The following is a 144179-nucleotide window of genomic DNA, read 5'->3' on the forward strand; positions in this document are numbered from 1 at the left end:
TCTCTCTCTCTCTCTCTCTCCATACATGTGGCCAATCAGATCTCAAAACAAGATTGAAACCAACATTGCACACAAGCTCCAAAGGTCCTAAGCTCCCTTAATTGCCAGCTATCACAGAAGGGTTTGGAGCCAACACCCAAGCCAAAATAAAAAAGCAAGAGGTGTGGCAAGGAGCTGCCGTTAGCTTCACCGTGAGGAGGGAAAAAATAAAGTAGTTTGGTGGGAAATCCATAAAATCTGAGAAAAGAATGGTGTTCTGTGTCAAAGGCTGGACCTCCACAGTTCACTTACTGGTCTCTTTCTTCTTCTCTTCCTTCCTTCCTTTCCTTTCCTTTTAAAATAAAATTTCTCTTAAAATGCTGAAGGAGGACATAAATCTATAAATCAAGCGTTCTATTTGACCTAGTAATAAGAATTCAAATGAGCCAGGCGGCAATGCACACGCCTTTAATCCCAGCACTCAGTAGCCAGAGGGGGGGGGGGGGGAATCTGAGTGTGAGGCCAGCTTGGTCTACAGAGCTGGTTTCTGGACAGTCAGGGCTGTAGAAAGAAGCCCTGTATCAAAAAAACAAAGAGAAACACACACACACACACACACACACACACACACACACACACTTTTTCTTTAAGGAACATAGATAAGAGATATGAGTGCCCAGTGTGCTCAGGAGAAGCAGAATCTCTGTGAGTTTGTGGGCCAGCCTTGTCCACCTACAGAAGAGGTCCACAACCTGTGGTTGTGACTCCTTTCTTTAGGGGTTGAATGACCTGTTCACAGGGGTCACATATCAGATATTTACATTATTATTCATAACAGTAGCAAAGTTACAGTTATAAAATAGCAACAAAAATAATTTTATGGGAGCTGGAGAGACAGCGCAGCGGTGAGAGCACTGATTGCTCTTCCAGAGGTCCTGAGTTCAAATCCCAGCAACCACATGGTGGCTCACAACCATCTGTAATGGGATCTGATGCCCTCTTTCCGGCCTGCAGGCATACATGCAGGCGGGATGCTGTATACATAATAAATAAATCTTTTTTTTTTTTTTTTGGTTCTTTTTTTCAGAGCTGGGGACCGAACCCAGGGCCTTGCACTTCCTAGGTAAGCGCTCTACCACTGAGCTAAATCCCCAGCCCCATAATAAATAAATCTTAAAAAAATAATTTTATTATTTTTCACCACAACATGAGGAACTGTATTAAAAAGTAACAGCATCGAGAACCACTGCCTTAGAGAACCCAGGACATCCAGGGCTATGTAGAGAGGAAGGAAGGGATGGAGGGAAGAGGGAGAGAGGGGGCATGGGAGGTGGTTGGTACCAGAAAATTGTCATAGAACGGCAGTAAAGAAGCCACTACACACATATAGGTGTACAAAAATAATCCACTTAAGTTTTAAACATAGTCCACCAAAAAGGTCTTTGTTTAGCTACCTGTGAACTAATGGCCTGAGTGGGGACCTACCTATGGCAGAGTCGCAGGAAGGATGGGAGCCCAGGGTTCTGTCATGGAGCTCAGATGCTAAAAAGCACTATGGACACTTTCATGAACATGTGTAGTCTAGTTTTGGGAAAAGTCCAGGCTGCCCTTGAACATGTGATCTTCCTGCGGGACCCTCGAAAGCACTGAGATTCCATGCGGACACTACCATACTCGGCAGTTGTTTTTATTATTATTTAACTATAACTGTGAGATAGTTTATAAAGATAGAGCGAAGTAGATAAGAACCACAAACGCGGAGCTTCAACTTGAACTTTGCCCAGGATAAGCAATTAGACCTTGAACAAATTATTCAAATGGCAAACGAAAGATTGATTTTTGATTGAGTTGGGAGGAAATGACAATAAACGATTATAAAGAATTTAATTACTAAGTAGCAGCGAGTGTGTGACTGAATGCAAATAAATGTTTAGTTTCTTCAAGATATATTTTTATTATTTTTCAGAAAATAGTGTACATTTTATTACCCAACTTGATGTTGAGAAAATGAACATTCTTCTTTCTTTTTTGATTCTAAGAACTGAGTTCAAAGCCACGTATATGATAAGCACATACTCTGCCACCAGCAAGCTACACTCCCCTGCTCTCACACACTAGAAACATTTAATTTCTTTCTTTTTTGGTCTTGTTTCCTTTTGAAACACAGTCTTTCCTGGAACTCCATATATGTAGCCCAGGCTGGCCTCAGATTCCTGACCCTCCTGTCTCCTGAGTGCTGTTATTATAGGCAAGGGCCACCAAACCTAGTTTAACATTTAGTTTCTCAGTCTTGAAAATATAGCAGTGTTTTCTTAGCAACATGATCTAGCCAGGGCTGCCTACCTACAGGAGGCTGTACAGACAAACCTATTTAAAGAATGAACGCTTCTCAAGACATCAAGGGATAGGTCAAATCAAAAAGACTGTGACATTTATTTCAAGGTTAAAAAAAAATCTAAATATAGGCAGAATGAACAGACTATCCTTCATGTGCCTCAAATCCAACCCAGCCAAACCACTCACCCTACCCCATGAGTCATCAAGGCCGCCATCCGCTCAGTTGCAGAAGCCTTAGCTCCTATAACCCTTCCCCCACCCGCCACATTTTACTCAAGTTTTATTTTAAGTGTTGTTAATTACAGTTAATTACAGCATTTGAAGGGAAGGATCTAACTGCACATGAAATGGAAGGCTCTAAGATATTTCCATTAAACTGCTTCAGAGAAAGAGAGAGAGAGAGAGAGAGAGAGAGGGAGAGAGAGAGAGAGAGAGAGAGAGAGAGAGAGAGAGAGAGAGAGGGAGAGAGGGAGAGGGAGAGAGGGAGAGAGAGGGAGAGAGAGAGAGAGACTGTAACAGAAGTCAGTTTAAATCCCTAGTATTGTCTTGGTGTGATTATGTCACCTGCCACCTTGAAGCTGTAGATTTCAAACACTATTTTAGGCTGTGGTACAATGTATATGGGGGGCGGGGGAGAAACTTTAAGTAAAAACCGACAGGAGGGGTGGTATACACCTTTGTTGTTAGTGCTCTGGAGGTAGACAAAGGAGTATCTCTGAGTTCGAGGCCAGCCTAGCCCACAAAGCAAGTTCCAGGACAGCTAGGGCTATTATACAGAGAAACCCTGTCTATACATACATAAATACATACATACATACATACATACATACATACATACATACATACATAAAAAAATTAAAAATTAAAATAACAAACCACCGGGGCTGGAGAGATGGCTCAGGGGTTAAGAGCACTGACTGCTCTTCCAGAGGTCCTGAGTTCAATTCCCAGCAACCACATGGTGGCTCACAACCATCTGTAATGGGATCTGATGCCCTCTTCTGGTGTGTCTGAAGACAGCGACAGTGTACTTACATAAATAAACAAACAAACAGATAAATAAAATAATAAACCACCACAACACAAAAGTATTAAGTCCCGAATGCCATCACGCCCACCCCTAGCCACAGTCTCAGACTATTTTTGGCAAGAAAACAGGGACTGATAGGCTTCAGAGAGCGAGAGAGACATGAAGGTTCAAGAGGACATGAAGATTTGCCTTAAAAGATCCATTCCAGATGGTGTGTACACTCTTTTTAGCGATTACAGTAGAACACAAAGGTTGGATGTCCAGGAAATTACAATTTCATCTGTGGACTCACAGATTTACAAAGAGCCTACACGTTGTGAGCTCCCGCGAGTTTCTAGATGAAAAAAGGTCCTCCCTGAACCCATATCAACTGCTGAAAGCCCCTTCCTGAAAAAGGATTTTTTCCATCCTCTGAAATGCTAACATCTTAAAGTTGAATCATCCCTAACCTAGATCTAACATGGCATTTAGCTATACTTGCGTACAACATTAACAGGTACACAAAATCCTGAAGGCGAAACTATTTGACAAAATAATTTAAAATTAACGATTGTACAGTATTCATTTAACTTGAAGCTCCAGTCCTGGGTCAAGCTTGTTGATCCCACCATTAATGTTGCGGCCAAGGAGATTGATAGCATCACTTTGGTACCTGGCTGGCTTTAGGGTCTGAGTGTACCCTAAGTAGGTCAGGCTGGCGTTGTTCACTTTGGTGGTAAATCGGGCCTTGAAGTTCACCCCGATACCAGCTATCCCTAAGTAAGTGGTACTGTTGTTTGCTGTCCCGGCGACATGGACAGCACTTTTCAACTTCTTGTCCAGCTTCTGGAAGCAGCCACCAAATTGCCCCTGTGTTCACTTTAGTATGAAACTGGATTTTGCCCATCTTGTAGCCAACTGCGAAGTTGCTGTGGGTCGCTCCGAGTTTCATTCACCTAAAGGCCAGCCAGTCAGAGCTCAAAGCCCAGACGGAACGGAACGGAACGCGCCGCGCCGACGGCTCCATCTTGTGCAATGTCTTGATTTTAGCATTTCCCCCGTGTTAGGCGAGATTAAATCAAAGGTCCTGCACGAGCAGGTCTTCTTCGATGATCTGGTCGCCCAGGTGCCATCTGTTCGACTTCTCCTTACTTTGCCCTGCATTCGATCAACCTGTACCTGGGCTCCGGGCTGCCATTCACTTTGATGGGCCCTGTGGGCAATGAGCCTGAGCGGGGAAATTCCAATCTAGTCTCAAACCAAGTCGTATAAAGTCAAATCCACATTCCTCGGTGAAGATGTTCCTGGCAGATTTGCAGGAGGGGGATTCAGCTCAGGTGAGAGGTCCTGTTTGTGAAGAAACCCTGATACATGTCGAAGTCTACCATGACAGGATAGCTTCTCTGAGCTCAGCACAAAATGGAGGACTCCCTTCACCAGCAGGGTCTGCCTTCCTCTGATCTTGTCTAGGGAACTGGAATCCCCACACCCTCTACCTGGGAAAGGTCAGCAGTCCTTGGCCGACCTACAACTTCAATTTCCTCTTTTCCTGATAAGAACCTGCCTAGCAGGTACCGGGAATTCCTTGAATGCCTCTCCATGCAAATGAGGTATTCTCAGAACTTTAAACTCTAACCAATGATTTTCATTTACCCTGAAAACTCCTTCCCACTCTCTAAGGTCCATATATACCCCTGGTTCACCTCCCAAAAGTGTATGGGTACAAGCCTACCCCGAATAAAGGTATCTGCACAGCTGAGAGAGCAGTTTAGCTGAAGACTGTTGGAGAAGGCCTTCATCTAAAAGAGCTGCTAACACTTAAGATTCTTGGAGAAGGCCTTCTCCCCCTCCCCACCTCCAGCACTCACTCCCAGCCGGGCTGGGATCCTACAAAACCCCACCGGTTCCAGACTCCACCTCATTCAGCCCAGTGTGCAGCAGCATCTGGACACCCTTAGAGGAAGCAGAGGATGTAGAGCTGCAGCTGGACCCCAACATGCACACCACAGCTGGTGCTCAACATGAGGCACAACCAGGGGACGCATACCACAGCTGGTGCCCATGTGAACCCAACAGGACCTCTGGTTTGAGCGAAAAAAGGGTGAGTGAACCCAGCCTCAAGCATTCCCCGTCCCCCCAACCTTTGATATTAGCCCAAATGCCTAAGCCTCTACACCCCACTTTGTTTTCCATAGGAGTCATCTCGCAGATTCAGATAAATTGACAGGGCATCTAACCTGATATCTGCAGTCCAGAGACACTCTGCTATTGTCAGAATGTCTCTAAACCTTTGTCTGAAACCTGACCACCCACAAGGGCAAGTTCTCCTTGAAACAAACTCCGCTATCTAAGTTCTCCTTGAAACAGTGTCTTACTCAGTGTCTTAGTGTTTTATTGCTGTGAACAGACACCATGATCAATGCAAGTTTTATAAAGGACAACATTTAATTGGGCCTGGCTTACAGGTTCAGAGGTTTAGTCCATTATCATTAAGGCAGGAACATGGCAGCATCCAGGAAGGCATAGTGCTGAAGAATTAAAATTTCAAAAAGTTAGGACGTGCCTGAGAGGGTGTTAGAGATAGGACTTGCCAAACCAGCTATCAGCCCCAAGGACATTGACCATCTGTAGCCACCCCCTCCCCTTCCTTCACCCCCCTGAGTGAGATGAGCCACCCTACCTGCCTGCCGAGCTGCTAGAGAGCACGTACACCTTGCTGATGTAATTTCGCGCCGAAAGTAACTGTGCACCATTTGAATTGACCAATCATGTGTAACCGCTCGAATGCCCCTATATAAACCCCCGAGTTTGGAAGCTCGGGGTCGATTCCTCTGTCTCCTGTGTGGGATACGTGTCGACCCGGGATCCCGCTAAGACCCGGGATCTCGTTAATAAAAGCTACCTCCTTCTGTTACATCAAGATGGCTACTCGTGATTCCTGGGGGCACCCCATCCCACGATTGGAGTGAGAGACGCGGCTCCCCGTTTACGCTCTTTCAGTGCAGGAGGAGCTGAGTTCTACATCTTCATCTTCCGAAGGAAGCCAGGAACAGACTGTATCCTCAGGTAGCTAGGAAGAGGGTCTCCAAGACCACCCCTACAGTGACACTTCCTCCAACAAGGCCACACCTTCTAATAGTGCCACTCCCTGGGCCAATCATATGCAAACCATCACACTCAGTGACCTTTTAAATACCGTCTAGGGTGGTAGTCAATCAGAACTCTTAAAATCTGTGAGAAGGCTCAACGTTTTGGACCTCTGTGGAATCCTCTGAAGCCAAAAGGCTGAGGGAACATTCCAGTTGGATAAGGCCTTTCTTTCCTTTCTATGATGGGGAACACCTCATCACACAAAAAACACATTTTTAAAATGTGTTTTAAAAAAAAGACAGGCCCTATTAAAGTCCCCTATAAAATAAACTCACTGAGCTGGAGAGATGGCTCAGCGGTGAGGAACACCAACTGCTCTTCCAGAGGTCCTGAGTTCAATTCCCAGTCAACCACATGGTGGCTCACAACCATCTGTAATGGGATCCGATACCCTCTTCTGGTGTGTCTGAAGACAGTGACTGTACTCATATGTCATATACATAAAATAAATAAATCTTAAAATAAAACAAAACAAAAAACCAAAAAAGTCATGCTCTCAACTTCCCCTCCCCCACCCCCTATCCTGCACTCCACAGGACTTCACTACAATAGTGGCCTCCTCTAGCCTTGCCCATGTGCCACAGGGCACCTTTACAAACACAGGAGAATCTCCATGCCAACTCTTCTCAATCTCCCTCCCTCTGCCAAAGGAGAGGGAGGGAGGGAGGGAAGAAGGGAAGAAGGGAGGGAGAGAGAGAGAGCGCTCTGATTCTTTCCTCTGACCCACACTGCTACACTGTCCAAGAACCCGCCACCCCCCTAAGGAAATGGAAGAAGAGCCCCACAACCACATAGACACTGATCCCAGTCAGACAGGAAGAGTTTATTGAGCACTGGCCCCAGGGACTCAGACCAAACTCGGAACCAACTGCAACCAGGAGCCAGAATTCACAGTTTTTAAGCCTGAAATCCACAAACATCTGTGCCAAGTTATTCCACCAATCAGGATTTAGGGATAGGACTTCCTTAGGAACATGTCTTTGTGGTATACTTATACTAATGGTTCCCATTGGTTGGAGTATTCAACTGTGGCAGGGGACTTGCCTTGTCTAACATTCATGTCTTAATTTGACAACCAGGATGTCAGTTACCCAGGTACAAGTGGGATGTCAACTTCCGGGGAGGTTTTGGGAACCTAAACTTTACTTGTCCCCTACTCAAAATGGAAGTTTTTTTTTTTTTAAAAGCTTTTATTTATTTTATGTATGTGAGTAAACCATCACTGTCCAGAAGGGACATCAGAACCCATTGCAGATGGTTGTGAGCCACCATGTGGTTGCTGGGAATTGAACTCAGGACCTCTGGAAGAGCAGTCAGTGCTCTTAACCACTGAGCCACGTCTCCAGCCCCAAAATGGAAGTCTTATTTAAAATGGCTTCTTATATGGTGCAGGTGTCTCTCTTATGTGGTTCATCCCAGGGGCAGCTTATAAAGGCAAAACCATAAAAGCTTATACCTAGGTAGAGGAAGTGTTGCCAGGTGGTTGGTTTGGATCCAAGCTTACTGTGGCTAACTATTCAAAGCAGTTCTAACTGACTTCAATTGTGATTGGTTTCCAAGAACACCAAAGCACAGAACATAACAGAATTCACAGTCAACTTGGGCATGAGAAAGTTTCCTTAAAACATTTTTAACAGCACAAAATGGCTGGCTAGACAAGCAGCAGTTACCCAGTAACCCCCTGGCCTCCTCCACCCAGGCGAGAGTGAACAGGGTATGTCAGTCCCTCAACTGGCTCTGCCTCCCACTTTGCTTGTGGCCCCACATGGATGGACATTCTCAGTTGATAACCACCCCCCACCCACCCTCAAACCACCACTCACCCTCATCCACTCCACCCCACCCCCCATCCCGGGTGATGGATCCTCTGGAAGTCAGATCACAAAAAGGTTTTTTGTTTTTTTGATTTTTTTGGTTTTTTTTGTTTTTTTTTTTTTCCCAGAGCCCAGCCTGCAAGATGCCGTAGAGAGCACTCCTCTGGCTTCAGACTTGAGATATAATCGCCTGCCTTCTGGCTCACAAGTTCAACACCTACTCTCGCCTCCTCAACCCGTGCCACCAGGGTGCCACCAGGCGCCTGCGCCTGTCTCCCTTTCCCTTTCCGCTTTTCAGGGGTTAAAGAAACAAAAAGCCGCACCCCTCCTGCTGCCATCTGCTGGGCTGTGGTGGCACATGGCCAGGGGCAACACACAACTGGGACTCACGTGGGGAAGAGGGACCTGCCCGGCAGTGGGCATGGATTCAAGGGCGGGCTGGTGGAGCAGGCAGCGGGCCGTGGACAGGCCCCTCCCTCAGGCCCGGCGTGAATGGCATCTGGACAGAAAGGATCCTCTAGGCAAAGTTAAATCCCCCAGCAGACTAACTGTGTGTAACTGTTGCCTGTCAACTCAGTTAAAACACAAGGCTGCAGAACCCAAAACTACAAGGAGTCTTGCCGCCGACAGAGCCTGGGACAATACAGTTCACCCAAAACTTAGACTTTTTGTGCTTTTTCTGTCTGGATTTTGTTTAAATGCTTGTCTTTCCATAATAACGAGAATACCTAAAAATAATGTTCTTGCTTTTAACCCCAAATCATTTACAGATTGCAAATGATGTTAATACTGACATATCTAAAAACTTCTCTCTTTTTGTAAACTTAATACTTCTTTTAATCTTCAGAGAATCATTGGGGTTCTACCACACACACACACACACACACACACACACACACACACACACACACACACACGTCAAATGGACTACATTAACAACTGTTATTTTATCTTCAATGAATAAAAATAAGACCATCTACTTAAGCCAGCTTTTTTTCACAGACAAGCTGTTACTGCCTATTCCAGATACATAATTAACATGGCGTCCTTTCTCAGCTACTTTAAGCAGATGACATACATGATCTCCAGCTCTTCCCTCTATTTTCCTTACTGCAACACAAGTAACTTCCTCCTTAAAGGATGCCAGACCGGAAGATTCCTCTAACACCTCCCCCATTGCCTTTTTCCTTGGCCTATACCACCCAACATGGGAGACAAGTGTATGAGTGAAGCTGGAGGAAAGGGGAGACCTTGTCTCAAAATAGCACTGGGCCGAAGAGATGGCTCAGTGGTTAAGATCAAAGTATCGTTCTTTCAGAGAGCCCCGGTTCTTCAAATCCCAGAACCCATGGCAGACAGCTCACAGCTGCCTGTAACTCCAGCTCCAGGGGATCCTACACTTCTGACTTCCACAGGACCTCTACACACATAGCATATACTCACACAGACATACAAATGTCATATATATATTTAAGAAAGGAGAGAGGAACACCACCGGGCAGTGAGCTAATGAGGTAGGAAAAGCAGTGAATAAGTGCCACATTCCCTTGAAACTTATTTCTGTTGGTCAGAGCTCATTCTGGATATAGCTAAGACCCAAGTCCTTTGCATTGCATCATCCGAAGACCTGGGCAATCATCTGTGAAACTGGATAACTTGGTCTTTGATGTAATGTTTCATCAAAAGCCAGGCATTCCAAACGCATGACTCTTACCACAGCTGCCAAGAAAAGTCAACATCCTGGACATGAAACAGCAGAACCATGGCTCCCAAGCAGACAGTCAACTGCGGTGATGTCCAAGTCAGAGCTGGCGGGCCTTGGAAGTCTGAAGGAGTGCCCATGGTGAAATGTCATGTCTCTCGTGGATATATATGCCTATCAAGGTGCAGAGGACAAGATGTTCTGCTTTCTCAGAATTCCTTCCTGGTCCTCTCAGAGGTAGTATGACATGCTGGTTAAACACATGTCTCTGTGGATCTAACAAAATCACCAAACAGAAATGATATTATCTAATATCTGAGATAGCAACTGATCTCTTCTGACCACCCACGTCACCCAGGGCTGAGCAGTGCAAACTAGGCTCTCTACATTCCCAGGAAAATACCAGTTGTAAACAATCTATGGCTTAAGTGATCTCCTTTATGGCCATGGTACACACTCACCAGAGGATTCAAGCATGCGGCTTTCACACACAAGTAGGCAATTGGCCAATTACTCTCTAGAAAAGCAAAGCTGATTGCTCTGCCATATAAATTCTAAAGTAAAGCTGGGATTATCGCCTCATCTCTCACGAGGCAGCAGTGATGGGTGTGGTGGCCCATGCCTATAATCTCAGCGTTTAGGAGGCTTAGGCAGAAGGATCAAGACTCCAAGGTCATCCCTCTGCTACAAGTTCGAAACCAGGCCGCTCTATGAGGCCCCGTCAAAATCAAAGAAAGGACCAGTGAAGGAAAGTAACTCACTGACAACTACCCACTGTAGGCTCCTTCGTCCCTTTGGGGACTGGGTGAAGACATAGGTGACATTTGTGGGACATGAGGGCTTTTCTTACCCCTATTCCCTCCTGCTCAGGTTCTCACCAGGAGGGTCCCTTTCGATCATTTAAGGGGTCATGTACACAGGAGTGGCACAATTCAGGAAAGACAACACAGATAGGAGCATGGCAGGCTTTATGGGGTGTTCCAGGCTATTTTGTTGAATTTCGGAGTACCAGAAATTCATTTTAGAAGAAAAATGGAAAATGTGTGCATCTTGCTGTGGATAGTTGCGAGCAATGGGTTTGACTCTGTTGTTCTGTCCCTTTCCATGAGGTTCTAGGGGTGGTGTGAGGACTGCTTGTTGCCTCCAGGTGACACACTGACATTCGGGGGAGTGATGGACTGTACTTATTATTTCTGAAAAAAATTCAAAGGTTTTATGTTTACTTTTGGTTCATCGTCTTATGAAATCTAGCCAAGAAATTGGTATTCAACAGCTGACACTATGAAACAATAAAAAGCCACAGAAAAATGGGAACTGTATGGGATTTAAAAAAAAAAAAAAAACAAACTTAAACTGAGTAGTGGTGGTGCACACATTTAATCCCAGCACTTGGGAGGCAGAGGCAGGTGGATCTCTGAGTTTGAGGCCAGCCTGGTCTACAGAGAGAGTTCCAAGACAGCTAGGACTACACAGAGAATCCCTGACTTGAAAAACAAAAATACAAAAACAAAACAAAACAAAAAAAAAGCTGAGCTTTTAATCCCACAGTGGTGGCAGATGTCTCTGAGTTTGAGGCCAGTATAGGTTTAGATTTTTCAAGGCCTACATTAATAAGGAATAATAATAATATAATAATAATACTTAAACATTTCAACCTGCATTCTAGTCCACCTACCTGAGGGAAGGAAAAGAATGGTTAATAGGAAATGGGGGATGTGGACCTGTTTAGCAGTAGTTCTTTGGGGCAACTCCAGTCTTTGTTGTCAGGATATCAGCAGTCCAGTTTAATGGTGTCACCAAACAGGAAGCAGCAGCAGTATCACAATCCAGCAGAAACAACCAAGCCCCAACGAATCAGCTAGAGGCTGTGGAATACCAGGAGGCCAGTTTCTTTGAAGTTATGACAAGCAAAAATGAGTGAAACCAGCGAAGTGTTGCAAGGTGAACCCGTGGAAGCAGTGCTCTGTATGTGGGGTTATATTTATATTCTTTCGAAACATGTGTCCTCTCAAACATCTGCTCAGGCAAAGCATTTCATGCCTTTTCACATGACAACTTCCAGAAAAACGCCACACATGTTCCAGCTAAACATACTCTCACATGTCTGCTTCAGCAAAACATCTTCTCATAAGACAGCTTCCAGAAAAACATCACAGGACACATTTGAGTCTCCAAAGAAATCAAAAATTCCCACTTCAGGTCAACATGATCTGCAAAGTGAGTTCCAAGCCAGGCAGGGCTATATTGTGATGCTCTTTAAAAGAAATGTTTTCGGGTTGGCGATTTAGCTCAGTGGTAGAGCGCTTGCCTAGAAAGCGCAAGGCCCTGGGTTCAGTCCCCAGCTCCGGGGGAAAAAAAAAAAAGAAAAAAAGAAATGTTTTCTTCTCAACAGAACTCTATAGAGATGATTGGGAGATAATCTCACCTTCATTTTAAATTGTACAATACCTGCTTTATTTACATGGAGACTTGGGTAGAGAAGCTGGGAAGATTTAAACCACTTTCAATCTCATTTCTTAGGGAGAGGCCTCAGAAAGAATTCAATCCTCCAGCACAAACGATATCGTATATTGCTTTCATTACAAAAGTATGCTATTCCCTGGGAGATGGTCTCTAGTGAGGAAGTAGCTAGTGGCTTATTTTATACTCAACTCACACATCTAATTAGATGAGTAAAACACAATTAACATCTAAATTTCACACAATTTGGGAGAAAAAATGTCTTTGGTGAAATCTAGTTTGGGGTCTAAGGTAGGAAGAAATAGTGCCTACTGTCTGGCTTACAGCCTGCTATTTCCAGCTCTCTTCCATCAGTACGGATTGTAGGTGCTTGAGGGACCCGCTTTCCTAATATGTGGGAGAATCCAATTAGTTCTTTTGCTCTTAGGATATTTGCTGTTAATTTCTCCCAAATAGTTGCTACAAGCTCTTTGCCAATCCTCACTGATGAATCGTAATGACATAATCTCTTATTAGTATAGTATTAATACAATTTCTGCCAGGTCTGTTCCTGACAATTGATGTAGTCTTATTCTACCTTTTATGACTAAACCAGAAACTTTTTCTATGTAAGTCTTTAATTTTTTTACTTCGTGTGCTAAAAAAATCCATTCCATAAAACTATCTTCCTTTTGCATAACGAACCTAGTAGGAGAATGAGTCAAAGGCAAAATAACCAAAATATAATCAAGTTTTGAGATCTATGCACTGTGCATACGTGTCTTGCAGTCTCTGTTCTGCCAGAGTTAACTCTCTGCTTCTGCTGTTGACCATCTTGGACTGTTTAAGTCTGAATCTCCTTGTAATGTTTGAAACAAATTATTTAACTCTTGAGAGGTTAATGCAGTGGTAGGACATAGCCAATTAATGCCTCCCATTAATCTCTGAAAATCCTTAAGAGTTTGCAACCGATCTCTTCTGATCTGTACCTTTTGTAGTTGAATTTTTGTAATAGTGACATGTCTTATTCAAGAGAGCACTTCAATATTTGATGACTATATTATAGAAATAAATCATTTGTTATCAAAGAACGTGAAGAATGGAACATAAAAAGTAAAGCTTTTCCACAATAAAAATGTCAGTCCAGCAGTGATGATGAATACCATTAATCCAAGCACTCAGGAGGGAAACAGAGGCACATTACAGCATCAATATGACATAATTGGCAGGTACCCTTAATCCCAGCATTTGGGAGGCATAGACAGAAGGGTCCCTGTGAGATCAAAACCAGCCTTGTCTACATAGTGACATAGAGACATAGTGACATAGAGAGACCATGTCCCAAAACAAAAACCAACTGAACAAGCAAGCAAAACCACAAAACAAAAACAACCAACTAAAACCATACGGAACTCCCACGCCTTCTTCTCAACTGGCTGTAAAGTGTGTCCCTGCATTCTCAGTTGTTAACTGCTCTGCCAGCAGGATACAGAGATGTTTGTCACTTCCTCACCAGTCTAAAAAAGAAGACTCTCTGAGATTACCGTGTTAAAAAGCAAGCTGCCATGGGGAGGGGGTCAATCTGGCCAAAAGGCAACACTAAAATATGGACTGAGCATTGTCCTGCTGCTAATTGGCTCAGAATGGGTAAATTGTGGAACCTCTCTCATTATGTTAATAGCTCTTTTTTGTATAAGAAACTAATGTGGTTTTGATAAATTAAAAAAAAATGTAGCAACAGAAAGACTGGGCAGAAGGACAGAGGCAGGAGACAGAACCATGGACAGGAACAGAGCCAGGAGGTAAGGAGAGAGAGCCACATGGCGGGGGGGGGGGGGGGGGGGGGGGCACATTGGCAGGGAAGTTGGGTTAAGTTTATCGGGCTAGCTGAAGGAGTGTTAGAGCAAAAAGGCTAACAGCCTTACACTCTTCAGATTTCTCCATGTCTTTATTAGTAAGCCTCAGGTGGGTCCCCCTAACCCCTCAGATACAAAACAATCAAAAACAGACAGCCCCCCCATGTGTCTTGAAATCCTTGAGCTAAATTGTATGACAAGCTCGTCAGTCTTGTACATATCTGTATGACCACATACCTTTCACAAGAGAAAGGAGCTGCTTAGTACATTGGTGGAAAGGACAGCACCAGGCTATTTCTAGGTGCCAAGAGTATCACATTCTTTCCGAGACTTTTTTCCCATGTGATAGTAGAAGCAAGGAGAATGATATTAAACTACTCCTAACTGTGTGGAGCAAAGACTGTTTCTAAAAACTTTTAAAAGGTCAGATTGCTATACAGTGAAATATATTTTGAAAGCATAACTAAAACTAAATACTTTTCTTGTCCCTTCGAGAGCTTGTTCTGTCTGTAGTTGAGTGATTCTCAGAGCAGCTTAAGGGACCATCTTCACTTCCTGGTTTTCAATCAATTCCAACATTAGATTCTGTACTGTTTCCTGTGTTGTGAGTTTGAATTATCTAAGCAACAAAGAGAACAACGTAGGAACCATGTAGTTCCCTACTTCCAATTCTATTTAAAAGATAGAGGGGGGTGGAAACTTAGAGAGCCCACCCCTAGTTAAAAGTGTTCATGCACATTGTCTAAATTAATTATTTTGTTGGCCATTGGTAGGTTTATTATTTCCTTGGAAGACATAAAGTTACTGTGAGTAAGAAAAGCTAAATAACTGTTTATAATCATAAAAAGTGAATTCAAGGTCAAGTTAGAAACTGAAAGAGCATGAGGTGAACTGGTTCACTCTGTAAGCCACTCCTGAGGGCTTGACTCTGCCACACTGAAAAGCCCTAGTGGCATCCCTGGGCCTTGTACAGGAAGGACAGCAATGATGGCTACCAAGCAGAAGCTTCCCTTTTCCTAAATGACAGCCATAACTGACTCAATAGACTTGCAGAAAATACCATTAAAAAAAATGTAAGTTTCTAGATATGGTGACATACATCTGTAATTTTAGTGGTCTGAAGGGAATACCAAGAGTCTAAGGCCAGTCTGGAATACAGGGTGAGATCTTAGATCCAGAAAAAAAGGTAAGGCATAATACTGAATTCCTCTTTTACTTTTTTTTTCTTTCTTTTTTTCGGAGCTGGGGACTGAACCCAGGGCCTTGCGCTTGCTAGGCAAGCACTCTACCACTGAGCTAAATCCCCAACCCTCCTCTTTTACTGTTTAAAAAAATTTTTTATTTATTTAGTGTATATGAGTACACTGTAGCTGTCTTCAGATACACCAGAGTCTGTTACAGATGGTTGTGAGCCACCATGTGGCTGCTGGGAATTGAACTCAGGACCTCTGAAAGAGCAGTCAGTGCTCTTAACCGCTGAGCCATCTCTCCAGCCCCCTCTTTTACTTTTTGTTCATTTTAAGTTTTTGAAAATATTTTTTAAATTTTAATTTATTTTTATTTTATTGCATGTGTTTGGGTGTTTTACTCACATTGCATGTACCATGTCAATGCCTGGTACCTACAGAGGCCAGAAGAGGGCACTGGATCTCCTGGAGCTGGAGTTACAGTTGTGAGCCATCACGTGTGTGCTGGGAATCAAGCCTGGGTTCCCTGGAAGAGCAGCCAGTGCTCTTAGCTGTTGAACCATCTCTCCAAGCCCTTTTTATCTTTTAGCTTGTGTGTGTGTGTGTGTGTGTGTGTGTGTGTGTGTGTGTGTGTGTGTGTGTGATGTGCATGTAGGAGTGTCTGCATGCATGCCACAGCTTGGTAGAGTCAGTTATCTCCTCTCACCACGACTTCCAGAGGCATCTATCATCTATACTCTCTCTGTCTGAGATGTAGTCCTACTTTGTAGCCTAGGTAAGCCTTGAACTTACTGTGCCATCTGTTTGGCCTCCTGACCATACACTTAGTCTTAGATTCCTGAAGTCTTAGAGTACAAACATGAGCCACCATGCTTATCAGGTGTGTCTCTAGCTGACCTAACCCTAGAATGAGAAATTCAGTATCTATGTTTGATTAGGAACAAAACATAAAGGGACCAGGTAGGGTGGCAGAAGCCTATGATCCCAGCACTTAGGTGGAGACAAGAGTCTCAGAAAAATCAAAATCATACTCAGCTACAGAGTGAGTCTGAGGCCCCCTGGTGAATCCAGTCAACTTCCCTTGGGTTACTTACCCAAAAGGAATGAGAATAATGATAGGATTTACCTCCTAAAGTGGTTTACAGGAATTAGGACTGGGATGTAGCTCAATGGATATAATAGGATGCTAGTTCAGTATGCACAAGCTGGGAGTTGGCTATGACTGAAGCATCCTAGTGACTGTTGTAGACTAGACGCTAGAGCCAATGCATGTGTCTGTTAACCAGGTGCCCAGGGTTTATATACACGGGGCTGAGGCTGTCTATAAGGGAGAGCAGGGCTAAATGGATAAAGTTTCTGATGGATTCAACTCCATGAACTGCTCTTAGCGTCTGTCCGACTATGTAATGACAGACAGTGTCTGTATCTTCGTAGTCGTCCGTGCCTTTAATAGTTTATTTTCTTTGGTGCTTGCAGATAGGTCCTGAGTTCAATTCCCAGGAACCACATGGTGGCTCTCAACCATCTGTAATGCAATCTAGTGCCCTCTTCGGGTATCTGAAGACAGCTACAGTGTGCTCACATACATTAAACAAATAAATAAATGTCTTAAAACAAAAACACAAGTTCTAATTTCTCTATACAGAAAGTGGCACTCATACAAAAAATCACCTCATCCCTTAACACAAAAAAAAAAACACAAATCTGACCTTTCCTCTCTACAATTACACACAAGAAAAGAAACTTATCCCCTCCTCCTTGTCAGGAACAGATGAAAGTAATCAGATTGGTGAGGCGCCCTTGGCTCTCCAAGTCCATGCCCACTTCAGAGTGGGTCTCAGGACGTCTCCTCATCCCTTGTGGCCATGGCCCCCTGATACATCTATCTTAACTGCATCTCGGCCATACATATAAAGTCAAGGTCTTTTTCCAGAACAGATTTACAGATGTGGCACCACTCAGAGTTTACGACTGCATGTGGAACCGAACTGCTTCACAGCAAGACTACATGCACACATTTAGTGTACAGACAGGAAGCAGAAAGCTTACCATGGGCTACAAACACATACAGATATTCCTATATAGACCTGGATTTGCCAGCATCTAGATGAGGTAGTCCTGAAAGCCCTGGAGAACCAGGCCTATGCGCTAAAATGTAGTACCAAGGATATTCAGGAACCCCAAAAGACCAATCAGGAGCCTATCCAATGCGATCACACCAGGGTCTTTATTAACAAGGTCAAGCTTGGGGCTTAACACACTGCAGACCCACAGGACAGTTCTGGTGAGGAAAGGCCCATCAATGGAACAAGGTTTCATAGAAAATGGCAATCAAGCAGTGAGTGTTTCTGGCCTTGCAAGCATCTAATTGGGGTGTTACTATGGCCTTTAGTGTAATTGGCTGGTGCTAGGAGCCAAACCATAAACTTCTGGTATTTTTTTTTTTTTAATTGGTGGCTATTAGGCAGGTTATCAAACCCAGGTGTAGATTCGTTGAGGAATAACCTGGAAACCAGTGCTAGATTCGGGATTTGTTGGGGAACATACCTGGAGAAGCAGGCCTTGTTTGAGGTAGCCTGGAAACTGGAGCTAGGCTCAGGTTTTATTGGAGGTAAACTGGAGACTGGAGCTAGATACTGAACTGTTAGCTTACTTGAGTGTAAACTTCGGTCAGGCTTTCTAAGATGGAGTCTAAAGCCAAAAACTCGGTCTCTCAAAACCATCTCGAAAAACCAAGGATCAAAAAAAGAGAGGTAGGGTTGGGGATTTAGCTCAGTGGTAGAGCGCTTGCCTAGGAAGCGCAAGGCCCTGGGTTCGGTCCCCAGCTCCGGAAAAAAAAAAAAAAAAAAAAAAAAAGAGAGAGAGAGGTAGCTGAGCATGCCCCAGGGAGCAAGCCAGCCAAAGATCGGCTGTAGTTTCTGCCTCAATTCCTGCCTTGATTTCCTTCAGTGGTGACCACGACCTGGAATTACACCAGGTTTTCCTCTTCTAAGTTGGTTTTGGTCATGGCGTTTATTACAGCAACAGAAAGCAAACTAGAACCAGGGTATCCTGTAGCCCAGGGTGGCCTCACACCCACTTTGTAAATGTCCTTGAACTGTTTTGAGACAGGGTGTCTATGTCCAAGAGCTAGCTGGCCTGGTACTCTCAGAGATCCTTCTGCATCTGCTTCCTGATTGCTGTGACTAAAGTCCTGAGGCACCACATGTGGCTGCCCTGGTTCTTTTGAAATTCCCAACCTCCATTCCCCAAGCACTGTGAGTTTGAGGGATTAGAAGGTGTGTCACCCGTCCAGTGTGCAGAGATGAGGATCCAGGCTAAGGCCTCACGATTGAGTGTTGGAATTAAAGGTGTGTGCCACCATCTGAATCCATTTCTAATCTTTCACAGGAAGGAACAGTTAAACTACAAAGGAATTTGTTACACAGAATGTTAAAATATGCAATTTGTTTCAGGAAAAGACTTTGTCAATTGTGCCTCCCCCCCCCCCCGCCCCAATACTTTTAAATAGAGATCTGCAAATTTTTTTCTTTCCTTTTGAGACAGGGTCTCACTATATATACACTGGCTCCCTGAAACTCCACGTAGGGCCAGAGACACATCAGCCTCTTTCTTCAGAGTAGGCTAGAGGTGTCCCATACTATGCCTGGCAAATCTGTAAATTGTTAATCTACAGTTGTGGTGAGAAGGCTAGGCTGATTCCACGACAGGCTTCAAATTAGCAGTTAAGGAACTAGGCCTAAAATCCCAGGCTTCAGCTAGTCAGAAACTGCCCCACCACCTGGCCTGAAACAAGGACAATGGGTCAATAGTTTCCAGCCAGCCCCCACGCCCCAGTAATGGAATGTTCTTAGAGATAGCAGTAGAACACAGCCCACCTACCCCCGGATTCCTCAGCAACAGTTTCCAGCCACCACACCCCGGCAACGGTTCTGGAATACCTAGAGAAAGACAACCACCAACCCCGGGATTCCACTAAGGTGCTTTAAACTGAGCCTGCGAACTTATTTCCGGCTCTATCTTGGTAATGGGAAACTCCAGCATGCTAGACGTCTACAGAATAAAACATTTTGCGTTTACATGAGTCCGGGGGGTGTCATTCTTCAGCGAACCATGGCCCCTTACAGTGGGTGTTTCGAGATCACCTAATCCTATGTTCACTTTTACTTGAGCAACTAAAGTCCAAATGATTCCGAATCCCTTTGCCAGGCAGAAAAAGGATTCGACTTATTTCATTCACATGCTGCACAGTAAAACTTGAAACAGATGACCACATTAAATAAGGAACAAATATCTAGTCAACAGGTAGGTAGCCTATATGGCCAGAAGCCTTTTAGAAACTTTGGAAATGGTCCCATTCTCTAGATTCTGTACCCAAAACAAGTGGTTCTGCTTCTTCCTCGCAGACTATCTTAATCTTTTAAATAAGCAAGTTGCCTAAGGTGAAATCTTATTAACTCAGCCGCATTTTGCGGTCTGTGAGAAGTGCAAGACTGAAACTTGCAGTGTGGGTCTCCCAAGCTGGCGGAGCCATATTTTCCACACCTCGGCTTCCGATATTTGGGCACCCGCGAGGAAGGCGAAGGGGTCAATCGACTTTCTTACAACCTTAAGTCTCAAGTAAGAAAAGCGTGACTTTAAATCTGGCACTGGAGTGGGGCGAACTCGGAAATAGAGACCCAGAAGAGCGCGGGGGAGGGGCGAGAGGCGCTGGAAGAAAGGGAAAGGCCTTTCTCTAAGCTGACGCGCGGTCACGCGGCTTTCTCCCGACGTGGGCACTCGCTATTGGTCAAGCTGCAGCTGACGTAAGCGTAGCTGCCGGGCGCGAACCGCGGCGAGGGCGGCGCTGCGTTGGAAGTTGGCGAGGCGCGCGCGCTCCCGTTGGCGGCCCAATCCCTGCTCTCCACTCTCGGCCCGCCAACCCACTGGTCCAGTCGCGCTCCGCTTTGGCGTGACCCCGCCCCCGATGGGCGGGCGGCGCGCGGATAGAACATCACGTGGTTACTAGCCCCGCCTCTTCCTCTCGGTCCCATATTGAACTCGAGTTGGAAGAGGCGAGTCCGGTCTCAAAATGGAGGTAAAACCGCCGCCCGGTCGCCCCCAGCCTGACTCCGGCCGTCGCCGCCGCCGCCGGGGGGAGGAGGTATTAGGGGGAGAGCGGGGGGTTGCTGGGTAGTTGCCGGCTTGGGGGGGCTTTGGCTCGATGGGAGCGGGGAGGCCGGGGGAAACCGGGACGATCGTCCCGCGCTTTGCTCTGAGGGCGGTGGGAGGGGGAGGGGAGCGGGCCGAGTGGCCTCATCCAGGCCCTCCTTCGCCCTGGTCCTCTCGGCCGGCCGCACCAGCAGCCCTCGAAGACGCGGCGCGGCCGGGGAGTAGGTCTGCGGCCCGGCGAGGAGCCCTCGGGCTGTGGGGCCTGACTGGCGAGGCCGCGGGCGGCATGGCGGGCCTCCGCGGGAGCGGTTGGGAGGAGGAGGTGGGGGAGGGGAGGAGCACATCCGGGCGAGCGAGCAGGCGGGCGGCGGCCACATTGACATTGATCTGCCGCCGCGTTACGAAATGGCGCATTGGCCCGCAATGGCCGCCGCCTGGCTACGCCGCCAAGAAGGAGTGCGCGGGATTGGAGGGAACGGCGGGAGGCGGCCGGGCAGAAAATGCCGCAGATGGCCTCCAGGCTCCGGGCGCGGTGCTTTCCGCTGGGGTGCTGCCGGCGCGGATCTATCTAGGCCTTGGCGGGCCTTCTGGGTGATGACAATCCGCGCAATATTCTGGCCGGATTTTCTCAGCGCTCATTTGGGGATACATTACTGAAAAGCTTGCTGCTTTAAGGTGCTTCCTAACCCGCTGCTTGTGCTCAAGGATTTGGAATGGAGTATTTACAGCGTCCTACGGTTGAAGTCTTAACCATTTCGGGGTTTTGAGTGTAGTTGTTTATTTGGAACTTATTTATCTAATTTCTCATATTTCGGATTGGCCCGGGTTATGGTTTACTGGATTTTGGTTTTAGAGAACTGCGATCACACTCGAACATAACCACGATTACGTGAATTTTGTGTGTATAGAGATGTTGTTTTTTGTGTATTGTCAAATTCATTTATCCGAGGCTTGAATAAATGGGACTAAGTGAATTATTTGGGTAGTTGATCATTTAACGGGTTTCTGGTATGTGGCTGTTTTTATTATATTGAATGTCCTAACATTTCTGTTTCTAGAGAATGGAAGATGTTTTAAATGTGTAAATGTGAGCCCCCGTAAGGACTTGTGTTGAATTGTCTTAATGCGTTCATTAAAAGCGTTCACGCGAAAGTAAAACCTTCAAAAGAAAGTCACAGTGTAGATTATTTCCTAAGTCAGTTACGGTTTTGTTCCTAATTCCTCTGGTCAGGCAGCATGTACTATGCCTTGTAAATCCAAGTTTACGTAGTTGTGAATATAGGAATCGCATTCGAAGTCACTTAAAACCATTCGACGGAAATGGGTATAACCAAGGTAAATTGATTACAGATAGCTAAGTAGTGGAACTACGTGTGAATGTTGCGTGCCCACCTGTTATCCTAGTATTTGAAAGGCTAAGTAAGGTAGGACTGCCTCAAGTTCCAGGCTAGCTTAGCCTGCCCTTATCTTGAGCCTGCCTCAAAACTCACCCACCCACACCCTTAGTCCCTACAAGGTATTATTATGGGATTGTTTTTACGTCTTGGCTGTGTTCTGTTTTGTTCTTTGTGGGATATGCCTATTTTGCGTAGGAATGTCTTAATAACTGACTGGCTGGAAATGTGAATTTCTTTTAATTTGCCATTGTAAGCTTAAGTTGCATTTTATGGATCATGTTTTAAAATTATGGGTTTGTTGGTGTTGCAGACTGAGGACAGTGGAAATGGCATGGGTTGAATGAATAATGCTGAGTCTTTGGGGTTAATTTTTCTAGTGAATGACTTGTTACAAACATCTGAACTATTCTAGACTTTTAGTTGTAGCTTTAAAAAATTAGTTTTGAAGAAGTCTGGGACCGTTTGGGGTTCAGTTTAGTTATACTTTAAAGTGACCCCGATACCATTTTTAGAGGGTTTTGTTTGTTTTTAAGACAACCTACTCACCTCATACTAGACAACCTCATACTGGCCTTAAAAAATTGGATATGTAGTCCAGGCCAGTCTCTGTCTCCCAAACGCTGAAGTTAACTGGTGTGTATTATCATGCCCAGCGTGGAGCAGATTTTTTTTAATTGGATGGAATGTTGTTACGGGTTTTGAGACACCTATAACTTAAAGTTCATTTTCTCCAAGAAAAAAAATAACTATCAATCTTTTTCCTCAGGGCCACGATCCAAAGGAACCAGAGCAGCTGAGGAAGCTGTTTATTGGTGGTCTGAGCTTTGAAACCACAGATGATAGCTTAAGAGAACATTTTGAGAAATGGGGCACACTTACAGATTGTGTGGTGAGTTCTTGGGGTAAAAATGATCTTAGAAAGGGATGGAGACCTATAGGATTATTTAATACTTTGAACTATTTTATAGGTAATGAGAGATCCTCAAACAAAACGTTCCAGAGGCTTTGGTTTTGTGACCTACTCTTGTGTCGAAGAGGTGGATGCTGCAATGTGTGCTCGGCCACACAAGGTTGATGGACGTGTGGTGGAACCAAAGAGAGCTGTTTCTAGAGAGGTATTTTAATAACATGTTGTATAATACTTGGAACTGTTTCAGTTTGGTTTTTTTGACTTAAATTTATTTTATTTGTAGGATTCTGTAAAGCCTGGTGCCCATTTAACAGTGAAGAAGATTTTTGTTGGTGGTATTAAAGAGGATACAGAAGAATATAATCTGAGAGACTACTTTGAAAAGTATGGCAAGATTGAAACCATAGAAGTTATGGAAGATAGGCAGAGTGGGAAAAAGAGAGGATTTGCTTTTGTAACTTTTGATGATCATGACACAGTTGATAAAATTGTTGGTAAGTAACAATTTATTAACTTGTTAGTAATTTTTGAAAGGAAATAAATTTAGTTTTCATAAAACATTGAGGTCAGTAGCTCTCAATCTTCCTAGTGATGTGACTCCTAATATATATCTTTCCTCATGTTGTGACTCCTGACCATAAAATTATTTTCATTGCTACTTCATAACTAATTTTGCTACTGTTATAAATCCATGTATATTTGATATGTAGGGTATCTGATGTGACTCAATCTATAGGTTGAGGACTGCTCATCTATCTAGATCAGGATACATTTACTTCTAGAATATCCCTTCATTGTCTTCTCAGTCTACATCTTAACAGTATTTAATTGCATGGTGATAAAGGGTTCAATTTTACATGGTTTTCCAAACAAAAAATTTTTGTGTTTTACCTCAACTTTAGTTCAGAAATACCACACTATTAATGGGCATAATTGTGAAGTGAAAAAGGCCCTTTCTAAACAAGAGATGCAGTCTGCTGGATCACAGAGAGGTGAGTTGGATCAGATACACATAAATAATAGACATGAACAGTTAAGGAAAGATTTTGGAGTTTTCACTGTAACCCATGTTACAGGTCGTGGAGGTGGATCTGGCAACTTTATGGGACGTGGAGGAAACTTTGGTGGCGGCGGAGGAAACTTTGGGCGTGGAGGAAACTTTGGTGGAAGAGGTAAGATGTGCTCATTATATGTACTACTGTATGATAAGTTTACTAATAAGTTAGTTGAAAGTATAATTTTTGACTCGAACCTTGCTTTTCCTCAGGAGGCTATGGTGGTGGAGGTGGTGGCAGCAGAGGCAGTTATGGAGGTGGTGATGGTGGATATAATGGATTTGGAGGTGATGGTAAGTCTTAAATGGTGGTTTTTGATCTTTAATTTCTGCATTGCTGGAAATCAGACACGTGACCTCAAATGCTAGGTGGTAGGACTTAGAAGTGTGGTAGGTGACAAGTTTTAAACAACCACATTAAAAATGTTACAGCTTGGGGTTGGGGATTTAGCTCAGTGGTAGAGCGCAAGGCCCTGGGTTCAGTCCCCAGCTCCAAAAAAAAAAGAAAAAAATATTACAGCTTCCAATCCTAAAACTTTGAATAGACCCATGAAATAGTTTCTTCCAATTAGTGCCACAGAGTAGGAACCTCTTCCCAAGGATGGAAGTAAAGCACCAATTAGTTGTCTTTGCTTAGTAAGATTTATCACCAGCAGTAGAGTTAACATTGGCTTTGTGTGAGGCTATATATTTTTTTCTTTTTTTCTTGACCGAACCCAGGGCCTTGCGCTTGCTAGGCAAGCGCTCTATCACTGAGCTAAATCCCCAACCCCCCGAGGCTATATTTTCTGAAGCAAAATTGAAAACAGACTTTTTTAAAAAGAAACAATGCCAATCATAAGATGTTATCAGTCAAGATTGCTTGTGCCGAGATTCTAGAGTGTTAGCTTTGTTGTCATTTACAGTATAAAGCCAGAATTATTTGGTCCCTCTGAACAACTTTCTCTGTTTGTTTTGCAGGTGGCAACTATGGTGGTGGTCCTGGTTACAGTAGTAGAGGAGGTTATGGAGGTGGTGGACCAGGATATGGAAACCAAGGTGGTGGATATGGTGGTGGAGGAGGAGGATATGATGGTTACAATGAAGGAGGAAATTTTGGTGGAGGTAAGTTATAGATACCTGGATTAAATGCAAACCAGCATTTAAATTAAAACTCTATGGTACTTGGAACTGCTTAAAGGATAAACGGGGGAGGGGGGAGTTGTAGTTGTTAATAGCTATATTGTAACCCTGACAGACCATAGCCATTATTTTTAAGTTGTGTGACTATAACCACTGCGTGCACACACTTCACATTTAGAAAACCATTTTGAGGGGGAGTGTGTGAGGGAGGGTTGAATTCTAGGTTAGTCTGGATATTAGGAAAGCAAAGGTTTTTAATGTACAATTTAATGTTTTATAAAGGCTATTTTTGAGTACACAGTAACTTGTCTTCAGACACACCAGAAGAAGGGCATTAGTCCCATTATAAATGATTGTGAGCTTACCATTCGGTTGCTGGGAATTGATCCTTATTGCCATTCCCAGAATATTTTCATCATTCCAACTGGGACCTTTTATTTAATAAGACCCTATCTCACAGGTCAGCAAGCCTCAGACTGTATTGGCTGGCCTCAGGCTTTGATCTTTCCTGTATCCACCTCCCAAGTGCTGGGACTATACATAGATGCACCACATACTAGGCATTTAATTTTTAACAATTATTCAGCGTCTGTAGATACTGAAAATTGGGAAGGTTTGCTATTTGGTATAGTGAAATGTACACTTACTAGTTTAGTAAATTACGAGGGAAGTTTTTAATTTGGCTTATTGCTGAGTTTTTTCTTGGGATGTGTAAATTGTTTGAATAATTAGACTTAACTAAATGAATAGGATTCCAAATTAGCTCTCAGAATACTTAGGGTGTTTCTTTATTATGTATTAATAAATATTGGCTATGTACTAACTATACATAAACCATGGACCACACACAATTACATGTAATGTTACATGAGAAACTTCTTAGAAGTGTGCTCTTCTAGACAGCTTCCACTTATTGGTCCCTCTTTTCAGTTAGGCTTCTGATTATTGGAGTTTAATACCTGAAATTGCAGTTAATACTTGCTTGAAAATGATTATACTTGTTGCCAATGATAGACCAGATAGTTACAGGGCTATTATCTTGTTTGATAACTACAAATAAAATCTTTGTCATTTCAGGTAACTATGGTGGTGGTGGGAACTATAATGACTTTGGAAATTATAGTGGACAGCAACAATCTAATTATGGACCCATGAAGGGGGGCAGTTTTGGTGGAAGAAGCTCAGGCAGTCCCTATGGTGGTGAGTTTTTTTTTTTTTTTTAATCAAAATTCTTGAGCCATCTTGGTTAACATTACATATATTAAGAACTGTGTGTGTTATTTTCAGGTGGCTATGGATCTGGAGGTGGAAGTGGTGGATATGGTAGCAGAAGGTTTTAAAATAAAACAAACGGTAGGTATCTTTACATTTTTAAAAATCATGATAAAAAATATATGGAATTGTTCACTGAGTGTAATAATTTTTTTATCCTGTATTATTCAACAGGCTACAGTTCTTAGCAGGAGAGAGAGCGAGGAGTTGTCAGGAAAGCTGCAGGTTACTTTGAGACAGTCGTCCTAAATGCATTAGAGGAACTGTAAAAATCTGCCACAGAAGGAACGATGATCCATAGTCAGAAAAGTTACTGCAGCTTAAACAGGAAGCCCTTCTTGTTCAGGACTGTCATAGCCACAGTTTGCAAAAGTGCAGCTATCGATTAATGCAATGTAGTGTCAATTAGATGTACATTCCTGAGGTCTTTTATCTGTTGTAGCTTTGTCTTTTTCTTTTTCTTTTCATTACATCAGGTATATTGCCCTGTAAATTGTGGTAGTGGTACCAGGAATAAAAAATTAAGGAATTTTTAACTTTTCAATATTTGTGTAGTTCAGTTTTTCTACATTTTAGTACAGAAACTTTAACAAAATGCAGTTTTGAAGGTGTTTCCTTGTGAGTTAACAAGTAAAGAAGATCATTGTTAATCACTATTTTGTATGAATTTTGCTAAAGTTAACTGTAAAGAAACACCTACTGACTTGCAGTTTAAGGGGAATCTATTCTCCCATTTCCAAAACCATGATGACTGGGCGCTGACATGTGGAGAGAATAGATACTTGTATGTTTGCAAATGTGTGTTTTAGATAATTAGGATTGGGTAATAAAAAATAGCATATTTGTGAATTTAATAGCATTAAGATTACATTCAAATGAAAAAGATCTCAAAATTTGCTGTTTGGTTTTGTGCATTTTCTTTCAAAATGTAATCATGATTTTAGTGTGGTAGACTTAAGTCCTAACCATGTTTAAGAACATCTCCATTCCACATTTACCTTGATAACATTGAAACTGCTGCCAATAGTTTGGGGTATGAAGTGTTTATACTGCCCTCTACTTCCCAAGGGCGGTAGATGAATGCCATCTCCCTATTTAACAGCCTTTTAATATAGAACCACCAAGTCTGCTGTGTCTGAGCAGACTGTGGTGGGTACCTGGTTTGTTTCTGCTTTTAAGATTTAAGGTCTCAAAGCCCCATTGGTCTAGTCAACTTTCCTTGGTTACGTTCCCCACACACAGCTTTTCAGAGCAAAGGAATAAAAATCACTGGTTTGAACCCCTGACTGGCTGGCATGCTTTCCTGTTCATATTCTAGCCATTTTGCTGGATGGTGAAGCAAAGTATAGTAAGGTGTCGTCTAAACCAAGCAGCAGAAGATGTAGCACACACAGTTGCTCAGTGCAAGCACCTCACTTCCCAAATATCTCAATTCAAATTCAGAACGTCTTGAGTCCTTAAATCCCCAAAGAACACATGGTTATTCTTGTATATATATCATTCTAAAACATGTTGGGTGTGACAATTTGGAGAACCTGTTTGAGGAGCTTTAGATACTAAGGTGGTCATATACATGAAAAAAAAATGTCTGCTGTTGCGCCAGCTAGTGCTTAACAATTTCATTCAAGTCCTAAGTATGTGCCCTGCTGTTACTTTCTTTGGCAGTTGACCGTTGAATTCAGATTTTTACTTGGTTTTTAAAGTATAAGCTAAACAAGCAATAAAAAGGGGAATGGGGTGTGCTAGTATTTCAATATGCTCTCTTGTTGCTCTACTGTGCCTCTGTGCATTAATATTTGGATGCATGCAATGCTAGCATGGAACTTTGGTCTTCACAAATACTGCAGTTTTTCCAGAAAACACTCACAAACCAATAAATGTAACAGACAACATTCCATTTGTTAATGGGCATATGTGCATAAGCAGTGTAGAAAATAGGCTCATGTTAGAAACTGGTTACATCCTTCATAACTAAAAGTGTGGTTATTTGAATGGACACTGTCAATGTTCATAGCTTAAACCTGGGTACCTGGTCAAAATGCTTAGGAAACATTAAAATTGAGCTAAATTGTCTCAAGTCCTTTTATTCATATAATAAAGATGGAAGAAATGGGATGGGGGAGGCTGGCAGTTCCTGCTTTGTTTGTGAAATTGTTGGGCACAACCTTGACAGTATCCTTAAATGTAATGAGGTCAATTGTATTAACCAACTTTTTATGTTCTGGAACTAGTATCATAGTGAAACCTTTTTCAGTAAGTTGATGTTTACAACCTATAATCAGGTGAAACCTGTATGTGGCCTGTTTATAAGTTGTACTAAGTTAGTTTTTGTGAACAGTGTGGAAGAGTAAGCCATGAGAGCGATTTAACCAGCTTTAAAGGACCTAAGTTGTGCTTTTTAAGCACTGGATCAAAGGAAAACCCACTAAGACAGGACTTCAGCAGCCAATTGAGTATGGACAAGTCAGCATAAATAAAGAATGAGAAGGCAGCAGCAAGAGCTTCAACAACAGAGAAGTGGAGGCATAAGATACTATGGTGATAGTGAGCAACTTCCCAAAAGCTAGTTAAAGCTGCTTATTACAACTGAATGTCGAAGAAAGTAGCAGGAAGGAGCTCCGCCATTTGGAACATCAATGAGCTAGTTGCCACAGGCACTAGGTCTAGCGTTTAGACCTGCAAGGAAGGGCAATAAGCATTAGGTAAGGCTTGAATTTGATTTTTTTTTCACTAATTAAAGAATACTTTTTGTAAAGCAAGGTAAGAGTAATCTTTTTGATTTGCAGGTGAATGAGAACCCTACCTGCCTAACTGAGGAATGTCTTTCCCACCACCTTAAATACGAAGGTTTCTGGCTGGGTAAGGTTTGTAGCTCACAGTAAAAACCGATGACCGTTGGTTTCCCTACAAATTAATGGGACAGTTTGAGACATTACCCCTCAAGCTCAGTTTTATTTGGTACCCCATAGAACAAGTTCTAAGCCTTAGGCAGTTATACCATGCCAAGGGTATTTGTCATGAGCCAGATGTGTTCTCTTCATATGTACAACTTGCTGTTCCAAGGGAAAGGCAGCTTTCCATAACGGAAAGTCATGTTGGCTTTTCAGAAAGTAATTTTTGGTGTATGACTTTATAATGAGCTGCTAGTTTCCCTAGTTCCACCCTAGGAAAGCAAGGAACTTTCACAATTGTCAAAATGTCTTCCTCAAAGTTCTCTAGCTTAAAAGTTTACTATTGCATGGACCAGCAGGGACAGTCAGTTTAGTTATGTGTTTTTAGTCTTCCCCAAAACCCATCACACCAACAGTCTGGTCTCACTGTTGTCCTAGCTTGGAACTCAGTCCACCAGCCTTCTGTCACCCAAGTGCTGGGATTAAAGGGTGGTGCCTATATGACAACTCATTCCTTTAAAAAAAAAAATCCAAAGAACGGCTGGGTTACTATTAAAATGTGTTGCTGATTGTCCAAAAGGGCTATTTCTGCTGCCCTGAAAGGGCTTCTTTGAAAATTGCTTAATTCAGGTTACTTTTTAATAGAATATTTTCAGGGGACAAATCTGCAAAATGTTTCCTTCACAGGGATACCCTGCATTGCATCAACAAGTTTGTGTGGCATTTAAGTCAGGATGAATTCACAGAAATAGGTAGCAATCTTTCAGTGGTGGTTACTTAATAGATTTAGAAAAATAAATACGTTATCTTAAAAGGCATTTACAGTTCATTTCCTTTCTGAAATAAAATTATTTTACTTAATATGGTTCCACTGTCATTTCTGCAAAAATCGTTGGTAGCAACGGTGAACAAGAAAACAAACGAAGGCTGACTTTGGTTTTGTTGGACTTGTGGGATACTGCTTCCAGTTTATGTCTGAAAGCTGTGTTCACATTCATGTTGAAATTAGGGAACACATGGAGAAAAAGTTCTGGTAGGGGACTACAGCGAGTTCAACTTGGTTTTTATGAGTTCTGTCACGATTTAAAACGCCTGACAACGGTACGGTGATTGGCATGGTAGCAAGCATGCAGATATGCAAGGTGCTGTGAGGATCGGTAGCCTGTCCAAGTATTCAGTTTTGAAGCTAACATGTTTTCAGATCTTTATGACAGCAGAGGTGGTCTGTAATTCAATTGTTTCATTTGTAGCATAATGAAATGTTACAGAAAGATGACCTTTTCATTAAAATATTTTTAGAAATGTGTGTGTGGTCTTATTTTTCAGTATTCCTTTGACTTAAGTGGATATAGACATTTTAATGTGAGGTATCATAGGAAGTGGAAGCAGGTACTGTCACTCAATACAAAGACAACATGGGCAATTGGTTTCTGGTCAGATTTTCTGGGTGGTAGAGGATTAGGAATTGGAAAGGCTAGGACTATAAGGTGAGTGCCACATGTGACATCGATTCAATTTTGGAAGGCAATTCCTTGGCTGAACATGAAGGTAAAAGGAAGTGTCTTTCAAGTTTTCTTAGTTTCCACTGCACTTAACCTTAAGTAGGATAGTAGTTACCTAGTGACAAGAGTTAACAACAGCCTTTACCTTTTGAAATTGAGGCTGCTTTCTCATACCTGAGATTTCATTACCTTGGGTTCTTAAGTACTGAGTTTGAAGGTGCCTAGCCACATGAATCCAGGTGAGGATTCTTGGTAAGATTTTAAAATTTGCTTTGAATAATTTTGTGTGTGTGTGTTACGAAATTAGCCACAAATTGCCTTATTTTAAGGAGACCTGTCCTGAAGTAAGCTAGCTCAAGTCCCAAAGTGCTGAGGATATGTCCCCATGACATTTGCCTAGCATGCAAGATTCTAGGATTGGTCCCTCCCCTGTACACAAACCGAAAGCTGCCTAACATTAAAGGAAGATTAAGGCCCTTTAGTTTTCTTTAGCAAAATCAGGGTATTAAGCAGTGAGTGGGTATACGTTTAGGTTTACTAGAGTGGCAGTTGGCTATTAGCGATGAAAACCATGGTAGGCATGTTCACAAAGCTGCAGTGGACAGTTCTGGGAACTAGAAGGTAAGTGTTTTACATACAAACAGGTACCGAATTATATATAGGGCAGTTTTGATCTGTAACATAGTAAATAGGTACATGAATACATTTTATAGTATGTCCATATGGCATAACCCTATTTTTAGGGGTGGTTTTGCCTAGATGCACATGTGTATGCCTGGCGTCCTTAGAACCTAGAAAAGGACTTCATTCCCTGGAGCTAGAGATTTTGAGTTACTGGATGCTGAGAACCATACCTTTGTCCTTTTAAAGTAGCAGGTGCTACTCCCCTGACCCTTCCATTGTAACTTTTAATGGCTTCAAATAGTACATTGGATCCATCTGGAGTTGGAATAGGTGATTTTCTTTTCAAATACACATTGTTTCACTGTGTAGTCATGGAAACATCCTTTAAGCTGAAGATAGTTGCCTGCTGTGAATTTCAGTTGTCTTAATGTCCTCATTTAATAAGTTAGGATACAGCTAGGTTCTGTTTCATATTTAAGCTTTGCCCATCAAGTTTAGATAATGAATTTAACCATGTGGGCTTGGACAATTTGAGGATTTTATGTTTCCTTAACTGATAATGCCAAGCTTAAAATACTAGGTTTTGGGCTTAGTGACTAAGGATAAGTTACTTTTCCAGAGCACTGGGTTTGATTCCAGCACCCACATAAAGCAGCTCAACTACTACTAGTGCCAAGGGATCCTGTGCCCTCTTCTGGCCTTTGAGAACACAAGTGCAGACAGTCATGATTATAAAACACCCCCAGACATAATTTTTTAAAAATTTCTTTGGCTGGGAATTGTACATGCCCTTTATCCCAATAGGGGGCAGGTAAGGCCTTTGTCAGTTCAGGGACATCCAGGATTATATGGTGATACCCTGTCTTTTTTTAAAATTTGGTTTGTTCAGAAACCACCCAATCTGGCATAAATAAATACAATCTCGCTTTGAATGTCTTAAATCAGAGGCTGGAGAGATGGTTCAGTGGTTAAGAACACTGGCCGTTCCTCCAGAGGTTCTGAGTACTGGCTCAGCAGTAGGTGTTTTATACATTAAATTCTCATTTCATTCAATGGGTCTTAGGTCTTTGAAGTTACTGCCCAAGGATCATTTGAGTCTTCACTATTATTACTATTGTCCAGGATATGAAAGGAAACGTTAATTTTTGTTATCAGAATTAAGTAACTTTCTCATTAAAATCTTGGTACCAGTTGAGAAGATGGCCCAATCAAAGCTCTTGCTGTGGAAGCAGTTTGAATCTTTAGTACCAATGTAAAAAGCCAGGGTGATCATATGCCCACTGGGGCTTGCTGGCTGCTAGCCTGGCTCCAGGTTCAGCAGAGAGAGACCCATGTTTCAAGGGTAAGGTGGAGTGAAGGCAGTACACTCAATGTCTTCTGGCTACCTGTGCATATAAGATTCCAAGACCTAAATTGGTCCCTTAAGAACTATGCAAATATAGAGAGTATTGCCTGATGTTAAGTGTGGAGATTGGATAAAAAGGTTGCCTATCTAAAGAGTGCTTTAAAATTATGCTTGAAAGCATACTTAAAATCTAATGAGTGGGGCTGGAGAGATGGCTCAGCGGTTAAGAGCACTGACTGCTCTTCCAGAGATCCTGAGTTCAATTCCCAGCAACCACATGGTGGCTCACAACCATCTGTAAAGAGATCCGATGCCCTCTTCTGCTGTGTTTGAGCAGCTACAGTGTATTTATATATAATAAATGAATAAATCTTTAAAAAAAATAACTTGTTGCTAAAAAAAAATCTAATGAGTGATTAGTTAAGTCAGAATCTTGAATTTTTTTCTCTTTCCCTCCCAAGTAGAGATTTATCAATCAATCTATCTGCAGTCTATTAGATGGTAAGAGTGATACCGCCCCCTCTTCCTTTCCCCACCAAATTGAGACAGGGTATCACAGTGTAGTCCTGGCTGGCCTGGAACTCTGAAATCTGCCGGGCTGCTGAGTGCTAAGATTGAGGTATGCACTGTCACACAGCTTCATAATCATATAAATTAAGGGTGTGGCAGTTCATTTGAATAGTATCTTCCTATTCACTCGAAAACAGAAAAATCTTAGATATGTCTTAAGATTTTTTAATATTAGGGGCTGGGGAGATGGCACCATGATTAAGAGGAGATTCGTTGCTTTTGCAGATTCCTGCTCCCACAGGGTAGAAGTTTCAAAGGACATCTATGCTGGCGAACCCTCAGACACAGAAAGTCACGACTCGGTTAAGAGCGGGTGTTTTTGCAGAACACTAGAGCTTGGCTCCCACTAGTCACGTTAGACACCCTCTTCTGGTCTCCACAGACAACCGGACTTACATACGCGCACACACACACACACAATCCAGATACGCAAGTTTAAAAAAATTAGAATATGTTTGACATAACAACAAAGGTGTGCATTTTAGCCTACAGAATTGAATTAAAACAGTCCAAGTAAGGATTAAACAGACTAGTACTTCAAATGCAGAACAAAGGAAATTTTGTTCTTAATGGTTAGGTAAGCTACAATTTGTTAAGTTTTACATTTCTTGTTTTCTTAAAACCGTGCATGGATGTTTTGGTTTCATGTCTTTCTGTGTAACTGGTGCCCACAGAGGCCAGAGGAGGGGGTTGGGTCCCCTGAAACAGTAGTTAGAGATGGATTTGAGCTACTATGTAGGTGCTGGGATCTCTCTGAAGAGCTCTTAACCAGTGAACCATTATCACTCAACATAAGCTCATGTCTGTAAGGTCCTATGGTGAGTTCCTTTTTAGGAATGGCAGCATCTTGTCAAGTTGGACTGTGATAATGAAGACGGATGCAGTCTACTGTGTGGCTGCACCCAAGGTTCCTCTGTTCCATTTTCATTTGGAATAGTGTCTCTTGGGATCATCCATCACTGCTACACCTCCACAGGAGATTGACAGTGGAAGAGACTTGGACCAAGTATCTTACGAGCCCTAGGTCCACTTTTGATTCGACCCTTCAGTCAGGGCATACTCTTTTACTAGTTTTTCATGCTACCAAAAATGTCTTAAAGTAGATGAACAAAGTGTCCACTTCTGAGCGTTTCCGTCTTACAGATGAGACAAGGCTGAGGGCTCCAGGGAGTGGCTGGAGGCCATTCTCTAGGAAATACTGACAACAGGCTCAGTCTAGTGCTGGGCCTGCTAATTACATGATTGGTTCTAGTGTAGTGATAGGACTCTTGGAGGATAATATACAAGCCCATGCTTATCAACATGCACAACTCAAGTGCATCTCTAGACCCCCTTCCTCAAATACCATTATGTAGCCCTGGGACTGCTGAGGCTGGGTTTGACTGTGTACTTCCTCCCGAGTGCACCAAAACCCCCAGCACCCAACTTCTACAACAGCAAAAAGCCGTACAGTGATGAGATGAAGCTGGTGTGCTGACAGGTTTCTTGTTTTAAAGGACTGCTCATTGTCCAGTTTAGGGCCTTTGTTTTCATACCCCCTACATTTCTAATCAGTCTCAACCTATCCACATATGTGAGCCAGTTTTTCCACTTTAGAAATGGTGGGGCACACCTTTAATCCCAGCTTTAGGAGGTGGAGGCAGGCAGATCTTACGCCAGTCTTCTGGGTGATTTCTAGGACAGCCAGGGCTAGAGAGAAAACCTGCCTTGAAACCAAGAGAGTGGGTTGGGAAGAGAATATATATACGTACACCACATAACTGGCCTCTCTCGTCCCACCCCTCACCACCTACACTGCTCAGCTTCAGAACCAGAGGGTAAGTCTCATATCCCACCTCAGCCTTAGCTCCTCCTCTCTAGAACTGCCCACTCCTTCTATGCTGCTTACAGCTCTTCTTCCCACCACTTCCAGCCACTGTGCCTTCTGCTCAGCCGTGGTCTGTGGAGTTGCTGTTAGCATGCGATGCTCTGAGAGCGGTCTGACCTCTGCCTTCAGATGTTGCAAGCTCCTGGAAGTTGTGATGCTTTTTACATTTGTTTGGATTTTTGACACAGGGTCTCTTTCTACATAGCTTTGGCTGTCCTGGAACTCTTTGTAGACCAGGCTGGGCACAAACTCACAGATTTGCCAGTCTCTGCGGCAGAGTTCAAAGCCAGCCTTGTCTAGAGTTCAGCTATTGAAGGTGGAAGCATTATGCCCAGCTTTCTTTTTCCTTCCTAGCCCTCTTAGAGAATGCCGCTTCAGAGAGCACAGGGAGATTATTGGTTTTGTTCTTTGTGCCACAGTACTGCACAGCAGGCATAACATTGTGAATAAACATTTTCGTTGTGACATGTACCATTTCCTTGGTACGACAATCCTAGGAACATTTAGTATGAAAAGGGTTTTGGTCTTTTTTGAGACAGGCTCTCATTATGTAGCCTTGGCTGTCTTGGAGCACAGAGATCTGCCTGCTTCTGCCTCCTGAATGTTGAGAATAAAAAGCATCTACTGCCATACATGGGTATAAAGTGCTTGTGTATTTTCCTTTTTCTTTTTTCTTTCTTTTTTTTTGGGGGGGGGGAGGGGAGCTGGGGACTGAACCCAGGGCCTTGTGTTTGCTAGGCAAGCGCTCTACCACTGAGTTAAATCCCCAACCCGCTTGTGTATTTTCAAAACCATTCTGAAAATGTAAAATAAGCAAATGTGGTAGGTGGATAACTGTCCTATGGAAAACACTACTGGGAATTAACTCAAACAATCCAGAGTAATTTAAGTCATGATATTCCTTTATTAGTGCTAGCTCCTTTTAATTTTTATCAGAGCTAAACAATTTAATATAAAAATGTCATTTCTTGTTCATACAGTATATAAAAAAGTATAGTGGTTTGGTTAGTTTTCAATAGTTTGCTTTTAGCCAGATGTCATATAAGTCTATGACTGTAACAAATGAGAACAGTATAAATAAGTTCTGTAGTATTTACACTTACACAGAAACTAGCCCAAATGGTGCCCAAGAAATTAACTTGAGAGTTAAAATGAAACTGATTCAACATTGAGACTTTAATGCTTTGTAAAGTTTCATATTATTTCTACACTAGCTTTGGCTATAATTCTGCATAGTTACTTATAAAGTGTTTCTGCATTTCACATCACAGTAGGAAGTTTTAGCCGTACAAAACAAACACTAGCTCAGAAAAGGCTCCATCCTCCCGAACCTAGTTTTTCTTTGTATCTGGCTTCTTGCTCTTGGGAACAAGGAACACGTTGCCATCTCTGGTCTGCTGCAGAGAGTACTCACTGGGAGAGTAAGGTTTCCCATCCTCATCACGTAACATGCTGAAGACTTCCAGATACAAAGTGCTGAGTTTTCTTTTCAGAAGATGGAGGTTTCTGTCGTTTTCTCCCTTTTCTCTGAGTAGTTTTTCTCTCTCGTCTTTTAAGTGGCCCAAGTCTTGCTCCAGCTCTACAATGTTTTCCAGCTTCCTTTTCCTACAGTTCTGAGCGGCAACTTTATTCTTCCCTCTCCTGCGTATATCTCGAATTAATGCAAGCTGAGCTTCGTTGAATTGCTCCTTGGACATCATTTCATTGAAGTCATCAACAGGGAGATTAATGATTTTTTCAACAGGGAATGGAATATGGAGAGCTTTTGCCCTAAGCTCATCTCTTGTGAGATGAGCCTCTAATCGGCTTGAATGTTTGTCTTTTGTGAATGGGACTTTTTGATGACCAGGACTCACAGGTACTTCTTTTTTTGTTGTATTTTCACACTGGGATTCGTGCACAGCAGCACTGTGCCCTTGAGCTGGCGACAGAGGCTGTACTGTATCCCCAGAAGAATGTGTTGGCTGTGCTTTAGGTCCATTCTGTTTGACACTTCCAGGGGCACTGTCTAGCTCTTCCATTTCCGAGTCACTGAACCCAGGCGGTGGGTCTCCGTAAATGGAAGACTCCACAGAGTGCTCTGGGGATGCTCGGCTGGGACTTGTGTTCAGCGAAATGCCGGAGTCAGAGTCATTGAACTCCACCGTGCCTTCAGTGTGCTTCTGGTTGAAAGCTTTACACAGGGACAGATCACAGCCCTCAATGGGCCCGCCCAGAAGTTCAGAGAGCGACTGACTAATGGCAGCAGAGGAAGGCATGCTGCCACCGCCACTGGGCTCTGCTAGGAAAGCAGAGTAAAATTCATCACCGAAATCTGTGTTCAAGGTGGGATTTGAGTCTAAGGAGTTCAGCTGGCTGGCATCATCCGTGGAGAGGATGCTACTAAAAGAATCCTCAAAACCATGAAGGAAATGTGGACTACAGCTGTCCACTTCTTTTTCCAGTGAGGGGATCGATGAGTAAAAATGGTAATTGCTGTCCATCTCTGTCAGTGTGGCCTCTGGGCTGGGGACAGTGGTAGTCTCAGCCTGCTGCTTGTTTTCCGTATTAAGACACTAGAAAAGAAGGTCACATTGAATGCTTTAGATCAGTTCCCCACTCCCAAATCCAAGGTCTTCTTTTCAATAATCCCGATAACTCCCATTTTCAACAGATAAGTATTTTATGGTTGTCAGAACTCTAAATTAGCTTTCAGTCTTAGAGTGAATTTGTCCTGAAATATTCAGTCTGATTAATTAAAAACTCTGTGTGTTAAGTGAGTTTGGGAAGCTCTCCTAAGTAATATAAATGCACCATCAGTTTCTTCCTTTGAGTAGGTAGCATGTCAATAATAAATAACCAGGATGACTAATTTAAAAGGCCCATAGAGGACAGCACACTCATCGAGCTCTCTCACCTGTAACTCGGGAATGGAAAATAGCTCCTGCCAAACTTGCTCCATGTCCTGCTGTATGCTGCTTAAATCAGTCATGGCCGTCTCCAGAGAGCTATCGAGTGACTGAGCCTGATCAGGGGTGGTGAAGACTGAGCTCTCAACGTGGCTGGGAATATCCAGGGCAAGCGACTGAAATGTAGGTGAAGAAACCTAAGATTGACAAGGTATTTACATGAGTGAGAGCAAAGACCTGTAGAACAGACAGCGGCAGGGGCTGCAGCTCTCAGGTTACTAATGGTTGCTTTTATAAAATGAAACATTTCTTCCCCCCCAATGTCTCCACATTTATCCACTATTATATCACTCCATGTGCTTAAAGGTAGACTTCAAAATGGATAAAAACATTCCTTACGACTTAATTTGTACCCATAATATTTAGCAAAGTGCTTCAAACAACAGATTAAGATTTTTAATCCAAGTACGGATTAATAGTTGCTCTTTACTAGACAAAATATTTTATATACCTATATCCATTTTTCCAGTTAAATTATTCTGATTCATGTTTCTAGCTATCCAGTAAAATGGACTTGTCGTTTAGTATTTAGCAGGTCTTATTTTTAAATGTTTTATAGATATCTGATACAGTTTATTTGATAATTTCTTTGATCAACTTTTTCCTTCTAAAATTTTCTTTTATTCTCTCAATTGGATACACATGAAAGGGACTAATTCCAGAAAAGACAGTTTTGCTATTAAGCAAACATTTTTATACCTCATGGTCATCTACAAATGGGAATGTCTCTGCCAAAAGCTGCATACAGTCTTCAAAGTACAAGGCATCTTGTTTGGGAATGTGGGCAACCTGGAGTAAGGGAAAGGCACAAAGGAACATCATTTGTTAAATGTTCTAAACCCAGGGGTCATGACTAGCATTAAGAGCTGTTCATAAAATAACCTATGAACTCATTTCAGAAATCAATTTGTTTTACAGATTCAAACCAGATCACTTGTGTTCAAATCATTAGTCCCTTTAATAAACTGTGCTAGGGGACCGAACCCAGGGCTCTGTGCTAGGCAATAAACTCCCTTCATTTTTGAGTGATCTAGGCAAATGATTTAACCCTTGTGAGCTTTAGTTGTTTATCAACATATAGCATGGGAATTGTACTTGACACAGCTACATCAGTTACTCATACAATTCAGGTCACGCCTGCCACAGCAGTGAACAATGCCCACTCCTCCTACCAACAGAACGTCTGCCATGGTCTCCTCCCTCCCAAGAGGATGATTCTGTAACTCACAAAGTATGCCCCATGATCTGTATTGTATCCTGATCATCGAAAGAATTCTCAAAGGAGCTCAGGTACTCAATTCATCGGGAAGCTAAGCTTGGGAACTTAATATCCTCACAAATGGCAGACCAAGAGCTCAAATCCGATGGTCTGCTTTCTCAGTCGAGTTTTCCTCAGACCCCACCAGAACCAAGTGTACCTGGGAGTAGCTGACAGATCCACTGGTGTCTGTCTGGATGTGCTGGGCTGGCTGAATTGGGAGGAATTCTCCGGTCTCTTCATCCAGTTGTAACTGAGCGAAAAAGGCCTTCTCCTGTTCCTTCTGGAGTTGCTCTTGTCTCTCCTTTTCGAGTTTTTTCTGTTTTTCCAGCTCATAATCCTTCTGTCGCTGACTAAAGTCAAACACTTCTCGACTTACCCCAAGATCTATGTCTTGCCTCCAAAGGATGTCAATCAAATCCATGTCCTATGTTTAAAACAGAAAAGGAAGGAGAAACTACGGTTAAGGTGGTCCACATGGGTTCATTCACTACATGCCATCACGGATGGGGGAGATACAAACTAACTGAACGAGTACAGATGGAGGAAGCTAGAAGACTGTTAGTCCATTCACTCAACACATACTTGCTAAAGCAACAGCATATATATAGCTACCCATTCCAATCAGTTTGGATCACTAATGACTGCAAAACAATAGAAATAGCCAAACTTATGCTTTTAAGAATTCCACGTCTCTCTCCTTTTAAAAGATTTATTATATATCCAACGTTCTGCCTGCATGTATGCCTGTAGGCAAGAAGAGGGCATCAGATCCCATTACAGATGGTTGTAAGCCACCATGTGGTTGCTGGGAATTGAACTCAGGACCTCTGGAAGAGAAGCTAGTGCTCTTAACCGCTGAGCCATCTCTCCAGCACATGCATGCACACACACCTACAGACACACCCTACCTCTTTAGAATAGAGATTACAGCAGATGCATGAGCCACTCATGGCTGCCACGAACGCTGTCTCAACAAACAAACACCCCAGAATAAAACCAATATCCAGGGTTTTTGCTTTGTTTTAGTTGAGACAGGGTTTCTCTGTGTAGTCCTGGCTGTCTTAGAACCTGATCCGCAGACCAGGCTGCCCTCAAACTCAAGAGATTCCCCTGCCTCCGCCTATGCCAGGATTAAAGGCATGTGCCACCATGGCCCAGGCAGGTTTTTGTTTTCTGAAACAGAATCATGTAGCCCAAGCCGGCCTTGAACGACTAACCCTCTGCTCTGTTGACCAAGTGCTGGGCTATACTACCACCACCACCTGCTTCCACTCCTAATTATGCACAAACGAGGACTGAAACGGTTTCTGTTGAACCACCTGTTCACATGTCTGACCCGAGCCCTGAAGGACTTGATGACAATTTCTAGGGACTTACCCTAAAATCATCAGTGCCAATCATGCCCAGAGTTGACTTCAACAACTGTTTTTTTCCTGTTTCCACCATATGATAATGCTTCAAAACTTCAGAAGGTGTTAACTATTCTTTCCAACCCCAGCACACAGACAGAGGGTTACCAAAGGAGACAAATTTCTTCACAAATATAAAATAAGCTAGTGTTAACAAATGTTCACTGATGGGAGATCTGCTATAAGCAAGACCAAACTTCAGGCCAATGTGTAACAATGAAATTGTGGACTCTGAATTAACACTAGACTAACTGAACATTATCCCAAAATCAATCATGAATGGGTCCTAATGAAGCTCCTAGGTCTTGCTTTGAGGCATGTTAACATGCACTTTTGTTGTCTTTGGATTTTAAGGGGGTCGAGACATACTCATAAACATGGAGTTTGGTGGTAGTTGGAATCTTGAGAGCAGTGAGTACCTCCATGTACTTTATATTAGCCACAGACCCATTCAGTCACCACTAAGTTTATTTTCCTATGATGACTTTCCCTCAACGTACATCCTAAGCCAGTCCAGTAGATCTTTGTTTTTTCATTTTCCATAATGTGGTCAGAAGAGACACCTTGGAGGATCCTTCTCAAGAACCAGGAAGGCTCAGCTCACCTGGAGTGGTTCTGAGCTGAAACAGTGGCTCCCCCAGCCTAGCATGCATTTCCAGCAGGAAGGCCACCAAGAGGTGTTTTCACCTGTTCTTTTTTTGTTCTTTAGGGCATATAGTCCAGGCTGATCACAAACCAAAAAAAATCTAGCCTTGACTCCATCTTCTCAGCTGCATCTCCCAGAGCTGGGATCACAGGTATATGCCACCCATACCTGGCTGACATCTAATTAATTGTTTCCAGTGGCTCAGGGGATATTCAGTATGATCACTGTGGCAAGCACACAGGCTTCAAAGGGTCCCAGAAGTTCTTCTTTGTACTTTCAGGTTTGTGCTACCAAGTGTGCAAAAGAAAACTGCTTTTTAAAACCTAGCAGTGCAGACCACACACTGCCCAAAGGACCCAGCACCTGTGTGAGGTTGTTCACAACTGCCTGTAACTCCAGCTCAAAGAAATCTGACACCTCTAGCTTCTACACGCCACACACACACACACACACACACACACACACACACACACACACACACGCCCTTAAAGTAAGTTTTAGAAAGTAAAGCAAAGTTGATTTTAAGCATCTTTTATACTTTGGATTCCTAAACAGCACACATTTCCCATCAAGCTCGGGCTGACCCTGCTTGGCATCAAAACTGATAGCCCATGTTCACAGTGATGCTCATAGGCCTGAATGCAGACATTCTGATCTGAACGTAGGGAGTTTCTTCTTGTGCCTAACACATTTTGTTATTTTAGATTTCCACACAAGTTTCAGAAGGAAAATGTCTGAAATTTGATTTTTCCCCCTTTTATGACAGACAGGTTTCATACTGCTCACTGCAATCCTCCTGCCCCAGATTTTCAAAACTAGGATTACAAGTGTGTGACACGATGACCTAGCTTCAGATACTGTATGAAAGAGTCAAAGCATTACACTGGAAAGAAATATACAGAAGTCTGTTAACCCAAAGCACTGCCTGGGAGGCCCATATCACAAGTGCTATTTTCTGTAATGAACAAAGCACTCAGCATTTCCTGTGAGGAACCTTGTGACTGGCGCATGACTTATACCACAAAGTCCTATCCCTGACCCACTGCTCTGTGAGACCGGAAGGAACATCATCTAAGAGGAAATACTAGGGTGGAGCCTTAACAAGCGAGAACACGACAGCAGACAGAGGGAAGAGAAGTGTCTGAGGAGACCTTCCACTATTCACAGCCAAAGCTTTGAAGAGCAGCTAGCTGTCTGACCCCCACCTTGTGGGTCCCCCAGAAGGGAAGGCCACACAATCAGTCTGGGAAGGAAACTGAAAGCAGGGAACCGCTAGCGCAGCATTCCAACAGGTATCTTCTTAGACTGGAAAAAGCTGCCCAAGGGTAATCTAAGTGCCAGGGTAAGCCTTGTGACGTATGGGGCAAACACTGCCTGCCACTTATGGATTCCTGGGTGTGTTCCAAATTCTGCTGCAAACTTAGCTTATGCAAGAGACAGTAAGAAGCAAAATGTTGGACAAGTCACATCCAATTGCCATCTACTCTAACAAAAAGTTATATTCAAAATGTGGAGTACTTATTTGCTGTCTGGGTAATCCATTACAGGCCTCATAAAATGGTACAGTTTGACAACAAATTCATGCCATTTTGAAATAAACATCTCTGCACAAGGATAAACAGTGACCTTGAACAATGAAGTCACATGTGTTTTAAGCCAATCTTAGTCCTTTGAACAAACATTTAGCAGAAGATTTTAAAACAATCCCACCCAACACTAAAGCTATTTAATAAACTGAGAACTTGGCATATTATTGAAATTAAAATTGTATCTTAAAATAAGATTTTTATTACTTTGTATTGGGGTGGCAGCAGGATGCAGGGGGAACCAGACACAACATGTGCCACAGAGAATGAATAGCAGTCAGAGGACAGCTTGCAGAGCCTTTTCTCTCTCTCTACCATGGGGTCCTAGGTAGGCACTAAGGCTACCAGGTTGGGAGCAGGTACCTTTACCCACAATGCCCTCTTTCCATCACCACAAAAACAGTAGCTCAACAAGCTGTTAAAAATAATAAACTGTACTTGTCATTTAGCACAGAATAAAATACTGGTCTTTGTTTCTAACTTTAAAGTAAAGATTGTTCTCCTCCACCCCCACCCCTTTATTGAGACAGGATCTCACTATGGAGGCCAGGCTGACCTCATCACCCTCCTCACTCACCCTCCTAAATGCTGGGGTTACACACAGGCATAAACATACTCCGAAATACCGACCTTAGTTTAGCCTCTGTTTCTCTGCACCCTCTTCTTCATGCACACATTAGTTACTAGAACGTCTAGAGTGAGAGAAACACTTGGCTACACTGTCCTAACATATATCTCATTATGATATCCTGTGAACATATATATTATTCACCTAGAAGGTAAATCTGGTTTAGCTTCCCCCTTAATAGACAATGCCCAAATTTTTTTAAATAAAACTGGATATGTTCTACAGTCTGAAAGTCATCCAGGAGAGAGCTGTCAGATTCTGTAAGGGCAATGAGGGAACGCACAAATCTTTTTTTTTTTCTCTTTTTTTCGGAGCTGGGGACCGAACCCAGGGCCTTGCAAGCGCAAGCGCTCTACCACTGAGCCAAATCCCCAACCCTGGGAACGCACAAATCTTAACAGAGTAACAGCTGCACAATCATTTACAAGGTCCTACTCTGTGGTCAAACTGCCTAATAAAGTCTTTATTTATTAATACTTGTAGTATTACTTGTAGTAATAAATAACTCCAGACAGATTTTTTTAAATCTATCTTATGATTGTTACATTTCTAAATAGTTACCCATTTACTTCTCTAAGTTTCCTGTCCCATACTACATTACACGGTGGACAATGTAATGTCATCTGCTTTTCTACACAGACCACAGAGGCAGAAGACACCCACAGTTCACTGCAGTCAGCCCCACACCGAGCTCTTTTGGGTCTCAGGTTAATTTTCTAATTCTTTCTGTTATTACTGTGGAATAGGTTAGAATAATTAACTACAGAATAGTGTGGGTTCAAAGAGGGCCTACAGCCATCTAAATCAGGTACAAATACTGCTGTTTGTGTCTGTTACCTCAGCAACAGTGGAAAGAACTGGTTAAACAACTCAGAGATATACTTGGCAGACTTTTACACTCAACACCAACCCAAGTTTTCCTCCTACAGAAATCCTCATAGTCAAAAACTAGAGATTTTCACCACATAAAAATTCCCAAATTCATACCAAATACAAACCACCCAGCAAAGTTAAAGCGTTTGATCACAAATGTACCGTTCACTCCCTAGGCTGTGGAGACTCCTCCACTTTGTTTAGGCTAGAAAGTGGTCTGCTTCCTCAGCCTGGCAGGTTACCAGGCACCATGCACACACACTTTCATGGGCTGCTTCCTGTTCTCAAGCAAGCTTCTTAGCAATGACTCACTCAGTCTAAGAACTGTGATCCGGCCAGCTTACTGGAACTCTCATCCACTACGCAGTCCATAACCTGCAATGCATGATGCAAGACAGCGCAAGGCTGGGAAGTGAAGGCAGTCAGAACCCCGACTTTCTCCAGAGGCATTATCTGTAATGTGGTCAAAATGAAATCACAAAGGACATTCACTTTCCAAACACTGGGTAACCCCCTACCTGTTGGAGAAACCACCGAGCTCTGTCTGACTTCTCCACAAGAAGTTTCACGGTTGGCTTTCAAGAGTTACAATCTGGCTGTGCTGGTGCAGGGCAGGGCTAGGGTTGATAAGAGGTTACAAAGGGTGGCCCCAACACTGCCAGGAGAACAGCAATCTTTAGGATATAGTTGTCTAAATCTCCCCATTCTGAGTGAGCAAGCCCCCCAGATAAAGTACTTGGTGAACATTCTTCAGTTACTGTTAGAACGCCATGCACTCATCATTACCAAAAGAACCTTTGGGAACACTGTCTCCATCCTCCTAATCTACTTCACCGAGTGGAAACAAACCAGGAGACTCCAGGCAGCTCAGTGCCTTGCTGTCTCCACCCTTGACCTCTCTGACCTGGTCAGCTCAAGGAGGAGGGCCTCAAATCAAGAGGTTCTTCACAGAAACTGCTGGTGCTTCTCAATGCTTCAAGCTTCTTTATCCTCTTTTAGGGTCCCCAAACTAAAGTATTTAGTTCAGTATTCAAGGTCATTTTTAGATCTAAGCAACTAACAATTAGCTAAAAATAGCCAACAATCACAGACAGCCAACCTAGGCTGAAGGATAGGTAAAAACTGTTGCAGTCTGACAAAGACCCTGGATCTTGAGACATGGCTATGTTGGTATCAGTGGTGCCGAGGGATTTTCTATATGAATATAATGTAATGAATTATATTTAGATCATAGAGAACACTTAAAAAGTTTTTTTTTTTTAATGAACCACAAGCACTTTTAGGGTACTTCCCAAAGGCTCTGCTAACTTTTTTAAACTGTGAACTTTTTTAAAGTATGATTCCCCCCCTACCCCCAGACAAGGTTGTTTGGTGTTACCCTGGCTGTCCTTGAACTTGGGAGATCTACCTGCCTGTGCCTCCTGATTGCTGAAGCCAGCAAGAGCAAGCAATATTACAGTAATATGCACTGTTGGCTAAAACTCTGGTCAAAAAGTGGTAGTTAGAAAAGTGGCAGTCAAGAACAAGGTTAGAGTGTAGTCTAAGTAGATCGCTGGTCTATCTACCATCTACATCCACACAGGTCACATCCATGGTGTCAGAAACAGTGCAAGGTGCCAGGGATGCAAGGATAAATAAGCAGTCCCTGTTAGGAGACATCACGAGCAGCATTAAGGACCTCTGGCAGCACAGAGAAGAGCCACTAAATCTGCAGAGACACAACAGAAGCAGTAACTGCCGCCACGTACAACTCTCATGAACACCATGACAAGGGTAAGTCTGGACTCCCGAAGTCCGACTCAGTGAGTGAAAGCAACAGGTGTCAGGCATGGCCGAGCACACCTGTAATCAGTGCTCAGGCGGCTGCAGCAGGGACGCTGAGTTCACGAACCAGGGCTCAAAACAAAACAAGCAATAAGGCATACAGTCAACCCAGCCCCAACCATGTGTTCTTGGTCTTCCTGCTTGACAGTGGCAGTGTTTTCCCTTGTTCTCAACTGTGCGCACCCCCACCCCCAAGCTTCAATTCCCTAGCTCAGGGAAAACTATCATCCCTGGAGCCTTCCTCCTTACATCTGGACTTTTTGGTACATGGGACTCAGATCACATGGGAACCAGTGTTTATGCCACACAGTCATGGAATGCCTACTACTGAAAGGGCTGCTGGAATCACTTAGATAGTTCTCTCGTCCTGCAAAGGAGAGGTAACTTGCCCCCCAAGGGCAGAGGGCAAGGAATTTTAAAACTACCTCTAGACTACTTCTCTATCATTTTCTACCATGCTAACAGAGGAAAAAGGATGTACCTCTATTTCACTCTCCCTTTTCAATGAGCTCTGGCCCTGAGCCCCCAGACAAGGCTTCTCTAACTGCCCTGGAACTCAGTCAGTAGACTAGGTTGGCCTCAAGTACTGGGAACCACCACACCTGACTGCTTTTAAAAACCTTTCCATGTTTTTGTGTGTGGGTGCATATGCCAAACACATGGGAGTAGAGGCCAGAGGAAGGTGTCCTCATCATCTGGTCTTACCACTTTGAGGCAGGGTCCCTCCTTGAATCTGGGGTTCATGTTTTTTTTGAAAGTCAGGCTAGCAGCCAGCAAGCTCTAATAATCCTGCCCCCAAGACCCTTGGGTTACAGGCATGCACGAGACCTTGCCTGTTTGTTATGTGAGTGCTGGATTCCCAACTCAGTCCTCATAACTGTGCAGCAATCACTCAATCACTGAGCTAGCTCTCCTGTCGCTAGGTTCAGTTTACAGAATGGTGAGATGGCTCAGCCGTTAAGAGTACTCAGTTTTGTTTTAAATTTAATTTATTTATGATGAGTGTTCTGTGTGCACATATGGTGCATGCCAGGAGAGGGCATCAGATCCCATTATAGATGGTTGTGAGCCACCATGTGGTGGCTGGGAACTGAGCTCAGGACCTCTGGAAGCACTCTTAACTGCTGAACCATCTCTCCAGCCCCAATAATCTCACCTGAGTCTATGCTCAGCCACACTCTAGTCAAGCTCCTGTTCAGCTGCCTGCCATCCACAGGGATAAAATCCAGAGGATGAAGTAAGTGTACAAAGGTAAGAGTAGGTGGGGGAAGTCTTATCGGCAGCAACACTCCAGCACAGCAAGCACAACCAAGCCTCAGACTGCTGAGGACAAGACACAGAAGAAAGGAGACAAGTCCAGCCAGGCTGGCCCATCACTGGCTCTTTAAAGTCTAGGAAAAGATTCCTTCTAAGACTGTGTCTGTCTGTTGGCCATTGACTGACACTTAGAACATGATGCAACTGACTGTAAAGAAAGCTAACAGTGATTTAGGAGCTCACAGCCAACTCCAGGGCTATAAATTAGTAATCTGAGGCTCAAGATGCTAAGTGGACAACTGATGACAGGCTTTTTGTGACTGAGCAGAACACAAGAGAGTACATCTATCTGGTCCACTAAACACACATTTCATATAGACTTTCTCATTACAATTCCTTAAAATCCTTTTAAATTTACTTTATATGTGTTTTGTTTACATGATTTCATCATGTACATGCCTGATATGCCTGCTGCGGTCAGAAGAGGGTGTCATATCCCATATCCTCTGGAACTGGAGTTATGGATGGTCATGAGCCACTGTGTGGATATTATGACTCAAACACAGGTCCTCTCCAAGAGCAGCCTGTGCTCTTAATTGTTTAGTCATTTCTCCAGCCCCTGGATTACAGTTTCTTCTACTAAGAAAAATCACAAACTTCTATGCACCTCTCTGAACACCGACACTGATAATACTGTTGCCAGGTGCACTAACACATACCCCATCATCCTGCACGCAGAATGCAGGGGCAGAAAGAAGTACTGCTGTTAAACTGGAAGCCAGGGCTGGAGAGATGGCTCAGCGGTTAAGAGCACTGACTGCTCTTCCAGAGGTCCTGAGTTCAATTCCCAGCAACCACATGGTGGCTCACAACCATCTGTAACGGGATCTGATGCCCTCTTCTGGTGTGTCTGAAGACAGCAACAGTGTACTCACATATATAAAATAAATAAAACAAATCTTTAAACTGGAAGCCAGCCTGAGCTACAAGGCAAAACCCAGTCCAAGCAAAGTAGGACAAAAGCAAAAGCCAAAAACAAAACAAAAACAAACAAAAACCCCAAATAACAAAAACCTGCTGTGTGGAACTTGGCTGTGAGGCTAAATTAACATCCTATAAAACCCTGTTAACAGAAACCCAGCTGACATCTGACGAGATAAGGCCTCCAGGGACCCTGAACCCTTCCATAGAGACATGCCTTCCTCACCAGCAGTTCTGAATAGCATGCTTTAATACAGAAGAGCTTCCAGCCCTCAGCCCCTGCCACAGCCTACCTAGAGCTGACCTCTAGGGTAACCTGACCACAAACAAACAGCCTGAAACAAATGTGGATCAAAAAGGACATCGTAGGCCACATACCCACTAAAGCAACACAAAGCTGACTGTTCGTCCTCTAACCTCCCAAGACTGGGCAATTGGGCAATAGTCCTTGTCCACCCCTTGAGAAAGACAATTCTTGGGCACTGGCTCTGACATTCAAGTAACTGAAGGTCACAAAACATTCACTTGTATCTGTATGTCATGTGATTCCTATCCCTCTGTGTAAAGGTCATGTGAGAGAAAGAAGACACGAGGACGGGGAACAGTCACAGACGGAAGATACATGGACTGTGTCTGCAGCTCAAGCTGCCGGCCACCTCCATACCTGAGGGTTCTGGTCACAGATATCAAGTCAGGCCTGAGAAATCAGAACGACACAAAAAGGCCTAAACTTTTAAGTGATCTCAGAACTCTATCTAAACACTCAGTCAAATTCTTTGTCTTTTCTCTTAACAAAAAACTATGGGTTTGGTTTAAAAGTTTTTTTGTTTTAAATTCATGTCTTTGAGTTGGGCATAGTGGCATCCCCTGCTCAAAACCTTTAATTCTAGCACTCAGTAGGCAAAAACAGGTTGATCTCTGAGTTTGAAGCCAGCATGGTCTACAGAGTTTGTTTCAGGACAGCCAAGTCTACTCAGGGAAACCCTGTCTCAAAAAGCCAAAATAAAGCATCTCTGGCTTTGGGAGGAAAAGACTTAAGTTCGAAGGGGAAAATCAGTATGGAGTTCCAACATGAATGATCACACAAAGTACGGGAATATGAACATTAGTGTTCGTGGGAGTGTTACTACATTGCTCAGGAATAACATACAGCAAACACCCACTGAACACACTCTTTCCACTGGTGGGCAGACAGCAGCCACATTCCTTTCTACCCGCAATACTGTCTTCTCTGTGTCGGATTTTCTGTTTGTAACAGGAAGAAGATGAAGCTCTAGTCTACTGTGTAGCCAAGTCCACTGTAACAATGACCAGGGCACAATCAATTTATAAACACGTTCAGATGCTTTCTGCACCTGTAAGAGGGTGGGGTTGAATTAGAAGATTTCTAAAACCTTTAAGTGTTTCTGATTTTATAATGTCTGAATTACAACTGAAAATACATTTTAATGTAAAAATGCACACTAATTTTAGATTACAGTATGCTCTAAAGGAACTCTATGAGAAATATAATGTAGTGATATTGTTTGCAGCTCAGACGCAATAACAAAACACAGAGAATTCAATTTGAACAATGTATTGAACCCAATTTGGTCCAACGGTATTTTAACATGCTAACAGGAATGGCTGTGATGTTAAAGGTGACAAGTGTACTGAAGCACACAATAATCTTACCTAACAAGACAGCATGCAGCGTTGTCCTACAACAGCATGACCAGGAGCTCCAAGCCCCAATTCCTGAACTACGGAGGGCTGCTTACGGCATACTAAACAGAGTTAGCTTCCGCTCTTCGTAAATGTCAAGTTCATTAAAACTAAAGTTCCAGCCTCTTGGTTTCACTCATCACATTTGACGACTGCAAGGTGGCTCCGGGCTGAGGCAGCGCAGCCCTGGAGTGGCTCCACTGTAAGCCCATGCACTCCTCAGGAGTCCTCTAAGCAGATGCTTCTGTGCGGCTAACAACATCCTGAGGCTACAACTGTGGACATTAGCCCTTCCGAACTGCCCTAGGTGTTAGCAATTATCTCACAGAGCTGGTGGGACTCTGAATCACAAGGAGGGCTCTCAATGACCTACTCAATCGCTTTTTATGTTATTCCGTAATAGCGTAATTTACAAATGAGATGATTACCATGGTTACTAAACACATCGTGTAAAGAACAGACAGAAATTAAGGGACTCTGTGCTTCCAATAAACATAAATTAACCCTGAGCTTGGAAATTATACTTCAACTACTTTCATATGTATATATCTGAAAATGCATCATGGTACTCACCATTGTTGCTGACTGCTACAAAGCCATTTGGGTCTATTAAGAAGTATTATTAGGGGGCTGGGGATTTAGCTCAGTGGTAGAGCGCTTATCTAGGAAGCGCAAGGCCCTGGGTTCGGTCCCCAGCTCCGAAAAAAAGAACCCAAAAAAAAAAAAAGTATTATTAGGGACGTAACCAGTGGGGAAGAGCACTCACTGCTCTTACAGATAAGCTGGGTTCTGTTCACAGAACCTATATGGCAACTCACAACTGTCTGTGCCTCCACTCCCCAGGAATCTGATACTTTCTTCTGGACTCTGAAGGCATCAGGCACACGTGTGGTACTCAGAAACACATACAGCCAAACACTCGTGATATATAGTATATCACTATATAGTTGGGCAAGACGTTGGTCACACTGGGTTTTGAGGATGGAAGGTTATAATGTGGACAGTCTAAGTCCAGAAAGAGTAGACATTATACTGCAACAGTCAAGTCTACTCAGGGAAACCCTGTCTCAAAAAGCCAAAACAAAGCATCTCTGGTTTTGGGAGGAAAAGATTTAAGTTCGAAGGGGAAAACCAATATGGAAGTTCCAACATGAATGATCACACAAAGTACGGGAATATGAACATTAGTGTCCATGGGAGTGTTACTACATTGCTCAGGAACTGATCACATACTTTCTACGTGCTCAAAAAACTTGTTCCAAAACTTGTACCGCCTCGTCTGGATGCACAGCAATCCACCAAGCGGGCAGTAAGTCACCGTCATTCTGGAGTAAGGAAATGGAAGCACAACCAGCTTTAGTACTTTTGCCAGCAAACACCCAACACTTTGTGACAGTGAGAGCCACAGCAGGCACAGTGACCTTGCAGAGCTCGAGTTCTCACCCACTCTAGAACAAGGCTTCTACTCCTCAGCCCCGCTTTGGGGAGGCTGCTTGAAAAATGGACAGCACACTACAGCTCGGAAAGACCTGAGCAACCTTGCTGTTCACCGTGTAGGTGATGTCATTCCTCTACCCTCACAGTGGGTTTGAATTCAGCAGAAAGGCAAGGCCACGCCAGTCCTCAGAATGATCTTTCATATTAAAAAGGCGTGGAAGTGCATCTTTAAAGTATAAAGGACAAGCTGGGGTGTGGCAGCAACACTATTAATAAAGCTATCTCCTGAAGCAAATGCCAGTGACTGTGAAAGCAGCTACTCTTTCTGGGTTTAGCCACTGCAGGAAAAATAGAAGGTGAGGCCATAACTTGTTTATGTACCCAGCACCTGCATGGCAACAAATGCCTTTCAGCTGTGCCATCGCTCTTCCGGTCCCAGGAGGTTTTTCTTTTCTTCACTGCTCAGCTAACTTTAAAAGTCAAAGTTATTTTGGAAGAGATATTATAAAACAATACTTTAAAACCTTGAAAGAAGGGGTGGGGGTGAGGAGAGGACAAGGTTGGCTCGGTTTGCGTTTGGATTTAGCCTTCCTCCAAACTCATTATCCAGCTGTAATGACAGGACCCTAGGTTCCTAGGCCTGAATCCCTGAGTAAAAAACTTTTGTGCAAGTGAAGAGACAGATCTGAAAGTCATTCTATTCCATGGCTTATCGACCCGCTTAATGACAAGGGATTCAGCAACAGGTTGGAGGGTCCCCAGGGGAACTTGGGCAGTGTATGTGGCCTTTGTGGGCTGAGATTCACAAAAGGCCTGGGCCAGGAGGCTCCAGTTTCCAAGCAGGTGGCATATAATAAGGTTGGGGAATGCGTAAGAAAGGCCACACAAAAATAGGATGTTTATGGCAAAGAAAACCACGGAGCAGAAGTCTAAGCTCTGGTGAGGCTACAAATGGAGGAGGACTTTTGTTTACAACTGGCCAATGGAAACCTCCCATTGCTACCCATCCAAATTCTCCCCAGCATGACAACTGCAAGTACCACTTGTTGAATATCTGTGTGCTTGTTTTACTGATATACATCACAGACCAAATCTACAATAAAAAAATAATAAAACCCACTGCAACAATCTATCTCTAAGGCCTCCCACGAGGCCTCAGTTCTTTGCTGAAAGAGAGCTCCTTCCATCGCAAGTGCGATAGGATTGTGCCCAACAACAGTATTTTGTCATAGCACACAGTGCCATGCCTGATGGCGAAAGACACTGCAGCTCAGGTCAGAATTCTGTCTGTTTCATTCTTCCTTTGGTGAATAGTAATAGTCAGTATGACTGGAAGCCAAGGAAGGATTGCTACAGACAACACACTGACCTCAGAAGGGCCAAAAGAGGTACTCCCCCTTCATGCCATTTCAGAAAAGAAAAGAACATATTCTGAAAGCAAAGGACCAAGTCTCACTGGGGTCCCCTGACCCTCATCAATGGCACTGAGCATACTGGCAGGGGAGTTCCTACCAGAGCACTCCAACATAGGCCCTGTGTGGCCAAGCACAGCTGATTTTGTGCTGTAACCTATGCAGAAAATCTACTCTCTTTTAAAAGTTTTATTTTTGGGGGGTGAGGAGGAGGAATTGAGACAGGGTCTCATATAGCTCAAGCTAGAGTCAAACATGCTCTGTAGCTCTGGCTAGCCTTGACCTCCTGTGTGCTGAGAAGGTACAACCCAGCTGCAATCAGAGATCCTCAATACATGGGCTGGTGGCAAACAAGCCCAGTCATGAGAAGAACATTCACGTGTACTGTACAGCAGGGGCCTCTCACTATCCCCTGCAGCCTCTAACCTGCCCATCTTCTGACTCACCACAGGGCCTGCTTGTCCACAGCCAATCCAGGTACGCTACCCTTTCTAAAACCTTCCAAAACTTCCAGGCGCTCTGTGATCCAGATACAGTGTAATTAACAACACAGGTGAACTGGAGCCCTCCCCCAAGTTAACCTTCCCTGCACCTTCGATGCTGAAGTCTTGCTCACACTTGCTCTCTTCCCCGGTTTTCCTAAAGGGCTTCTAAGCTAAAAACAAATGAAATCTATAGGCTAGAAAGTCAAAAGCCCAGTGAAAATGCTACCTTCTTCTAGATATCCTAAGAACACAAGCTACAAAGGGTAGGTAAGAGACTCCCTTTCAACCGCAACTATTCAACCACAAAGCATCATAAGAATCTGTACCCACAAAGGACAGACTGCATTAATGGAATTACACTAATTACCATATAATTACCATAACCTGCAATTCAGGAGTACCAAGAGCCAAAGGGTTAGAGTAATTAGAAAGGGCAATTTCAGAAACTCACATCCTTGAAGAACAACTGCTGTACTATCTCCAAGATTAGAACAGATCTTCATGCCATGCAAGTCTGGATGTAGACCTCATAAATATTTGTGAAATGAGTAAGAACACATTATTTAGTTTCAGAATCCAGTATTTTTACTGTAAACCATAGGTATCTGAAGTTATAGCTCAAAGTAACAAAGCAACAAAGGCACATTTTTCATATGATTTATGACCAAATACCAGTTGCAAAAAATTATTTAGCTCCATTCCTCTATCAATACTTGGACATCACTGAATACAAGAATAAGTATTGTGGGGTTGGGGATTTAGCTCAGTGGTAGAGCGCTTGCCTAGGAAGCGCAAGGCCCTGGGTTCGGTCCCCAGCTCCAAAAAAAAGAACAAAAAAAAAAAAAAAAAAAAAAAGAAAAAAGAATAAGTATTGTATCTCAAGGATATTGGCACACTCAAGATAAAAACCTCTTATAGGAAGAGTGGGGGAAGTTGCTAGACATCAAGCCTTGGGCCTGGTGCATAGTAGGCAAGTGCTCTACTATTCCCAAGCTAGACTTCCAGCCTTAATTCTGGTTTTTAAGAGAACAAATACGACTATATCTTGAAATGTTCACAAAAAGAATTCTGTGATCTGGATGCTGGGTGCAGACCTGGAAGCTCAGCATTCAGGAGGAGGCCAAGTGACTCTGTGCGCCTTAGGCTGGCCTGGACTTCACAGTGTTCAAGGCTAACTCTGCCACATAGCGTCTGTTTAAAAAGCAAGAGTCAGATGTTTGCAATGCAGGAGGCAGTAAAAAACTAATTAATCCATCAATCTAACTGCTGACTAGGTGTATTTTCTTCATGACATAAGCTGTTCCCCTCATGATGGTCAGAAAAGATGAATTTGCACCCAGACGCTAGCTTCTTTTAAAGCACTAGGCTATTCCCTAGGCATCACAACTTAGCCAGCCACTCACCACTTTCCGCACTCTCACCTCATTGTTCAGACTTCTTCAGGTGAAGAGAACACGAGGAGAAACAAACATGGAGTGGTTTTTAAGTCTGCCCTCAAATACACTAGACAAGAATTATATTGAATCATCTTTTTAGGGCCAACTCCTGGCAGCTATAGGCTCCTGTGTCAGTGTTCCAACACACCAGGCAACACTGCCCTTGGTGGGAAAGGGGGTCTGGGCAAGTTACTCTAAAGTCAAGCAAATATCGGCCTCTAGGGCTGTCGCCTGTCCGTGAGCTCCTCTCCGTGAGCTCCTCTCCCTTTGCCTCCATTACACACAGTTCACCAAGGAGATGGGGGGGGTCCCCTACAAACAAGACAGTAATTATCCTTCAGTGTTCTGCAGCCAGGAGTCTTGTATGGGAAGCAAGGGGTGGGGCCTTCTGGTACCACAGGCCTGCTCTCCATGGAGAAGCTGGGCACAGGAGCACACAGTGCCCCTTTGGCAGGAACTCTCTAGCACTCTGCACAGAGTCCTTCATTCTCCAGCAGCTAACAAAAGAAGACCCTTTCACTTTCAGAGAAAGACTGAAGAAAGGGTGAGGTGGTAACCCAGAAGCCAGAGCAGGGATCACGGAAATCTGTGTTCCCTGTACTGTCACATGCAAACTGTGATCCTGAAAAGTAGTTTAACCACTCCCAGTAGCTTTTGTCAACTATAACAGGATATCCACACAGACTTAGTACTGTTGTGTGATGTGTGCATGTGGAGGTTAAGGATAGCTTTGTGGAGTTAGTTCTCTCCCTCCACCTTTACATGGGTTTGAGAAGTTGAACTCAAGATGTCAGGTTTAACAAGTGCTGTACAAACTAAGCCATCTTCCCAGTTCCTTTTGTTAATAGTAAATAGCAGAACGTGTCTTGGGCCTGCTACTAGCAGAACTTCAGCAACTTGTCCTACAAACTGCCAGTGCTATAGTCTAGTTGGCCCTCCAAATCCAAGTGTCACAATGTTGGTTCAAGCACCCCTCTACTGAAAGAATTCTTTAAATTATCTGTTACTATGTATGCTTTATTACCCCTAGCAATGTAACTCTGTATGAAGCATTTACATTGCATGAGTTATGTGTATTTTACAAGGAAGAGTGGAGCACCTGAGGGGTTTAGTACCATAGGTTCTAAAGCTACAGTCCCTGAGACACTGAGGCACACCGGAGATTTGGCTACCATAACAGGTAGAGGGTGAGTTGGCAACAGAAAGCCAAGATTGTCTCTTCTCTCAGTTACTGTCTTTTGCAGCTCGTACCCAACACTTTATTGCCACACAGCCTTATCAAGTGAACTGAACAACTGAAATACACAAGACACAGACGCCTTGAACTTTGGACTTTCTGCAGTTCCAGGACAGGAGAAGAACAGGTTTGTTCCTAGAGGAGCCATTTTGACTCACATCTCTGGAGACAGACAGAGGACTGTACTTGTCAAGGTCAATGAGACAGAGTTAAAAGTGACTAGACACGCCTGCCCCACAACATAGCAGAGACTGGGCCCTGGATTAGTCAGAACTAACTGCTTCAGGCCAGGTAAACATTTTCAAGGGACTGTCCCTAGAGCAGGGCCACTCTCAGCTAGGAACCAGTAGGAACGACATGAGTTCCCTCCCAAGCTGCAACATGAAGCAAAACACTTTTGAGAGTGGCTTTCAATGTGTATTTCACTGTTTCATTGAGAACTGCCACCAGCAACAATAAAACATTCAAAACATGGCAGTGTTTCCTACTGCAGATAAAAATGGTGAATGTCCTGATTTTCATCACCAACATTTGAATGGCTTAATAAAAAAAGTTCATGATTCTTCAGCACTCTCTATTCACAGAAGCGAGATCTTCTGCCTTGCCAGGCCTGGTGTGCTCACACCTGTAAGACCAATAATAGGGAAGCAGAAGGGAGCAGGAACCGGATTTTAGTGAGTTTAAAGTCAAACCTGGGCTACTGTAAGAGATCCTGTCTCAAGAAAACAAAAAACAAAACCAAACAACAAAAAACTGAATCCCTGGGTCCAGTTCTGCAAAACGAACCTGGTCACTCCTAAGAGATGTGATGATTCCATCAGAGTCGGCTCTGCAAGACTCTGCTCATGGCAGGCACCAACCACAACCTCTTCCCCTCTAACCTAATGCCGTGGGCTGGACAGAGGTTAGTTTCTGCTCCATGTGCAAAGCTACAAATTCCTGCTACAGCTGAGCAGAAAGACTGTCAGATCTGACACACAGGCAAGTTCCAACTCCCCCATTCAGTGTGCCAGTCGCTTAATCACACAATCACACAGCCCTAACATTCACGGCCTTCCTCTCAACACATATGGCAGGTACTGACACACTCCAAAATCTCAAGTCTTTTAAGAACAAAAATAATATTCTATTCTTCAAAATCTTAAAAGCAACAGGAGTCAAACTTTTACCAACTTCCTGACAGGTAAATTATACCCCACTAAGCAACTAAAATCGCTAGGGTAGTGCCAACCAGCTCTGCCTGGGAGCCCTGAGTGGGGGAGGCAGAAGTGTGCTGCAGAGGTCAGCTGCAGAGGTCACTCAGCTGTCCACTCTCACTACACCCATCAGCACAGTCAGCCTCTAGTACCAAATGTGCAAATCAGAAAATCACTCTGGGCAATAAGTACTGATTATTGTGGTCGGGACTATAAAGTTTCCTCAGTCAGGCACAACCAAACAGTGGAGCTGGCTTGGAGGTGCCAGGGTTTTCTCTGGAGAAGGGAGAGAAGCACAGGAATGAGGAGAGTGCAGGAACCCATACTCAGGCCCACCCAGCAGGAGCGGTCCATTCTCCTCCCGTTTGCTTGAAGACAGGGTTCTACATACCCTGCAGGCCAGGCTGTCCTCCAGCTGCCTGCACTCCTACCTGGGTAGGAGCTGCAATCACAGGAGTGATCACCACACTCCTGACTCGCTGCCTTTTAAACTTCTTACCTGTGGCTGTGTAACTAGTGCACGCAGGCGCCAGGGGAGGTCAGAGACCTCGGTCGCTCTAGAGCTGGGGTTACGGGCAGTTGTAAGCCACCTGACATGGGTGCTAGGACCTGAACTCGGATCTTCAAGAGCAGCAAGCACTCTTAAATTTCTAAGCCATCTTTCTAACCTCCACCTTACAGCCTTTTAGCATGCCGTTTCTAAGTAATCTTATTGCAAGTTATCCACACTCCTGAAAAAGTCATGGAAAAGTCCTACTGGTCCCTAGGGTACTAGTTCTCAGTCCTCTTTGGAATCCAGTGGGATGCCGTAACACATAGCACTAATGCCTAAAGCCATCCCTCGAGATTTTGACCGAATATAGAATACAGCGTGGGCAACGATATTTGACATACTGGAGGTGAATCTAATAAACAACAAAATTTGGAAGTATAAAAAGTTGAAATGACTCAAATGTTCCTCAATTTGAAATGTGATATGCCTATATAATGTAGTATTCAGCAATCCAAAGGAATAATGATACAGGATACCTGTTATAACAAGGAAGTCTCAAAGTATCATGCCAAGCCAGTCATAGAATGGCTCCATTAGTTCCAATAGCTCCATTGTTCATTAGCCTGGACAAATCCAGAAGAAAAAACAGGTAACTCCGTGCTTATTAGGAGTTTGGGGAACTTGGAGAAATAAGTGGTGGCTACTAGTGGGCCCAGGGTTTCCTTAGAGAGTGATCAAAATTGACTATAGGGTTGATTACATAAGTATAAACACACCAGATTCTGAATGGGTTTAACTGGATGAACCGTGTGGCAAGCGGTTAGACTTCACTTCATCAGACTCTTCAGAAGGCAGCTGCTGCTGGACTATAATGATCTGAGCCTGAGTCAGTCATCAAAGGGGCCTGGATAAGATAGGCTGGGTGCTCAGAATCTAGCCTAGGCCCTGGATTTGTCTTCACAGGACAACGGTATGGACTAAGTTTGCTTACATTCTAGAACGGAGAGCCTTTTACAGCTGGGAGGTAAGCTCAGTGGCAGAGGTGTTTCATGTAAGGGCCTGGTCTTTCCCTAGCACCCCAACAATGTACCCCAGAAAAGAAGAATCTAACACAGGGCTTTGTGAAATCGTATTATTGTTCAGATGTTTTGTTTTTTTTTTTTTTTTTTGGTTCTTTTTTTTTTCGGAGCTGGGGACCGAACCCAGGGCCTTGCGCTTCCTAGGCAAGCACTCTACCACTGAGCTAAATCCCCAACCCCCAGATGTTTTTTTTAAAAAAAGATAAATTAACATTATGCTGCTTCCTGCTGATAGAATTATTCAAATTCTTAACATCATTATAGCGAAGCATATATAGAGAAGCCCAATATAGGAGTCTGTTTTGTTTTTTCTGAGGGACAAACTCTCATAAGAATACACTTGTATTTTCCATAAACTTAAACCCATTTTTGCTTTCCCATCTATAAAACATATCATTATCAACTGTCCAAGTCTTGGTTTCTTACCTTAAAGCCCTCCTTCCTAAATGCTGTTGGCACTTGTGGCAATGAAATTTCAATGCCTTCTAGATATCACATCATCAAAATAAACTCTTCTACATATCACAGTAATGTGATTCCTTTTACAGCCATGGACGGAACAAAACAGGGTAATCATTACCAAACTCTTATCAAATTCACCAAGTGTTCAGCATACGCTGAAGTGGGTGACCCAGGCAAGAATCTGGACATACATACAGGAAATTCAGGTAAATAATCCGACAAACCCAAAAGGTCCTTTGAAGTATATTTAACTATTGTCAGTAAAATCAGACAATAATTCCTAACAAAATTTAACAGTAAGACCAGGAAATAAAGTAGTTAATCTTCAAATGTACTAGTCTCAAAGCTCCAGGTAAACCAGAGAGTCTTGAGGCCTGAACGCTGTTTTCAACCAAGGCAGGAGCTTAGTGTTTAGTTTGAGCCAGCAGGTTTCTGCTAGGTATGTTCAACCCACTGGCCCCCAACCCCAAATCTACCTTCCTTCAAACTAGTCTTCCCCTGTTGTTCACACTGTACAACATATCCTTACTAAACATAATTTTGATCATCACCTCAGAATAAACACAGGAGACTGTGAATAATGAGGCAAAGACAAAGATGCCCACAGCTAAGATTTAACTTAGGAGAGGGTAAATGGTCACTGGAAAATGTGAAGCAGACTCTCAGACACTGCTTTAAAAACGATTATTACAGGAAAAAAACATCCTGCTTCTCCAAACGAAAGCAGCCTGGACCTGCCTCTGTCTTCCTGGACTGGACCACAGGCACCAGCCCACTGCCGGCTTACTCATCCTTGCTGTAATTGAAAGGATCCGCTCCTTCTCACATGGTTATTAAGAACCTAGGTAAGTGTGAAGGGTGTAGAGCCTTTATCATCCTGGCCTCGCCTCCTGCGTCCCCCACCCCCTCCAATCTACCGAGTTTCAAAGGGAAGCTTTGTGCTTCTGCTTTAAATTCCCTTTGGTCCAGTTTGGAAGTAAAGACTCAGCCCTTGGAGTTAGGCTACATTTGAATTCTAGCTTTAATACAAAACAGTTGGGTCACCCTAGAGGAGTAATGGCCTCTTTGCCTGCCTCTCTCCTAACCTGGACAGGGAAGATAAAAAGTCTTTGATGGTGGTTTGGAGGGGTTACTGAGAAATTATACATCTGAGGCAGTTACCGTATTGTTTGACTTGAAAGGGAGTGTCCACTAACCTTAACTCTCTAACATGTAAGCGCTTAGTTTTTCCTACATCCTCAAGCTAATCCTAGTTCAAGACAAAGTTAAGAAGGATATAGTTATGAAGATCTTTTAAATATGCTGGATTGTGGCAGAGGAAATATCTAGAAATAAGGGTAACTACCAAAGTGCTCCCCTTTCCTGAGGCTTTGCTGAGCATGACACATCCTAAATAAAAATAAATATATTAAGAAAAACCATATATCTGGCTCTGGACTCTTCCTGCTAATCCTAAAAGGGGGCTGTTTCTCAGCACTGCTTTCAAGGGCCACTGTTAATACAAATGGAATTTCAAAATGGTCCTGGCTATTTTTAAGGCAGAGAGACTGATGTAGCTGTGTTTAACCACCTGCATGTGGCTTCTGTAATGTCTCCGAGACTCAGAGATGTTCCACATATCTAGAAGTCAAGTTTTTCTTAGGTTGTTCTCCCTTCATTCACTGGAGAGGCCAATCCTATGTGTCTGTAATAATAATCTCACATGTCTCATTTAAGAGCAACTTCATCTTTTGTCTTCAAGAAAAGTATTTTAAGGGGTTGGGGATTTAGCTCAGTGGTAGAGCGCTTGCCTAGGAAGCGCAAGGCCCTGGGTTCGGTCCCCAGCTCCGAAAAAAAAGAACCAAAAAAAAAAAAGTATTTTATCTCCCCAAGACACCAGTGGAAATGTAATGGATGGTTTCCCCCTGAGATGAAGAAGCACTGAGTCTACTCACTGTTATGAGCATAGTTAAAAAAATCTATCAAGCCACAACTATACAACTGGCTAATGTCTCTAACCATTTGTTCAAATATATAACTCAATTCGAATTCTTCTGGACTATCAAACAACTCTTTAAGATTAATTATGATCTTAAATTATTTTTTCAAAGTCTTCAAATAATTAAATCAATATCTGGAGAGAACTAGAATTATCTTTAGCAAACAAAGCTTCCACGTGGAAGAGAAAGCAGCACATCTGCCATTTCTGTAAATGAAATGTTATTCTACACAGAAGAGAGAAAAAAGCTTTACAGTCAAAGTTCATTTGTATCCTGTAGCCAGAAAGCATTCCTTTTGATTACTAATGAAGGGCAGAAATCAGAAAGTACAGTTTACTTATCCATCCTAATGAAAACCAGGCTACAAACCCAATCATTTCTAGGGCCAAGTTCAAGGGACGAGTAGAATTAATGTACTGTCAGTAGCTTAAAATCTTACACCAGTACCTTCCAAAGTCGGCTGAAAACTTTACATTTAAACTGTTTACCGAGTTATACATTTCCTTGAGCTAAATGGTTTCTTTTTCTAAAACTCCAATTCAGACTTTTTTTTGGCAGCGTAAGCATTTACTTCTTTAAAAGTGCCTGAAGTATAACCAGAAACTGGTTTTCACTTACATAACAGTGTCGAAAACTTAGCAAGAAAGTGTTATGAAACGCAAGCGTCCCATTCTGTCTTCATAAAAGTGCGCAACATGCTAAGAAAATTGAGGCAGAATCTCAAACAGCAAGGAAAAAATGTATGAAGGACACAAGGGAAGGATAATAAATAAATGTCTAAAAGCAAAACTTCTGCAACTGTAGAAAAAGCAACAAATTCTAATCTATTACTCTTACCCTTGACGGCAAGGAACTGAATATTCTGCCTTATACATTTTGGCATTGCAACTCTGTAATGCTAAATCCAAAGACAAAGCCGCCCAGGGGAAAATAACAATTGCGCAACTGATCAACAGCTCCAACTTGTCCCTTGGCCCCAGAGCAGCGAGGTTTGCACGCTATAGAGCAGGAAAGGGCCAACCGAGGGCCTCTGTGACTGCCAACTGACCGTTGTAAGCCACCCGGAGGCCACAGCCACGCACACAACGTGGGGCCCCGCGAGTCACGATACTCAGAACACACAGCCCCGCATGGGGCCGACTCGAACCTCGAAGCCCACCGCCCAGGTCCGCACGTCCTTGCGCCGGGCGCGAGGCCATCCCCGGATTCCCAGGTTGAGGGGGCGCGCGGAGCCCTGCGGGCAGGCCGCCCGTCGGGGCGCCTGAGCACGAGGGCCACCCGGTGACTTTCTCCTCCGCCCCCGGAGGGCTGGGCTTTTCTAGATCAAGACGGACAAGCGTGATCCTACAGACGATCAGCTCTCCGGCTGAGGCTACAGACGGCCGAGCGCACCGCGTCGTAGGATGAGAGTTAGGGAGAGCTTCCGGGCCGACGCCGAGGAGAAACCTCAGCTCCCCCGAGCGCGGCCCCGTGACTAGGCACATTTTTACCGGCACCGAATCTGGGAAACTACGCTGCCCCGGAAAAGGCCGGGCGGCGCCGGTTTAGACCGCCAGCATCCACCCCCTCCCGCCTCGCCGCCGCTGTGCCTCCCCCCCCAAGGGGGCGGTGGTGTCGCTGCCTGGCCCCGCGAAGCCGGAGCTTCCTTCATACCCCAACCCCGCCGCCCCTGGGGACCTTAGGCTAGGACCCCACAATCGTTGCGGCCCCAACATCCTCCGTCGCTCTCCTAGCCCGGCGGAGCAGTTCCCAGGCCTTGCCGTCGTAGTCCTGGCTCATACAGTCCCTCCCTCCCGGGGCCACTGTCCCCTCGAGCCCTTGCCCCATTCTTGGCATAGCTGAGGGGCCCGAAGGCCAGGGCAGCACCTGCTGGGACTGTAGTCCTGGCGGTGGCAATTCCAAGTCCATCATGCTGAGGGCGGACGCTGCGCTAGGGCTCCCCGACGGCGAGGCTACTGGCAGCAGAGGTGAGGCGGCGTCAATGGCTAGTCGGAGCAGTGGGGAACCAGCAGATAGCCTGCTCGCTGGAGTGGCAGGCCAGTCTTAGTCCGCCCCGCCCCCGCCCCCTGAGGGCGGAACAAGGACCTAGGGACGGGACAAGAACTTAAAGGCGGAGAAAGGGCTAGGGCAAGAGGCAAGGGCCAGAGGCGGGACAAGGGCATGGGGGCGGGGCAAGGGGAGGGGCAAGGGCTTGGAGCCTCGCACAAGGGCCAGGGGGCAGGGCAAGAACCCGAGGGGCCCGGCAAAGGCCTAGGGCGGGGCAAGGGTAGGGGGACAAGACGGGGGTCAGGGGGAGGAGCAAGAGGCTAGGGGCGGGGCAGGAACCTGAGGGCTTCCGGCCGGAGTTCCCGCGTTCTCCTGGACCGCACTGTTGGCCCTCCTCTCGTGGTTCGGGGCATGGTGGAGTCAGGTGGGCTGAAGTCCCGCGGGGGCGGGGCGCGAGCAGGAGGCCTTGGCTCCCTAGTCCTCTCGGGAACAGCACCCCCTTGCTAGAGATTAGCAGCTGTTTGCCGAAGGTCGCTCTGGCCCTGGCTCTTTGAAGCAGTTTAAACAGTTGGAGCAAACACACCGGGAGCCCGGGCCCCTGCGCTGCTATCGGAGCTGCGCCTTCCTGATTTGGACCCGCAGAATCTTGCCCGCTTTATCTCGCCCCACCGGCTGACTGTGGCGCCAGTCCGGGGTTGGGGCTCTGAGCTGGGATCCGGACTGTACAAGAGGCCAACTGCTCTCTGGCCCAGGTCATGCTCAGTGGCTGGTGCCTGACACCTCTGCCCCAGGGAGATGGATGAGTCCACGCTGCAAGCTCGTGCTCGCTTACTCGAAGGCCCTCCATTTCTCCCACGTGCCCTGGGCTCCTGGTCCAAGCGGCCACTCAGTATCACTTCACCCACCCAGAGTCCAGCAAGCAGGCACAGTTCAAATAGAATCACGGAGGTGGATTCTAAGACCACAGGGTTCCTTTCCATGTACTTATTTGGAAATTTTGAGATAGGGTCTCATGAAACCCAGGTGGCGTTAACTACAATCCTCCTGCCTCCACTTCTCAAGAGCTGGTATTTAGAGCAGTGGTTCTCAACCTTCCTAATGCTGTGACCCTTTAATGTAGTTCATGTTGTGATGGCCTCCAACTATAAAATTATTTTTGCTTCTACTTCATAACTAATTTTGTTGCTATAAATTGTAACGTAAATATCTGATACGCAAAATATCTGAGATGTGTGGGGTAGTTATCCACAGGCTAAGAACAACTGTACTGTAGAATCTGCCACTAGGTTTTGTTGGTGGTGGCGGTAGTGACTTTTTTTTACAACATTCATTCCCAAATACACTTCCCTAACTGCCACCCCACAAAAAATCAATTTCTAAAATAGTTCATATGGGCTTAGAATGTGTTAATAGTTGGAAATTCTGAGTATTTTTATCTTTCTCTTTGTTGTTTTAAGTATGTTTGAAATCTACAAGTATCTTCTTTTGAAATGTATTTTAAAAACCATTACCCTACGATGGGCCTGGGGTCCATTAGAGATTCACCAATCTGACCATTAATACGTTTTAACCATTTTAACAAAGAAGAGGCTTTTACTCAGATACTAGCACTAGATCTATAGCTGGGACTCACTCAGGATTCCTGAATGCAGTGCCCTGCCAGCCATTTTGATAAGTTCTCAAGCAAGCAGAAGCTCCTCTCCAGCAAAACAAGCTTGTTTACAGAAGCAGAAACAGGAGTAAAAAAATTTTAACCCTAACGGCCCTTAACATTTGAAGGTCTAATTTTGCTTTATAGTTCTCTTAAGCAGAGAAAATTTAAACTTTTAAACATAAAGTTAGCCATCAACATAATATTACTGTCACATTCCCTGCCCCCTTGACCCTGAGCCAAATCCTTCACTCCGTGGTGGGTACCTGTTCATACTGAGACTTAATTATCATCATGGTTCCTAAGTGGCAATTTATACACCTGGTTACAGAGTATTGATGATGCAGGGCCAACCTCAATCAGCAGAAGCAGGAGAGCTAAGGGCCTTATGACAATAGACAGTAGAGTTACTAGTCAGGGAGAACTTGAGAAAGATAATGGGAGTTTTTTACTTCTTCCTTGTAGGGCCTTTTCCCTCTCTGTGAGACTTTTTTTCAAAGCCAAACTATACTGAATAGTTTGCTTAGTAGTTTGCATAGAAACAGCAAGTTTCCCCAAGGTCATACAGTAACCTCTTTGTCTGCATAAAGCAGATCAAGTGCCCTAACATGATGTTAGACTACCTCAGCTAATGAATCAACCGCTTCTTCTAATTTTACAGTAGACTTTTTAAAAAAGATTTATTTATTTTATGTATGAGTACACTGTCATTCTCTTCAGACACACCAGAAGAAGGGCATCGGATCCCATTACAGATGGTTGTAAGCCACCATGTGGCTGCTGGGATTTGAACTCAGGACCTCTGAAAGAGCAGTCAGTGCTCTTAACCACTGAGCCATCTCTCCAGCCCCCAGTAGACTTTTCTTTTTCTTTCTTTTTTTTTTTCTTCAGATTTGATGTGAGATTTATTGAACGTGATTTGATAGGGTATAGGAGAGCACTGTGGAAGCCTTAAGGAATGCAGGGCTCTCCACTTGTTCAGAGGACCATGATTGGGGATATATTTGACACCACAGCCATCAGGAATGAGCCACTTATCAGCAACCATGTATTCAAATTCATCTGCATTGAACTTGGTGAAGCCCCATTTCTTTGAGATGTGGATCTTCTGGCAGCCAGGGAACTTGAACTTGGCTCTGCGCAGAGCCTCAATCACACATTCCTTATTCTACAGCTTGGTTCGGATAGACATGATGACTTGGCCAATGTGAACCCTGGCTACTGTGCCCTGGGGCTTCCCAAAGGCACCGCGCATACCTGTCTGGAGCCTGTCAGCCCCAGCACAGGACAACATCTTGTTGATATTGATGACATGGAAAGGGTGGAGCCTCACCCGGATATGAAAGCCATCCTTACAACAACTCTTACCATGTATTTGTTGGCACAAATACGGGCAGCCTCCAGCGCTTCAGAAGAGAGTTGCACATATTCATCTGACATCATGTGGCCACAAAGTGGGAATTCATCCACTTTTGCTTTCTTCCATCCCAAGTCAAGGATGCGGATCTTAGCATCAGGGACACCACTACAGAAATGAGACTTTGGGTATGGCTTGTTCTTACAATAGTGATAACACCGGGCGTGGCGGTGGCCCATGATGACAACTAGGATCATCGATGGCCCGCCAGAGGAAAAGAGCCCAGTAGACTTTTCTAATGCAAATAAATACTGGGTTGTCTAACATCCTAAATTTTTGTAATGACATCAAGCCATTGTTGTACCTGTTGCCAGCAGAATGACTTCAGCTGTTAGAACAGCAGTTGTCAATCCTAAGTTTACTATGAGGGGTAGAAGGAGAGGAACTGCATGTTTCTCTGTCCCAGGAGGCTGGAAAGATTTGCAAAGACAAGTGCTCTCTCCGTGCTACACCATCATATACAAACATAGGAATACTAAGAGACAAAGTTCGAGGCCTTGATACACATGCCAAAGAGCTAAGTAGGGATGTAATCCATCATCACATGCAAACCAAATAGTTTCAACCCAGAGGTGACAGCCCAGGAGCTATGAGACATTTATGGCAAGTTTATATTTGTTCCTAAAAGGGGGGTCTAGACATATACTCCATAAAGAGGGAGGGAACATAGACAAAACATTAGTCTACAATTAATACATGATGTGACAGCTACATGGCAGTCTTATCTTTAGTGGATCTTCTCAGGCCTTGGTGACTGTCCATTTTTTTGCATCAGGGTCATCATCCCCTGATGATGTATCCCGGTGTGGCTATGGTCTTCCTTGATAGCAGCAAGGTGGTAAGCATGATGGAGTATGGGCTTTCCAGTGAGGTCCCAGCTTCCTTTAGACCTAACATTTCAGCCTTTTGTTGAGGATAAGGGAAGATGTATGTTCCTCTGTAACTGCTTCTTAGCTGAAATTAGTGTGTTGTCAGGGCCCCGGACGGCTGTAATGCCAGTTAAAGGCCAAGGGGTGGAGCTTTAGACAGGAGCTGAAAAGCAGGGAGCAATCACACAGCTGTATTGGTTTATATCAGCTTTCAGCAAGCTCACAGCCGTTTGGAGCAGTTCGTAGTCTGCAGCTGATCCTGGGTAGGGTGCGTCAGCCAAGGGAACAGAAGTTAAACTTTAGGAACTTAAAGGAAAATCTTACATTTAGAACGTCCCCCGTCAGGAGTAAGTAGTAGGTGAGGAAGGGTAGGCTGTTAATTGACAGGAAATCTTATCTGGAGTCCATTTGACCTGTGACAGGTGAATCCAAGTCTCAACTCCCTGAAATGTAAACATGAATTTAAAGTTTACAAAAAGAGATAAAAGTTTTTAGATATGTTAGCATTACCACGGTTTGTAACCTGTACAGAAATCTACATGTAGACACAGCAGCAGACCCATACCTTTGACTAAAAGCTTTGGGACCACCAAAATTAATTATTTTGAGTTAAAAGCACTAATACATTTTCCTTTGTTCAGAAGACTGAATTACACACACACCCCACACAAGTATGACAAAGATGATTTAAGCACAACAAAGTACCTTTTAGTCTACATTTAAAAACAACCAAAGGAAATTTTAAATTTTGGGCTTGTGACTATGAGATCAGTCAGTGATTTACAAGAGTCACTCAGAACTCCACTGATTAATATGTTAAAACTCTAAACCTGGGGCTGGGGATTTAGCTCAGGGGTAGAGCGCTTGCCTAGCCCTGGGTTCGGTCCCCAGCTCCGAAAAAGAAAAAACAAAAAACCAAAACTCTAAACCTTTATAGTCTTAAGATCACATATCAGCCCTAAGTTTTATTATTATTTTCTCAGACTCTTACACTTACATAAACCTGGAACCTTGTCCATTTAATCATTTACCATAAGACACAGCGGCTGATTACCGAGAGCAGTCATTGTAACGCAAGCTCTTCAAATAGAGCAATTGTAAAGGCTACATGGAAACCTGTTTTGCGAGCTTGCCTTTTTCAAACCAGGAGACCTAACAACTCTAGAAAAATCAAGGCCTGCTTTTTATATATGGAATTCATTGACCAGGCCGCTGCTGTCAAACTGTTAAAGCTCCGTCAACCCCACCAGAGACTGGAGACGGATACATCTGAGCAGGCAGTATAAACCAAATGGCCTCAGTATTAACAAAATGACAGGTACTTACCCACCACCCAGACGATTACTATAGGCTCCTCCTCGGCAATCTCCGCAATCTCCATGGATGAGGAATGGTTTTAGCTCCCAGGTGTCACACAAGAAACCATTAACTCTGACTGCCACAAAGGGCAGCCTCAGCCTTCAGCTGCCAGGCACAAAAGGGACTTTCCAGTTAGTGCATTAGAAAGTTGAGAGGCTGGCCTACCTTGATGAGGCAATGAGGGACAGTCAATTCTCCAGTGTCTAGGCAGTCCGTAGTCTAAGCAGGGTCCTGGAGATGAAGTGGATGAAGTGTGGGGCAGTTTCAACCATTGGTTAGCATTACCACAATCCAGGTGGAGCCATCTTTGGAGGAGATCTTAGGGTTGCCTCTAGAAACTAGATTTTAAATGCCATATTCACCATATCTGTGAAGACTTTTCGAAGACTATCTATTAAATACATATGACTTTAAACAAACTTTACTTTTTAAAAAAAGACTTATTTATTTTATATATGTGAGTACACCGTAGCTGTCTCCAGACGCCAGCAGAGGGCACTGGATTGCATTACAGATGGTTGTGAGCCACCATGTGGTTGCTGGGAATTGAACTCAGGACCTTGGAAGACCAGTCAGTGCTCTTAACCCCTGAGCCATCTCTCCAGCCTCTTTACTTGTTTTTATAGTTATTTGTTTTAGGCTTATTCTTGAAAGCACATAAAAAGAAGTTTAAACGCAGCTTCTCCCTGTTGATGAGTTAGATTTACTCAGAACTATACATGAGCATGTTGAAGAATTTGATCATGTATAGTGATTGACTAATAACCTGCATGTCCTATGTCAGCTTCCATTTTTCAAAACCTACTTTAATAAATGTACTTAAATGCTTTACTCACCACACACTAGAGGTAGTGGGGGAAAAAAGGTTAATAGGGCAAAGGAGGATGTGGACCTGTCTACAAATAATTCTTTGAAGCAAATTCATTCTCTGTTGTGAGGATATCAGCAGTGAAGTTCACACAAATCAGCAGCAGTAACTCGATCCACTGGCAATCACCATTCACAGAACCAGCGATGGCATTTTGATCCAGAAGGAACTTTGATGCTCTGCCAATCAACTTGAGTCAGAGAAAGCATCAAGAAGCCTCCGGAACACCACCAGAAGTTTGTTGGTGTGTTTCTTTCTATGAAGTCACAACAAACAATAAGCAGCAAAGAGTGGCAAGGTGAACCAATACCACACAGTGTCAGGGTCTTTGGTGTCCACCGTCTGTTGGGTTCTATTTATACCCTTTCTAAACATCACGTTTTCTCTAGGAAAATATCACATGCCCTTTTTTCCGGCACCTTCCAGAAAAATACCACATATCTGTTCCCAACAAAATATCGTCCCATGTGTCTTCAGCAAAAACATCCTCTTACAAGACAGTTTCCAGAAAAACATCACATGATATAATTGAGTTTTCAAATAAACCAGAAATTTCCACTTCAGCCCTACTTATAACCTTAAAAATTTACAATTTTTGAGTTGAAGCTCCTTTAGTAACAAAAAATAAAACTTCAAATCATAAATCTATCCAATAGAGAGACTGTGAATCTTAATTTTTGATCTTTTTTTTTTTTTTTTTTTGGTTCTTTTTTTCGGAGCTGGGGACCGAACCCAGGGCCTTGTGCTTCCTAGGTAAGCGCTCTACCACTGAGCTAAATCCCCAACCCCAATTTTTGATCCTTTTACAGTGCATCATTACAGACTATCACAGTGTCTTGTGTCAATCGGTTTATCCAAATAGCTAAAGCTTAACAAAGTCAGCAGAGACAAGGAGGTCAGACATACATTTTCAAGCCAGCTTGTTAGCCTGACTAGATTTAGGTGAGGAGAGATATTCCATAGACCCTTCCAAACTGCTTAGGGCAACCTCTTGCTGTATCGTAAAATAGGAACACCTCAGTTCCTTGTGCTTAGAAGCTGTGGCTCTAACTCCTTAGCTTTACCTCTCCTTCCCCATGCTTTACCTCTCCTTCCCCATGCTTTACCTCTCCTTCCCCATGCTTTACCTCTCCTTCCCCATGCTTTACCTCAATTTTCCTCATATCTCTTTTCATCCCAGGCCACCTTGTTTCCTGAGCCTCTGTTATTCTTCATCTAGACTAATACAGATCAGTACATCTTGGCTTGTCCAAAACCCTGGCCAGATCCTATGTCATGTCTTCAAACCTCTGCTGGTCTTTTTAAGTCATATTTTTAAACCAGAAGACCCAACTAGAAGCCCTAAGCCGGGAGGCCTGGGATGATTTACTTTTAAGATAGCTTCCTTTCTGGAGCTTTCCATCTTCTTTCTGTTTCTGGAAACAATTTCTGTCTTGGCCCTTTTAAACGGATTTCTCAGGCCTAGTCCTCTGGGTCCTGAGCTGGTGTATCCTGTTAGCTCAGGTATGTAGCTGGCTATAGCCCTCCATTTAAAATAAAAATTAGAACTGGCAAAATGGGTAGAATAATCTTTGCATATATCAAACAATGCTTGCAGACTCAAAGGATTTTGAGAACATTCACTGAGGACAAACATTTTGGTTTAACCCATGACATTATTCTGAGATAAAGCTGACCTGTTATTTAGCCACATTTTTCAAAAAACCAAAAAGTTACTGAACACAGAAAATGAAACCTCACTTATGTTGCTTTGATTGAGGAATAAAAATCATTATATCTTTTTCAGTGTTGTTTCCCAATCTTTAAAAAATAAACCTTGTTTTCCTGATTTTCTTCCTTATCTGTTGTTTTTATTCTCAGGACAAGAATCACCACACAAAAATCTACCCCAATCTAAAATATCTTAGAGACCTACTGTTACCTAAACCAGCCATTTCTTTAAAACAAGAGATGAATCCAGGTTACACATGTAGTAGGCAGCAGGAAATTAAGTTTACTTATGTATAGATTTCAACCTTCAGCCCTGATGCTGTAAGGTTTTTTTTTTTTTTTTCCTTTTTCTTTTTTTTTCGGAGCTGGGGACCGAACCCAGGGCCTTGCGCTTCCTAGGCAAGCGCTCTACCACTGAGCTAAATCCCCAACCCCGATGCTGTAAGTTTTAACCTTTCGTTAAATATTTTACAGATCTTTAACCATACTGAATAAATTCGCAAATTTTGAGTTATAGAAAGTTTACATAATAGTCATAAGTCTTGAGGTAAGATTCATATGTTAGTAAACATTTGGTTAAACTCAAACCAGAGAGCATGAGATGAGGAACAATAATGCCCACTGGAAATAGTCTGTCCTTTCGTCCTGTTTTGCTGTCCTTTCTCTGTCACATAGTCACATGGCTTGCCTGACATGGGACAGAGACTTTGGAGGAAACCTTTAAACAAATGTGTTTGAGTTTAGAGCTGCAGAGCCAGTTTTTCACTGAAGTAGAAAAGCATAAAACTACAATTTAACATCACCCATACCTGAAAGACACCCGAATCTCAAGAAATTTGAATCCAGGAACCATGTGGAAGAAACAGAGAAAGCTGAGAGCAAAGCAGGCTCAGAGACAAGAATTTGTTTCAGAAAGAAGATGCGACACCACAAATGCAATCTAAGCAACACAGAACAGACTGACAAAACTCTACAGTCTGGCGGTCATCCAGACAAACCATAGTCAAACAGGCCTCTGACTTGGGAATCGGCACCGTCCCAGCTCTTCTGTAAGTCTCACAACTGCACACTGCAAACAGGATCCTTACCTATACCACTGGAAGTTTTCTGGTGCCTCTTTTCTCACAATCTAAGTGTTGAGAACCTGCTGGTGGTTCCCTCCAAATGCTAGGCATATCTGATTTCTTGGCTCCCAGAAGAGCCTCCTCCAGGTTCCCAAGGCCAGCCAAAAAGGAAGGTAGATCCAGGTGAATGCCTAAATCTCAGACAAGCCCCCAGATGTTACAGGTCTGGGGTTTCTCAGAGATTCACCAGTCCGACCATTATTACGTTTTAACAAAGAAGAGGCTTTATTCAGACACTGGCACTAAGTCCATACCCAGACTAGGAATTCCCAAATGCAATACCCAGCCAGCTCAGTCAACGGTTTATAAAAGCAAAGACTACAAAGTAACAATTTGTTTTCTTGCAAGCAGAAGATCCTCTCATGTAAAACAAAATTGTTTATGAAGCAGAAATAGCAGTAAAAATTTTAACCCCTAATAGCCCTTAACATTAACATTAATAAGATTTAATTTTGCTTTATAGTTCTCTTAAGCATGAAGATTTTAAACTTTTAAACATAAAGTTAGTCATTTATATGTTAGCCATCACAACCCTAAGTCAGGTGTGGTGGCACATGTCCTTTTAAGTCCAGCATTTGAGAGGCAAAAGCAGATAGATCTCTGAGTTCAAGACCAGCCTGGTCTAGAGAGGGAATTTGAGGACAGCCAGGGCTATACAGAGAAGCCCTGTCTTAGAAAAATAAAACAAATATCACCAACAACAAAAAATAAAATCATCACCCATACTGCATAGGCACGATGGTGTCAGACTTTAGTCCCAATGTTGTATGACATGGGTAACCTCAGATAGGGAGCCAATTTGGTGAACCAGTAAGTTTTATTGGGATAAATCTCTGGAATATGGCTAAGAGGTTACTTACTGTTAAGCTGGCATTTGTGTTCCTGCTACAGCTCCACTGTATTATAAAACAGCCCCTTACCCAGACAGCACCAAAGCCAAGTTCTGGATAGCACCAGCCCCCTTCCTGAATGACCACCAGGCACTGGAAACAGGATCTTATATGGAGAAAGATCCAGCTCTTGCCTGACATTTCACCCTTCCCCTTGCCTGGGACTGTAAGAATTGTCTATATGGGCCCTGGGTGTGATTTCTCTGGCCTTTTCCCTGGGACTGGTGAACCTTGCCAGAGAGCTGCACCAATAAACTTGAGCTTGTATGCTGCCAATTTGTTCTGATCTGGTCATTTCACGTTGCTCCAGAGCCTCTGTCTTACAGAGGCAGAAATGACTCAAAAGCAGTTCCGTCACCAAAGCCCACTCCAGCATTGGAGACAGGTTACAACACTGGGATCCTGGATCACACAGTACAGCCTGCAGACAACGCAAAGTTCCAGGTGCCTTATTTGGTCTAAAGCTCTTGAAGCTTCAGTGATATCTGAGGCTTCCAGGCAGCTAGTCTAGTCTCAGAGTCTTCTTTGTAGCTTGGCTTTTCCTGAGGGGGACTCTTGCTTTTACTCTTTACTCTGGCAGGAAGGGGCCTAGTAAATCTGGTCAGTTTCAGGGACTTCCGGAAACTATTGTAAGTTGTTTACCTTCCTGCCTAAGGAGTTTTCCTGTAGGATGGAATGTTTCAGTCTAAAGGAAACTTGTACAACACCTAGCACTTGTAGGTGGCTCTGTGAGTTGCAAGAAGCCTGATCTATACAAAATGAGTTCCTTCTTAGCCAGGGATACGTTTGTCTCAAAGAAGGGAAAAACCATTGCCTATAGAAAACACCAAGAATTTCAAAACATAATTTGAGCTCACAAATTATTTTTAAAGAATGGATTTTGTATTTTCTTCTATGCTTTAATAATCTAAGTCTTTAATGTGAATTACAGTTTTTTAACTCCTTGGAATTATTATTTTTTTTTGGAATTATTTTTTAAAAAAATCGAAGCTGGTAATTTTACTGTTTCATTCAAAAATCTGACAGAGTATGCACACTGACTACAGCAGATCGACTCTCAAAAAAAAAAAAAAAATGCAGACTAACTTTCTCTTGGTTGCATAATTTGACACTCCCAGGATTTCTGTGTAAACTTTATGTTCAAATACTCCTTGAGATAAATGGAGCCTAAATTCACTCCTTGTAATTGAAGCAAGATTCTCCAACTTGAATTAAACCTTTCATCTCTTAGATGAAAATCCTGCAAAATGGTCTGCACAGTGCAAACAAGCGTAGGAGAAATTATTTACAAAGACCTTAACACAAAAGAGGCAGTGATGTAATAACAGTGAGATGACATTTCGGCATCAACGGGAGGGAAGTGTATAATGCTAACAATTCAGGTTACTTATTAAAACTATGGCATCTGAAGAGGTAAACAAAGAGCCCAGGAGGTAGATCATACCAAAGTCCTGTGTGACACAGCTACTGCCCTGAGGGAGCTTGTAAAGTATTTTCATTTCCTTGTTAAGCAGTATTACCGGGGAATTTACACTGAATGAAATAGCCATTACCTTCACAAAATAAATGTACTGGGTAGATATTGTTTTAGGCAGCTGCAAAGTACATTCTTTCAAAGGGAAGAGAGCTGTATGATAAGAACCCAACACATTAAAGAAAGAAAGCTAACGACAGGAAAAACTCGTCGGTGGTTCAGCTTAAGAAAATGGAACCTCAGCTTCAGACCACCCAGGTCAAGGAGGTTTCTCAGTCGTCACTGTGGGGATGTAGGGCTAGGATCCAGCCCAGGGTCTTGGGCATGCCCGGCAAGTGCTTTATCACTGAACTATAGCCCAGACCTACCGTTTATCCTCATCCAGGTTGGCCCCAGTTAGTTCGAAGTTCTGCTGATCCTTGTACATTTCCACAGACGTCTGAATTTCTTGTTTCTGAAATGCCTAAAATCCACTCCTGCTCCGGATGTGTCTGCACTACTGCACCCAAATCCAGAGTTTTCTAGGAGGTGTCATCAAAGGAGGCTTCTGAGGGCAACAGGATTGGATACTGGTGATGCTCCAACCCCATGTTCTACCTTCCCCCGGGCTAATCTACCAAGTTTCAAGGCCTCTTCCTCTTACTGTCTCTCCCCATTCTGTCTCATTGGAGTTGGAAGAATCCTCAGACCCATTTGGAATTACAATCGAAATGTTCTTTGGCCCAGTAGGCTGAGTATTAAATCTGCAAATGACAGCCAGGTTTATGCAAAGTTCCTGGCCTGCCAGGCCTTCACCGAGAGACCTTGCTTGCCTCAAAAAGAGAGTAACAAAGGAAAAACAAACAAACAACAACAACAACAACAACAACAAAAATGAAGAGGAAAAGAAGGAAAAAAATAAGGCAGACAAGATGGCTCAGAGGGGTCCTGCAAATTGTCTTCTGACCTATGACCTCTACATTTGTTCTGTAGGACATGTGCTGCACAAGCACACACCCCCCCAACACACACACACACACACACACACACACACACATACACACACACACACACACACAGAGAGAGAGAGATTAAAAAAAAAGCAAAGAACAAGTTGCCCTGGCCCTTGGCTGTCCTCGGCTGCCGTCTCTAGCCCTAGGCACAGTGAGACTGCTGCCAGGTAACAGAGACTGCCTGTTTGCACCTGGTCAACCCCGCAGACCTGTGACAGATGACATAAATCACTTCCAACTACTAAGTATTAGGTAGTTTGTTTCATAACAGTAGGTGATCTGATGAGCATATGTTGAGCCTCGGAGGCAGTGTGCCTCCTGGGTGCCTTGTTTATTAACTGCCGCTGAGTGTGCGCACAGGGACCGCTCTTAGTGATTGCTTTAAATAGAGCTTCAGACCCTCAGAAAAGAATTTACTTCTCTAGCTGAAGGAGTTTGTAACCCCATAAGAACAACAACAATATCAACCAACCAGATCCCCCCCAGAGCTCCCAGGGACTAAACCACCATCCCAAGAGTACACAGGGATGGACCTATGGCTCCATCCACATATGTAGCAGAAGATGGTATTATCTGGCATCAATGGGAGGCAAGGCGTTTGGTCCTGTCGAGGCTGATGCTCCAGTGTAGGGAAATGTGGGGGGAGGGGGGAGTAGGGAGTAGATGGGGGGGATGGGATAGCGGGCTTCTGTAGGGGAAACCGGGAAAGGGGATAACATTTAAAATGTTAAAAAACAAATCCAATAAAAGGAAAAAAATAATTTATTTCTCTGAGAAGAGGAAAGTATTTTTCCCATAATATATACCTTTTTCTATCAACAGAGTAAATGACCTCATCACATCAGGCATTCCTTTCTGTCCAATAGAAGGTGGACAGGTGAGATACTCTCATTAAACACCCAGAGCACAGACACCGTCAGCTTAGTTCTAGACAGTGATGCATACCGGATACTTGCCCTGCCCGACTTCATTTACACCAGTTATGTAAGATGCTTGTGAATAGCTACTAAAGAAATTTGAACTTGAGGAGTCGCCTGCCCAGTAGTAGATAAGCTGAACTCCAGCACATCAAGGTTCGGAATAATTGGTGTGTTAACTCCCAAACACGCCCATAACCTTGAGTCTTGGACTTAGACACCTCACTGTGCAAACTGTAGCTACAAAGAGTTGGAAGTCTACAAAGCCAGTTCCAACCAGTGAAGTTTCCTGTTCCCCTCGGAAACAGAGCCCAGCAGGGGGAGCGGTGCTGGGAGGAAACAAAAGAGGGCAGATGTTTGAAAGGGTTCTTAGAACTGCACCTGCTGACCTCCACAAAAGTCTACACCGAGGGAAGGCAGACAGAATGAATATCTTCCAAAATGGCCACCTAATCGGTTAATTAGGCCTGTCTGCTGGAGACGGATGATTTTATTCTTCTTGGTTTTGCCAGCCTATAGTTTCCTGAGTAAATTGATTTCATAAGAAAAAAAAAGTACGTGTGTGTGTGTGTGTGTGTGTGTGTGTGTGTGTGTGTGTGTGTGTAGGGTGCAGAGGTGAGAAGGTAATGCTTCCTTTTGTCCTAAGCCACTGGGCTTATTTTCTTTTCTTTTTTTTTTTTTCTTCTTTTTTGTTTTTTGTTTTTTGTTTTTTTTTTTCGGAGGTGGGGACCGAACCCAGGGCCTTGTGCTTGCTAGGCAAGCGCTCTACCACTGAGCTAAATCCCCAACCCCCGCTTATTTTATTTTCAAGCTGGACTTTACTTATGTATTTTCTTTTAAATTTTATTTTGTTTTTACTATAAGTCAGGGTTTCTCAGTGTAGCTCTGGCTATCCTGGAACTCACTCTTTAGACTAGGCTCTTCCCGGAACGCAGAGATCTGCCTGCCTCTGCGTCCAAGCGCTGGGATTCAAGGTGTGCACCACCACTACCTGGCTTCTTTTCTTTTCCTTTCTTTTCAAGCTGGATTTTAATCACAGACTTTGCAAGTATATTCAGTCTGTATTTACTCACGCAGAGCCCACGGACTGGATTATCCTGAATTGTGGTTATTATGAGACCCTTAAAGAGCCTTCTTTCAATAGACTCTGTATTTGCAAAGTTTTGTGCAGCAGAGTAGGAATTCCCAAACATGAAGGTTTATGAGCAGAGATGAAGAATTGAATCTTCAGAGTGTATAACACTGTTGTATGAGGAAATGAGCAAAATATATAGGCCCAAATTTATGTCCACCTTGCTGCTCCGCGGAAACTAATAACGGAGGAGAAAACCAAATACTCTTCATTTTCATAGTTTTCTTTTTACATTGTAAAATTAATTAATTAACTAATTAATTAATGTTTGCCTGTGTGCATGTGTGTGCGTGCCATGGAGCATATGTGGAGATCAGAGGACAACTTGTGAGAACTGGTTCTTTCTTCCTACCACACAAGTTTTCACGTCACCAGGCATTGACAACGGCACCTTTATTGGATGAGCTTTCTTGCTGACCTTCAATTTTGTCTTCTTCTATGTCCAGAGTTTTACAGAAAACAATTTTAGAACAAAGGGGAAAGTAATTAAACAACTTTCATTTTGGACAAGCAGACGTTGGAATTCAGTGAGTGGGAGAGCAGTGTGCCCCTGTGAACTGGCTGTGCAGAGAGGACACAAAGTGGAGAGGGAATGTACGTATGTTTCTGAGAGAGCTGTCTTCTGTGGTCATCGCCACCATCCCCCCATGGACCTTGACTTTTGCCCTTTGAATAATGTTAAAATTAAAACAAATCTTAGACATCTTGTGGTTTAGTAACTGTCAGTTTCTTTCTTTTTTGTTTTTATTCCTTTTTTTTTTTTTTTTTTTTTGTCTCCCTTCCTTCTGGAAGGCTCTCCTTCCTTCCTTCCTTTATATTTTTTTGTAACAGGATCTTGCTTTGTAGCCCAAGCTGGCCCTGAACTCAAAAGAATCTTCCTGCATCAACTCCACCATTACAGGGATTATAATGTGCTCTAGTGTTCCAAAGGAAGTGGATTTCATTTAGATTGTCAATTCAAATCTGTTACACAGTGGCTCCTCGACACGCTTTATTGAGTGTTCAGAAGCAGTTATCCAATGTTCCTTTCGTGAAGCTCCCTTAACCCCACTACCTCTGTGTTCAAGATCAATCCAGAATGTCACACAAACCAGGCAATCATTGTACCACACAGCACTCAACTTCCTAGCTTCTCAATTTGGTATAAAAGATCAGTGGTTGATTATTAATGTTTGAAATGGCACAAAAATTACAGGATATATTCTAGGTTATTTTTTCTGGTCAACCTTTGACTTTTATCTTTGAGGAGACTGAGGGTTCAGCTGGTTACTAGTGATCACCCACCTGCTATGGACAGAATCAGAAAAAGGATGACATTTCTCAACCCTTGGTCTTCTGTTTATCCCACACAAACAAATTGAGTTCCCCTTTGAAGGCCATACTTCATTGAGCCATACTGAACCATACTCAGTTCAGTATGTAAATATTAGTTACATATTAAATTTTGGATTTTGAAAGGGATTGATCTAACCTAGTTTATTGAGGATACGTTATTGTATTTATTTTTTTATAAATATTCCTTACAAATCGGGGAGATGTAATTGGGTCTAATATAAATCCGACCATGGCAGTCTTTTTTTAAGTAACTGTCTGAAAGTTCAGGAACAATTGATCCTGAAATGGTTGGTTTCAAAGCCTAGGCTTAGTCCACGGGAGGTCAGGGCTCTGGAGTCTCTTGGCGCACAGTGTATTTGTATTTACTGAGCTCACGCCTAGCAGAGTTCCCTGAAGATTCCACTTTTCCACATTCTGTTTAATTGGTTCCCCAAGGACGGAATGACAATGTGTTTTTCACCAGAGAAAGCACGCAAACAAATACAAGAAGAGGGTTTCCACATGGAAGACCTCTGAAGCGGAGGGCAGAGAGAAAGTCAACGTCAGGTCTTCATTTTTCTCCTCACGAAGCAGTCTAAGGACAAAGTATAACATATGCTGACAAGACCATAAGCTGCCGCTGCCCTTGCAATTGTTCCAATAATTAAATTCCTCTAGTTGCACGCTTCTCGAGGCCGTCAGGTGACCTTTAATAGCGGCCTGGAATGGTTCCTTCCTCCGGGGAGGTTCAGGTCACACTGTCCTAATGAAAGATGGGAAATGCCTGTCTGTGGAGTTCATAAACTAAAAAGTTTGTGTTCGAGATGTAATAATTCACTTGCAACTGGATATGAGGACAGGAGGTTTTCTCTTCTAGCCTACATTGTATGTTTGCGATGTATGCTGACAGTTTCTTAGAATATTTTAAAAAACTTTAAGGATTCTTTTCCTTTAATAACATACTGGACCTGCCAGACAGTAGTGGCACATGACTTTAGTCCCAGCACTTGGGAGGCAGAGGCAGGAGGATCTCTGAGTTTGAGGCCAGCCTGGTCTACAGAGTGAGTTCCAGGACAGTCAGGGCTATGCAGACAAACCCTGTTTTGCAAAAACTAAGAAAACAAAACAAAACAAAAACCAAAAACATATTGGACCTGTAGACTTATGAATAGTAGTAACAACGTAAAAACTAAAGCCAATATTTAGTGGTTACCGTGGGTCATGTGCTTTATACAAATTAGTTCATTTTGAGCCTCTGAGAAAAAAAGCAAAAAGACATAGGTAGGTTATTATCCCTTTAACAACCTAGGAAGGGTAGGTGAGATGGCTCAGTGGGGAAAAGTGCTTGCTGCTAACCGTGGCAACCTGAGTTCAATCCCCAGGACCCATGCCTGGGAAGGAAAAAATTGACTCCTGGAAGTTGTCCTTTTTTTTTAAATCTCCAGCACACAAGCAGACACACAGACACACACAGACACACAGACACACACAGACACACAGACACACACAGACACACAGACACACATAGACACACTCAGACAGGTAGGCACACACACCACAAAAAGACTTTTTTTCTTAAACTGAGAAAATAAAGTCAATAGAAAATACCTTTTCTCTGTGCTCAAGCAGCATGTAGCTGAACACTGTCTTGCACTTTTGTTCATTTTTTTTGTCTCTGAGACAGAGTCTGACTTCAGAGCCCTGGCCAGAATCTTATTACAAAGGCCTTCCTGTCTCTGCCTCCCAGGGGCTGTGATTACAGGAACAGAAAATGCCCAACTAATGTTCTTAAGTGTGATGACAAACTGTGAACCATGGGGCATTCCAAAATTGCAAAGTTATTTTGGAAAGTTATCTAGAACCATTTTGATGTTTTAAAAACACTTAAAATATGGGTAAAAAGTGTCCAGATAATTTATTATCCATTAAAAAAAAAAACAACAGCCATTCACTGGTGGGGCAGGGTGGAGGTCGAGGGACATGAGTTAAGAATAGGTTTTACCAGGGGCTGGGGATTTAGCTCAGTGGTAGAGCGCTTACCTAGGAAGCGCAAGGCCCTGGGTTCGGTCCCCAGCTCCAAAAAAAAAAAAAAAAAAGAATAGGTTTTACCCTTAAAGCCCATCAGCCCAGAAATAAAATATCACAATTGCCCATTGTCAAGAAGTAATGAAGATCCACTCTCAGGACAGAGGGCTGGAGTTTCCTCTTTATTTTATGCAAAATTGACATAATTTCTTTCCTTCATTCCTTTCTTTTTAGGTTCTAGGAATTGAACTCGGGGCCCTACCTACGCAAGGCACTTTTTTTTTTTGAGATTTATCTGACGTACAATAAATGGCACACATTTAAAGTACCTAATCTGGTAGATGCATGTCCATCCCTACACACTCGAATGAAGCTGTTACCACAATCAGGATAATAAACTATTCCTCATCCAGAGATGTGCTCTTCCTGGGCTACTGGGGACCGAACTCAGGGCCTTCCAGCTGTCTCACAAGCACTGTACCACTGAACTACATCCAGGGTTAAACTCAATTTCAACCCTGCTTCTTCCTGCCTGCCTGCCTTGCCAGGTGTCTACAGGTCTACGTTAGGTAGCTATGGTCTAATTTGATATTCTAGAATACCATAAACAGAATCTTATAATATGGTCTCTCTTTAATCTGAGTCCTTTAATTTAGCACCATTGGGATTCTACTACACTGCTAAGTATATCAATAGCTGTCAATGGTGTATGTCAGTGGAGTACTGAATGGTGTATGTCAGTAGAGTACTGAATGGTGTTTGTCAGCAGGACGTATATCAGGCCATGTTGATCATTGCACCTGTTGACAGACTATTATTGTAATAAACAACTTTCATCGGATTGGCTCCAATTATCTTCTCACTACCCTACAATATCATTCACTTTCGTATTATCTTATTTTACATTTTATTTATTGTGTATGTGTGTGTCCATGTACACACATTCACATTCATGCCACAGCATCACATGAGACTAGATGACAGCTTTCAGAAGTGAGTCCTCTCCATCTAAAGATCAAGCTCAAATTGTCAAGCTTGGTGCCAAACACATGCTGAGCCTTCTAGAAGGCCCAGATTTATCTTTTTAAAAGGTCTATAATATTGCTAGGTAGATGTTTTCCCAGCTGGATTTGCCGATGGACGTCTGTGATTCCAGGACTTGAGAGGCTAAGCCAGGAGGATGGCACGTCGTAAGCTAGCCTTGTAAGACACTGTCCCAGTCGCAACAACAGGGATGTGAGCTTTGGGACAATACTGATTGACAAGGTAGATGCTTTCTGCCTGTCTTGTCAGTCACCCCCCAACCCCCCGCCCATTTTTGATTCTTCTGAAACGGAACATTATGGAGGCATTTCTTACTGAAATTTAACCAATCTAGGCTATTGAAGAGTTTGAGTTATATGAGCAGCAGTAAATATGTTTTTACAGCTGCCCACTCCAGTGGGAAGGTCAGATAACACACAGCTGATCATCTCATACTCAATTTGACTTAGCAAAGTTGTGTTTGCCTTGGGAAGGGTTCTGGAGAGACTTGCTTTCTTGAGCAGTGTGACTAAAGTTCTGTATCCTGATGCCTTGATTCGCCACTAGTAATCTTCACAATGACCGTTTCCAGGTGATAAAGTCTAGTTTGGTTTGATTAGGGGAACTTGGCCAAGGTCACATAGTTCTATGATTCAGTCACTCAGCCGAAGGTCCAAGGCAGACCTCCTGTGTGTTAACTCGTTCCAAAAACCTTTGCTCTTTTCACTGCATCAGCCTAGGCCGCGAAATACATCCCAATGCTTTGTGAATAATTAAACACCACAGGGCTTATGATCTATAATTTTGCCCCTGACCCTTTACTATATGACATAATTTGAAGGGTGAAGCATAATTCTGTGCTATTGGATGTAATAAAGCTATAATAGCTGTGTTTTTCATGTTGAAATTCAAATTAAGATGCTCATAAATTTACTTTTATTTCCTTTCCTTTTTTTTCTTCATGGCATTTGTTTAGTTTTTATTTATTTATTTATTCATTTATTTAATTACTATTATTTTATTTTATTTTTTTTTTGGTGGTAAGCACAGAAAGGGGAACTCTACTAGGGAAATAAAAGAAACCATATTGGTGGAGCTTCAAGATCTTACTTCTCTTACTCCTGCCTTGATTGCTGCTTATCAACCTCTGTCATTGACTCAAATCTGTAAATGGGAATTACAGAGGCCTCTGAATCTCTGTATTTGATTGTCAGTGGTTCGTAGGTTAATCTGAGGAATATCGCTCCAAGGAACTTGGTTCTTTACAGTCTGGTTCCACAGTCCAACATCTTCAAAGGCAACGTCGAGTCAATACCGGATTTGATGACCGCACTTTGCTCCGACTATCTCTTTTGCTAAGGATCAATTTCATATCTGAAATGTCATATTTACATCCACTCTGAGTGCACTATGAATTGATAAGTCACAAAAGAGCTAATGCCTCGGCTGGCTGTGGTGCTGCACTCCTGAAATCCCAGCTCTTAGTAAGCTGAGGCAAGGGTGGATGGCGCATCATAAGTGCTTGGCCCAGATCATAATAAGAGCTTACCTCAAAATAAATAGGTAAACAAACATAGAGGAAAAAAGAGGAAAGAATTGTCTCTCAGAAGGTTCAAGGAGAGGAGATAAAACAGAGTGCACTGTTAGGGAGACACATCAGTGTGGTTAAAAGAACAACCAGGGACCGGGGATATGGCTCAGCAGGGGAAGTGAGAACCTGAATTTAATCCTCAGTTTGGTGTGCATAAAAGCTGGGGGTGGTGAATACTGGGGAGGCAGAGACAGGAGGACTGCTGGGCTTGCTGGCTAGCTAGCTTGGCTGAATCAATGAGTTTCAAGTCCAATGAGAGAGACAAAGACATCTGTCATCCACCTCTGACTTCCACACACACACCATATTGATTGTGCATATGCAAACACACACACACACACACACACACACACGCACACACTCAAAGAGGGGGACACACACACACAAAAGAACAATCAGGTACTTAAAAACCTATAATATAACCCTATAGAGACATAAGAGACTCGGAATGGGCACGTAAAAGGGACGGCGCCGAGGAGTTCACAGAAAAGATGAGGTTATAGGAAGGGTTGAGAATAAAAGGCAAGTAGATATAATGAGGAAAATTAGGACTCCATTTAATGTACGGTATGGTAGTGGCTGATGCTAATGGGACCTATGGTCATCTGATAGGCAATGCGGTCTTCAGAGAAACATGGCACTTACACCTATGGTGTGGTTATCTCTAAGACATTCTCTGCGAAGCAACTGAAGCTTTAACATTCAAATGAAGACCATGCCAAGCAGTTCTTTACAAACTGCATTATATATAGGTCTGTGTGCCATGCCTGGTGCCTGAGGAGGCCAGGGGAAAGCTTCAGACTCTCCTGAGACTGGAGAGTTATAGAGGGTTGGTGGGTGGGTGCGTGGGAATCCAATCCAGGTCTCCTGGAAGAGCTGCCTTAACAGCCGAGCCATCTCTCTGTCCCTCTACTTATATTTTGAAAAGTCCTGCTGGGTGCTACGAAGTAAGTGTAGATCTGGGTTGAGTTCCTTGGCTGTGTGATCCTGGGAAAGTTGCCCAGTCTCACTGACAGGCTTCCTGAACCGTAAAATGGAAGCTGTCAGGAGGCTAAGAATGCCTCAGAGGTTACTTATGAAGGGGAAGAGCGGTTGCAAGTCCTGCCACGACCATTTGGAAACCGAATTTGGGCCAATGAGATGGCTCAACAGGTAAAGGTGACAAACCTGACCATGCAAGTTTCATCTCTGGGGCCTACTTAGTGGAAGGAGAGAACTGATTGCCAGAAGTTGTCCTCTGACCTCCGTTTGCATGCCATGACACACAAATGCCCACACGTGTGCGCATGTACACATACACACAGAAACGCAAAATAAACACAATGGAAAGGAAGGGGGGGGGGAGTAAAATCTTACTCTGGAAAAAGTACTGATGCAATGCTCAACTCCAGCCAAACTCTAAGTGCAAACTAGTTAGTGATTGTTCTAAATAAATGCATGTTATTTGACATAATAGAAAGAAATGCCCTTTGGGACTGGAGAGATCTCTCAGCACCAGAGTATTTGCTCTTGTTACAGAGGACCCGGGTTTAGCTCCCGGCACCGACATGGATCGAAAGCACTTGTAAGCTCACTATCCATGAGGATCTGTTCCTCTCTTGTGGCCTCTGCAGGTACCCACAGGCGTGTATGCAGACACGTACAAACAAACGTACATACACATACGTTGAAAACATTTCCTAATCAAATACTCATCTGAGCTTGAGATGCGGAGTGACTCCTAAGATCAGAATCAGGGAGTTGGCTAAGACTTCGACTCCTCAAGAGTTTGAAGCTGTCCATCGTCTCCCTAGGTTTACTTTTCTTCGTTTTACAGGGCACACTGGATGCCAGTTAACTGAGATAGAGGATGGCATGAGTAAAGTGCCAACCTCTAAGGTTTCTCCTAACAGCACGCCGATGTGGGGGAGCCTGCTGTGCAAACACAGTTTTGCTGCATCTGATTAGAGCAAATGTAAAATATCAGCTGCTGGTTGGCAAGGGCCCTTGGTACTTAGTTGAAGGGAAGAGTCAGTATATCTAATCTTGTGTGTCCTCTTGTTGATAAATATTTACAAGACTTCAGTTTCCTATCTGCTAAGACGTTTTCTGATACAAAGAAGCTAAGTCTTGAGCTGGAAATGGTCTCTGGGATTGTTTGTTTTTGTTTGTTTTAGCCAGAGTTTCTCTACGTCATCCTGGCTGTCCTGGAACTCACTAGTCCAGGTTAGCCTTGAACTCACAAAGATGCAATTGCCTCTTCCTCCCAGGAGCTGAGATTAAAGGTATACCACTCAAAAGGATTCCAAACTCTGTTTTTCATTTTCTAGATTTCCTCCCTTCTCCTTGCCTTCATCATGACTGTTCTTGGAAATGTTTATAAAAACACTAATAATATGGCTAATGTGTTTTTTTTAAATAGTTGAGTACACACTGCTGTACAATTTGTGTTTTTTCTAAAATGTATTGTAAGTTTCTGTAATTGTACTCATTTATTATGTAGTATGCATGTGTGCATGTGGGCCAGCATGGATATGAAGGTCAGAGGATGCTCTGGGGCTTGGAGGAATCATTTCTCTCCTTCTACCATATGACCCCAAGGATTGAATTGGGCTGTTGTGCTTAGCAGCAAGTGCGTTTTGCTGGTCCAAAGAAAGGTTTTTGTTTTCAGTGCTGGTGACTAAACCCAGGACCTCATGCATGCTTGGCAAACGTCCCACCTCTGAGCCTCATCCCCAGCCCTATGTCACCAGATTTTGAACCATATTTATGAGGATCTAAACGTAGACTGTTGTATGGCACACCTTCATTCTCTTCCTGTATACTTCGTTTGTACTGCTGGATAATATTTCATTCCTCTGATGAGTTATGGTTCACTGGACTGGTGAACGCAGCATCAACACATGTTGTGTTACTCAATGCTGCTATTGTATGTCTGTTTTTCGGAGCTGGGGACCGAACCCAGGGCCTTGTGCTTGCTAGGCAAGCGCTCTACCACTGAGCCAAATCCCCAACCCTCTGCTATTGTAAATAATGATTTCATGAATGACTTTTATCTTGGTCATTTTTAAGGTAAAGATTTACTTTTAATTGATGAATAATAAAGTGTATATTTATGGTTATAATGTGATATTTTATGGATAAAATATATATACATATATTTCATGTATATACATGTGTGTTTGTATATGCACACATACATATGTATATGTTTGTGTACATATATGTATATGTGCATATATGTGTATGTGTGCATATATGTACATATATGTATTATATACATATGTATGTGTGTATATATACATATATAATATATGTGCATGTATAATATAGATGCATATGTACATATGTATGTGATATTGACATATATATATGTATATACACACACACACACTATACAATGGTTAAATCAAGCAATTCATTGTTTCAAACACATTCCTATATATATTAGTTATAAGGGTTTGAGTCAAGGATATATGTGCCTTTTAGTTTAATGCCATAGAATAGTATTAATCTGTAGTTCCATAAGACAGATTTTAGAACATATCAATAGATATGTAAATATTTATTGCCTATATTTCTATTGGAGGGTCAAATTTTAATCTCATATTTCTAGTACTGTTTTGTGTATAAAGGGTATTTAATCTTTGATATTTCTAGCATGTTTTTATTGAGTCTTTTTTTTTAAAGTTTTATTTATTTTATGTGTATGAGTACTCTGTTTTCATGCACACCAGATGAGGATGTCAGACCCCATTAGAGATGGTTGTGAGCCACCATGTGGTTGCTGGGAATTGAACTCAGGACCTCTGGAAGAGCAGTCAGTGCTCTTAACCACTGAGCAATCTCTCCAGCCCTTCTAGCAGCTTTTACTCTGAAGGATATCAATGCTTTGTCTATGATATGAGCCGAGGGCACTTTTCCTAGTGTGCCTTTTAACTCTATGACTTTACATTTCACATAGTTGAATTTATTTATCTTGTAAAGCACAGAGGATGGAACCTGGGGCCTGGGGCCTCCTGTAGGCTGGACAAACTCTCTAATGCTAAATTGCATCTCCATTCCAAATTTATCAACTTTTAAAACAGCTTTTAGATTTTGAGCCACATGGATCTTTCAGAACACAAATAAGTTTTCTCACAATATAGAAATATAGGAGGTAGAAAATTAGGTTCCCATAACCCTAAGCAGACAAGAAAACTAGCGACCGTAGTCTGTAGCATACTTACAGGCTATGATCCTTGAGGACAGGCAAGAAACTTTTAACGCTTGAAATACTTTTGGCAGCCAGACACAGTTGCACAGGCCTTTAGTCCCAGCACTCAGGAGACAGAGGCAGGCAGATCTTTGAGCTGGAGGCCAGCCTGGTCTATAGAGCAAGTTCCAGGACAGCCAGAGTTAAACATAGAAACTGTCTCAAAGAACAAAAACGAAAATATATTCCTGGATCTTTCCCCTCTCATTCTAAAAACATATTTAATAACTATCTTGTCAAGTATAAAAAGAAAATAAATTGGTATTTTAATTGGAATCATGCTAAAATATTAATTTAAAGGGGTGACATTTTAAGCATTAAAATATCTTATTCAATGTCTGTCTGTCTGTCTGTCTGCTCATTTGAGACTTTTTCAGGTTCTTTGGTTTTTCTTTTAGTTTTCTTCAGCTAGAACTGTCTGTGTCCTGTCGATCCATTTCTAGGCACTCACTGCTTTTATTGTTCTTGCTACTTAAGTAAGGCCTTCCTTATGTTGCCAGACAAGCAATACCATTGCTTGTAAGTGTGAGGCCAATTGGGTCTAATTACTAATTCTGCATGCTTTATCAAATTGTCTTATGTATGTGAACTTTTCAGCTGAATCTTCAGTTTGAAAGCATAATAGTCATACCCCATGCAGAGAATAAAATACATTTTCCTTCTTTCTTTTCTTTTCTTTTTTTTTTTCTGGAGCTGAGGACCGAACCCAGGGCCTTGCACTTGCACTCTATCACTGAGCTAAATCCCTAACACATTTTCCTTCTTTTTCCATTTTTATATTTGTATTCTTTGGGGGATGTTGTTATGAACTGAACCAAGGGCCTTCTGCATATTAAATCCCAGCAAGCTACAGCCTAAACTCTGTGACATCCTCAGGGTCTAATCACAATCGCTAGTGCCCTTAGTAAAGGTTGACAAATAATGGCAGACAACATTCCTGTTGTTTTGGCCCTTAGTGGTTCTGTCTGTAGGATTTCCCCGTCAGTCGTAAGGCACGTAAGATTATACCAACATGTTGAAAATTCATCTGCTTCTATCTTGTTGGTTGTTGAACTAAGAGCAATTTTTTTTCTGGTTTTGTTGTTGTTTGTTTGTTTGTTTGTTTGTTTGTTTGTTTTTTTATTTTGAGACATGGTCTTACTACATAGTCCAGGAACTCACAATATAGAGCAGGCTGGCTTCAATTTTACATAAACTCATCTGCCTCTGCTTCCCAATTACAGGCATTAAAGGCATGTATCACCACTACCCCTGGCTCAACCGTGAGCATTTTAATGGATACACACAATGGTATTCTAGACTTCTGATTTTCTGCCCTCCAAAGGCTTGTACAGGTCCACCATTGACTGGACCTGAGAACTAAAGATGCAGAGATGCCTATGCCGGGGGTGGGGGTTGTGGGGTGGGGGCGGCAAAGAGACGGATCTGGAAGTGACATGCTGGGTGGGCCAGTGTGCCCAGCACAGACATAACAGGTAACAGAATAGTCTCTTCGGTTGTTGAAAAACAGAAAGATACGGGTAACAAAAGCAATTTTCTTGGAGCTAGTACAATTACCTTCACTGAGACAACTTGAAAGGAAAGTGTGGAGTCACGTACATTTTTTAACAGAAAACTGTCAGTACGAGCCATTTCCAGATTTGACTGGACTGACTGTGGTTTCTTTGCCTTGCAGTGGATTTCATGAGTAAGCTCCTTGGATGCACCCCACCCTCCTTTATCTGTTACCTTATTTTTAAAACCTCACTACTCCTTCCTCGGGCCTAAAAATACTATTCTAGGCTGGCGGCTATCGGACAGCCCAGTTGTTGGAACCACTCCCCATTCTGGGAAGGACCCAGCAGAGCATGCCTGTCTTCTCGCATCTTGGCCGGACTGCAGGAGTATTCTGTTCAGGACAGCCTCGGATGCCCCCTTGCATCAGCTCGCCCAGCTCCATCGCAGCGACTTCACCGAAATGTACTGTGTGATCCTCTCCCTGACTCTTGGCTGCCGTCCCAAACTCCACAGTGATCCTGGCTCTCTACAGCCCAGGCGATAGGGTTGCAGATAAAGGACTGGATGGGATGGTGGACAGTTAAATTTGACTTTGAGTACAAGAGTCACTCGTGGATGAACCTGTACCAAAATGGTATTTGTTGTTTAGATGAAAGCCAAATTCAACTGGCTGGTCTGTATTTTTCTTTGCTAAATTTGGCAGCCCCTGTCATTGACCTCTTCCCAAAATAGCCAACTATGCTTTCTTCCACCACCTCCCTTTCTTCCAACTCCAAAATATCTCCCCTAGGGCTAGGTTCATTAAAATGTTAAGATAGCCTAGTAGGGGTGTTAAATCTGTGGATCACCGTTGGGGTTCATTTTTGAAGTCATTGATTCTGGTTTTAGCTCCATTATCCAAGGTTAGTTTGCCAGGCTAGTAAATCTGTCACATGGGCACTAGGGACATGGTGGTGGTTGGTGACACGGACAAATTACCAAATACCTAGATTTTAGGGGCGGGGGATATGGCTCAGGTGGTAGTCTGCTAGCAAGATTGAAGCCTAGGGTTTGGTTCCCCAGCACGGCATAAACTAGCATCATGGCAGACATTTATAATCCCAGAAGTCAGATGGCGGAGGTAGGAGGATGGAATGTCCCAACTCATTCCTGCTACATAAGATTTAGGTCAGCCTGTCTCAAAAGAAAAAAAAACAAATAGACAAGCATGGGTTTGTTTTTTTGTTTTTTTGGTTTTTTTTTTGGTTCTTTTTTTTCCAGAGCTGGGGACCGAACCCAGGGCCTTGCACTTCCTAGGCAAGCGCTCTACCACTGAGCTAAATCCCCAACCCCAACAAGCATGTTTATAAGGATGGGGTTTAGGCTGTTCTGATCTTCTTAAAGGATGCTTCTAAGGAAGAGAATAGACACACATACGCACAACTCAAGCAGTCTCAACACTGCCTAAAGCCTTGGCGTTATTTTGTCTTCTGTTTCCCTCTCCTTCCCTTTGTTCAGTCCATAGGAAGGAGGGAGAGGATTAGATCTAGAGAGTCTGGGTCTTGAAGCATAAAAAGCAGAAGAGGTCATGGAGACAGAAAACAGCAGCCAAACAACCAAAGGCTGGGAGGGAAATAGCCTAGAAAGAGAAGTAAAACCAGGAAAAATGTTAAAACGAGGGGTTTGACATTTAAGGAAAAAGTCCAAAGTTGGCCAAGGACGACTGACTATTGCAGAACTCAAAACCTCTGAATGATGAAACTTTTGAAAAAGGAAGTCAGGGGAGCATGGGTGTCCTGCTGATCTGTCTCCCCACTCCACACTTCTCCATTCCCAGATTATAGGAAGCCACTTAGAGCAGAAGCCACCCTGCCCCATTGTAGACTATGAATACGTAAGACCACGGCCTCATTTTGAGAGACGGACTCCTTGTAAGCAGCTTTTTCACATCTTGCAGTCCAAGAGGCTAAGAGTTTGGTCAGTCATGAGTCACACACACACTGCAGCTGCTCCCCTGTGACATCCACACCCATGCCTGGAGAACCGGCTGCTGTGCAGAGCCATCCTGATAAAACTGTGTTTGAGCTACGCTGTGCAGCCTGTAATCCTAACAGGCCTGTTCACATCTGACCAGGCCACAGAGGCTGCCGGCTTGAGGCTTCACATCCTTGATGGTGGGCAACTTGTCAGGGCTTGTCCAGGACTTTACCTGATTTGAATACTCCAAATCCTACAACCCTGTGCCCATGCTGACAGGAAGGCTCACCCTAAAGTCAAAGTTCTTAGGCAGTAGTACCTTAATATCAGTTTCCTAATCTGTAAAATGTTGGGACTGGCTGGTGCAGTTTGTAATGTTACAGTCAGATCTGAGAGACTCTGGTTTACCTCCGGGCTTCCTGCTCTTACCCCTCTGTAGCTCAATTACCAAGAGACAATCACTTGATCCAAGTCCTGAGTTCACAAAATCAGTCAGCAGTGTGTTAGTGGGAAAGGTCTGTCAATTTTACAGCTGACTGTCGACAGTGACTCTGGAAGACAGCACATGTGGCTCACACAGTGGCAAGCTCCATTGGGAATAAGGCAGTGGGTCTGTGCCATTGTAATTACACATTACCGTGTGCAATTTTGGGTGGGCAGTTTGTGGGGGAACTAGATTAACGATCAGGTGGTAGTCTGGTGGGCTAGTTTAGGGCAAGACAAGGCCCTGTGGTGATCTGAATAAAAATGGCCCCTATAGGCTTCCATATTTGAGTGCTTGGTTCTTAGTTGCTGGACTGTATAGGAAGGATTAAGAGGTATGGCCTTTGTTGGAAGAGTATTATGTTTCTCTCTCTCTCTCTCTCTCTCTCTCTCTCTCTCTCTCTCTCTCTCTGTGTGTGTGTGTGTGTCTCTCTGCAACTTTAAATCAGATTAGAAGTCTCAGCTACTTCTCCAATGCCATGGCTGCAAGCCTGCTGCCCTTCTTCCCTCCATGATGATAATGGACTAACCTTCTGAAACTGAACACAAGCCCCCAATTTAATGCTCTCTTTTATAAGTTGCATTGATCATGGTGACTTTTCATAGCAATGAAATGTAACTAAGACAGCCATTGACAGGGCAATCCTGTCTGACTCTAGTCAACTTTTACCCAAGGACCCTGAATCCTGAATATATACATTGTGTGTGTGTGTGTGTGTGTGTGTCTTTAACCTATCAGTGGAGATATAAATATGGAACTCTCTTTTGGGGAAAGTTGAGAGTTTAAACTCTGGAGTTGGAGGCTGGGTGTGAGAGCCTGAGTTCTACTCCAGCAGCTATCTGTAATGCCATCACGGGAAGGCAGATGGGAGGATCTCTGGGGCATGGTGAACTGTCAGTCTAGCTGAAGCGGGACGTTTCTAGGTCAGTAAGAGTCTATCTCAAAGAATAAGGTAGATGGAGACAGAGGAAGTGAGTCTGTCATGAACCTCTAACCTCCACAGCCACAAAGAGTTCGTCTGGAATCAGTGCCCACTCATTTCGATACTGGGGAAGTAGATGGTTGACACACATAAATTTGCTGATATTTTGATTTACAAAAACAAGGAAGGCCACATGATCCTGTTTAATAACCTGATCTCTTTCCCTTGGCTTTCTCATATAAGGAATGCCGAGGCACCAACCTGGAAAGGACATAATGAGGGCTCAGAAAGAACACATACAATCAGTTCCTGATTCACCATTCATAATTGGGCAGTACAGCTAGGTGGCTGTCACTAATGTTACTTGTTTCTTATAAGGACACAGGAAACGTTGAGTCCACCTGATCGAAGGAGACCTAAGCCCTTCATAGGACAAGTGTTAAGGACAAACCAAGCCTCTTGCTTCCTCACCTTAGCCAAACTCCAGAGCTTGATTCTAATCTCAGGAAGAGTCCGCAGTGTGCACTTTGCAGATGGCTTGGAGAACCAAAGGTGTCTTTTGATATGAACCGTCAGCTGCTGAGCATGGCGGTGGGCTTTGAGAAGGGGTCTGCTCATCGTCTGCCTTAAATCTGCTTGTAAAAACCACATGACATGCCTTCTTATCCAATTCGATTATGCACACATTCTGAGAAGCACACGGAAAGCAAACATGGAAGCCTCAGCATTACCAAAGTACAAAGGAGACACAGTGGCGTCCTCTCCACTAACAAGAGAGAATAAAAGCCTACTCTAGTATCATCATCGTAATTAAGTAAAATTTATGAAGGTAAATAATACCTTTATTTGGGCTTTTTAGTGCCCCAATGTTAGGAAACAGCTTCCTTACATAGGCTAAAGAAATGCATTTTGGGTCTTGTTATATTTTTCTGCCCTAGGACACTCTCAAGGTCATTGCTTTGAAGCTAAGGAGCTCAAGTTTCCAGAAGAACAGGGAACGGGCCTGTGTTTTCGAATGATGGTTAGGGGAACCATGAGACTCCAAGGCCAGGACTTTCCCACTGTGCAACTTCCACAGAGCTGATGTCAGACATCTGAAAAAAGAAAAAAGAAAACAAAAGAAAACAAACAAAAAAAAAACCCTTAGACCTAGCTTGGTTTGAAGTTTCTCTTAAGCAGGCTTCTATCAAACGTGAGAAAGTTCAGGTCTAACGTGCGTTAACAAAAGGTGTTTACCACAGGGTGCCTGGCTAGCCCTAATAATGGCTTTGCTTTTAAAATAGATTCCTCCCTGATGACAAAGACTGAGCTTTTGAACTTCTGAGTTTGGCTAGGCAGGGCCTTTTTGACTTGGCTTGAGTCTGTTACACTGGTGAAAGAGGCTGAGCTAGGCACCTGGTCGTTTGTACTCCGTAATTACTGTACAATTGTCAGTGTGCATTACTGAAAATTTAGTTTTTGACTAAAAGCCAACTGTACTCTTTAAGACAAACAGCTTTTGAAAGCCCGGCATGTATTGGAATGACCCCCAAATCCATTTTATAAATAGATTATTGCACACTGGTGTATTTTAGGGTGGTTTTGTTGTCGTTTTGTTTTGTTGGTTGGTTAGTGAAAAGGTTTTGCTTCTGTGGGGCATCGTACTGCCAGCTCCTGGGCTCGAGCTTCTTCAGCTCTCATAAGCAGTATGCCTCTGCTGAAGCTGCTTGAACGTTCTGGTGGGCCCACGCCACCGCCACCTCCACCAGGCTTACTCTAAGGTATGCCTCACAACGGAGGCTGAGGCAATGTCAAACAACTAAAAAGCCCAAGAAACAAAATGTTTTCTTATATTTAGAAGACAAAATTGAGGTGGGGATGGGGGGGGGGCACGGTAAGCAGAGAGAGATGGCTTAGCAGTAAAGGCCAAGGAGTTCTCAGATGGTGGAAGGGAAAAAAAAAACCAGTTCTTGCAAGCTGTCTCCCGACCCACACATGCCCACACCCTACCACACACAACATAAATACATGTAGCAAAAGAGGTTTTGATCTAAACACATCACCTGTAGATAGACTTTCACAGATGCAGGTCTCCTTCTGAGAAGACCAGGCCCCTGGTTCACTGAAAATTTAGTCAGCATGATTGTGGGGAAATGATCCGGCGGTTGTTGCTTGTTTCAAGTCTGAGGACCAGAATTTGGATGCTCAGCATCCCATGCAAATGCCGGGTGGGCATGCTGGTCTCCCAGGTAAGACCAATTGAATTGGTGAGTTCTGGGTTCAAATGGTAGACTCTGCCTCAATATCCAAGGCGAAGAGTAATTGAGGAAAGCACTGGCCTCCATACCGCGTGCACCCAGTCAGCTTCATGCGTGTGAAACCACATACATACAGGAACATGCATACACACGTATGCACTCCATATATGCAAATGCACATACATATGTGTGTGTGTGTGTGTGTGTGTGTGTGTGTGTGTGTGTGTGAGAGAGAGAGAGAGAGAGAGAGAGAGAGAGAGAGAGAGAGAGAGAGAGAGAGGGCGGAGCCTTGGGGGTTCAGGTAGGTGAGTCGGGACAGTACATTAAAAAACCCTTCAGGAAGGAGGAGGCTAATCTGCCGGCTTCCAAACGGAAAAACTCCCACCAATGCCTCCTCCCCTCCCAGTTAACATGGCAAGGACACTCACCTTACATGGACATCACGTGTGTCTGCTCGCCTTACATGGACATCACGTGTGTTCACATGTGATGGGGAATTTATTTTCATGGCATTTTCCTACTCTCTTCTTCTTCATGGTACACACATAAAAGTGTACACTTCACAGTGTACCTTTCAGTTGAGATGGAACCATGCAATTGGATTTTGACTAAGGAGATCTGGAACAAGTAGTATACGGTAGTTACGGAGCTAGCCACAAATCCTGCTGTGGGGTCTTATGCATCTCTCTCTGTGGCATTGGTCAGGGCTCAGTGATGGAGACAAAGACATCTTAGGGTGAAAGGGTCCTGAGTCCCCATGCCAGCTAGAATTTAGAGAATCAGCCAGAACTGTGATCCATGAGACAAGTCTATGCTGTTCAATCAATAATATTTTAAGATATGTGTGTTGATGCTACCTAACTAGGCTATCATAACTAAAACCATAACTAAACTATGTAACTAGTGATAATAGACAATAAGTAGTATCATGTATGCAAACACACATATATGAGATGCCTTGGGGGTTAGGGATTTAGCTCAGTGGTAGAGCGCTTGCCTAGCAAGCGTAAGACCCTGGGTTCGGTCCCCAGCTCCGAAAAAAAGAAAAGAAAAGAAAAAAAGAGATGCCTTGAAGTATGAAAAGAGTGACTAGGCCAATTATCTCCCCTCATGGTGTAAAGAACAGGAAGTTCACCAGGTGCTGCTTTGGGGCAAAGAAGCCACAAACTTGATGACTCTGGAGAATGTGTCTGGTTTATGTAGTGTTATACATTCACCTAGAAACCTGGGGAGACCCCTTGCCTCGAGTAGGACATGCCAACCCTGTGCACTACACCATCTCAGCTACTGGGGTCCTTCCTAGCACAGTCCCTCCTCATCTCTCCATGGACACTCAAACCAGTAAGACTCAGGGGATGCATCAGAGCTACAGAACATTCCAAAGCCAGTTTTGCCTGTTTGCTTGCTGTTTCATGCATTACCGGAATAATTCTAACATGAATGATTGCACCTGTGTCCTCAGGCCAGCGAGCAGAACCTCACGGTATTCTGGAGGCTGCCCAACTAGTGCTTACCCCATAAACCACACTCTTTGTCCCTACCTGCCAAGAGAGCCCAGTTATCTTTGAGGACTAGGCTTCAAATTACCTCTACTACAAGCTGGTCACTACCTCTCACAAGATAAAGCTTTATGCTAATGCCTGTAGGTGGGTGTGAAGGATTCATAGAGAGGGTCAAGTAACCATTAGTGACAGATACTATCCTTGTTTGGATCACTTAGCTGGCTTTGACCCCTGGCGGAGATGCTTGCCCAGTGGGAATGCAGATTTGGGCCATACAGGGTAAAGGAGGAACCAGGACACAGTGGCAATCTGAGCTCCCTTCAGAACAAAGGCTGAGAAGTACTTTCTCTTCCCCCTCCTTCCTCCCTCTCCTCTGCTTCCCCCTTGCCCTTCCCCCTTCTCCCTTCTTCTTCCCCCTCTCCTCCCCCCTCCTCCTCCCTCTCCTCCCTCTCTTCTTCCCTTCCTCCTTTTCTTTCCCCTCCCCTCCCTTTAGGATCTCACTATGTGGCTCTGGCTGTTTTGGATCTTATTCTGTAGACCAGACTGCCTTGAACCCACAGAAGTCCACTCTTCTATCTTCCAAGTGCCAGGCAGACATGGTACCCAGATATTCATGCACGCAAAACATCCACACATTTAAAGTTTTTTTAATACAAAAACCCAAAACAGAGGTTTTGGGTATCTTATACCCCAATAATCAAACAAAACCCTGTAATAGAAAGCACCAGAACTTAGGGGCAATAACACATAAAAACCTGGTCTCTGAAGTGGGGTAGATGGAATCTAGAATCCACCTTTGGTTTTCTGCAGCGATTGCCCACAGGAAAGATGCTTAAACCCTTTCAGACTCCAATTCAATAACAGCTTGGCTCTGGTCGCCTTTTCACCCTGACCCACGCTTATGGGGTAATGGAAAGCTACAGCAGATAATCGCCCTGGTGGGTCACTAACTCTGGGCTAACTCAGCTTTAGTGCTGAAAATGTCATACCATGATCTTTAGTAAAACTGGATAATGGGCCTATGGAAAACTTCATCTCACCATATCTGGTTTTTTATTTTCTTTTTATTTCAGTGTTGGGATCAAACCCAGAGTCTTTTACATATTGGGTAAGAATGCTGCTGCAGCAGTTCATTCCCCAGCCCCTAGTCGGTTCTTAAAGCTTATCAATGGAGGTAAGACAACACTCGGTTTATTCCTGTGTCCTTGACAAGTCACATGGCTATGAGACATCCAAGGGAAGAGGAAGGAGGCTATCCTCTTAATTCTGCAGCAGAGACCTGGAATTCATTGGTCAATGGTTCTAATGACTACTACACTCGTTTTGCCTTCTTGCCCAATTTGGGATTAGAGTACCTCCAAGTGACATTCAGGTCTAGCACTTGCTCCCAACACAATCATTGCCATGAGACTGCCATTCCCTGGGTTTTACTCCAAGAGTGGCGACATGCTGGACTTTGGATGCCAGAGACAAATACAAATTCAGCTTCTCCCTCACTGATGCCATTTATGGATTGATTGATTGATGATTGATTGATTAGTGAATCCATTCATTACACGAGTGATGATTGAACCCTCCGAATGCCGGAGATGTGCTAAGTGAGATGACAAGACCTTCAGCACAAAACACATAAATCTAAGAAAGAATGGGATGGTAATAGCTGGTCATATTAACCTTTTACTATGCCACGTACAAATCTCATTTCCTCCATTCAATTATTTTGAGGACGGTTGGAATTTTCTCCCCTACATCTTCTCAACATTCACTGAAGACTAAATTTATGAGTTTAAAGTAAGGAAGGCTTTAGAAAGTGCTCAAACTAATAAGTTTTTGCTTACTTAGCCAGAGAGCATTTCCCAGCTGTAGTGGAGGAAGAGATAGAACTTAAATTTGGGAAACTGGGCTGCTTCCACATTCGCTAGTCCCTGCAGCTTTACTAGACTACAAATGTGCCTTTGGTGGCTCCTGAGGAAAGTAACTGCTCCAGAAAGTACAGCGGTCTCCATTACCTGTGGAACTTTAAAAAGACCATTGTGGGGACCTCATCCTAAACCAAGTAAATCTGACTCTCTAGGGTAGTGTGAAACACAGGCATGTGAATTTTGAAATGTGTGCTGAGTGATGTCATTGGCCTAGGAGCATGGTTCTCAAGTTGTTGTTTTTAAGATTTATTTATTTATTTTATGTATATGAGTACACTGTCGCTGTCTTCAGACACACCAGAAGAGGACATAGGATCTCATTACAGATGGTTGTGAGCCACCATGTGATTTTTGGGAATTGAACTCAAGACCTCTGGAAGGGTAGTCAGTACTCTAAACCACTGAGCCATCTCCCCAGCCCTAGTTCTCAAGTTTTAACACATGCCAAAGTCACATGGACGGTGGTTTAAACCCAGATCTCTGGGCCTCTTCCCCAGAGTTTAAGAGTCAGTAAGTCTGGAGTAGTCTGGTGGTTTCTTTTTATAGCTTCCCAGATGGTGACAATGGCACTGGCCTGGAGACCACACTGTGAGGACACCTGGTCTAGGACACCTTTACTGTCATTAATAACTCAGTGGAATGGGGCTGAGAAGAAGAGGGAAGCAGGATAGGCTGATTGGGTCTCATTTTTCTTTTTCTTTTTTTCTTTTTTTGCTTTTGTTTTTGTTTTTGTTTTTGGCCAGCCAAACTAGATCACTTCAGAATTGGAAAACCCAAGCCTATGGGGGAGATTTCTTTTCTTTTTTTTTTTTCTTTCCGGAGCTGGGGACCGAACCCAGGGCCTTGCGCTTCCTAGGCAAGCGCTCTACCGCTGAGCTAAATCCCCAACATGGGGGAATTTTCTAATTAACAATTGATGTGGGAGGGCCTCGCCATTGGAGGCAGTGCTACCCCTGGACAGGTGGTCCTAGGTAGTATAAGAAAGCAAGCTGAGCAAGCTATGAGGAGAAAGCCAGTAAGCTTGGGCAATGCTTCAGTTCCAGCCTCCAGATTCCAGCTTGAGTTCCTGTTCTGACTTCTCTTCACAATCTTGTGTAAGCTGTAGGATGAGATAAATCTTTTGCTCCCTGGGTTGCGTTTCTTCACTGTGTTTATTTAGCACAGCACTGAAAAGCAAACTAGGACAGGCTGTGTTAGGTTTGATTCTCTTTGCAGAACCTAACTGCCACGGACTCAGATCCACTTGAGAGATCTGTAACCCAGAGAGTTAGTGTTTCAAAGCCAGGTAGGTGGCTGTGACATTTCAGTGAGGTATGGCTCTTAAAGCCCTTAGTTCCATAGACGGCCACACGAGAAGCACTCGGTCTCACCCACCTAAGTTTGGCAGGAGTTGACCTCTTCAGGAGTTAAGGTTTAGCCAGGTCCCTTTGGAAACCCAGAAACCAGACTGGAATCTTTGAGGAGGGGGTCTGACATCTCGCTACTTCACATGTCCTCCTGCTTTTACCTCTCTCTCTCTCTCTCTCTCTCTCTCTCTCTCTCTCTCTCTCTCTCTCTCTCTCTCTCTCTCCTGTATGGTGAGGTGGTTCAGAGGTTTAAAGTACTGGTTGTTCTTCCCCAGGATCCACGTTGGATTCTCAGCCCTCACATGATGGCACACAGCCCTCTGTAACTCCAGTCCCAGGAAATCTGACCCTCTTTAGGCATGAACATGCTGTAGAGACATATGTGCAGGCAAAACACCCATACATATAATAAAATAATTATAAAAAGAAAAGTTTTTATTTACTTTTATATGGATGGGATCTCCCACTGAGCTATCCCCCGACTTGTTTTTTAACTTCAAGTGCATCAAAGTGGATTAATGGTATTCATTTGACTATAGAATACTCTCTCACTAGTCTCTTTAATTTCTCATTAGTCTCTCTCATTAATTTCTTCATGATACTTGTCTATCATTTATCATCTGTCTATTTGTCTTTCCACTTACATTCATCTCGACCTAGAAGCGACTGTTCTCCTATATGGGAGAACATTTTTTTGTGTGTGTGTAGGTTATACAGCCATGTTAACCCATGCTTGTGCTGTGTGGAGTTTCATATTCCCTCTTCCAGGAACAGTAAAAGTCTGTGCTTTTCATCATTATACAAGACTGCTGCTATTAGTTGTCTTACAATGCTCCAACAATTATCCCACTCTCTCTCCCTGCTAACTAGCATGGGATGAGCTTTTAAAGGCACAGCAAGATGACAGGATAACCTAGAGATAAATCTTAATCAGCTACCCAAATCTCTGGTCACTCCAAAGAGAAACAAAGTATGAAACATACAAATTACTTAACCTCTCATTTCCAAGCAGATTGATATCTGTGATGGTTGGTTTAAGTCACTAGAAGAGTTCCTTGGTTTAGCAGCACAAGAAGCCGAGGCAAGGATGGCCAGCATGTTGTGGTCAGGGCCCTAGTAGAAAGATTGTATTAACTCATTTTCTGATAGTACCAAGAAATAACTAGCACTGGGTACTTGTAAAAGAAGACTAGAGTCAGGTATGGTAGCACATTCATTTAGTCTGAGGATTCAGGAGGCAGAGACAGACAGACCTCTGAATTTGAGGACAGTCTTGTCTACAGAGCAAGTTCCAGGACAGCCAGGGCTACAGAGAAACTCTGTCACAGAGAGGGGAGTGGGGAGTTGTACTTTTTTAGCTCTTAATTTTAGAAGTTGAAAGTCCAAATAGTCTAGTGTGGGTTCTGAAAAGGACAGAGGTTTGTGTTACATCATAAGACATGGCACCTCAAAGGCAGAAGTATGAGTGAAGAGGATGGAAATCATATAACCAGAAAAGCAGCCACTAAGCAGGAAGGGGCCAGGAATAACATTCCACTAGGCTCTGCCTCTTAAGGGCCCAAGCTCTTCCCTTAAAAGTCCACCATGTAATCATCCTGAGGGCCACACTTCCTGTCCAGGGAGGGAAGAAGTACCACACCTGATTACAGCAAAGACACTGACCAAGACTGTGATCCTCGTCCCTGGTTCCATTGCTCCTGACCTACCTCTGGATAGAATACAGTATGTCTACCAACTATCCCCAAGACAGCAATATCATGGTCTACAACTACGGTTGCCCCTTTCTAAGACTGAGCAATCTTTCATTGCTTAATCATCTGGCAGAAGAAGGGCTCATGGTTTGAAACCAACATTTGGCCTCAGCTGGGTGAGGTGCCACATGTTTTCAATCCTAGATACTTGAGAACATGAGGCAGGAAGATTGTAAGTTCATGGTCAGCCTGAACAACTTAGTAAGATCCTGTCTCAAGAGGCAGTGGTAAAAGGGTTCACAAGAATAATAAAATGTTTGCCTATTGTTCACGAGGTCCTGGATAAAATGGCTTTGAGTGATCAAAAATGGCTATTTAGCTGTCAGCCTCTAATGATTTCCTCTTCTTCTTCTTCTTCTTCTTCTTCTTCTTCTTCTTCTTCTTCTTCTTCTTCTTCTTCTTCTTCTTCTTCTTCTTCTTCTCCTCCTCCTCTTCTTCCTCCTCCTCCTCCTCTTCCTCCTCCTCCTCCCCAGCTCCTCCCCCTCCTCCCCCTCCTCCTCCTCACCTCCTCCCCCTCCTCCCCCCCTCCTCCTCCTTCTTCTCCTCCTTTCTCCCCTCCCCTTCCCCTCCCCCTCCTCCCTCCCCCTCCTCCTCCTTCCTCCCATCCCCTCTGCAGCACTTGAACCAATCACTCTCTTTCTTCCCTACAGTTATCGCTCCAGTGTCTTTTGCTCTTTTGAGTCTTCCCACTGACAATCTCCTCTGTGCTCCTCAAGCTCCTTTCTCTTGCCTGAAGCATAAGTTTAGACTCTATTACCTGGTCTATCTATGCCTTACAGATAACCCTAACTTCTCTTTGCTTTATTTTTAGAGTTTTAAGAGATTTTTATTATTGTCTTTTTGTATCCGTGTAAGTGTATGTCAACATAAGTGTGTGTGGCCAAGAGGGCCAGAAGAGGGCAGGAGATCCAAAGCTGGAATTGCCTGTGATTGTGGGCTCCTGGTGTGAGTACTAGGAAGATAACTTGAGTCCTTTGCACGAGCAGTGAATGTCCTTAACCACGAAGCTTTCTCTCCAGCCGTTCCTCCCCCTTAGACCCATCTTCACAGATAACTTTTTTTTTTTTTTTATCATTTTTCCTCATGTGACCATCACGGCAGTCCATTGCTCAACTTCCTCTGCCTCGAACACTCCACATCTCTCAGCCTCATTATCCTTACCTTTGCCAGCTCTGTATCTTAAGTCCTAATGGGAACTTGTCCAATGAGAGCTCAGAGTCAACGGAACTTTTCACAGAATGACTGATGGGTATAGCCTCCCAAGTCCAAGCTACCAAGCTACCCCTCGGCCTCTGAGAGTTCCTTTAACTCTTCAAACCTCTCTTATGAAAGTCTTTCCTTTGTAGATTAAAGTTGCTTGTGCTAGTAGCAGCAGATAGCCCTCGGTCAGTAGTGGACTTTTTGTTTCCTTTTGGTTTGGTTTGGTTCGGTTTGGGGATAGTAAACCCAGAGCTTGGCATGTGTTAGACAAGTACTCTACCACTGACCTACACGCCCAGCACCCTATCTTCCTCCCTTTAAAATTAAAATTTTTATGCATTTTCTTGTGGTTGTTTTATTTTCTTTTTGAGACAGTCTCTTTTTTTCTTTTCTTTTCTTTTCTTTTTTTCGGAGCTGGGGACTGAACCCAGGGCCTTGCACTTGCTAGGCAAGCGCTCTACCACTGAGCTAAATCCCCAACCCTGAGACAGTCTTACTATGAAGCTCTGGCCTGGAACTTGATATGTAGACCAGGCTAGTTTTGAGCTTACAAGACCCTGCCTTTTCTGTAGTCCTAGGATTCGGGCATGTTTTCTTGTTTAATCCTCCTGGTGACTTCATGAAGCTTAATGTTAGCCCCATTTTGAAGGCTAGGAAGCTGAGGCATGGGAGGGTGTTCACTATGGGAACTCATACTTGCAGCCACAAGGACCAGAGACACTGGTTGTGGTTTCCAAAGCTCTCACATGGCAAAGCCCCTGCTGTTGAGGTATAAATCTCGGTTCGCTTCCCGGCAAAACACATCAAACCAACAGGATTCCACGTGGAGAGGTTTAATGAGAGAAGAGTAGAAGGGGGGATAAGTAAAGGAGGCCGGCCATGAGCACGTGGAGGGAAGGGGTGGGGATGGGAGAGAAGGGACAGGGACAAAGAGAGCAGGAGAGCAGAGAAGAGAAAGGGCAAGAGGAAGAGGAAGGGGCAAGCACCCACCTTTCTAATCAGGCACAGTTGGCTGTTGCCAGGCAACTGTGGGGCGGAGCATACCTGGCTGTTGCCATGTAGCCGTGGGGGTGGGGCTTAGACAGAATACCAACACCTTCCGCTCCACAGTTCACCCTACCCACCAGCATCAGACTCTACTTTTAGTCTCATTTCCTCGCCATCTCTACCTTTTTATTCTGTTCTTTCTTTCTCCAGACCCCCCCATCTGCCCTCAGCCTGAACAGAAGGCAGTGATATTAGGAGGAGCAGCTGGACCACTTTCTTCTCAAAGAACTCCCAGAAGTTCTTTGCGTGCCTTTGTGTGCTCAAGCCTGTTGCTTTGCAGCAGGCGAATGCCCTGAAGCGGTAACCTCAGGTGGCTTAGGGGAACAGCAGACGTGGAGAACCTGATCTCTGATTGGGTCCATATGGGGCTGCAGAAACCCTGGAAGCCTGGAAAGGTTGCGGCTGTGGTCCACACTGTTTTCTTCCCCAAACAAGAACGATCCTTTCGTTGAGAAGTGATATAGTGTGTTACCTAAAAGCCAGCGTGGATTAAGCCCTACGAGAGACCCTCCAACCCTGCCCCCCACCATTTTTTTTGTTGGCTTTTATTATTCCTCTCCCTCTTTTAAAATAAGACTTTGGGTTGGGCTGGCACACACACCGTGACAAAATTGTTAAATTGCTTTTGAACCATAATCCAAATTTAGATGATTTTTATTTTATGTCTTTATTTGGATTGTTATTTTGAGACATACTCTCACAGCATATACCAGCTTGTCTTCAAATTCTTGATTGTAGGTCTATACTACCACTGCAGGCTAGATATTACTGTTTTTATTTTTCAAAGAATTTCCCCCCTCTTTGAGAGTCTTACTTTATAGTTTAGTCTGGTCGAAGGCTCACTGTATAGTTTAGGATTGAACTTGCGAAGATCCTCCTCCTCCATCCTCCCAAGTGCTGGGCTTCTAGTGTGAGTTACCACACTCAGCTCTATATTATTTCTAAACAAGGATTATTTTCATTTTAATCAAAGGTTGAAATAAATAAAAATACATCATTTTAAACAAAGGTTAATATAAAAGTGGAAATCTGTGTCCTGCTCCTGTTAAGATTATCTACAGGTAGTCACTGTGTCGGCAGCTGCTGGTTGAACGGCTGTTAATAAGTGTCCATTGAATGAGTTCCATGCAACTGGGGCTGTAAAACGTAATTTCTAAATTGATAGTTCTGCTGACGCTGATGGTATAAAATGAAAAATGATTAGATCTACACATAAGTTACTTCAGGTTTTATAATCATTTGCTGCTTGTACCTGCAGAGATTCTCAGAGTTCCCTGGGCGGGGGGCTGGGTGGGGGCAGTGGAAAGCTTGCTCAAGGCACTGATGGTTATGACAGGGTTGAGTTCTGCCAGATGTGTGCTAAGAGTGCAGCACTTATGGAGGATGTTAGAGAAGGAAAGGCGAGACTCCTGAGACACCAGCCTACTGAGAACTGTGACCCAATACAGCAAACAGCAAGTAGCCCAGCATTGAGAGGTACAAAGCTCATGGTACGTATATGGATGTGTTATACTAAAAATATACCATTTGGCTCCACAGGCCAGGACTCCCCCAGGGGTTCACACGTCGTCTACTGATAAGACTAAGGTCAAGTACTATGGTCAGAGGCATGTGGTTTTGAAGACTTTAAATCAAGACTAACAAAACCGATCAGGAAATATGTGTTAACACATGACGGGCTATGGAGGAGGCGGGGATGGAGTATGGTTCCGGAAAATCCCTTCAGGGATTTGTCCCCTAAGTCTTATTGAAGCCATCTGTGCAGGGAGATCCTGTGGTAGACTGGGATTTAGTTCGAACTTGAAATTTTTGTGGTTTGCTGTGCCAACCCACGCTTTTTCCTCAGGCAAGGACAAGTTCTGCTCAACGTTCAGAAGCAAGGGAGAAGTAGTGAGGGTGGGGGAAAGGAATGAGTGAGTGGAAGAGATAGGAGTGGGTGAGTCAGGGGATGGGGGTGGGCGAATTGGGGGATGGGGGGTGGGTGAGTCAGGGGATGGGGTGGGTGAGTGGGGGAAAGGAGAGGGTGAGTTGGTTGGGGGGGAAGGTGTGGGCAAGTGAGGGATGGAAGTCGGAGGGAATGGGGTAGATGAATGGCGAGATGGGAAAGGGGGGAATGGAGGCGGGCGAGTCCGGAGCCATCGCCAGTGAGTAAGAGGGATAGGAGTGGTTAAATGGGGGCATAGGGCTCTGGTCATTGGAAGACAGAGAGCATTAACTGTACACCTGGAAGTCTTATGGGTGAGACTCTAAAGCAAACATTCAAGAAGCCTAGAAAGATCTGTTCTTCCTCCTGCCCTCCAACTCAGCCGTATGCTTGAAGGTCTTCCTATAATCCTTGGCAGTAATCTACCAGCAGACTTAAAATGATCATATCTAATACTTTCCATTCTGAGAAAGTTAAGAACAAACCAGAACAGACTTTCTGGAACAAAGAAGCAAAGAAACCGGATTCAATATGAAAACAGCTAACTTTTAAAAACAAAGTGTGTGTGTGTGTGTGTGTGTGTGTGTGTGTGTGTGTGTGTGTGTGTGTAGATAGCCAGACAGACCACTGAAGATCACTAGCCAGTCCATCTAACCAATCAATGATAGATCCTGTCTCAAAAGAAAAGTGTGGGAAAAAATAATAGAGGAGAGTATTAGAGGAAGACATTTGATCATTTGATATAGACCCCCTGGACTCTGTGTGTGTGTGTGTGTGTGTGTGAACACACATGAATACACAAACACTATCTACCTACCTACCTATCTACCTACCTACCTACCTCCTATCTGTCTGTCTATCTATCCTATATCTTGAATTAAATCCCCGTCTGAACTGTATGTATTTAGCAGTTCTTCATGCATGTTAGGCAAGCCCTGTAGCTCGGAGACGTAGTCATAACTTGGCCTCACTTTGAAGATAATTTTACTATTATTTATTTCCTATACTCCAGGAAATAACCATAGTTTTCTATCAAACACACTTTGCTTTGAAGTAAATTTTTACAGATTTATTCTTATTTTGGGTGCGTAAGTATTTTGCCTGCAGCATGTCTGTATACCGTGTGTGTTACCTGGTGCAGGAAGTCAAAAGGCGCCCAGACGCCCTGGACCTGTGCACAGACAGGCAATTGGTGTAGACAGGCGGTGTAGATAACTACACCCGGAGGTTCAAGTGCAGGGAGAACTGAAGCTGTCTTTTATGTGTATCATCTTATATTCTCTTTCCTCCTCTTCCTCTTTTTAAATCTCTTTATTTTTTAGGAATTGTGAAAGGTTGAAAGCCACCGTGTGGGTGCTGGCAAACAAACGCAGGTTGTCTGCAAGAGTAGCGAGCGCTCTTATCCGTTGAGCCATGTCTCCAGCCCTAAATTCTAGTAAACCTTTAAAGCATAACATGTAGGCAGTAAGTGTGTGTTTAAAGCTCAATTTTCATAAAATCAACACACTCCAGTCACTAGTTCCCAAATCAAGAATAGAACATTACCACGTCATAGCTGCGTCTGTGCTGGCTTCCCATTCACTAGTCCCACCGTCCCGTAGGTAAACATCACCAACTTTTAATGTCTTAGAGTCATCAGATGTTGAACTTTATGTTTTCATCCACATGTGGCTGCATCTGCTCCCCATGTGTGAGACTTCTCCAGTCTGTGGTGTGCTTTAATTTCCCCCTCACCCTTGCTCCACGGTGTTCCTTAGCATGCTGAGCTCTCAGAACTTAGCTGTTCTAGTGCAATCGAGAATGGAGGCTGGCCCCGGCTTGTGTTATAATGAATTGATAAGGATATTATGCAGCAGTGGATTTTTTTAAAACACATTTTGGTGAAAACAGAATACATTTCTATGGACTATACTACATACTTATTTAAAATATGAAAAAATACAAAAATTTAGTTTTTCTTTTCTCTCCGTCCAAACAAAATGATTTTGCTGAACAGAATTTAAATATGAATTCATTGCAGAAAGATTAGCCTTCACTCACTCTTCCCTGGGAATTTCTCTGCTCCGATGTGAGACCAGAAGCTAGTTGAGAGGTTTTCACTGGCGCATAAGGAGGTGGGGAACGCTGGCTCTTATAGAAACCATGAGATATGGGGAGGGGGAGGGGAGAGCTTACCAACGACCTCCATTCACTCAAGGTTTGAAAACAAATCACTTCAGAGACTTCACATGACTTGTTTCAAAAAGGTTGTCCTGGGCTTTCACAGCCACTCCCTCCTTTGGGCTTGCTCTCATAAGAAGTTTGGCATTTCCCTAGGTGTTCCTAATTCCAGTGTTAAACACTTACTACTCAATATCACAGTGAAACCGGTGGACGAGGCTTGCATATTCCTCCTCTCAAAGGCCAGATCTGAGGGGATCCAGCTCACCCTTTTCAGATCAATCTGATACTCCCTACTCTGCCCTCTTCTCAGAAGCAGGGATAGAAGGAGACCTTTAAAGGCGGCAGCCGGGGTGGTGGGAGGGGGGGTAGGGAGTTATGGAAGGTTTGGGGGCGGGGGGTGTCAGAAAATATGCCTTCCATCCCTCTTTATTATCAAATACTGTAGACTCTGAGGGACATGTCAACACCCAACCTTATTTAACAAAAGGCAGAGAGTCACATGAAGCAACAGCCTGCACTTTGGCCCACCTCCAGTGAGTAGCTATCCTATGAAAAAAAGGGGCGGGTGGGCCAGGGGTGGAGACTCAGGATAGTTTAAACGCTGCGGGTTTGGTGGGAGCTTGGCGAGGGGAGGATGCAGGAGAGATTGCTAAGCACAGACCAAGCTGGAAAACTGTTTAAGAGAACCAGAGAGTTTGAGGTCCAATGACACAAAGGGTGGAGTGTCCTAGGGAAGTTGTGCTGAGTTTGCGGGGTGAGTGTGATATGTGGAAAGGAGGCACAGCTACAAGGCTAAGATCACAGAGATGATGACAGAAGCCCTGGTGGAGCTGGGATAGCAGTACAACTGAGAGAGACTTGCTCTTACAAAGAATTTTCAGAACTCAGATCTATCTGGATTTGTGCCGTTTGAGAGCTTTTGAAATTGACTCTTGGGGACTTGCCAGTAAGCACCACTAGCAGTCCCACGACAGATGTCACGGGATGTGGCTGTGGCCTTCTGCAGATGGCCAAGAAAAATGGGGCTTACCTGGCAACTCCCGACAGGTACACTCTTGCATGCATTGCCTCAGTGCCTGAGAAAGGATTAAAGCCGATCGGTGCCAACTCTGCCAACGGGCTCCTTCCAACTGGGCAAGCTTATTGTTGGCAACAGCTTCCAAGTGCGTATTTTCTTAGAGATGGATTTCATGCAAAAAAAAAAAAGTCTCTTGTTGCCAAGAATAAGAATAAGTAAACAGTTTACAGAACGTGAAAGGAAAACATGAGGCTGTTTCTAGGCTTCACCCCTGGAAACTTGTTTTTCCTTTCCACACTGAAAAAGACCAGTAACCACTCTGTTGTTGGATATGTTTTGTTGTGTGTGTGTGTGTGTGTGTGTGTGTGTGTGTGTGTGTGTGTGTGTGTGTGAGAGAGAGAGAGAGAGAGACAGAGAGAGAGAGAGAGAGAGAGAGAGAGAGACAGAGAGAGACACAGAGAGAGAGAGAGAGAGAGAGAGACAGAGAGAGAGAGAGATTGAGAGATTTACTGATTATAGAACCCAGAACCTTACATACAGATAGGAAGGTTCTTGCCACTGGTGACATCTCAGGCCCTTTCCTCTTGTTGATAAATGGTTTAAAGCTTGTCCTCATATGATAGGACCCTGCCACTTCATACCTACAGGGAGCCTCTCCTTTAATTTGCAGAGAGAATAGAATTATTTCTATTTCAAATCTAGAAGATTAAAAGCCTTTGAGATGATGGGGCTGGAGAGAGAGAATGGCTCAACAATTGAGAGCACTGGCTGCTTTTACAGAGGGCCTGGGTTCAGCTCCCAGCACCCACATGGTGGCTTACTACCGTCTATAACTTTAGTTCCGTGGGATCTAACACAGTCTTCTGACCTGTGTGGTGCACAAACACACACGCAGGCAAAACATCCATTTCCATAAAATTAATGAGTAAAATGTTTAAAGATGTTAAAACAGGGTTCCTTTGCTTGTAAGTGTGCATCTTCCAAGTATCTTTTGTGGGGAGCATTCGAGCTCGCCCTTACACTGTCTCCTGGATGGGACCATTAGTCCCACAGCCTGGTTAGACTGCCAGGTTAGATAATTTTCCTAAGGGCTCAGCCTCGCTCAGTGGCTACCTACTCCTTATCATCCAAAAACATCCAAAGGATTTGGTTGCTCCATACACATTTAAGATAAACACCTGGTTGTGATGTAGGCTTTCAAAGACATTCTTTGGGGACAGCCCAGATGCAATTGCTTAATTTTGCAGGCAGAAGCACAAATTAATAATCACTGGCACAGGAGATTCTTTTCCATACCAGCAGGAGTTTCTGGCCTGACTTTTGAGCGTATACAATGCGGGGCCACCCTGTTTAACACTTCTGCTGCAAATTTCACTTCTTAAGTGTGTTTACAGTCTGGGAAAAAAAAATCGTAACACAGCAGTTCTCAACCTGTGGGTTTCAACCCCTTTGGGGATAGAATGACCCTTTCGCATGGGTCATTTATCGAATAATTTGCATATCAGATATTTACACTACAATTCATAACAGTAGCAAAATTGTAGTTATAAAGTAGCAATGAATAATTTTTATGTTTAGGAATCCCCACGACATGAGGAACCCTGTTAAAGGGTCACAGCCTTAGGAAGGTTGAGAAGCACTGTCATAATAGATCAAAGTAAAGTTGAGCTCCACAGAAGCTTGCAAAGCATATTACAGAAGGAACATGAGAAAACCCATCAGCAGGTTGGTGATAAAGACCGGTAGCCATAGATTGGAGCTGAGGTTTGTATCTGGGTGGGAAGCGCAGAAAATCACGATGATGTACTATCTTACCACTAAAAGGTTCTCTGTGTGGCCGAGGTGGGAAAGAGCTGGTCCTAAGAATATAGCTATTAGGAATCAGCTGTGGCCATCAGCAGGAGCAGGTGGAGGAGGAGCAGGGGTTACCATCAAGTTATCTTGTCTTCTCTTCTGTTCTTTTAAAAACTTAATGAATTCTCTCCCTCCTCTCCTCCCTCTCTTTCTGTGCAATATAGTTAATTTGAGCATGCCTTATCCAAAAATGTGAAATGCTCCAAAATCCAAAATTTCAAATTTTTGAATTAGGAATGTTCAACAAGTAAGGGTGTACAAATGTCCTGAAGTCTGGAAGTCTATGAGACCTGGACTCTTTCTGGTGGAAGGCATTTGGATAAGGGCTCCCCAGTGTGCATGCGATGTTCCAGTCGCAAAAAGAATACTTCTTGTTGTCAAAATAGAAATTCTGGGGAGGGAGGGAGGGAGGGAGGGAGGGAGGGAGGGAGAGAGAGAGAGAGAGAGAGAGTGAGCATCATATCTCCTCTTCTCTCTGTCTCTGTCTCTGTCTTCTCTCTCTCTCTCTCTCTCTCTCTCTCTCTCTCTCTCTCTCTCTCACACACACACACACACCCCAAAATTTAAATGGTATTAACATTTTTGAAAGAATGACTCTGGAAAATATCTTGAATTATTCAGTGTTGGGAGAGAACATTGAATTGTCTTTGCACAACTCATGAGGTATACATACCATGCCATTTAAGAGTCGACAAACAGGGGCTGGGGATTTAGCTCAGTGGTAGAGCGCTTACCTAGGAAGCGCAAGGCCCTGGGTTCGGTCCCCAGCTCCGAAAAAAAAAAAAAAGAACCAAAAAAAAAAAAAAAAAGAGTCGACAAACAAAAACAAAACAAAGGGTTTTGCTAATGCTAGACTCAGTGTGACAAAAGTTCAAAGTATGAAAAGCACATGGGACCAGAATGGATCGAGTTTGCATGATCTCTGTCAGATTTATTATGGGTTTGTTGATAGGCAGAAGTCACTACACTGTTCAAATATTCCCTTTGAGCCGGGCCTAGTGGCCTGGCTGTGATCCCAGGTCTGTAACACTAACAACTTGGGCAGCCAAGGCTGGAGGACTGAACGTTCAAGGCAAGCCTGTATGTCTTAGTGAAGCTCTGCCTCAAAGGAAAACAGTTTTTCAAAAGAGTTAGAGGCATACTTGTGACACGGCACTTGCCTAGCATGTGTGAGGATGTGGGTTCCCTCCTCAGGATGAATGAATAACATAAGATAAATGTTCTCTCTTGCTCCCTCCTTCTCCCTTTGCCCTACTCTCTCCCTTCTCAAGTTTAGGTGAATCCTAGCAAAGCTAAATGTAAAATGGCTTCCTTCATCTTGCTTACTTCTGTGCCCACCCTTCAGTAGTCTCTTCTCCTGGCCTCCCTTTCCCCTTTCCCCTCTCTCCTTTTCTGTCTTCCTCTTTTTCATCTTACCTTTCCTCTTCTGTTCTCTTTCTCCCACAACTTCTTCTCCTCCTCCTCTTCCCCCTCCTCCCTGTCTCCTCTTCCTCCTCCTCCCCTTAGATGGGGTCTCACTGCCTATCGAAGGCTGGCCTTAAACTTGTAGTCCTCCTGCGTCCACCTCTGGAGTCCTGAGGTTATGGGTGGACAACTTCATGCTTTGTCTTTTTTTTTCTGCTTTCTCTCCCCCAGCCTTACCTCCTTCTCTTTCCTTTCTTTTCTTTGAGGTGTAATCTGACCATGCGGTGAACAAACGTTGGCTTGGCAGTCGCTATGTAACCAAGACTCACCCCACCCTTTAGCTCCTCTGTCCCTACCTCCACAGTGTTCTACTACAAACATAGGCTACGCTCGGCTTTAGTAACTGTTCACAAAAATTCACAGTGCTAAGGAAAAAAATCCAAATACAGTGCTTTGCCCTTATCTATATTTCAATTTCTGAGGTGTTGGCTACTCATGATCAACAAACGACCAAAAACATCAAGTGGAAAAATCTAGAAATCAATAATTCATGACTTTTAAAATTACTTTATTACAGTTGTTTTTTGTCTTATCACTGTTAGTCCTTTATAAGCCTAATATATGACTTAAACTACGTTAGGTACTTAAGAGAGAAAAGCACAGCAGTTATGTATTTGTAGCAATCACACAGCGTATTATTAGTTTCCGGTCCTGGCTGAAGTTTCAGACATTCACCTTGAGTCTTGGAGTATAGCTAGTACCAGGAAGGACAGTCTCTCATTACAAAAAGCAGGAAAAACAAAAATCTCTTGTCTCACTCCCCAGTAGACTCCCCACTTCAGAGATGGAGACCCAGAACCAGATCCTGGTGATGTAAGGAGATTCCCTTCTGAACTTGTACAAAGTGTGTTCTCAGTCATCTGGGTATATGTGAAGTTTAGATCGTTTCAGAGGGACTGAGAAAGAGGGAGAGTAAGAGCATGGGCCCCATCTATTCTCTTGAACTTAAAGCCTTTCAAGGACTTTTAGGAGTTTTTTATTTGTCTCCTTTTGTTTCTTCTTCTTCTTCTTCTTCTTCTTCTTCTTCTTCTTCTTCTTCTTCTTCTTCTTCTTCTTCTTCTTCTCCTCCTCCTCTTCCTCCTCCTCCTCCTCTTCCTCCTCCTTCTTCTTCTTCTTCCTCTTCTGAGACAGGGTCTTACAATCCTGGGTCTTACTAGCCAGGAACTCACTGTGTTTGTAGCCCAGACTGGCCATGAACTTGGGATCCTTCTGCTTCTGCCTCCTGAGTGCTGAGCTTATAGAAACAGACTGGTATGTCTAAGTCTTTAGGAGCCATTGGAAGTCTACACATATGTATTCACACATTTATTTGCTTTACCAGAATAAAACCATGTGAGTACATACTGGTACCTAGGGTTGTTTTCCAGACATCTGAGACATCTTATCCCAGCACAAATATTCAGCAATTTCTTTTAACTATAAAAGAGCGTACCACCATAAGGATGTATTTGTTGAACTCTTCCTGGTGGATTCAGTAAGACTTTTTTATTCTCTCTGTGTGATGAACCTCCCTAATTACTGCCTTAATTGCTTCTGAAGGACAGAGCCATAAAAATGAGGCAATAGGTGTTTGTGCCTCCACCCTTAACCCCAGGGACCAAGCCCAGGCCTCACACACGGCAGGAAAGAACCCGACTAGGGAGCTACACCGACATGTGCACTTTTGGGGCCTTTGAGCACTTTGTACACTTCTACTTTTTTTTTATTTATTCGTTTATTTTGAATACGTCTATAAAGTGTGCTTGTTAATGAGGTGTGGTGTGTTATTCCACTGTATGAACACTACGTGCATTAATCAAATCCAGCTTGCTTTTATTGATTCTTCCTCCGCCCTTCCCAAACTCTAGCTAACACTGCCCTACTCTCCCTTCAACTCCTTAGGGTCCCTGTATAACACAGAACATGTGGTTCCTGGCCCTCTACGTCTGGTTTCTTTTACTTAATACAACATCTCCCGTTTCTGTTCGTTTTGCTGCAAATGACGGGATTCTGTTCCCCTCAAAGGCAGAATAATATCCCACGGTGCACACTTGCCATGCGTCCTTTATCTGTGCATCTATCCCCTGATTACTACCCAAGCTGGCTCCTCACCCTTGCTATTGTGAACAGAGAGAGTCCTGATAACCAGACATGTTCTCCCACTCACACGGCAACCTGGACGCTAAAGAATCTAGCTCCTTCCTATTCTTGGTTGAGCCATTGTAAACTGCTTTCGTGTCAAGATCTGCTTTATTTTCCAAAGTGGGAGTTAACTGCATCAGGCTGAGGGGGTGGAAGCTTAATCCTCCTCTCAAAGGCTGCAGTGAGTCAGGCTCTCAGCTTCCTCTCTCCACCCTTCCTGACTCCATGCACATCCCTTCGTTTTTCTTTTCCTTTTTTTTTTTTTTTTTTTTTTTGAGAAATGGAATTCAGCCTAAAGGTCCTATCGAAGTAGAGACATCTGCTCCATTATACTCAGATCAGAATTCATTCACCTTGTCTCTTAAGACCTTTGCTAAGTTTTTATCTTAAGAGCTGGTTTGAGGAATCAAGATTACGGATGTGAGTAAAATCTCCAGAGAGAGAGGGCTGGGAATTGTTACCCAGTGTAGACAGGTACCTGTCTGTGCACAGGCCTCTGGGTTAGACCCCCACATGTAGACCTATGGCGATCATGCACAGGGCTCTGGGATAGAGCCCCAAATGGCAAACAAAATGAAAGGTGCTGGGACAGACACTAGTGCCTCACACTCTGCTACAGAGCTGCACGCCTAGCCCATGGCGGCTGCTGGCTTGTTTGTTTTTTTAAGTGAACTTGAGTGGGCATCTATTTAGGCATCGCGTCTCAAATGGATTGCATTGCCAAGGCCTGGGTAGGTCCCTTGTATGATTTGAGTTCTTTCCTGAGTTCACACTGGAAAGATATCTCTAGTGATCACAAGCCTAGGAGCCTCCAGCACACAGGATTCATCCACCTCGGGCTTCTTTTGTTTAACTTTTCACTGCCACTGTCCGCACTACATCCTCTGTGATAGAACAATGGGTTTAACACGTAATGTGGTCATCATGACTGGTCAGCGTATTTTCTAGATTGAGAAGCTAAAGAAACATAAAAACAAAACACCCAATCCTGCGGCTTTAATGTCTATAAGACGCCATCGTGTCTTACACCCCGTGTTCTCACGGCCTGTTGAAAATAGGCAACGTGACCCATTTTACAGATCACAAAACTCTAGTGGGCGGAAGTTCAATCTGCTGAGAACGAAGTCCAAGGATTGCTCATGTGAGGGTTCTCCCCTCCCAGGTGCCACATCCAGGCACGGAGTGTGGAAGGAGAAGCAACTGGTCCAACTGGCTACTCCCAACTTAGGAGGACTTTCCTGCAGGACTGTGAACTCTCGGCCCAGACCCGCCTGCCATGGAGGGAACATCTTCCTGGGCATGCGCTCACAGTAGGAAACTCCCACCGACTGCCTCAGTATCACCGGCTCCCATGAAGGCTTTCTCACTTTCAGCCAATTACAGCTTTGTTTACAGGGCATTTCAGACTTCTCAAAAACAGATAACCAGGACTCAAGAAAGCCGGCTATCACATCCTCCAGATCCCCACAGTAGAGTACGGCCTCCCCAGAGGGGCTAAAGGCACATTCTTTTCAAGTTTAGAACTGGCATCAGGGTAGAAATATCTACCTTTTTCTGGAAGAGTAAAGGACAGGAGAATAGCAGAAGCCCCATGTTAGGGCGGCCAGGCTTGCAAGGGTTAAGTCGCCTGAGCCATGCAAGTGTCCTGAGGTTCTTAACAGACTGTGTTTCAAAATTGCTGTTTGGAGACATGGACAGAATTTCCCATAAAAACTTCTGTTCAGTGGTTAGCTTGCAGGTTCGTCTCAAAGTCCCTTAGAATTACATGCTCCGTGGGTAAGAGCACTGTCTGCCCTCCCAGGGGATCCAGGTTTGGTTCCCAACCATTTCTATCTGACATCCTCTTCTGGGCTCTGAGGACACCCGACACACATGTGCAGACAAAACACTCGTACACATAAACTAAATAAATTAATTTAAAAAATTAAAAACGACTGTATTTACTCTGAAGTGGTATTTTCAAGTTGTCTGAGATCCCATCTCCAGAGAAGCCGTGTGTTGGACAGCGGGGAGACTGGGCCTCGAGGCCTGCTGAACCTAGAGGCGATGGACTTGGATCATTCTCAGCCTGGAAATCTTCAAATGAGCACAAAAGGAAAACTTGAACTGCTTTTGGGGGATAACATTGAAGTCGAGGACATCAAATACAAAATTAGCTTTTTGTCTGCCTGAGTCTTCAACGGTCAAATCCATGGGCTAGTAACTGGAGGACTCAGTTTCCCTCTAATTGACTTCAATTCACTGGGCTATGATTGGTAACGTGAATACGATTTGCACTTTTTTTTTTTTGATCCCCACCCTGATCAATCATCAGCACTGCTGCTGGGCTCATAGCCAGTGCCAAGAATTAGTTGTTTCATGAATTGAATGAGGGGATTTACTAAAGTAATCGGCATGCTTTGGTGCAATGGGCCTTTACAGAGATAAATTCTTTGGGATGGTAATGAGAGGCTTGTTTAAGATCTGCAAGGCAGAGCGGGAATGTACGGATGGGTCATTAGTGAACATTCACACAAGAGTCAAGGAGGTAATTCACAGCAAAACCTTTTACCACGTAGGAGATGCGAGGCCTTTGGGTATGTTGCCTAACCTCCAGGCCCCGGTGTATAGAATACAGGCGGTGAGAACATCTGTAATACAGGCTTATTCTGTAAGGAAGATGAAGCATGTAGAATAATTACCAGAGTATTTGGAAAACAGAGTTGGCAAGATCTTAGGAGCTGTGCAGAGGGTCAGACCTCTGGGGAGAACCACGAAGTGACAGAGGGATCACAAAGGGGGTACCACAGCCTACTCTGTCCACCAGACTTGGTTATATCTTTGAAAATCCAGTAAGGACCACTAAGGAACCTGCCCTCCTCCAGAAGCCTTGCTATGGTGTGAGGTCCTATCACTGAGTGAGATGACTTAGAAATGTGCCCTGAAATGGCAAGAGAAAGGGGACATGATTTAGGTTAGAGGCATTAAAAACGCCAGTCCCCCACCTGCTTTAATCTGTTATCGCTGCTGAAGGAAGTCCGTGCATGTGGCTGAAGGATAGAGCTGGGAATCCGGTTCGGTTTAGAAGACACTTGCTCCAGGTACATCCCATGGTTTTCATAGCTACTCCATAGCTAATGGAGGACCTTGAGGTGGGGATCAAATTGTAGGGAAACTAGGAAACATGCTTTAAAAATCCCTTTGTGCTGCATTTTGTGTGTTACGGAGAAAATGCCAGTTGATCCGTGGGAAGAAAATCTGCAGGAGTCATTGTCCCTGTAGTTGAGAAAGGCAGGGCTAGCAACCCTGGTAGGAATAGCTTCTCCTCTAGGCTTGTGCTTAGCTTACTATCTCTAAACTTCTCTCTTCTTTCCCCCTTCCTTCTCCTCTCCTGTCTTCCCTTCCCCTTTCCTCCCTTCTTTCTTCTCATCAAATACAAGACCTTACAAGCCCTCTACTACTGAGCCATAATCCTCAAGCCAAAGCCACATTTCTGTGAAAGTATTCTAACATTCACATTTAACAGCAGATCTCACCCTGGTCTTCTTTCTATTTCTTTGAGATCCAGTTTATTCTTGCTAGGACTCCAGGCTGCAGCGGGCAACAATGGCGACACCCCAGGAGGCTGGGTGAGAAAGAAGAGTCAGAGCAGGTGCTAGGGAAGAGTGTGGAGAGTGCAGAACTGCCTCACAGGAGATAGTATGCATTTGCAAAGCAGTTCAGGGGGCTGGGAGTTTGCCTAGGAATCTTCTGTTGTTTCTTTCTGTGATGCTTGGGATGGAATCTAGGCCTAAATTACCCTAGTCCATGGCTGCATAGTGTAAGCTCTCAGCTGCCTTCACTATGCCACTATGATTAATATAGTTCACAACTCGGAAGCTCAAAAGTATATTTCACTGTGCATGAAAGTCAATGTCAGATGAATTGTAAATTGAACTGTGAACAGCACAGCAATAAAGAGCTTAATGAAACAATGAAATGGAAGTTTAATGAAACAATAAAGGGTTTGCTGAGAGAACAGAAGAATGCCCCCCATGTCACTGAAGTTGGCAAAGATTTTTTTAAAGTAGACATAGGTAAAAATAAAGGAATCAGAGATCAACAAGGAAAAAAAAAATCAGATACACTGGTAGACCATCAGCCAAAAGACTTAAAAAAGGCAGGCATCCAGTGGCCAATAAGCATATGAAAAAGTACCTTCTTTCTTAGAAGAGATGAGAAAGATAGGAGCCAAAACCATAATGTCATAATGTGATTTTAAACCACATTTATCTCAGTGTTGTGTGTTTCAGGGGTCAGTTCTTACCATCCGCCGTTTGGGATCTGGGGTTCGAACTCAGGTCATGAGTCTTGGCAGCAAGCACCTTTATCCACTGAGCCATCTTGCTGGCCCCACATCAGATATTTTTAATGGGAAATTCCAAAGATGAATAACACTTGAATGAATAAGCTTAAAATTCCATGGCATTCTGAACAGCCTGATAAAAATCTCAGCGCCCCACTCTGCTGCTTCTAGGATGGGGAGCATGCCAAATGGCTTGCCCAGTTTGTCACCCATGTCAACCTAGTAACTGAATCCAGGGAACCACGTCACTTGTATTCAAGGGGCCCTTATTGTATTTAATAGCAGTTCCAGAGCAAGAGAGCAGTGAACCTTGCAGGCTGAACATGCCAAAGAGCAGCAGTGAAGTAATCTCTCTCTCTCTCCTTCCCTCCCGCCTTCCCCCAGCTCCTTTCCTCTTTCTTTTTGAAATAGCTTCTCAGGTACCTCAGTCTTGTGGTGCAGCCAAGAGTGAATGGCCTTGTAGATAATCCTTCTGCCTCTCACTCTCAAGTGCTTAGATTACAGATGCTCTTAACTACACCCACTCTTTGGGCTGGTGACCAAGCCCAAAGCTCTGTCTTCACCAGCAAAGCACTGCACATACGGAGTTACCCTATCAACTTTGGGAAGTGTGTTCTTTACACAAAAAGGGGGGAGGTTCTTGACTTAAGAAAAAAGAAAATGAATGGATTCTGGCGTTGGTATGCTCCACTGTGAACAGATCTCCTTACTTTAAACATTTTTGTGATATAGCGGATGGAGCCCACGGCTTCATACATGCTGAAAACACGTTCTTCCACTGAGCTGGATACCCACAGACTAATTTTCCCACGTGGCAGACTCTGACCCTCGCTCCAAGCAACATGTATTTTGCCAACAGGATGCTGAGTAAGAAAAGTCAGTCAAGCAAGGGTTTGTATTATGTCATCCCATTTCGATTATAGGTCACAAATGAGAAAAATCAGTCTGTGGCATGAGAACTCAAATATCATAATTGGGGTGTGTGTGTGTGCGCGCGCGCGCACGCGTGCGCATGCGCACGCACGAGTGTGTGCTGTGCTTCTCAGTTATATGTTTTTACAAAATGATGGGCTTTGACATGCTTTTTCACACACGCATGCAACATACTTTGATCACAGTCACCTTCTCTATTGCTCCCCGGCCCCCGCTACCTACCCACTCACTCCTTTCCTTTCCCTAAGTAAACCTCATTCAGCTCTCATCTATTCTGCATAGGACAGAAATGTAATGTCTGTCTTCCCGAGTCTGGCTCATTTCACATGATGCTATCCAGTTCTACCCATTTGCTTGTAGCTAGGATTTGGGGCTACTTCCCCTTTGAATAATACTCCACTGAGTGTATAGATCATGTTTTTCTTAATCCATTCTTCTGTTGATGGACACCCAGGCTGATTTCACAACTCTGAGTTTTGTGATAACCACTGATGTGCAAATGGTTTTGGTGACATTCATAGATACCTAAAGGAATTGACCAGCTGGATCCTATAACAGGGTCTTTGGTTTGCAGCTGTAGTACCCTACTTTCCCACCAACAATGTTTAAGGCATCTCCTCCTATATCTGTTCTAATGTTTGCTGTTTGTTTTCTGGATGGTGGCCATTCTGACTGGGTAAAATGGAATTTCAGTGTAGTTTTGATTTTGAGTTTCCCGGTGACTAAGGACATTAAAATTTTGTGTATTGGTTGTTAGCATTTCTTTCGGGCACTATCCATCTCACTTTTGCATTTATTGATTGCATTACTTCTTGCCAGGTGGTAGATACTGAATCTAGAGGCTGAGTTCTACTACTGAGCTTCACCTTAGCCCCTGAAGTGATTTAAGGGGGAAAGAATACTTAGAAAGGAGCATGCAATGGCTTCTGGGATTGCTGATAGCATCTATCTCCTTTCCTGGGGGCTACGACATAGGGGTTTGCTTATGAAAATTCACCAATCTCCTTGACTATGATTGAATATTTGTATGTGCAGATGGTCACCTCGGTGCAATTTGCAGTTAAAACAAGAACAGTGTAGTTCTCAGGTCCCCCTGCCTAGAGAATTCCACATATAACTAAGGTCAGCCGGATGGAATGATGGGAGATTTGGAAGGCCAAAGGAAGATGAGAGGTGTTTTCCCTGTCTCTGAGGATGCTAATGAGCTTGCTATGTGACACGGGATTTTCCCCGAGTCTATCAACACCATTGGGGATACGTGGCGGTGATGTCAGCAGTGGCTCTGTAGAGAGCTTCTTGACCTCCAGCGTGTCACCATGTGGTCTGAACAGGAAGTGTGAAGGCAGCCTATGACTTCTGCTCTCCCAGCCCTTCCTGTGGTTTCTTGAGCACATGACTACTGGTGTTCTCTGTGGCAGCTGCGGTGGTGTGCAGCCCACAAGCTGATAGGCAGCTGTAGGTAGTGGTTGATGTTACCTAAGACTCTTGGAAAGGCAACGATCACCTGCAATTCTACCAGGTAGGGCCATTGTTTTCCAGGAGAAAACTGGGCTTTAGAGCAAGCCTAAATCTACCTGAAGTACAGCCACCTACATCACGAGGTCTGCTGTTTTCTCCTGCCACTCAATAGCAACTCTCAGGCCATCGTTTGTGTTCTCTACACAGATAACTGGGTGGATCTTTCTACTTGTGGGCATCTGAATAAAGGATTTATAGAAGTGTTGTGGGAGGGATTGGGGATTTAGCTCAGTGGTAGAGCGCTTGCCTAGGAAGCGCAAGGCCCTGGGTTCGGTCCCCAGCTCCGAAAAAAAGAAAAGAAAAAAAAAAGTGTTGTGGGCTCACCAGAGATACACAGACACAGTTTATAGCCAACTGAAAGTCTTTATTCCAATTGGCCACGACCATACTCATGTATTCAGGACCCAAGTGTAGTGCTTAGTGTTTAGAGAAAGGGATTTCTGAAGGCAAGAATTGTATCTTGGCATCTCGCTTGGCAGCTGCAGGGGGAGGTTTTGCAAAAGCAAACCGTTTAACAGAAGTCAAGGTAAGCAATTAACTGGGAGAGGGGTTTTTGCATAGGCAAGCATCGTAACAGAAGCTAAGGTTAAGCTATCTGGAACATCTTGACCTCAGGTTCCTAGAACAGAGTTGAATAATTTTCCACAGGGATTTTCATGAAGAAAGCAAAGTTCTAGTCAAACCTAAAATGGCCTCAGCAAGTAACCAAAATTAAGGAACCTCTTCACTGTCTTGCCCTGTCACATAAGGACTCCCTATTCTGGTAGGATTAGTATACCTTCTGTTTGGACATCTTATTTGCTTACTTTAGCAAAATGCTTTACTCAAGTCTAGCTTATGATCCCAGCCCAGTATTGCACCACATCATCATCAACCAAGACTTCCATCGATCAAAGCAGATCGGTGAAAGACAGAAAGTGAAAACTTGTAAGCCTAAGGCATCTATCCCCAGCTCCCTTGTTATACCTAGCATTTAAACCCAGACGTGAGCACTGAGAGTCAGAAGCCCAAAGGCACATTGCATGATAGTCGAAGAGGAGTTATTGAAGTGATGGAGTATATGAGGTGGCTCCTACTGGTGACATCAGCATGCATGCTAGGAGCTGCAGAATGTTGTAGGATCTTAGGCCTTATCAAATTAGAGGTCACTTTAATGTGACCTCAGGAGGTAAACTGCAAGCATGATACAGTTTGAAGACTAGAGCTGAAGTGATGGTTCAATCAGTAAAGTCTTGGCATGTAAGCATGAAAACATGAGTTCAATACTCAGAGTACACACACACACACACACACAAAGACAGACAGATGGACGGACAGACACACATAAAGACAGACAGATACACACACATTTACTCATGCACATACATACTCACACAGAGACAGACAGACACACACAGACAGACACACACAAAGACAGACAGACAGATGGATGGATGAATGGACACACCCAAAGACAGACAGATGGATACACAAAGACAGACAGATACAAAGACAGACAGACGGACACACAACCACAGACGGACACACACAGAGACAGACACACACTCATGCGCACAAATACTCTCACAGAGACAGACAGACACACACAGACAGACACACACACAAAAACAGACAGAAAGACAGATGGATAGACAGACACACACATACACACAAAAACAGACACACACACACACACACACCGTGACGAGCATCACTAAAAAGCTCCTTTTATTTAGCATCTAAATTATATTCATAGAAAACCTGATCTCTTTAGGGCAAGGCCTATATCATTACAGGTCTTAAAATAACAGATCATTTGCCAACTCTTAAGCTGAAAGAAAGTAATATCCAGAATATGTAAAGAGCTCTGAGGAGGCAACAACAATAATAAACTCTTCCACCTAATGCAGTGTGGGGGGAAAAAACAGATCATGCGAAGAGCTAGAGTAAACAAGAAGAGCAACTCTCCTAAGGACCTCTGGAGGAAGGGTGTCTATTGGAGCACTGCTCATTTTTCCTATATCCATTCCAATTTCAATCTACTAGAAAACTGATAGCCTATTTCCTGGCGGCATGGCATGTCCTTCAAAAAGTAAGTTCAGCAAAAGGAAAGCATTTAAGTCGATATTTAAATTATACAGTTATCAGTCATTTAATTTTCAGTTACACAAAGATAATTACAGTCGAACCCACCTTATTCACCCTGCCCTGAGAAAAGGAGGGGATGTTGTAATAAGCTCATGCTTTGGGGCTATGACTGATCTCCACTCCCTTTTGGCCAAGACCTGAATCCATTTGCTTTAAGCCGTTTAGGGTGTATGCTAGGAGTATGAATAGTGGCAACGCCCTGTGACCCTTGTCAAGAGTGACGTTACGTCATTATTTGTGCAGTACTTGTGGGGGCACAGGCCCAGTTTCTCGATTCACTTAGCTTAGGAGTGTGGCCCATGTTGGAAAGACAAGCCCCCAAGAAGGGGAGTGTAGCAGCCTGGCTCTTTCTAGAACAGTAGTTGGTAAAGCTACATGTGGAGGAGACTTCTGGGCTGTCAGCAATTTTCTTTTACTTGAAAGAATGCTGACTTTAAGAAGAGGGTGTTTTGAGTTTAGAAGCTGAAGGATTTTGAGCAGAGAAAATGTAGACTTTACAAAATGTGAGAGACAGTATTAGCAAAGGTAATAAGACTCAAAGTCACCTTTCCCCAGCCCCATCAACTTGACCAGATTTTAAAGCAGGTCCTTGAACAACTTAGCCTTCCATTTGACCACAGTACTTACTGGTGAAAGTACATACGTGATTATGGGCAGTCGATAACGTCACTATCTCATCTGTCAAGTAGAATGAATGAGTCAATAGAGGGATTTTTTTTTTATTTTGGAGAGTTAATAACTTACTCTAAGGTAGACTTTAATTACTGGACCTTGATAACAACCGACTCATGAATTAATTAGCTCACATCACTGCCAAGTCCGAGGCTTGCACAAATTTGAAGAATGTTATAGAATTCAAAAATAACAGAAAATATGTATGGCATACATGTTAAAACACCATTAATTCTTCTGTTCATCAGTATAAAAGGAAATTAAGTACTAAGATCAACTCCAGAATGGGAATCAGTTTACAGAAACCATCTCAGTCCAGAACAAGGTACCATGCAGGCAGAAGACAGTGGTGCTTCAGCCCAGGGGCAGAGTGCTTCCCTGCCTGGGATGCCAGGGACCCTGGGATCAACTGCCAGCATTGTCCAAAAGAAACAAACTTAACAAATAAACCAACATCCATGTTTCCATCCTGAGCCTTATCTTATTTGACTAGATAACCCTTGTACTCCGGAGACCTGTGAGATTACAGTCCTGTGTATTAATTATTTCTCCCATTCACCTGCCAAAGGGCTGGAAAGAGATCTTTTAACCAAGAAACATATTTAGGGGCTGGAGAGATGGTTCAGTGGTTAAGGGAGGTTACTGGTCTTGCAGAGGTCCTAAGAGCATTCATATCAGATAGCTCACAACCCCCATGACTCCAGATCCAGAGAGAAGGGGTGACTCTAGTCTCCTGGGGCACCTGCACTCACATGCCAACATATACACGATTAAGTACATTAAAAAATAAATCTCAAAAAATGAATTCTAGGCTAAAATATGAGACAAGTGATTAGTCTCTGTAACTTTTAGAAGAAGTTAATGCTGGAGTTTGGGGGTATAGCAGAATAACTCATATGTTTGCACACACATACGAACAAACATGAGCACACACACACACATAAACACACTCATACACACATGCAGGAATATAACACACTCATGAACACAGGTGCACACACAGACACGTGAACACATACCCATAAACTAGGGAAGCCTTGTACACATGCTCAGTTCTGCAACTCAGTTCTGGACTTCTATGTCCAATTTGGTGAAACTGTGCTTCTAGATGTAAGTAGAATTTTCTAACTGGCTTTGAGGAAACAAGCAAGCATTAAGATGGCTTCTGTTCTGAACAGTTTTATTTATCAAAAATAGTTATAGTAACTTGAGATATGACATATGAGGTAGTTCATTAATAATTATAGAAATAAAAAACAGTTTTATAAAACGAATACGCATTGACTTTTAGGTCAACTACTTTTGTAATAAGGGTATCAAAATAATTCATTAGTAAGAGCAGCAGGGCAACAGGACTACATCCATATGCAAAGACTTTCACTTCACACCAGAAATCAAAAGGAGCACTAAATGACTCAGAGGCCTCAGGCTCAGTGACGAAAATGTGAGAGAAAGTACCCAGGTCTTTGTTCACTTCGTTTCTTAGACAGGATGCCAAAGCACAAGAAACAAAGACAGCATCAAATAAAAGTCATCAAGTTTAAAACTTTGCTGGGTGTAGTGGCCCGTGTCTTAATCACTGACTCTGGAAGACAGAAGTAGAATGAGAGTTCAGTTCAAGATCATGGGGAACAGAGTTCAAGGCCAGCTTTGGCTATATAGTGAATTTGAAGCCAGCCTGGGCTGTAGGAAACACTATCTTAAAAAACAAAACAAAACAAACAAAAAAAACCCCACCCCACCCCCACCCCAATCAAATTAAACAAACAACACTCCAACTTTAAACTTATATAACGGTAGAAACTGTGTTCAAATCGTGTATTTGATGTGAGGTTTGTGTCTAGAATATACACAACTCAGTAACACAAAAAGACAAATCACTCATCTTGAAAATGGATGAACTGAAGAGACATTTGTAGAAAGAAGATCACAGTGAACTTGAGGGAAAAGCCGGGACTCCAGGAAGAACTCCCTGGGTCTGAATTAAGAAAGGAGCCTCATGGCCATTTACTGATTGAGAGGTCACAAATACTTTTAAGTGTCTTGCCTGGGCATGTTCTGGTTTCAACTGCCAAAATAAACAGCTACGGGAGAGGCCGCTCTGCTTCCAGGATCTGGCCAATGAGCTGTGCCTAACAATCAACTAATCAGAGCCCAGCACCTTCCCGGGGTTTGCAGCCTCATTTGCATAAGCAGACTGGATCGAGAACTTGGGCCCTTGTAATATGCTTGGATTTTGTACCGAAGTCTGATTTCCCTTGGCTTGAAAACTGCCTAGTTTGGAAACAAAGCCTCTCTCTTCATCTTGAGTTCTTTCCTGGGGAGTTTCTGTTGGCAATAAGGAATGAGCCTTAAACACAGGAAGATGCCTGCCGTGGTTCATCTTCCGAAAAATACAAATCGAAACTGTAGTGATAGACCGCTAGATAGCCACTCCCATAGCCAGAGCCAAAAAACATAGTAACAGGGGGTCAGTGAGGGTGCAGGGACATCAGATGTATTTGTTTTTGCATAACCATGACCAAAAAATGCCTGAGAGAATAAGTGGTAGGGGGAAAGATTTATTTTAGCCCATGGCTTCAAGGGTCTCAGCCCTTGCTTTGTTGTTGCATAGTGAAGTGAAGCATCATGGTAGGGGGAATGGGATGTGTGGTGTGGGGCTTTATCTTAAAACAATTTAAGTGCGTGTGTGTGTGCATGTGTGTGTGCGCGCGCGCGTCGGTTTTCTCTGTTCACCATATAAGTCGTGGTCATTGATTGTGGACCATCAGGCTTGATGACAAGTGCTTTTACCTGCTGAGATGTCTTGCCCTCCCTGGAGGAACTTCATCTCATGGGCTGAAGCCGAGAGCAAGACAGAAAGAAGTCCTACAGACCACTCTCAGAACCACACCCCAGGAGCTTCCTCCTGCAGGATCCCACTTCCACAAGCTTCTGACACATCTCTACCAGTTGGGGATCATGTGATTAGCATTTGAGCCTGTGGAGGGGGTGTCGGGGGTTGGAGTTCCTATTCAAACTGTAATGTTGTAGCAGGGACTCTCGTGTATTGTTGGCAGGAATAGGTAAGAGTAGAGTTATGTGGGAAAGCATGGGTCAGCTTCAATTCATTTCTGTTTATTGTACTCGCTGAATTTGTACGTGGGTATGTATGTGCCACACCTCGAGTGTGGGGATCAGAGAGCAACTTGCAACCTCCTGTGTGGGCCCTGGCAATGGGACTCGGACTGCCAGGCTTGGTGGCAAGTGCTTTTACCCACTGAGCCACCTCGCTGGCCCTAAATGTTTCAGTTTCCCAAAAGGGCTAAATCTGGTTATCACGTGGACCAACTACTCTCTTAGGTGTATGACCAGAAAGAAATAAAAATATGACCACATAAGAGGTCATATATAAATGTTCATTGTTTATGACATCTAAAGGAAAAGTATAACTCGTATGACCCTTGAAGACATGCTATGTGAAAAAGCCAGACAAAGGAAGGCAAAATGAATGCTCCCATGATGAGAACTGGGTTTAGAATCGGTGACTGTAGAAATAGAGTGTAGATTAGTGTTTCCTTAGGGGTAGACTAGGGAGTTGAGAGAAAGTAGAAGTTACTCATCGGCATAGAGCTTCTCTTAGAGGTGACGAGGATATTCTAAAATTGGTCTGTAGCGATGACTACCCCTGACTGTAGGTACCCTTTATTACTTTCCCTGAGACAGGACTTCTCTGTGTAACAGAGCCCTGGATGAACTAGAATTCATGATATAGACCAGACCGGCTTCAAACCCGCAGAGATCCACCTGCCTCCTGAGTGGTAGGATTAAAGCGTGTGCCTCTAACAGCCAAAGACAGAAAAGACACTTCGTTGTATCAGGTCAGAGAAGGGAGATCCAGCACGCTATTCTAAATGCTCGCTCCTTCTCTGCCAGCACGGTGTGGGGTGCATACATGGGTAGGAAGAAATACGATCAGTGCAGCTGAAATGCAGAGCCAACGCACGGAAGAAGTGTTCTGGAGACTCAGGCCCGCAGTGGAGTGATTTTGAGTAAAAGAGAAATGATTTTGTGTGTTAAAAACAACAACGGAAACAAAGACCGAGAAACACACCTTTTTTAATTTTTGTTGAAAGAAGATTTAGAAATAGTTTATCCAGTCTAGAATTTCTCAACCTTGTATCAATATTGACATTTGGATGTGATAATTCTTTGCCATCGAGGTAAAAGAGTAAGTTAAATAAATTCTGCCTGTCCTTGTTTCTCTCGGTACACAATTAAAAAAAAAGAAAAATCAGGAAGAGAAAAGTAAGATGACATCACCTATGTCATTCAACTGGTGACCTAACTGCAGCTCATCGGGAGGCAGAGTCTCCTCCACCTTCGCTAACTGCTCTTTTTTTTATTCACTGGAGGATTGCTCAGTGGTTAAGAGCACTGTCTGCTCTCCCAGAGGTCCTGTGTTCAATTCCCAGCAACAACATGGTGGCTCACGACCATCTGTAATGGGATCCGATACCCTCTTCTGTTGTGCCTGAAGATAGCTATAGTGTACTCATATAAATAAATCCTTAAAAAGAAAAAAAAGAAAAAAAAAAGAAAAAAGAAACCAAACCTCCTACTTCTCCATTTGATATCAAGCAAAGCAGACTTTCCTCAAGGGTCTTAGCATAGGTTCAGTCCTCTCCTAAATAGGTTGCTATGCAGTGGAGCGTCTGTCGAGGTGAAAGACAATGAAGGCTATGGATCTATAGGACCAGCCACTATAGGACAGTGGCTCACACTTCTCTCTAGGTCAGCCACTAAACATTCTTCTCATCTGATTCTGCACCTTTAAGAATGAAGGAAGATGATTCAGGGACTTTCAGGGAAGAACTCAAATCCAGCATGGGTGAGACTGCGTGTGTCAGAAAGCCTCCGAGATGTACAAAAAAAGATGCCATGAGCAAGCCTCACGATGGAAAGGGACAGCCTGGGGATGTGCTCTGACGTTTGGTCAGTTCAGCCTGTACTCAAGACTTTGCTGTGTAACTTAAATGTCACAGGAAGATAAGAACTGGTAACTTAAACAGAAACATACTCTGTCAGAGGGTAGCAAATGATAACAAAATCTGAGGGAAGAATATAAGTTACTAAACCTATTGGGAAATCCAAAGAGGATTTTAAGTGAATCTCTGTTTTTCAACATTTTGAAACATAATTCAGACCTAAATGATGTCAAATAAACTTCTAATGATCATTTTGAAGGGTGGGGTTTTTTCATAGCAGATAAATACTACATTACAGGGATCAGGTCTCTCTGTAACATGTATAAGGTGTTATAAATCCCACTAAAAGTAAAGACCATTGTTCAAGTCCTTTGGTCAAATTGAGAAAGTCTAATTTTCTGTTAGACGGGGCTATCTCCTTAAAGTGGGGTTTGAGAAAATGGCATTGAATATAGGAAACAGTGGGGTTTATATAGCCTTCCCCAAAATTGCAAGACCAGGGATTTTTCAAGGGTTGGGAGATTTCGGAGGATTTTTGGTTACTCAGGAACTTAGCTGAACATTTCAAAACTATTCGGCAGAACATCTTATCAGGGTAGAAGTCAGGGTCTTGGGTGTGGAACATGTCAAATTCCAGAAAATAGGTAAGCTGTGGTTGAATCCAAGTTTTACAGATAACAGGAATGAACTTATTTTGACCTTGTAACAAGATGGCTTTTAATCTTAAGATGGAGTCAGGCTGGTCCATTAAAGGCCAAAGGTAAAGGGACAAATGGGACAATAGAATTCATATGTTTAACTGTGGGAAAGTTCTAAGTAAAATTGATAAATAGGATTTTCCCACTTTGATAAAACCAAAGACTGGCCAGATTAGAATATAAAACTCTTGGACTCTTTGGGGTTTTGTACCAGAAAGTAAAGTCACAGGGCAGCCTGGACACCAATCTGAAACTCTACTCTTCCTATCCCTGACAGAGCAGGGCTTTTAAATGGTTGTCCCAGGCCACACACCATGCAACAGGTTCCACTTGGCAAGCCTGGGGCTAATCACACATCCTAGTATTGTAGTCTTCTCTGAGGAAGATGGCTGAGGAAGAAGTCTAGGCAAGTCCTGGAATTAGTCTTGGTACATTTGAACAAGGAATTCTGAGGTAAGCCAAGATACCCTAGTGAGGTCTAGAAGGAAGTTGTGAATTCTGAGAATATCTCCTTGGCCTCACAGTCTCTGTCCCCTGTGGTGAGGGGCAGAGTCAAGCAGGGTCACATCATGACCCCCTAAAAGCCTGAACTTGGTATCAGCAGAAGGTCCTACATCCTGGAATGTGGTCCACAGGAGAAGTCGGGCAATCCTGGTGCAGACCTCTGATCTACTTCAGCAGGACTGGGGAGCCGGATTGGGCTTGTTCAGACACGGAAGGTGGAGCACGCTTTTCTAGCCTTGGAGTGGTCACAGAATCTTATCACCCAGCCCGACAGAGTCTGCCCAGACTTGAGTGCCAGTTAGGTTAATGATTTAAGAGGACCTTCACCTTTTCACTCTGTGGAGAAAATACTAAGAAGACTCTGGCATTGCTTTATCAGGCTCACAGAGCTTTCACTGAGCAGAGTCCTTCCCTGCTCTCGATCTCCATGATTCACAGAACCAAGGACCCCTCTCCCTTCCCCTGCTTTCTTTCCTCTTTCCTGTGAGTCTTTCAGTAATTGCCTTCCCTCCCTGACAGATTGTCTCCTGTCTTCCTAACCTCCACCTCTGACTAAAGCCTACTGTACACTTTCTCTCTTTGCTCTGCTGGGGAAAAAGGTCACAGATGGCTTCAAGCCAGGACAGACTGATTTGTTCTGGCTTTCACTTCTACCAGTTAACTCTGCTTGTTAAGAATGGCTTTCTTAAGTTGGGTGCCACACACTTGCAATCCCAGCTCTTGGGAGCTAAAGCAAGGGGATTGCTGTGAGTTCAAGGCCAGCCTAGGCTTGACCCTATTGCTAGACCCTGTCTTTACCAACCACCCACCCCAAAAAACCACCACCACCAAAACCCCCCACCTTCCCACCACTTTCCCCAGAATTCCCTTTCTCTGTTTCTCCCAGTTCCCTCAAACACCAGCTTGCTTCTGCATACAACTTCCTCTCTTGCTTAATATAAGGTATCAACATTTTCCAGCCTGACTCTCCTCTTCCTGCATCTTCTGCTGAGGAATATTTAGAGACAACATCACCTCTTGGTTTCTGAGAACTGAACGCGGATCCTCTGAACCAGCTCTTCAGTCCCTCGTGGATCTAAGCTCATCTGTCAGATTTTATCCTAAAGGCAGCGGGAAAGTCGAAGCAAGTAGATTATCTGTTTAAAACTGTGGCTTGGGAAGAGTGGGGCAGGACAACGTGGGAAGTTCTCTTGGGTTTCCAGACACCTCTTTCTCCTCAGGCTCTGGCTGGCAACCTGTATAACTGGGTACACATGTATAAGCCCTCCCTTCCCCTCTACCAAATTGTTTTGTCAATCAAATGTAAAGCACATTATTGTGAAGAGAGTCTGCCATTGACAGAGACCAGGGCTCTAGGTTACAAAGTATAAACATAAACCATTTTGTTCTTTAACTTGGAGATAAAACTGATCCAATCAAACCAATCTGCACAACTGCATAAATGTGACTTGGTTACTTTTCCCTCTGTGGTGAGTGAAGAAATAGTTGATATGTGCCTTGGTTAGTGTTCTATTGCTATGAAAAGACACCACAATGGATATGGAGAGATGGTTCAGTGGTTAAGAGCACTGACTGCTCTTCCAGAGGTCCTGAGTTCAAATCCAGCAACCACATGGTAGCTTACAACCATTTGTAATGGGATCTGATGCCCTCTTCTGGTGTGTCTGAAGACAGCTACAGTGTAAATAAATAAAATGAATCTTTAAAAAAAAAAGAAAGACACCATGATCAAGGCAACTCTTTTTAAAAAAGCATGTAATTGGGGGATTGATTACAGTTTCAGAAGGTTAGACCATTAAGGTTAGACCATTATCATCATGGTGGGGTATGTGGTAGCATGCAGGCAGGCATTGTGCTAGAGAAGTAGCTGAGAGCTTAATAAATCCTGATAAAAAATCCTAAATAAATAAGCAGAAAGAAGAGAGAGAGAGAGACAGACAGACAGACAAACAGACAGACAGACTGAACCTGACATGCGTTTTTGAAACCTCAAAGCCCACTCCCAGTGACACGCTTATTCTAACAAGGACACACCTCCTCCAATGAGGCTATGCTCCCTGTCAAACAATTCTACCATCAGAAGACTAAGCATTCAAATATATGAGCCTATGGGAGCCACTTTCATTCAAGGCAGCACAGTGTGAAAGAAGAGGTGGTAAGGCAGTGGTTCTCAAAGTCGGTCACGGCCCCTTTGTCAAACCTCTATCCTCAAAAATATTTACCTTACAATTCATAACAGTAGCAAAATTACAGTTATGAAATAGCAACAAAAATAATTTTATGTTTGGGGTCAGGGGTCACCACAACATGAGGAACTGTGTTAAAGAGTTTCGGCTTTAGGAAAGTTGGGAAGGTTAGAAAAGGAAAGGTTATTCCTAGATTGATGGCTTGGGTTTCAAGAGATACCAGCCTTCTAGGACTAGAAACTGCTTTCATCAGGGCCAGCTGGCTGGACCCAATGTCCCAGAGCATGCGCTGGGCCCAGCGTGTGTTGAGGAAACAGTATTAACGGCTCAGACTAACAGTAGGGCCTCCTTCCCTACCCTCAAAACACCGCAGTCAATCACACGTGGGCTTCATCTGCTTCCTCATTCCCTTGGGCGGCCATCCAAGGAGCCCTACCAGGCAAGAACAGGAGAAGGAAGGTCTGAAATTAAATTCTGAACTAGAATATTCATGCAACTTCAGTTGACAGACAAATCACAGAATCCACTTGAGAGCGTCTAGATTAAATCTAGACAGATTAAATCTGCCAGGAAGGATGCTGAAAGTCTAGATTTGGAAATCACATTTCCTCTGGCGCAGATTTCGTTTTTGCATAGGTGTTTGTGGAGTCTGGCATCTGTGAGATTCCTACTCACTACAAACATGGAGCTGCCAGGAAATGGTTTGAAAAGAAGCCTGAAAACTGGTTTGGGTGGGGTGTGGTTGGTGGTGAGGAGAGAGAAGGGGGGGGGAAGGAGGACGGGGAGGAGGAAGAGAGAGATGGGGAGGCGAGAGGAGAGAGAGGGAGAGGAGAGAAAGAGAGGAGGGAGAGAGAGTGGGAAGGGAAGAGGGTAGGAAGAGAGGAGGGAGAGAGGGGGGAGGGAAGAGGAGAGGAAGGGAGGAGGAGGAGGGAAGAGGGGAGAGAGGATGGGGAGGGAAGAGGAGAGGAAGGGAGGAGGAGGAGGGAAGAGGGGAGAGAGGATGGGGAGAGAAGAGGGGGAGAGAGGAAAGGGAGTGGAAGGAGAGGAGAGGGGAGAGGAGAGGGAGAGATGAGAGGGAGGGAGGAGGGGGAGAGGGAGAGAAAAGGAGGGAGAGGAAAGAGGAAGACAGAGAGAGGAAAAAGGAGAGGGAGAGGGGGAGTTATAGATGTTCAGGTAAGAGAAAGATCCAAGAGCCTGTTATGCCAAGAGTTGCCATGGGTCAAAAGGAAAAAAGTCCTTCGAATTTAACTGTGTGTAGATCCCAGATTATCTTGAAGGAGACAATTCTGGGGAGTGTGCAGGAGGTGAGCAAGTTGAAACAGTGAATATAGAGAATCATCCACAAACACCAATGACCAGGGGAGGAGAGAAGGCTCAGACGGAAGGAATGTGGCATTTTTTAGTCTAGGAAGGAAGGAAGGAACTGGTAGAGAGGCAAAATTGAAGATACAGGGATTGAGAAAGAGCAGCCTAGAGACGGGATGGTGATAAAAAGGAACAGATAGGTAGTGGCTGACAGCGGGCACAGGATGCAAGGCACAATGACTCTGTGGAGTGGGTCTCAGAGGGTAAAGGACTGAGAAACAATGTCATGGCAGTGTGTATAGAGAGGAGCTGGCCCTGTCTGCACTCATCGCGGCTGCAGAGGAAGCACGGTTTTTGTGGGGAGACTGAGATTTTTCTGGCTAGAAAGTGAAGAATTAGAGGTGTCATGGGACTCGGTGATGAGATGGGATCCATGAGGAACTGTTTTGGATGAAGCATGTGTGTGTGTGTGTGTGTGTGTGTGTGTGTGTGTGTGTGTGTGTGTAAGAAGCTGACACGACAGTTCCACGGTTTGGTTAAGGGGAAGGTATTTATTATGCGTAAGAGAGAGAAAGTATCCAGAAGCATTTGGAAGAGTCCAGAGCAGAGAGAAAGAGAAGCAGATTGGACATGGTTAGGGCTGTCTTCGAGAGGAAGGTGAATAGCGAGCGAAGAGAGAATAGTGAAAGGGAGAGGGTTAGTGAGAAAGCAGAGCCATAGAGAGAGTGAGGGAGGAGGAGCCAGAGGGGAGGAGGGGCAGGAGGGAGCCAGAGGGGAGGAGCCAGAGGGGGCAGAGGGGAGGAGCCAGAGGGGCAGAGGGGAGGAGCCAGAGGGGGTGGGGAGAATAGCAGGACCTGGGGCATGGGGGACAGGGGTTATATAGAGAGTATCATCTAAGTTGAGAAAGTCCAGGATAGGAGCTTTTTTTTTTTTTCTGTACTGAAAGTACTTGTGAATAGGGACTGAGGGAGCCTGGCGTGGGTTTTGATACACAGCCACAGGTCCAAGTCAATAGAACCATGTGTCCCTTCTGCCAGAGGTAAGGGAAATGATTCCTTTTGGTAGAGGGGAACCAGTTCCACAAGTTCCTGAGGAATGCTGACTTTTATCTAACCGCCAGAAATCCTCCTATAGTTCAGGGTGAGCTGGACCTAGACTGAATTTCGGACAGAGTCAGTGGGCCTGCCCTTTTCTTGGGGTGGGTGTGTGGGTGGGAAGTGATAGGGTGATTTTTTTTTTCTCTTCTTTATAAACTCAACCAATGTGACATACTGGTCACTAAAATGTATGGGGATTTCTTTTTCCAACAATCGTTCTCCAGGGGTACAGCGTTGCGTCTTACAATTTAGCTTAGTTCTAACGTTGTTTACTGGAGGCAGCGTCAGAACTGACAAATTCCGGAGTGTCCCACAGGAGTCCTCCATTTCAGACCAATTGCAGATAGCAGGTTGTTGCCTAGGATCCTGACTGACTATCCCGGATCCGGGGTTCCCATGGCTCCTCCCCAGTATCCGTTAGTTTGCTAGAGCAACCCAGACAATAGGAAAACCTTCCATTTACTTCCACTCATTACAAAGGATGCAGATGATCAGCCAGATGGATGCAAAAGCTGGGGTGTGGGGGAGCGGCAGGGGTGGGGGTGGGAGAGTAAGCCACCCTCTGGGAACCCACATGTTCAGCCATGTGGAGACCGACCCCCAAGTTCTGTCCTGTGGGCTTTTATGGAGGTGGTATTACATACATAAACACGATCGAGTACATCACTGATCATTGGCAACCAATCCAATCTTCCACTTCCCTCCTTTACTAGAGGCTGGGGGTTGGTGACTTGGGTTTTCATTATCATTGACTGCAGCTAGAGACTCACCTGTGCACAGGTCTGTGAAGGCTTTTCCAAAGAGGAAGACCCAGTCTCAAGTCCATGACATCATCCCCTGTCCCAGCCTGAATAAAAAGAGAAAACAGAAGAAGCAAGCAGAGTACCAGTATGCATCTTGCTTTGCTTCAGAAGGGGCTGACCCATACAATGTGACCATGCAATGTGACTATCCATCTCACTCTCTTGCTGGCCTGCCTTGTGGGCTGTGACGGACCGAATGTCCTCAAAATGACCACAAAGTAAACCCTTCCTTCCTTAAGTTATTTTGGTTCCAACAACGAGAAAGCTAGGGTGCGGCTGGATTTTGGTGATCGGTTTCTATCCTGAAGCTGGTTAGGGGCCTCCGGCACCCAGTGGTTTCATTAGTAGAAGACATTCAGCACTCTGGGGCCTTCATGGGCTTTGGAGTTGTCTGCCAGGAACCAAAATTGGAAGCCAATTAATCTGTTATATTTATTGTTCCTTGATGGTGCTAGGGATTGAATCAAGTGTTTTGTGCATGCTAGGCAAGCCCTCTGTCACTGAACTACACCCACTCTTCTCTGTTAAATAGCTATGGATCTTCATCCCCTTCCTCCTCTTCCTCCCCCTCCTCCTCCTCTTCCCCTCCTATTCCTCCTTTCCCTCCCCTCCCCCTCCCCCTGCTCCTCCCCTCTTCCTCCCCCTCCTCCCCCTCCTCCTCCCCCTCCTCCTCTCCCCTCCTCCTCCCCCCCTCCTCCTCCTCTTTCTGAGACTCGGTCTCACTATGCAGCTCTGTCTGTCCTGAACTCACACTATATTGACCAGGTTTGACTTGAACGCTTAACAGATCTGCTAGCCTCTGCCTCCCGAGTGCTGGGACGACAGGCCTGTACTACTCTGATTGGGTTCTATCTCTTCTTAGATTTTATGTATATGAATATTTTGCCTGCCTGTGTGTCTGTGTACCGTGGGTATAGCTGGTTCCCACAGAGGTCAAAGAAGGGTATCTGAAACTGGAGTTAGAGATAGTTGTGACCTGTCATGTGGGTGCTAGAGATCAAATAGTATCTTCTGGAAGAGCAGCAGCCCATGCTCTTAATACCTGAGCCATCTCTCCAGCGTCTCAAATGTCTGTTTCTTATATTACCATGCATCATACTGAGGAATGAGATACTGAGTCGTGCCTAAGGAAGAGAATCCAAGGACCATAGCTCACCGGAAGGACCTCTCTTGAGCACATTTAAAGATAACAGAGATCTGGGAATGGTGGTCTAGGCAGGTCACATGGATAACTAGTCAGGAAGAGTCTATCACTTCTCTGACACTCCCGAGTCTCGGGGTTGACTGTGCTAAGGACCACTGGCTTGTACTCAGGGTATTACTGTCCTTAAGAAGCATGGAGGCTGGGCGTCATCCCAGGGCTTTGGCTACAGAGCAAGTACAGAGCCACTTGCCCATCCAGGCTCCTGCTCCTACCCAGTGTGTAGCATTTATTTCCATGCTTCTTGTCCTGCTCACTTTAGGATTTGATTTTGTCGTGACGCTCAGAGCCCATGGGAAAGTATACAGTGATCTCGGAGCACCCAAGAGTGGCCTGGGAAAGGGAGTCAGGCCAATTGGCCATAATATTAACTGATTTCAACACACACCTAATTACTCTAGGTATTCATTCAAGGACAGGCGTGATGTTAAGAGCAATTTCCTGGAATGACTGCAGGGGGAGGAAGGGGGAGGAGCAGGAGGAGCAGGAGGAGCAGGACCAGGAGGAAGAGGAGGGAGGGAGGAGGAAGAGGAGGAGGAGGGGGAGGAGGGGGGAGGAGGAGGAGGGGAAGGAGGAGGGGGAGGAGGAAGGGGAGGAGGAGGAGGAGGAGGGGGAGGAGGGGAGGAGGAGGAGGAGGAGGAGGGGGAGGAAGGAGTTCGGCATGGTGGTATATACCCATGTACTAGGGAGGTGGAGGCAGAGGTGCAGGAAGTCAAAGCCAGCTTTGGTTCCATAACAAATATGAAGCCAGCTTGGGTTGCATGAAATACTGTCTCAACTCTTCCTTTCCCCATACCTTTTAAAATTGAGAGAGAGAGAAAAGAGAGAGAAAGAGAGAGAGAATTTAAAAATCCTGTGATGTATTCAAAATTGATTTAAAAAAATATACGAACTGATATCCACTTAGTTCCTTGTTTGGGCCAAAGACAGTTTTACATATGGTATATACATATGATATATATATATATATATATATATATATATATATATATATATATATATAATTTCCCACAGAGATTTTCCATTTTACCACTTTTGAAGGTATAGGCCACCTTTTAGCCTCTGTCCAGTTCACTGCACATGGACAATTTAGAGTCCTTTGGAGCACTGTAGAGCCCTTGAAATGCCATCCGTTACAGGGGCTGGCCTCCTTGTTTTTCCCTGTCAGCAGATTCTGTGGAGAACATCTTGCTGGTAGACCCCATTTTATTGTTTAATGATGAGATTCAATGAAGCAGTGAAGGGTAAGGCTTTTAAAATATCCCTAGTGGGGCTTTGATATAGAGCATAAAGGTCTCCTCTCTGGGCCCGTTCCACTCCTTTTCTCCTGCTTTATTAATTCAACCATAAATTGCACACTTTTAATGAAGTGTTACCTTTCTGCTAACATCCCGAGCTTCAGTTCAGCACAGCGTCCAGTAGTACAGGGACCCCTTTACAGCTGGCTCAAAGCGTCAGTTGACAAGAGGATCAGACCTAGCGTTGCTACAGATCTTTTTTTTTTTTTTTTTTTTCCGGAGCTGGGGACCCAACCCAGGGCCTTACGCTTGCTAGGCAAGCGCTCTACCACTGAGCTAAATCCTCAACCCTGTTGCTACAGATCTTAAATGAAGCCATATGTCAGCAAACCAGGTGACTCGGCTTTGGGCCGTATCACATGCCTCTGTAGCCAGCTGGCTGCAGGACCTAAGAAGAGCACAGCTAACACTATTTTTAAGATACAGACAACATCATAAGCATGTAAGGGACACATACATGGAGGGGAGGTTCAATTCCCTCATCCATTGTCACTAATCTTTTGCTATGTGATTCAATATATTTGAGGAGCGGTGGGAAACTTGTTGGCCAGGCATGGTGGGCATACACCTTTAATCCCAGCACTTAGAAGGCAAAAGCAGAGACAGGTGGATTTTGATGCACTCAAGGCCAGCCGGGGCTGCGTAGTGACATGCTGTCTAGAAACAGGCCTGTGTTTGGAGGACAGTAGTCTATGGTCATTTGATGCCACTGAAACCTGAGAACCCAGACCTTCGGGCATTTTTTCACCTCTATTGCCATCTAGAGGAGAGAATTGGAAATACATGAAATAGATCCCCCAAAAGGAATTAAGGGAAAACCAATACTGGAAACATTTGTACAAAACTCTAAGGAAAATCACTACATGTTGGTGACTCCAACATTATGTTTTTCTCTTCCCTTTCCATCTGGTCAAACTGCACTTGAATATCTGCTTATGGGCTTTTATATCAACACTTCAGACATTTCCAGGGTGCCTCTTATAGACATAAAATCATGAAACTTTCTGAAACTGCAGGATTTGGAGGTGAGGTGGTTTGTTTGGTTGGTTGGTTAGTTGTATTTTTTGGGTGAAGAAATAAGAGGGAGAAGCCTTTCAACACAGAGAGACAGTTTCCTCAAGTCCATGGCCGCAGAACCTATTAGTCTTGCAAGGTGTTTATAGGTAGGTAGCGCGTCGGTTAAATACATTTTGCGAGGAAAAACAGTATTGAGCAGTGTTCTTTTTTTGTTCTTTTTTTCGGAGCTGGGGACCGAACCCAGGGCCTTGTGCTTCCTAGGCAAGCGCTCTACCACTGAGCTAAATCCCCAGCCCCGAGCAGTGTTCTTTACAGCCTGTAGTTTACTGGTGTGCACTGTGGATCTGAGGAGATAAAATGCTAGGCAAACGTTCTCAAACGTCCTTGACAGTGTAGCCTCCTGCTTTCTGTAGAACTGATGTCCTCTGCATACTTCAAGAACTGTTCCCACAGGCGAGAGACCATGTGCAAACAGACCAGCCCCTCCCCGGCTCTCCTACTCCTCTCTGTCTAAACGCTGTTGAAGTTTTGTTTTGGGTTGAGTGGCTTAAAGACTGTAACCATGGTCACTAACAACAGGCAAGTGTACTTTCTCAGGCTTCAATAGTATGGGCTAATGGCTCTGTGACACCGCCTCTTGAGAACTGTAAATATAGCAATATGAGGCTGCTGTTGGCCTAACATGGCAAACTTTTAAGTAAACTCCTTTTTTTTTTTTTAATGGTCTATGTTGTCTCTCTGCTCATGCATGAGGAGGTCAGACCAGGGTTTTGGGCATTTTGTGTCTCTCTCTACCTCATTCTGTGGGAGGAGAGTCTGTCTATAGCCAGGGGTCCACTGCTTTTCTCACTGGGTGGGCAGTCAATAGGCCCCAGTGAGTCTCCCCTCTCTTAGCTTCTACATCTCCGGAGTTACACACATGGCTGGTTCCACGGGTGCTAGGATCTGAACTCAGGGCCTCATAGTTGTGCAGCAAGCATGATTAATCTCTGAGGCAAATCGTCACCTGCCTTCTCCATTTTTTTTGGAAAAGATCTCACATAACCCATATGTAGCTGAGGATGACCTTGAATTTTTTTTAAAGAATTATTTATTTATTTTATGTGTATGAGTACACTGTAGCTGTCTTCAGACACACCAGAAGAGGGCATCAGATCCCATTATGGATGGCTGCGAGCCACCATGTGGTTGCTGAGAATTGAACTCAGGACCTCTGGAAGAGCAGTCAGTGCTCTTAACCTCTGAGCCATCTCTCCAGCCCTGACGTTGAATTTCTGATCCTCCTGCATCTAACTCCTGGATGCTTACCAGACTCTACCACACTTGGTTTTTGTGGGGTTGCGATTGAAGGTGTTGGGATTGAAGGCGAGCTTGGTGCATGTTAGGCAAGCACTTTACCGATTGAGCTACATCCCCAGCCCCTCCTGATTTGCTTTTCTTAATAAGTAGGGCTACACTGTAAAATAAAGACAAAAATACTAACCTAGCAACGCAGATATGGGTAACAAGGTCCTTTATTGTCCTTAGAAAGCATTCTGTATTGTACAAAATTGTGCTGTACTTTCACAAATGTAACAGCATGGTGGGGTGGCCGTATTTACTCCAACAATGTCAAGACAGGGATGTAATGTGCTATGCTACATTGTGACAGTGGCAATGTCACAAATTCTCCATGCATTGTATCCGTAAGACACCAACTCTGTGGCCTGCCATTACCCACCCTTCAGTGTGCCCTCCTTAGCTGAATGTAGTAGGGATGGGTTTCTTTTGACAGTTGCTTTGTCCAGATGAAGCACAGTAAGTTCAACGGTTGCATAGGACACAATTTAACTGCACCAAGGAACAGGCTAAGATGGTCTTTCTACTTCCTATGCATCTAGTCTACTAACTTTATGAAGGCCCCAGTGGGAGGGAGACCAGAGCTGAGAAAGCAAGAGCCTTGCCTTTGGACCATTAAATAAGTGGAGTGACACGTTTACATACAAAGATTTCTTAGATAGATAAATGATTGCCCTACCAGATTTATTCATTGTAACTAGAACAGTAGGACTTTGTTTCTTGTGGAGCAAGGCCACATTCTTCATGGAAAGCAGCCTCACAGGAAGGTTGTTTATAGTAGCACCATTGTTAGAGCAGATCACCCGTTTTAGAAGGTTTAAATGCCAGTGACTGTGAATATCTATTGTGTTAATTCTGCGATTTTTATATACACTGCAGTGCTCTGCTGCGGAGCCCCGTACTTACCTCTTGGTTCTTTTTAAGCTTTAGGTTGGCTTGAACTATGCAGCCTTGGAGGTCTCAAGTTTGTGGTCCTCTCCACCTCAGCATCAAGTAGCTAATATTAATATTTCTTCTGTAATGGCTTGTCTGTGTTTTAGAGAAAGAAATATGCAATACACATTTTTGATTCAAGATTATGACATCATAATCATATAATATCTGATTATATTCAGATATTAATAAGGGTGGTAGAAAATATCACCCCTTATGAGGGAAATGTGCTATTTTCATAAAGAAGCAACATTGACTCAGAGTCACCTGCGTGTTCAGTGACGTGAGGAGACGGGAGTGGAGTTCTAATTCAGTTCTGTTTGACTCCTGGTCCTAAACTATTGGTTTGTCTGATCTTGGAGCAGAATAGTTTTAGAAAATGCTTGTGTATTCCTTCTGTTGTTGAAACGGGGTCTTTCACAATAGCCCACATTGACCTTGAACTCAAAAACTCAAGCAATCCTCCTGTCTTTGACACCCAAGTAGTCTACACTCCTGGGCCTCCGTGCCCGGTTTTCTCTGTTTTTTTATCATCTAAAACTAAGACCAGCCAAAGTGAAGCAGGGAAGCAGTTTTCCTGGGATTTAGAGACTTGTGCATGCAATACAGGAATGGTGTGAGAGCGCCCTCCTGGGGCATCTGGGTTCCCTTCGCTGGGCTAGGTCTTCTGCATGCCTTTGGAAAGGTAATCTTTCTGAAAGGTATTGGTTTATGCGGATGTTTTTTAATACTTCATTGTCATTTTTCAAGATAATTCAGCTATGAATCTATAAAAGAAAACTAAGAAGCAGGTTTAAATTCAGGTAATTTGAAAGGAAGCCTTTGCCACCTGGTGGTAGAACAGGCCTTTAATCCCAGCACTGGGGAGGCAGGCATAGGTGGATCTCTGTGAGTTTGAGGCCAGCCTGGTCTACAGAGCTAGTTCTAGGATAGTGTTGCCCTGTCTTGAAAAAGGAAGAATGAGGAGGGGGAGGGGGAGGGGGGAGGGGGAGGGGAGGGGGAGGGGGAGGAGGAAGGAGAGGGAGAGGAAGAGGAAGAGGAGGAGGAGATTAAGGAAGAAAGGAAGGAAGAAAGGAAGAGTCTTTGTGCATGACATGGTCTCAATTGTGCCAGGTTTGTAAACTTATTTTCTAGGTAAATTTCAACAGTTAATTCAGCACATCATGAGTCAATTTATGGTGATGGAGAACCTTTCTGTGTATGGATACCTGGTCAAATTCATTTTCTGTAGATGGAGTTTTAAAGGTAGGCTTGGAAGCAAATTGGGTATGAATATAGAGGCTGAATTTTTAAATATGTGTTTCTTTAGTCCCTTGTTTTATATGTGCTGAAAACAAAGCAGGAATCCCATCCCCTTCTTACTTTCTGCCTCCGTCCTCTTCTCCTGGCCCCTCCCCCTCCCCTTCCCCTCCTCTCTTCCCACGCCTCCTCCACTTTCCTTCCAGAAGGCCAGGCATTCTAAGGTTATCGTCTAGCCCCAAGGCATATCAAGTTGCAGTAAGAAGGAAGCAGAATTCTTAAAGAACTAAGGAAGGTTGAGGAGTGAAAAATCTTGGCCAACCATAGGAACTTGAACAAATCATTTCTTCTTTTCCTTCTTCAGTTAGTTCTCTTTCCTTTTGACCTAGCTAACCACAAAGGCTTCTAGTTGCCTGTAGATGAGACTGGGGTCATTCTTGGTAAAGGAAGCCATGCTTCATTGCATCCACTAGGAGGCACTGTAGCACCCGCGCACTTTCTGTTCTGTCCTTCAGTTTGTCTTCCTCTCCCTCTCCCTCTCTCCCTCCCCCTTCTCTCCCCTCCCCCTCCCCTCCCCTCTTTCTCTTCCTCTTTCCTCCTACTGGGATTTATTTTCCTTAAACCTTCAAATTCAAGTTTATGTTACTTCGAAAGCTAAGATTTAATTCAATAACAGCAGTTGGGTACATTTAGGAAGAGTTCAGTTCGGAGACTTACATGGTCGAATGAGGAATATTCAACAAAACTTGAAAATCTTCAGGAAATGGACAATTTCCTAGACAGATACCAGGTACCGAAGTTAAATCAGGAACAGATAAACCAGTTAAACAACCCCATAACTCCTTAGGAAATAGAAGCAGTCATTAAAGGTCTCCCAACCAAAAAGAGCCCAGGTCCAGATGGGTTTAGTGCAGAATTCTATCAAACCTTCATAGAAGACCTCATACCAATATTATCCAAACTATTCCACAAAATTGAAACAGATGGATCACTACCGAATTCCTTCTACGAAGCCACAATTACTCTTATACCTAAACCACACAAAGACACAACAAAGAAAGAGAACTTCAGACCAATTTCCCTTATGAATATTGACGCAAAAATACTCAACAAAATTCTGGCAAACCGAATCCAAGAGCACATCAAAACAATCATCCACCGTGATCAAGTAGGCTTCATCCCAGGCATGCAGGGATGGTTTAATATACGGAAAACCATCAACGTGATCCATTATATAAACAAACTGAAAGAACAAAAACCACATGATCATTTCATTAGACGCTGAGAAAGCATTTGACAAAATTCAACACCCCTTCATGATAAAAGTCCTGGAAAGAATAGGAATTCAAGGCCCATACCTGAACATAGTAAAAGCCATATACAGCAAACCAGTTGCTAACATTAAACTAAATGGAGAGAAACTTAAAGCAATCCCACTAAAATCAGGGACTAGACAAGGCTGCCCACTCTCTCCCTACTTATTCAATATAGTTCTTGAAGTTCTAGCCAGAGCAATCAGACAAC

At 43.8% G+C, this 144179-nt stretch overlaps 2 protein-coding genes, 1 long non-coding RNA gene and 1 pseudogene across 15 annotated transcripts; 2 read left to right on the forward strand and 2 right to left on the reverse strand.

The window, feature by feature from the left end:
• Window positions 1-19000: 19000 nt before the first annotated feature.
• On the forward strand, window positions 19001-33944 carry Hnrnpa3 (heterogeneous nuclear ribonucleoprotein A3). Of its 8 annotated transcripts, XM_063284132.1 has the most exons (12): window positions 19001-20616; window positions 22788-22910; window positions 22990-23136; window positions 23215-23425; window positions 23834-23923; window positions 24008-24103; window positions 24199-24279; window positions 24946-25006; window positions 25049-25089; window positions 26185-26307; window positions 26395-26460; window positions 26554-30576. In XM_063284132.1, exons 1-11 carry the CDS (start codon window positions 20545-20547, stop codon window positions 26445-26447), a joined length of 1098 nt encoding a protein of 365 aa, XP_063140202.1. In that variant the 5' UTR covers window positions 19001-20544; the 3' UTR covers window positions 26448-26460; window positions 26554-30576. The 8 variants fall into 8 exon arrangements, with proteins under 8 accessions (XP_063140202.1, XP_063140201.1, XP_063140204.1 ...); XM_063284131.1 differs by lacking the exon at window positions 26554-30576 and adding an exon at window positions 33537-33944 and having other exon boundaries at window positions 24946-25089; XM_063284134.1 differs by lacking the exon at window positions 26554-30576 and adding an exon at window positions 33537-33944 and having other exon boundaries at window positions 19001-20550; window positions 24946-25089.
• A 2115-nt stretch (window positions 33945-36059) lies between these two features.
• Window positions 36060-65696, reverse strand: Nfe2l2 (NFE2 like bZIP transcription factor 2). 6 transcript variants are annotated; one of them, XM_063284652.1, is made up of 6 exons: window positions 63837-65696; window positions 63378-63596; window positions 39545-39811; window positions 38826-38915; window positions 38075-38242; window positions 36063-37733 (listed from the first exon to the last, which is right to left on the reverse strand). In XM_063284652.1, the coding sequence occupies exons 2-6, from the start codon at window positions 63420-63422 to the stop codon at window positions 36510-36512; spliced, it is 1794 nt and encodes a 597-aa protein (XP_063140722.1). In that variant the 5' UTR covers window positions 63423-63596; window positions 63837-65696; the 3' UTR covers window positions 36063-36509. The 6 variants fall into 6 exon arrangements, with proteins under 6 accessions (NP_113977.1, NP_001386102.1, XP_063140722.1 ...); XM_063284651.1 differs by having other exon boundaries at window positions 38075-38263; NM_031789.3 differs by lacking the exon at window positions 63837-65696 and having other exon boundaries at window positions 36060-37733; window positions 63378-63530.
• A 115-nt stretch (window positions 65697-65811) lies between these two features.
• On the reverse strand, window positions 65812-66762 carry Rpl10-ps3 (ribosomal protein L10, pseudogene 3; annotated as a pseudogene).
• Window positions 66763-76550: 9788 nt separating this feature from the next.
• Window positions 76551-80652, forward strand: LOC134486387 (uncharacterized). Its single transcript, XR_010065234.1, has 2 exons — window positions 76551-76728; window positions 78347-80652. It is a non-coding gene; the product is annotated as an uncharacterized LOC134486387 (long non-coding RNA).
• Window positions 80653-144179: the final 63527 nt, after the last annotated feature.

The sequence above is a fragment of the Rattus norvegicus genome, chromosome 3 (assembly GCF_036323735.1).
Source record: "Rattus norvegicus strain BN/NHsdMcwi chromosome 3, GRCr8, whole genome shotgun sequence".
NCBI classification, from domain to species: domain Eukaryota; kingdom Metazoa; phylum Chordata; class Mammalia; order Rodentia; family Muridae; genus Rattus; species Rattus norvegicus.

What these genes read in the sequence shown, in the direction of transcription:
- Hnrnpa3 (XM_063284131.1), top strand. Translation starts at nt 20,545, where the DNA reads ATGGAGGTAAAACCGCCGCCCGGTCGCCCCCAGCCTGACTCCGGCCGT. An exon ending in GCCGCCGCCGGGGGGAGGAG is followed by an intron (nt 20,617 to 22,787) that starts GTATTAGGGGGA and finishes CTTTTTCCTCAG; the next exon opens with GGCCACGATCCAAAGGAACC. An exon ending in AGGAGGAAATTTTGGTGGAG is followed by an intron (nt 25,090 to 26,184) that starts GTAAGTTATAGA and finishes TTGTCATTTCAG; the next exon opens with GTAACTATGGTGGTGGTGGG.
- Nfe2l2 (NM_001399173.1), bottom strand. Translation starts at nt 63,422, where the DNA reads ATGATGGACTTGGAATTGCCACCGCCAGGACTACAGTCCCAGCAG. An exon ending in CAGGACTACAGTCCCAGCAG is followed by an intron (nt 39,812 to 63,377) that starts GTGCTGCCCTGG and finishes TTTTAAACATAG; the next exon opens with GACATGGATTTGATTGACAT. An exon ending in GATCTGTCAGCTACTCCCAG is followed by an intron (nt 38,916 to 39,544) that starts GTACACTTGGTT and finishes CCCTTACTCCAG; the next exon opens with GTTGCCCACATTCCCAAACA.